This window comes from Miscanthus floridulus, chromosome 1 (genome assembly GCF_019320115.1).
Source record: "Miscanthus floridulus cultivar M001 chromosome 1, ASM1932011v1, whole genome shotgun sequence".
NCBI classification, from domain to species: domain Eukaryota; kingdom Viridiplantae; phylum Streptophyta; class Magnoliopsida; order Poales; family Poaceae; genus Miscanthus; species Miscanthus floridulus.
In genome coordinates, this window is record NC_089580.1 from 131,133,486 (window position 1) to 131,277,664 (window position 144,179).

A 144,179-nucleotide genomic window follows, 5' to 3' on the forward strand; every position below is an offset into this window, starting at 1 on the left:
CATCCTCATTGAAACGCACCTCAGCTTCCTCGGTGTCGGCGTACTGGTTGGCGGTTGTGATCATCTCGCCGATCCCAGTGGGCGGCTTGCGGTTTAACTTGGAGTGAAGCTCACGGTGATGGAGTCCTTGGATGAAGGCGGTGATGACCTCGGCTTCCGTGATGTTTGGAATAGAATTCCTCATCTCAGAAAAGCATCGGATGTAGCTACGGAGGAGCTCGGATGGCTTCTGGTTGATACGGTTGAGATCATGCTTGGTTCCCGGTCGCATACACGTAGCCATATAATTGTCGATGAAGACTTTTTTTAGCTCTTCCCAAGATTCGATGGAGTCCGGGGCAAGGCTAGTAAACTAGTTCATGATGTTTGGCGCAAGCATGACTGGAAGATAGTTCATCATGACACTAGTATCTCCTCCGGCGCCGCAAACAACGGTGGCGTAAGCCTGTAACCACTGTGTTGGATTCATCCTCCCCTTGTAGGGCTCGACCCCAGTGATTTGAAACCACGGGGCCACTGAAGTGTTCGGAGCGCCCTTGTGAATGTCAGGGGGCCCTCGGGGTTGTCGGCGCCATCATCTACAGCGTAGCCGCCGACGATTGGCTCGAGGGCTGAGTCTAGGTTGCCGTACTCTTGCTCGTACTCCTGGCGGTGGCGTACTTCATCTTTATGGCGATCGAAGCGGCGTTCGTCGATACATCGTCGTGCATCTCGGAGATTGTTGAGGTGCACCCAGACATCCTGGTCGACCTCCTGGTCGTGCTAGCGGTGATGTTCAGCGCGGTTGCCCCTAGCTCCGCCTTGGAGGGGTTGCCTGTCATCGCGGTGCTGGTCAGTGAAGTGACTTTGGCGGCGATCGGTTCTTGTGGCGACTGATTGGCGAATCGAAGTGGTGGAGTATGAAGGTCTCTGATCCTGGCGAATCTCATTGACCTGGCAGTGCACTGCTTTAAGCATGGCGGCGACCTTGGTGAGCTCGGGCGTCTGCGAGAGGCGGGCGAGCTCGTTGGTGGCCACTGCTAGATTGGCGCTTGGAGTCTTCGAGACGTCGTGGCCGTCAACGCGGAGAAACTCTTCGTCGAGGTTGCGCTGGAGTGGCCTTCCTTACGAGTCGAGCTGCTGCTCGGCCATCGCAAGGGCATTCTTGTTTGCTCGGTGTTGTGCGCGGTTGATGTTCCGGTTCTCACGAGCGGCGCGTTCCTTCTCGGTCTCACCGTTCTGAGGGGGGCTGTCGACGCTGACGTTGAAGATCGCACCACCCCGAAAAAGGAGGGAGAGGAAGTTGCTCAGTGAAGGTTTCGGCGAGGGTCTCCATAGAGCCCTGGGACTCGGAGCCTAAATTCTTCTCCGGGATGGTCTGGAGGGACGCTCTGGGGCGTCGGCTAACGTGGAGCATGTTGACGGCCGATGGAGGCTGGTCGACGATCTGGTCGGCGAGAGGATGGATGTCTCCCACCTGGTCGGTGAATTTGCCCCACAGGGCGCCTTGGTAGGTAGCGGCGATGTTGGTGAGCTCGAAGGGTAGAGCCACAACTCCTGGAGTTTTCCGAGCAGCCTCCGATAGATTTGGATCGAAGGGTGGTCGGCGCTGAACCAAAGTGTCTAGAGCTGATTCGGCGATGGAGAGGCAATCGGCGAGCTTTAGACTGACCCAATCGATGGATTCGATCAGATCATCGTTGTTGATCTGCCTCCTCTGGTAGTGAGGAAGCGGGCGACGAGTTGCTGATGAAGGCGACCTCGGAGGTAGTTCCGAGATCGGATCTACAATCGCAGGTGCGGGGATGATCGGCACAGAATCGATCTACACCAGCTCGAGGAGCTCTCTGACTCCGTCAGCGTTGATGATCCAGGAGATCGATCCGACCATGAAGATCTGGCCGAGCCGCGGGAGGGACAAAGAGCCTGCGGAAAAAACCATCTTGTTCGACAAGGAAACATCACGCAGACCCCTACCCGGCGCGCCAACTGTCGACAGAATATCGTCGGCAGTCCTCCGAGGGGTATCCCACGAGTTAGACACGAGTTAGACAGGTTTAGGCCGTCAGTATGACGTAATACCCTACTCATGTGGTCTGTTGGTTTGTATTAGCTATCGTATGATATTGCGTGAGTTTGGAGGGGGTCCCTGCCCGCCTTATATAGTCCGGGGAGCAGGGTTACAAGTCGGTTAGATCTAAGAGATAACCGAAAAGTAATAACTGATTACAGGAATCTTGGGATCATACATATCCTAACAAATCTCGTAGTATCTTCAGGATATCTTCCAGATGTCTTGCGGGAGGCGCCGAGCAGAGTTGTGCCCGCAAGGCTTCGTCTTGTGGGCTGGGCTGCCCCTGAGGACGCAGCCCATGTGGTCTGCCGTGGGTACCCGGGGTCGTACCCCCCCCCCCCCCAAACATGATGATGGAAGATTCCCACGTAACCACATTAACAACCAGATATATAGCTGCTTGTGTCACATGCTGTGTTGAGTGTTGAATAGAACAAAACTTGTGTATTCTCCATTAGGGCACCCTATACTCGTAAAACTGCTGAAATCAATCAGGTACACCGTACACATGGAGTTCTGAATTCATCATCCATGACGCTTGCAATAAATATGATGATGGAAGATTCCCACACAACCATTTTAGACTTTTGTTTAGATACCCTCGTCTCTACCTAATGCACATGTGTTGGAGTGCATTGGCTGGATGGAACTTAAACTAATTTATACACTCTAATCCACGTCAACACGTGTGGACCTTTGAAGACACCGGGCTTCGGGATGCCGGGTGGAGGAAGTTGAAGACGGTCCCGTTCGTTTTGCTGAAATTTGGCTTATGCTGATTTGTTACGAGAGGAAAACATTGTTCGTTCGCTGAAAAGCACGCCGAAGTAGTGCAGCAGAACAGGACCGTGTCCTCACGGAAGGGCATCTCGCCGTAGTAAACGATGCGGAGGTGCCGACCGCCAGGCGCGGAGTTGTCGACCGCCACACGCTGAGCCACCGAGCCGCCGCCCGCATGGGATTCGGATGAGGAACTATACGCAAGGGAGTCAAAGGATGGTTGGAGTTTGGACGAGGATAAGGCTGGAAATATTAAAAATATAAAATACAGTAGCACCTATCCTAGTGCGTACACACTGTCTAGAATACATCGATCATGATGTTTTAGTGTCTCTTTGCAGATGGAACCAATGGCAAATTTCTCAGGCGTCAGGAGTGAACTCACCATCGCCTGCTGACCAAAAAATAAAATTGAGTGCCGGCATGGATGTTGCCCACGATTTCTTGGATCCTCGTCAGTGATTTATTTAAGGATTGCGTCATCTATCCCAATGCATGTTGGAGTCGGACGCCATAGTATTGTTGGACGCATCTCGTAGTTAGACACTATATCATTGTTGGACGCGTGTTGTTCTAACTTACATGAGCATAGCTCGTGAGTACAGGTTACATGCGGGGCAGAAATTCCGTATCGTTGCTGGACAGTTGTTGTTCTAACTCGTATGGGCATGAGTTCAAATCATGGATGGGACAAAGAGAGGCGCAAGGGTATTGTAAGAAGTAAAAAAAAGGCAGTTGGAAGAATCCTCGGCTCTCTAATATCAAGTATGTTGATGTAGAATATAGATATAAATTAGATCGGACAACGAACTGCTCAAGATTTCAGTTTACGCATTCATTGGTCAGACCATTGATTGATCTAAGTTGTAATAAAAATAAATTTTATTTCTAATCAAAACTATACCAAAAATCTAGTGGTGAGAATATTTGTTTATTAAAAATAGAGAAGAGTTAAGGATTCAAAGACTGATAATACTGTATTATATTATTGGAGATGATCCAGTAAAAATTACAGAAAAGAGTCACAAAAAGGACACGAAGAAACGGACTCAAGATATTCCTCCAAAAAAATAAGAAAAAAAAGAATGAGAAAAGGAAAAAAATGAAAAAAAAAACAGAATGGGAACAGGAAACAAACGCCGAACAGAAAGAAACAGAACAAACGCGGAAAACAAACCTGAATGGGTACGTCATGAAACAATGAACAGAAAAGGTAATCAGACCGAAATAGAAAAGAAAAAAAGCTCCGAGCAGACATGGGAAAAAACAGGTAGACAAAAAATAATCGTAGGCTACCGAGCGGTGGATCGTATATATAATAGATAGATATAGATATAGATTTGAAAGCTGGATTAATCAGACGGATAGCTGCAAAAATGAAAACGTAGGGATTCTTAGGCTCTTCCAATCGTTTTCGAGATCTCTCATATTCCAACAACATAAAAGCATCTCCAATACTAACATCTAAAACATGGTCCCTATTTTTCTATTTGAGTAGCCACCTACTTTCAAAGAGCTTGTTTTCACATGACTACCAAATTTATCTTAATAGACACTATCATGTGGGACCCACTTTCCATTCTCCAATTCTTCTTCCGCGCTCTATCAACTAAGCTATGCGTGTCGAGACCACAATGACAAGGGCCAACAGGGAGGGAGCTCTAGCGGGCGTTGAGGGGGAGCCAGCGAGGGCCAGTCGCATCTAGGCTCGCTGGACATGGAGGCACCGGCGGTGGAGAAGGGGCCACCAGCGGTTGGCGGTCCTGCAGAGGGGAGGTGTCTCACGGGGTGGATAAGTGTCAGAGGCAGCTGTGGAGGTGCGGCTAGGCCGGCGCACCTAGATCCGGCTGCGGGGATGGGTCTAACGGCGGGGGAGGCGTGCGGTCGCAGCAGACGTTGTGGTAGCAGGGGAGGTAGTGACGCAGGCATTCACGAAGGGGCAGAAACCGTCAAACTAATTTTTAGGTGCCTATCTGTTACATAGGTGGTCTATTAGGTAGTGCTGCTGGAGATGCTCTAATCCCTTTTTTCCTTCCTATACATTCGGAGAGTCGATCGGGGGTCATTAGATCTAGGCTAAAGTAGCTAGCTAGTCCATATACATATTAGGTCTTATTCTAACTGATCATCACCATCACCTATGTCATTTGTAGTCTTGAAGTTGTTATATCCTGAGTAACAGGTAGCAATGAGCATAAATGTCTATTAGTTTCTTAATTTGTGCTAGATAGTTAGTTTTGCTGTTGCTGGCTGAACCAGAAGGGTCAGTTAAGCACAGTTTATAGAAAACACACCTTTTGGCTCTAAACCCATCTTGGAGACATGACAAGGCTTCTACATTCTTTCCGGTACTCACTAATAATTCTCCAAGTAGTAGAGAATGCAGCATAATTCTGATGCTACAGTTGAAGCAGCTGCAGGAAGTACATCTCTTGCCATGCGTGAAATTAGGGTATTTAGTAGGATGCATCATCCGCCATTGTAAAACATCAAAGCTCTTTTATCGAGGGAAAAGATCATTTTGTCTTGGCTGAGAAATTTTTAAAGCTCTTTGATAATACACATCAAGATCATTTTTCAATTTCCTCCTTTTTTGTTGTGTAAGGTGTTGTTCCCTTTTTGTCTAGTCATCTTTGTCATAAGCAATCTCATCAGTTCGTCTTGACTGAGAATTGTTGTTTACATCAGGCAACATTGGTGAATATGTAGAGAACAAATCCTTCATTGTTGTCTTCACTTTTTAAGTACATATGGGACCTTTATCACCAAAACCAACATCCAATAGAAACGCTACAAAATTGAACTTGAACCTAGGATACAATTGGAACACAAATTTGCAGCAAAGATGGGTCCCAATACTTCTGAAACTTCTCTTTCATCTTAACCACCATAGCTACAATGGAAGGACCTTTATATGAAGCCTCCTTTACTATCCTTTCTTTGACCTTCTAGAGGACATGGAATAGAGGTTTGATGTTGGGAACAATGAACCTGAAACTGCATTTGTGTCAGCATTGAAAATCTTGGATATGATACAAAGTAGATATGCCATTACCCATTCTAGAACAGATGGTATATCTATAATGTAACTCAGATCATGTGAATTCAAACATTCAAATGTTGTCTTGTAATCTATTGCAGACTTCAGTATTAGGTAAGTTGAATTCCAACGTGTTTATATATCAAGAGGACACTTCTCACACGATATATCAATTTATGCAATGATCTCCTCAAATCACTGCTTATGAGCTTGTGAGCTTCTAATATACTTCGCACTGTCTCGAATGTCCACTAACACTATCAAGTATAATAAATCCATCTTGGATAATAAGACTCAGAACATGTGATGCACACTGTCTTTCTAAAAGATTTTCTCACAAATAAACAACCATTTTGTTATTGTTCTTTGCATTGTCTAGCTAATGTGATACTAAAAAAACTCACGCTCTAATTTCCAATCTTGTAAGCTCTTCAATAAAACACTAAACATTGTAAATCTATCATGGGAAGAAACAATAAGACCAAAACTTGTAATTATTTCCTGGAATTTCGAATCATTTTCAATGAACTGACATGTAACACACAAGTAACCCACATTTTGTATTGATGTCTACATATCCACTATTAGACAAACCTTTGAATCTGAGTTTTTGACAACTTCAGTAAGGGATATTCTTTGCTCCTCATATGATCTTACAATGTCCTCGGTGACCGTAGTTCTAGAGACTATTCTAAATAGTGAGTTTAAAGTAGCGATGAATTTCCTAAAAGATGTCATGATCAACTAAACTGAAAGGTAACTCTTGCAATAGAATGAAGTCAACCATTGCTTTACGAAGGGAAAATTGGTTCTGTAGCATCGAAAGAACTCCACTTCCGTAAAATGCCACCGAAAGATATCCGTCACTTAAAATACCACTGAAAGGATATCCCGTTAACTAGATCTAGCATTCCGTCACATTTGGAGATCACACCGTGATTGCTCCGTCCTCCTTTCATCCCATACTGAGCTCCGTTATACAACTCCCTCTCATTCTTGCTGTGAGTGGCGCTAGCGTCAGGGTCCTGAAGCTTGCCACTAGTGGCGACACCACGAAGCTCGAAGAGGAAATCGACGGCGCAAGGCTCTAAGAGCTAGGTGTGAATCGTGGACGGGGGTGGGGCGGTGGTGCTTCGAGGTGCCTGTGGGCTGCTGCTACCGCGGCCATGGACATGGACGAGCTTCTATGTGCGCGGGCCTTCAGCCGCAGACCACGGGGCACGAGCTCTGCAGCACGCGTGCTCCGCCGAGTGTAAGCGCCAGCCGTCTGCAGCGCGCAGGCTTTTCCGGGAGCGAGCACCGGTCGTGTGCGGGCGATGCAGCCGCCCGGCGCGAGCTCCATAGCACGGCTGCGTGGGGGCACACGAGTGCACGACGAAGCCACCGGGCGCAAAGCCCTGCCAGTCTGCCAACGGACAGTAAAGGATGTAATCCTAGCTGTGGTGTTAGTTTGGTCAGTGCAAGTCTTTAGTTTCAGGTGTTTCAGTTTAGTCAGTTAGCATGTTAGCAAGCGTCGTGTAATCATGTATTGTGATCGAGTCCAAGTCTTCAGGATATTAGAGTCAGGTGCTCATGTTAGTGGAGCCGTAATGAACTTTCACTCTTGTACAGGATCGAGCTAGAAATAAGAGCATCATAAACATTGCGCTTCTTGAGCAACACCAAAAAAAACTCTACTGTTTACGCTGTGATCTTCTCAGTTATTGCGAGCTGGTTCGTTCTCGAGTTAGTTGAAGCTAACAGATAGGACAGCGGAGTTCCGAGATGGATTCATGGACTACAGAGAACGGCCATGGAACAAAAGAGAGCGTCGGGGAGGTGGAGTGTTAGGGCCTGGACCATGCCAACAGCGCGCTGGTGCTCATCGCCATGGACGCAAGCTCTTCCTCCCTGCATGTGCTCCGAGCTCTAGGACAACGCCACCAAGTGGGCAGCCTCGAACGCGAGGCCAACCACGTTCGCCACGCTCCTCGAGGCCACCTCACTGCGCCCGGCAAGTGGCGACGACTTCAGCTTGGCCTCCACCAACAGCAGCGAGGCTACCTCCCTTCGCACACCTCGCCTCGCTGCTCAGGCTGACGCCACCGTGCGGGCTGCTTGGAGCGTGAGGACGCCGACCCAGACGACGAGACAAGACGCTTGCCACGCTCCTCGTGGTCGCGGCCATCTCACGTGACCTGGCGACGAAACTTTGGAAATCCACCTAGCTTCTGCCGCCGGCAGCGAGGAGGAGCATGAGCAGGTGCCGGCACTCCACATCGAACCCGGGAGGCCGGGAGGAGCAGGACCAAGCGTTTTTTTCTTTCTTTCCGGCGTCTAGACTATGGAGGTGGATTTCACGACATCAGTGTGCCACTGTGACGGAATGCCAAATAGAGGTAAGAGTGATGTCTTTCAATCGAAGCAGAGTTCTTTTAGTGCTATAGAACCAATTTTCCTTATTCTCAACAGTTAGATTCATTTTTTCCAACTGAGAAGTTTCCATTTCCATTAAAAAGATTTAACGGAAATACAGAATTTGTGAGGATAAAAGACAAAACAACAGAGAAGATCACAGGTTTCAGAATCCTGCAACTAAAACTACCGAACTAAAACTATCAAAGCTCTGACTCAGAGCACCAAATTCTAAACTTCCTACCAGTTTCTCCAGCTCTCAGAACGTTCCAAAAGAAAGAGTTTAATAGGAGTATCGACCAACACCAGAATAACATCTCATCATATTACATAACTAAAAGAATTGCATCAACTTCGATGAAACAGCTTCTGTGATTCACTTCCAGTATTCTCAAGCCAGAGCATTGCCTTGCCCATCTGGATCGCCATCTTTAAGTTGTCTTGCAGCGCCATTGTCCTTCTTCTGGCACTTCAGGATCTTCTTCGCTATCTGCAGCATTGTGTTTAGGCCTTCTTCGAGTTGCTTATTATCTGACTCAGAATATAAAACTGCCCGGTACTTCATTAGTGCACATACATGTTAAATAACAACAACAATTGATTCATTCTAATGCATTCTTTGTATGCTTCTAAGTGCCTACAACAAGTGCTTCTATTAGTCTCTCAGTTTGTAGATATCCAAATAGTGAGTGCATTTAGCTTGTACAGTTAAATTTGCATCATAAATTAGCTCGACCTCTTTCCATATGGAAGATCTAAGTTTACTACTTTTAGTTTTTGATGCATCTATACCATAAGTGAGCAAGTATTGGTCAGGATAGGATTTAGATAACATCAAGAGTGAAAGACCAATTAATATGAAGTACTACTACACAGAAACATTTTTTTATTACTCCAGTTGAGGAATATACACATACTATAAAAAACTGCAAGCTACGAAGGATTGGCACACAACAAAGACTAAGCATGAACAAAACTATAACAATGTCTCATGAATTCCTTTAATTTATGAATTAAGGCATGACCAACTGTTGGATTCTAGAACTTTGTTTATACCTTCATCGGGTGAAGGAAGCTAACTTACCTAGACCCACACAGGAGAGAGAGGGAAGGGGAATAAGAGATCAAGTTTTGGTATAAGTGGGCAAAACGCCTAGCTCTTGCCCCATAGGCTCTATTTATAGGGGATGGGGAATATAGCCATCTTCCTCCTAACGCCCTTTGGTTTATGAGTTATAATATGGGTCTCTGGCCCTTAAAATTTGGGCCTTTTTATAAGCACTACAAGAAATATGGGCTTCCATGACAATTGTCAGATAACAGAGCACTTATCTATCACAAACTGGTCCTGTTTATGATGACTTTGTTGGAGATGACAGATGCTTATGACAGAGTCATGTTTTGGTCATAAATGTCAGCTCAAAGTCGTCACAGCTTGCTTCTGCGATACATGCTTGACTGTCATAGTCCCAAAATCCTATTTAAAATTCTTATATTTTGAATTCAAATTATCAAATTATTCAAACGAACTTGGATAGAAACTTACCAAAATAAAATTTGTAGATCACGATGAGTTCTACAACTTTGTTGTTGACGACCTTTTCATTTGAAATCATTTACTGTCCAAAAAATTCCTTTTAAAATTCTCATATTCTGAAATTCAAATTTTGAATTACTCAAACAAACTTGGACAAAGAAATGATCAAAACCAAAGTTATAGATCCCAATGATTCTGCAACTTTTTTTGACAACTTTTTATTTGAAATCATTTACTATCCTAAATTCTATTCGAAGTTCTCATATTTTTAAATTCAAATTTTGAATTGTTCAAACAAAGTTGGGTAGAAAAATGACCAAAACAAAAGTTGTGGATCCAATGAATTATACAACTCTGTTGTTGAACTTTTCATTTGAAATCATTTCATATCCTAAAATTATCTTTGATGTTCTCATATTTTTGAAATTCAAATTTTGAATTGTCCAAACAAAGCGGACGGAGAAATGACTAAAATAAAAGTTGAATATGTCAATGAGTTCTACACTTTGTTGTTGATGACTTTTTCATTTGAAATCATTTAATATCCTAAGATTCTTCTTGAAGTTCTTGTATTTTAAAATTCAAATTTTGAATTGTTTAAACAAAGTCGAATGGAGAAATGACCAAAATAAAAGTTGTTGATCTCAATGATTTCTATAACTTTGTTGTTGATGACTTTTTCATTTGAGTTCATTTAATATTCTAAAATTTTGTTCGAAGTTTTCATATTTTGACATTCAAAATTTCAAATTATTGGGCCAGATTCTGGGCCTATTCTAATCATGGGCCCATTCTTATGCTTGACGCACACCATTTTTTTATTATCAAGTGAATAAAGAAGGCACACTATGAAAGTTTAAATGATTTTTTTTGAAAAATAACCAAAACAAAAATTATAGATCTTAATGAGTTCTACAACTTTGTTGTTGACGGTGTTTTTATTTGAAGTTATTTACTATACCAAAATTCTGTTTGAAGTTTTTATATTTTTAAATTTAAATTTGGAATTGTTCAAACAAAGTTGGATGTAAAAAGGACAAAAACAAAAGTGGTAGATCTCCATGAGTTATACAACTTTGTTATTGACAATGTTTCTATTTGAAAACACTTGCTATTAAAAAATTCTGTCCGAAGTTTTCATATTTTGAAATTCAAATTTCAAATTATTCAAACAAAGTATGATGGAGAAATGGACAAAATAAAAGTTATATATCCCAATGAGTTTTACAACTTTGTTGTTGACAACCTTTTCATTTCAAATCATTTACTAGCCTAAAATTATGTTTGAAGTTCTCAACTATTGAAATTTAAATTTCAAATTGTTCAAAAAACGTGATGGAGAAATGACTAAAACAAAAATTGTAGATCTCTAAGAGTTGTACAACTTTGTTGTTGACTAATTTTTCATTTGAAATCGTTTACTATCCTGAAACTGTTTACTATGTCAAAATAGATAAATGTGACACTTTGCTATGTGACTAAGTGAAAGATGTTTATATTTGTGAAAGATGTATAGTCTCACTTTATTAAAATTTTCTGAAATTTTTATGGAAGGCTTATGGACCCAAAATATGTTGGTGTGTTAATTTGAAGAATTTTCTAACCAAATTTAGTTATCATTGTAATTATTTGTTGAATTACCATAGAATAAATGTAATAATATCTAAAATTAGTTAGAAAATTCTACAAACTTGCATGACAACATTATTTTGGTGTATAATCGTCCCATAAAAATTCAAATGATTTTAAGAAAGCAGTACTGCACATTGTTCTCAAATGCACACATCTCTCACATAGCTATAAGTAATTATGTGAGAGATATATGAATTTGTGAACAATATATGACCCTACTCTATTAAAATGTTTTGAAATTTTTATAACGAGCTTATACACTCATAATATGCTCACATACAAATTTTTAGGATTTTTGGACAATTTTAGGATATTATTACTTTTTTCGTTGGAGTCACCAAAATACAAGTTCGAGTAATCCCTAACGAAACACTTTATTTTCATCAATTTTCAGGATGTGAGGTCAAATCGAACTTGTATTCATATATATTTTTTGTCTAATTTTTTTATATTGGTTGGCATCACATGTAGTTCAAGTTGGATTTATTTTTAAGACCATGCAAAAAAAATCACTTAAACCTTAGAAATAGCAAATCGCTTCTGTTTAGATAGTCTAGTTCATATTAAAATTATGTTGGGGCGCATAGAGATCATGTTAAAAGCAATATATAGCTAACTGGGCACTAGTACATATCTGATTTAATTTTAGTAATGCAAAGCAATAGCAGAATTTTTGTTCCTAACTGTTAGATGAAAATTAAATTTTCATACATGTTAATTACATATCATATTTAATGTGAGCATATTAGATATTTGATATTTGTTTCAAGGATGATGAAGCAAATTAACTCAGTGATGGCCTAGTACATATTTTTTTTGTCTCCAATGTCACTACAAAAAATCCCCTTATACATGACGGTTTACTTTGGTCACACACATGTGAAAATGCTGTCATAGTTAACTCATGATGACGATCGTGAAAAACGTCATGTATCCCGCGTCGTACATTTGTTGAACCGAAATAGACCATCATAGGTTGCCTTTTTTATTCGTCATGGATGAATTGGTTGGCAATAAAAGCAAAAGGCAATAGTGATGAAATGAACCATCACGATTATGTTACACGTGGCTGCTACGTTGTCACGTCATCAGTAGGCTATTTGTGGCCCATTGTTCATGAGGCCCATGTGTTGTGTAGTTTTTTAGTTTTAGTTAGGCCCATATTGTAGCAGGAAATATTGGGCTAGCCCAATTGCACAATAGAATTGGCCCACTGTGGGCCATAAAAAATCAGTAGATATTCAAATTGAAATTGCACCAACTTCAAATTTAAATTACACCAAATTCAAATTTAAATTGACAGTAAATTCAAAGTTAAATTCACACTATTTAGGTAGTCACAGATCATCATAGATTCATATAAATATGCCATCGCATATAAATAGATATAGAGGTCACATCATCACAGATTCGCAGATACATCTAAATATATGCCAACATAGTAACTATCAGTTACATAAGAAGTTTGGCACACCATAGGCTAGGACATGCATCAGACCTTATATCAGTTCATCAGTTCACAGAACATGCATCGGTTCATAGAACTGCATGGGTCAAAGATCATGCATTAGTTCAAACAAAAGACCATGCATCCACCTGTTCACATACTAACATTGCAGGAAGACAACTTGCCAAAATGCATCCATCACCAAAAGAAGCATTCAACGACATCGGTGCGCCAGCCGATAACCCAAGACAACCTTACTGTTTTGCTTGACATCCCCGAATCATGGACATCAAAGTCTCGATCAGTGCATCAATGTCAACTTGCCTTTTCTTCAATTCCTCTTCTTGCTTAACCCTCGCTGTTTCTGATTCCTAGAATTTCTTCATCATTTCTTCCATTTGCTATTGTTGAGTCTTGATAACCTCCCTAAGATCACTTGATGTTTGTTTCTCCACCACCAGTTCCTCTTCTAGAACATGTTCTTCTTAGTTTTCTGAATAAGAGCCTCAGAGACCACATCAGTCACATCCTTTGGTTCAAGACCATCATCTACAGGTTCATTTAGCTTCTCCTCCATTTCAACCTAGCAGTGGAGGAGACATAGATAGCTCAATGATCTTGACATATGAAAATAATGTATCATCTGGTTGTGAACTAAGTATGATTTTACTTACAATAAGAGATTAAACTGCAGGAGCAAACCCTTTCTTTTTGCCGTAGTGCATCTCTTTAAATAGTTCTAGTGCATTTGGTGGTTCATTTTTGTACTTGTTCGCCTGAAAATGAATAGAAAAGGACACTTTAAAAAACTTTGGCTGATTCTATGTATTTCTAACATAGATAAAAGGCAGTAAACAAGCTAAAGTTACAACATGTTCTAGTGAAAGTGCCATAGCTAATTTTACAGCCCCAAGTTTAGTATGTTGTGATATAATTTTGGAAACCAAGCAACCAGCAGTAGATTTTTGTCAACTATTACTAATCTATGTGGCATAGCTACATACAAAGCTCTCTTAAATATGAAGAGAAGAAAAGACCTGACAAACAAATGACAATACTTGGTATTCAACTTAAAGTTAGTTCATATACAATATCTTGCAATTGAAGCTCAAACAACATGTTCTAGTGAAAAGTGCCAGTGAGTTGTACTCACCAAATTTACAATATGCATTTCATAGCTGCGAGAACCAGTGGTCAGATGGAACTACACTTTGCTTATGTTCTCTCTGTTCTTCTCACAAGTCACCTACAACAACACAGTTCTGTTGTTAAGCACATATGACATCAACATGATGAGATGGGGAATAGTTGGATGAACTTACCATTTTTTGCTCATTTTTCTAGTGTTCCACAAGTTTATCCCATTGCTCATCAGTCATTGAGGTCACAGGAGATGTTTTGGGCACTAGATGTAGTGGCAAAGCATCAAAATACCTCTTTTTGAGCTTGTAGCGCTGCTGGCGAATAGCTTTCTTCATCATAGCCACACATGCTTTTTCATAGGTGTTGCCTTTACATCCGTATGAAACTTTGTCTGGTAACAGTAAACAACATTGCCAAATGTTATTGAATACACAATGTTAGTGTTGGAAATAAACAGTGGAAAGAGGCAAGTTTGAACACTTACACCAACTTTGTCTATGTACCCCTTGATGATCTTAGGATGTTTCTTGTACTCCTTCCAATGTGGAAATATCAGAACATGGTTCCTTACTGCAATGTTGCACTCAGTTGCAAATTTTACAGCAATCATCACTGAGTTCGGTCTTTTCTTTCCCGGTTCAATAACCAAAGGAAGTTTGCCTTTCCTTGAGCAAGTCATTGAATCAAGTTCTCTCCCAATATTAAGTCCCCTCATCCAATCCTCCTCATCAAATGGGTCATCTACAAAGGATAAGCATAAACTTTTGAACTCTGATTCAAGAAATTCACCACTCGGTAATGCAGAAACAAAAGTAGTAACAGATACTAGTTAAATATTATCCTATCAACTTATGAAAATTAAAGTTGTTGATTTAACAATAATATCAAAACTGGTGTTCAAGACTAAGCCAGTTTTCATTTTATTATGAACAATATATGAAGTACAAAATTTTAGTCATGCACTGGTGACTAAATTGTCTGTCCATGAGTTATCTTAAGCATTGGAGTATCAACCAACCATAATAAATATCCTAATATAATTGACTAATTAAGCCTAGCAATACCAGGTTGACTTGAGTAGAAAATAACTACAACTTGAACTGATGCTCATGTAGAGAAGCAAAGCATGCACAATTTGACTGCAAAGACAAGCTCGACTTGTGGTTCTTCTATGGTACTATGCACTTGCTGAACCATCAGGACAAGCTAAAACATGCGAAGAACAAATACCAAGAGCATGACACACCTTCAGAAATGTTGGCACCCTCTATTTCTTCATTTTCATTGACATCATTCATTGTGGCAGCTTCAGAGAGGTTCAGCTCAGTTTGTATAAGCTCATCTCTAGTCACTCAGCCATTTTACTCGCCTGCATAAGCTACAATGCAATATAGAATTAGTAATAGTACTTTGGAATGCTGGTTCTATAATTTGAGTTCAATTTGTTACAGGAATGTAGTCATTTAACCTTCCTCTGTAGGCTGATTACAGATTTCAACTTGATTAGTCACTGCAGTAACATCGGCAGGATGATTCTTCTATGACCTTGTGAGAACACCAGGTTGCATCTCAGGTTGCGCCTTCTGAACACCTCTCTTGGTAACCTTTGTTGTCTTCTTCTCCTACATAGAACCAATCAAATGTACATATTGGGAGATAAACATTAAATGTAATGAGCAAGCAATCCACATGTTAAGATTTGACACTATGGAATAACTAGCACCTTATATGATAAACTAGCAAGTGTACACCCCATCTCCATCTCCGGTTCTAGGCCATCATCACTTAGATGGCCATCATTGTTAGGCTCATCCTCACCATTGTACTCCAAACCAGAGTTTTCTATTTCCTTCTACTGTTGGATTTCTAGGGAAATCCTAGTGTTCGCAAAAAGTCTAGCTAGTACAGGAAGTCCTAGTTGCCGCATCTTTACGTTGTTGCGGAAACACTTTCTCATCCGCTGAAGTTCATAGTCAATAAGCAGAGGATCTGCATTAAGAAGGAATAAAGAGAAAATTAGGGACATATTTAAGCATCCAGTTCACATCAGCAACCAGTTCACATCCAGTTCACAACCAGACAGAAAACATTTTTAACATCCAGTTCACATCAGTAAAGCCACAAGCAGTAGTCCTTAATCTATACAAGGATCCTCTGCTACTTGCTATACAGATCTTAATCTATACAAGGACATCTTATTTTTATTTTCCCTTCACATAAAATTTTATTTGGCACACATCATATATACCAATCAGACAGAGCATATCCTTGGAAGAAAAAAGAAATCAAAGCAACCTTCCTCAGCACTTTGCTTCTTTCACATTTCACTACACCACCGAGTGTGGCAGAACCGCCTAATCTAATGCCTCACAGGAGTGCTTGTCTTCCATTAGACACTAAGCACTCGAGGGAGAACACTAAATTACTCGGTTTCGTCGAGCACACCCCAGGGGAGAACCCGAAAATCCACATTTTTGCCACCAGGATCACAAATGAGAGAATAAAGCTTACATCATTCTTAACCCTTTCTTACATCACTTTACATGTACATCAGAATATAACATTTATTAATATAACAGCGGAATGAAATCATATTATCAGAGTTATAAATAATTTAATTAAACAGCGGAATAGAAACATGTGAATAGAGTTACAGCGGAAATAAACATCTATTAATGACATGATGAAGTATTGATATATAGACTACGGCAACAGATTATGAAACTTTCATTTATAAAAGTATTTGGTGAGAGTTATAGATAACAACTACGATCGCAGCGTAAAGGAATCCTCGCTGAGCCCACCAGGAGGAATCCACACACAAGAGTTAGCTCTAGCATCCACCTGGCACCTGCAACAGGGGGAATAAAACCCTGAGTACTCAATTGTACTCAGCAAGACTTACCCAACAGGAGAAAAGAAAAGACTCCAAGGATATGCAAGGCTATCTGGCTTGTGGGTTTATTGCATTGCAGGAAGCATTACTAAGCGTGAGTCCTTACATTCGATTTTTATTAATAGCCGCATTGGTTCATTAACTAACCATTCTATGTAAGCACCTGAGCTACTTTCAAGCAGGTGGTAAGCAATCAGATTTCCTTTTTCCATCTTCCATCTTTCATCTTCAGTTCTTACTATGATGCTAAACCGTAGACAAGTTGTACCGGATAGCCCGGCGATTCACGAATCAATGCCCCCAGCTGGGTACCCCAAAAACACACGCCCCGCTTGTACCCCAGGCACAAGCAGGACCAACCCATCACTCTCCTGTCCTGGGTGTCTAGGTCCCCATCCAAACTGGGACTCCAAGCCCCCGCCCCTGAGTCCCGGACTCAGTGCGGTGCAAGGACCTCCTCCACCAAAAACAAACCCAGACAGTCGGTCCGGAAAGAGCCGGATCCACGACAAGAGAGCAATAAGTCTTCCAAGCGCCCATACACAAGTATATGCTTGGGATAATAAGTCTATGACCTGCCTAGAGTCATATGCAACGATCGGTCCTTAACCGACCAGATAGGGAAAAACGGTGTAACCAAGCTATGACCCGCCTCCGCGGCGACACAACTTCTTACACCCTCCAATACCCAAACCATATCCCTGCCCGGTCACCATTTTCCTTTCCACCATTTTATATATTCCAGGTGATAATCATATAGTAACATATTTCCTATATCTCGCGAGTGACAGGCAATCACTCGACTTCTACCGGAGTCCTGTAGCATAGCAATCTACACGATCCTGTCATACTAGTAAGACTCATAGGATAAAGATATATATATGTAGGTGGGTTTCATTCAACTTGTAACACCCTAAAATTTGAATTCTTTTTAAAATAGTAAATTTGATTTAAATATGCAATTATATGTGCATTTCAAATATAGGAAATAATATTTCTTTTATGAAATTAAAAGAAAATACAAGAATAGAAACATGTTGATGCATTCATGCTATTGCATATTTATTTCTGTGACGGGTGGTTTTGTTCAAATGCTAAAAGATTTTAAAAACCTTTTGAAAATGAGTTTGAAAATTTTATTTATAAAAAGAAAAAGGAAATTTCCTTCCATCTCCTCCCCTTCCTCACATTCGGCCTGCATGGCCTTTTTCCCGCGGCCCAGCACCAGCCCCAGCCTGGCTCGCCTCCCCTTTTTTCCCGCCTGGCCCTTCCTGGCGCTGGCCCAGCTCCCCTCTCCTCCCTTGCTCTAGCAACCACCGCCGCGTCGGCCGCTCGGCCCAGCCGGCCCAGCACCGCCCGCCCGCAACGCGCCGGCCCATCTCGCGCGCAACTGCCGCCGCGTTTTCCTTTCCCCCTCTGCTGCTGACAGCTTGGCCCCGGCCGTCAGAGCCTTCCCCCACCTCCGCACGTCCCGCGCCTGCGCCCAGCCATGACGCAACCGCCGCGCCCACTCCTAGACGTGGGAGCGTCTCTCCCCGCGTCCCCTGCCTCTACAAAAAGGGAGCAGAGCCCTTCCCCGCTCCCTCTCGCGTCGCCCGTGCCTGAGCAACCGCCGCGCCGGGATTGCCGTGGTCCTCCGTCCGCTGCTCACCGTGGTCCGCCGTCCTCGCTTCATCCCCGCCTCCGATTTTCGCCCGTGGTGAGCTCGCCTCGATCTCCTCTTTCTCCCCGTCCAATTCCCGTTTTGAATCATGGCCCGTAGGCCTTTATCCGCGCTCGCCGGAGTGCTCCATGCCGCCGGCCATGGCGCCCGCGCCCCGGCCTTCCCCTCCGGCCGTCTTCTCGACCTAAGCGTGACCCCCCTTCTCCCCCGAGCTCTCGGGTGCCCTCGGTTCCTCGTTTGGCGGACCCTAGCCCCCTAACCGAGCTCGCCGGCGTGCTCTTTGCCGCCGGCCATGGCTGAGCCTCGCCGGTGTTACTGTTCCGGCCGGCCGAACCCCCCAGATCCGTTGCTGACCGTCCATTTCTAATCCGACGGCCATCGTTGGCCGATACCCCTTCGTGGGTCAAATTGCTAAAGAGCCCTTCTGTTTTCGCGTAATAGAACCTGCCGTCCTTAGCGTATTTCCTCGAGTACGCATTCTCGTTTTGAAAGCGTATAGTTCACTGGTTTAGTCTAAAGTCCGCTTTCAGTATTTACAGAAATGACATTCGAACTGTTTCGCTTATAGAATTGTCGTTTTAACTCCGAATTGATCCATTCAAATCGCGTTAGCTTCGTAATTTCATAAGCTACATGTTGGAGCTACTGTTAGTCAAGTTTGGAACTTTTTAATTTCATGTTTAGATTTAATTAAATATAGGGCTATAGGAAAACCCGTTTTAATCATAACTTTCGCATTTTAGCTCCGTTTTTCGTGAACTTCGCGTTGACGTGATCGTAGCGAAACGTAGATTAGTTTTACAAACATTTTATCTTGATTTCAATACTATTGGTGTACTATTCTAATGATAGGAATGTTTGCTTTGCATGAATGCTTTTGGAATGTTGTATGTTGCCATGTTGGTCGCGTTCAGACGGTGAGGAAAACGTTGGAGACCAAAAACTCTTCGACGACCAGCAGGACCAGCATGAGTTTGTGAACCAAGGCAAGTATAACATGGGCCTTCCTTGATGTCCTATTTCACTCTAAGCAATTACTCATTTGCATGTGTCTAATTTTGATACCCGTAAGGACATCCTAGTGATTGTTATCCTGTTCCTTGTCTCCTATGGGTTAAATGCATATGGGTAGATTGCTAGTGCTCTAACTGAACTTGATATACATATTGATGAATGATACTATGGAACAAAGTGAGTAACATGAATTATAACAACTGTTCCATGGGGCAAAAGTGCAAATGACCTTTGTTCATGTTGCTCCCGGCCCTCCATAAGGACTTATCTGTCGGCAAAAGCTAGGACTGACAGTGCAACCGGGAGAGTCATATGGCTCTGACTTTAGCTCAGTAATAGGACCTTTCCTAGCTGGTTACAGGTTACCTTTTTGGCGCAAATGGGGCTTGCCACTTTGGGTATAGGGCTACCTCTGTTCCTATGAGTATAGCCGCGATGGATTTGTGCCATAGGAAAGGGGGGTCCCTACATCTGCCTACCAAGGAAACCTAGCAGCCCTAACTTGTTAGGGAAACCTATGAAATGGCTTCATAGTGTACCCTGCCCGCTCACCTTGGTAGTGACATGGGAGTAATTAACCCGGGCATATGGGGATCACGACTCGCGGTGAATGTGCACCACCTCTGCAGAGGGTAACAAACTGTTATAACAGCCGTGCTCACGGTTACGAGCGGCCCGGAAAACTCACAGAATAAATGGCTACTTATAATGTTGTTCATACATGATGACTAGGATGATACTACTATGATGTTGCCCGACTCAAATGGTTCTGATATATGATTATGTGGGTTTAAATGGGAGCTTAAGCATAACCTGATAATACTTGAGAATAAAAGTTTGACCTATTAAAAATGCTAACTGCAGTAAACCAGAGTCTATCCTTTTTGAGCTTCATAACCCCATGTTAGCTTGCTAAGTACGGAATGTACTTACACTAGTTTATTTTCTTTACTTGGATAAAAATCCCGGATGGGTAACAGATGACTATGGGAATGAGGATTTCCCGGAGGATTATTAGGCTTGTGGTCAACCAGTTGACCTTCCCTGTGATGACGGCCACGAGAGTTTATTATCTTTTTATTATTCCGCTGTGATGTATAAGACTAAGTTTTATTATAACTCTGATGTATGGGACACCGTGATGATACTATTGTAATTTGTCAGCTTGTGTGTGTGATTGATTCCTGGGCACACACGAGTTTTGTGCATTCAATTTTATCCTTAAAATTGGGTGTGACAAATTGGTATCAGAGCCGTGTTGACTGTAGGATGCAAGCCTAGTTAGAAAACGGTCGTTTTAGCAGCTTTGCTCCTCTGGTTTCTTGCTTACTGACTTATCCTTGCTATTTTATTAAAACGTTTATGCTTTTCATACCTCAATCTATTATTTAAAATTGTTGATTCTAATTCTATCTCACTTTAAATCTATAGATGTCTCATAATTCGAAGACTGCTCGACTCAGCACGGCCGGCTATCGTGCCATGTTCACCCCGCATGCCCCACCGGCGGAGAGGGAGATTGTGATCATCTCCGACGACGAGGAGATGGCTACACCGACGCCTACACCTACTCCTACACCCGTCGCCGTGCCCGTCTACCCTGTGGTAGCTACACCTGAGGAGTCGACGGCTACTTCCCCTACACCTGCACCCTCCCCAGCTGCCCCCGTGGAGGACGAGGAGATTGGCTGGAAGTGCAAGTACTACTTCAAGCCAGCTCCAGAGACAGCCTACTACCACACTCTCCTCACCCGCGTGCTGGACGACTACTTCCCCGACTTGCACGCCTCCATCAGCTACCACTGCGCCGAGTACAAGCACCCACTGGAGGCTACCTTCTGGAAGGTAGAGCTAGTGGTCACCGCATGGAATGATATCATCAATGGACATGAGGTGGAGACTGTCCACGGTGCCCCTGCCAGGAGAGCCCATGCTTTGGATGGCATGGAGGATGCAGCACAGAATGCCTACGTCCACTACCATGGTCGTCGCTTCGAGGCCATGAGGGAGGATCGCTTCAGGTTCCTTCCTCGAAATGATCATGAGGGTGTTTGGCAGGTTTTGGCTCCACCAGAGAATGACCCAACTCTAGAGGCAACGGTGCAGCATGTACACGCTATGCAGGGAGTGGATGATGAGGTCAAAGGAGAACTACGTGCATCTCAGAGGGCGCAGAGACGTCTTCAGAAACAAGTGGATGAACTTCGAGCACAGCTGGGACAGCCTTCCATCTACAAGAAGAAGCGCCGTTCCTTCACCATGATTGACACCGCTCCATAGGTGTTAGGTGCCTTGATCTAGATTATCACGTTGTTAGTTCGTGTCCTTATTTAGTCTTGTTGGTCTTATTAACTTGGTTGATTAGATGTTTGATTTGTGAACTTGGTTGATTTGGTATTTTGCTTGGTTGCTGGAAGTTTGTGGGCATGTCCACAACTTCCTTAGATTGGAACTTTAAATTTAGAATGAAATCTTAATGCAAAAGTATCATTTTATCTTATCTCTGCTGTGCTGATTTCTGGAGCAGCCTGTGTTCTTTATCTGGTAACTCGAAATCTGGGATGATAAAAATTCTGAAATTTTTGTGGAGACAACTAGACCTCTGTATCTTTCAAGTGTCTTTGGAATCACGTCAATAGCTGTTCAGGTTTGGGAGATCTAGCTGGCACAAGTTTATGTTCCTGCGCTGTCTGGAACTCAGAACAGTTTCGGTTTAGCTCTATTTTTGACTATGTGCGAGTTCGAATCTGTAAAAGTGGTCTAACTGAAAGTTGTAGCTGATGTCCTAAGCTTTCTAACGAATCTTGGTGTACCTCTGTTGGATCTCTGAAACTCGAGTTATAACAGTTTTACTGAACTGCTGAATTTGAATCTTGCCCAGAAAATTTTCAGCATTGTTTCTTATCTCTTGTAAGCTCTCTATAAATGGGAAAAAATCTCTAAATTTTGCACATTTGTTGGAAAACAGATGGCCGCAAGAGGAGGAAGAGGCAGAGGCTGTGGTCGTGGGCGTGATGCTCTTATGAATCCACCACCGCCACCTGTGACCATGGAGCAGATATTGGGAATGCAAGCGCAGCTGATGCAAGCTATGATGCAGCGCTTGGACAATGAACCTGCAAAAGGTCCACCGCCTGTCCAGGTTAGAGATAAGCGTGGAGAGTTTATGCAAGGTCGTCCACCGGTGTTCACACATGCCACAGACCCTATGGAGGCCGATGATTGGTTGCGTGTTGTGGAGAAACAACTGAACATAGCACAATGCAACGACCTGGAGAAGGTGTTGTATGCTTCCGGGCAACTCCAAGGAGCTGCTCAGGATTGGTGGGAATCATTCAAATTTGGACATCCCAACAATGCTCCTGATATCACTTGGCAGGAATTTAAGGACAGTTTCCGATCATACCATATTCCTGATGGACTAGTGGAACTGAAGCAGGAAGAATTCAGATCTCTCAAGCAAGGATCAATGACTGTGGCAAAATATCGGGACAAGTTCGCACAACTATCTCGCTACGCTCCTAATGATGTGGCAGATGACAAGGATAAGCAACGTCGTTTCCTCAAGGGACTCTATGATGGACTGCAGCTCCAGCTGATGTCTAATACTTATCCTAACTTCCAGTCTTTGGTGAATCGCGCAATCGTGATTGATGATAAGCGCAAGGAGATGGAAGCTAAGAAGAGAAGGCTCCAAGGGCAAGCTTCTGGAAGCAACACTCGCCCACGTGCGTATCCCTAGCAAGGTTTCCAGCAGAGGAATCAGGGACCAACTCATCAGGGAAACCGTGGTCAGTATCCTCAGCGGAACCAGTTCCAACAACGCCCTCAGTATCAGCAACAGTTTGGAAATCAGCGTCCCCCGCAATAGACTAGCAATCCTGCAACATGCCAGGGAGTGCCTAACAATGCTCCTGTGAAGAGTGGTGCGCCCAACAATCCCAATGCCTGTTACCGATGTGGAGAAGTAGGTCACTATGCTCATCAGTGTCCTAAGAAGCAGAACCAGCAAGCGCCTCAGAACCAGACCAACAATCAGAAGTTCAACGCCCGACCACCTCTCACAGCGAAGGTGAACTATGTGTCATCTGATGCAGCTCAGGAGACGCCTGAGGTCATGTTGGGTACGTTCAGTGTCAACTCTATTTCTGCTACCGTACTTTTTGATTCTGGTGCTTCGCATTCTTTTATCTCCCAAGCTTTTGTTAGAATGCATAGCATACCTTTGTGTGCCATGAAAAACCCAATACTAGTGAATTCCCCGGGAGGTAGTATGCCCGCTTCTTATTGGAGCCCCTCAACTAGCATTTCCTTAAGGGGGGTAGACTTCAAGGTGAAGCCTATTGTGTTGAGAACAGCGGGAATTGACCTTATCCTGGGAATGGATTGGATGAAACAACACCAGGCAGTGATTCAGTGTCAGGAGAAATCTGTGGTTGTGACATCACTCAATGGGGATAGAATCTGTGTAGAAGTAGTAGTGCAAGCTCAGCCTACAGCCACAGTGAATCAGCTAGATGGTGAAGTCAATGAACAAGATCATGTCGTGGAGGAATTCCCAGATGTCTTCCCCGATGACTTGCCAGGTATGCCACCTGACCGAGACATTGAATTCATTATTGAATTATTACCTGGAACTACACCAATAGCTAAACATCCGTATAGAATGGGAGTTAATGAATTAGAAGAGCTTAAGAAACAACTAAAAGAGTTGCAAGAAAAAGGTTTCATATGCCCTAGTTCTTCCCCGTGGGGGGCACATGTGATCTTTGTGGATAAGAAGGATGGTAGTCAACGGATGTGTGTGGATTACCGTTCACTTAATGAGGTAACAATCAAGAATAAATACCCTTTGCCTAGGATTGACGACCTATTTGATCAGTTGAGAGGAGCTCATGTGTTCTCCAAGATTGATCTTCGATCTGGTTATCATCAGCTTAAGATTCGGAACTCGGATATACCCAAGACAACATTCACTACACGGTATGGATTGTATGAGTACACCGTTATGTCTTTTGGATTGACCAATGCACCTGCATACTTCATGTATTTGATGAATAAGGTGTTCATGGAGTTTCTGGATAAATTTGTGGTAGTATTCATAGATGACATACTAATATTCTCCAAGACTGAAGAAGAACATGCGGAACACATAAGGATGGTCTTGCAAAAGCTTAGAGAGCATAAGTTGTACGCTAAGCGGAGCAAGTGTGAGTTTTGGTTAAAGGAAGTCTCTTTTCTAGGTCATGTTGTCTCCAATGGTGGGATAGCAGTGGATCTAGGCAAAGTGCAAGATGTACTGAATTGGAAACCACCAACTACTGTAAGTGAGATTCGTAGTTTTTTAGGATTGGCTGGTTATTACCGAAGGTTCATTGAAGGCTTTTCCAAGCTAGCCAAGCCTATGCCAGCTTTGTTGGAAAAGAATGCTAAGTATGTATGGTCGGATAAATGCCAGGCAAACTTTGAAGAGCTGAAGAAGAGATTGACTACAGCTCCAGTATTCATTTTGCCCGATTTAAACAAGAACTTCTCTATATATTGTGATGCATCCCGTTTGGGTCTTGGATGTGTGCTTATGCAAGAAGGAAGAGTGGTTGCATATGCATCCAGACAACTAAGGAAGCATGAGTTGAATTATCCTACTCATGACTTGGAATTGGCAGCTGTGGTTCATGCTTTGAAGATCTGGAGACATTATTTGATTGGACATAAGAGTGATATCTATACTGATCATAAGAGTTTGAAGTATATCTTTACCCAATCAGATCTGAATTTAAGACAACGTCGTTGGTTGGAATTGATCAAAGACTATGATTTGGAAGTGCATTATCACCCGGGAAAGGCAAACGTCGTAGCTGATGCACTTAGCAGAAAGAGCTATGCCAATGGAATTCAGACAACATCTATGTCAGCAGAGTTGTGTGCTGAAATGGAGTATCTCAACTTGAGCCTGGTCACTAATGCAATGGAATTGGTGATAGAGCCTACACTGGAGCAGGAGATACGCAAAGGTCAATTGGAGGATGAAAAACTTAAAGAGATAGCAGAGAATATAGTGCTTGGAAAGGCACCCGGATTCAGAATGGATGAGAATGGAACTCTTTGGTTCGGGAAAAGGATATGTGTACCGGAAGTGAAAGCTATCCGAGATGCAATTCTGCAAGAGGCCCATGAGTCTGCTTATTCTATACATCCCGGAAGTACCAAGATGTACTTGGATCTCAAAGAAAAGTATTGGTGGTATGGTTTGAAGAGAGATGTGGCAGAATATGTGGCTTTGTGTGACACTTGTCAAAGAGTGAAAGCTGAGCATCAAAGACCTGCAGGGTTACTACAACCAATGAAGATCCCTGAATGGAAATGGGAAGAAGTTGGTATGGATTTTATTGTAGGATTACCCCGCACTCAAAGAGGTTATGATTCAATATGGGTAATAGTGGATCGACTCACCAAGGTCGCTCACTTTTTACCAGTCAAGACTACTTATAATGGTGCAAGATTAGCAGAGTTATACATGGAACGAATAGTGTGCTTACATGGTGTTCCCAAGAAAATTGTGTCGGATAGAGGCACCCAATTTACATCGCAATTCTGGCATAAAGTACATAGATCGTTGGGAACAAAGTTGAATTTCAGTTCTGCTTACCACCCGCAAACCGATGGACAGACTAAAAGGATCAACCAGATTTTGGAAGATATGTTGAGAGCCTGTGCACTCCAGTATGGTGATAGTTGGGATAAGAGTCTGCCTTACGCAGAGTTCTCGTACAACAACAGTTATCAAAAGAGCCTCAAGATGGCACCTTTCGAGGCGTTGTATGGACGTAAGTGTAGAACGCCTCTGTTCTGGAATCAGACTGGAGAAACCCAAGTGTTTGGTCCTGATGTCCTTAGAGACGCGGAAGAGCAAGTAAGAATGATTAGAGACAATTTGAGAGTAGCTCAGTCTCGACAGAAGAGTTACGCTGATACTCGCAGAAGAGAGCTGACTTTCGAGATTGGTGAATATGTGTACCTGAAAGTGTCACCAATGAGAAGTGTGAGAAGATTCAATATGAAGGGAAAATTAGCACCAAGGTATATAGGACCTTTTAAGATCCTAGAGAGACGTGGAGAAGTAGCTTATCAGTTGGAATTGCCTGAGAGCTTGTCCGGTGTGCACGACGTGTTCCATGTCTCCCAGTTGAAAAAGTGTCTGAGGGTACCAGAAGAACAAATCCCTTTGGAAGAACTTGTTGTCAAGGAAGATCTTACTTATGAAGAGTATCCGATAAAGATCTTGGAAATTGCCGAAAGAGTTACGAGAAGCCGAACAGTAAAGATGTGCAAGGTACAGTGGAATCGTTATACAGAGGATGAGGCTACTTGGGAAAGAGAATAGGATCTGAGAAAGACTTATCCCCAACTGTTTGAGTAAGCAATCACCCGAATCTCGAGGACGAGATTCATCTTAAGGGGGGTAGAATTGTAACACCCTAAAATTTGAATTCTTTTTAAAATAGTAAATTTGATTTAAATATGCAATTATATGTGCATTTCAAATATAGGAAATAATATTTCTTTTATGAAATTAAAAGAAAATACAAGAATAGAAACATGTTGATGCATTCATGCTATTGCATATTTATTTCTGTGACGGGTGGTTTTGTTCAAATGCTAAAAGATTTTAAAAACCTTTTGAAAATGAGTTTGAAAATTTTATTTATAAAAAGAAAAAGGAAATTTCCTTCCATCTCCTCCCCTTCCTCACATTTGGCCTGCATGGCCTTTCTCCCGCGGCCCAGCACCAGCCCCAGCCCGGCTCGCCTCCCCTTTTTTCCCGCCCGGCCCTTCCTTGCGCTGGCCCAGCTCCCCTCTCCTCCCTTGCTCCAGCAACCGCCGCCGCGTCGACCGCTCGGCCCAGCCGGCCTAGCACCGCCCGCCCGCAACGCGCCGGCCCATCTCGCGCGCAACTGCCGCCGCGTTTTCCTTTCCCCCTCTACTGCTGACAGCTTGGCCCCGGCCGTCAGAGCCTTCCCCCACCTCCGCACGTCTCGCGCCTGCGCCCAGCCATGACGCAACCGCCGCGCCCACTCCCAGACGTGGGAGCGTCTCTCCCCGCGTCCCCTGCCTCTACAAAAAGGGAGCAGAGCCCTTCCCCGCTCCCTCTCACGTCACCCGTGCCCGAGCAACCGCCGTGCCGGGATTGCTGTGGTCCTCCGTCTGCTGCTCAGCGTGGTCCGCCATCCTCGCTTCATCCCCGCCTCCGATTTTCGCCCATGGTGAGCTCACCTCGATCTCCTCTTTCTCCCCGTCCAATTCCCGTTTTGAATCATGGCCCGTAGGCCTTTATCCGCGCTCGCCGGAGTGCTCCATGCCGCCGGCCATGGCGCCCGCGCCCCGGCCTTCCCCTCCGGCCGTCTTCTCGACCTAAGCGCGACCCCCCTTCTCCCCCGAGCTCTCGGGTGCCCTCGGTTCCCCGTTTGGCAGACCCTAGCCCCCTAACCGAGCTCGCCGGCGTGCTCTTTGCCGCCGGCCATGGCTGAGCCTCGCCGGTGTTACTGTTCCGGCCGGCCGAACCCCCCAGATCCGTTGCTGACCGTCCATTTCTAATCCGACGGCCATCGTTGGCCGATACCCCTTCGTGGGTCAAATTGCTAAAGAGCCCTTCTGTTTTCACGTAATAGAACCCGCCGTCCTTAGCGTATTTCCTCGAGTACGCATTCTCGTTTTGAAAGCGTATAGTTCACTGGTTTAGTCTAAAGTACGCTTTCAGTATTTACAGAAATGCCATTCGAACTGTTTCGCTTATAGAATTGTCGTTTTAACTCCGAATTGATCCATTCAAATCGCGTTAGCTTCGTAATTTCATAAGCTACATGTTGGAGCTACTGTTAGTCAAGTTTGGAACTTTTTAATTTCATGTTTAGATTTAATTAAATATAGGGCTATAGGAAAACCTGTTTTAATCATAACTTTCGCATTTTAGCTCCATTTTTCGTGAACTTCGCGTTGACGTGATCGTAGCGAAACGTAGATTAGTTTTACAAACATTTTATCTTGATTTCAATACTGTTGGTGTACTGTTCTAATGATAGGAATGTTTGCTTTGCATGAATGCTTTTGGAATGTTGTATGTTGCCGTGTTGGTCGCGTTCAGACGGTGAGGAAAACGTTGGAGACCAAGAACTCTTCGATGACCAGCAGGACCAGCACGAGTTTGTGAACCAAGGCAAGTATAACATGGGCCTTTGTTGATGTCCTATTTCACTCTAAGCAATTACTCATTTGCATGTGTCTAATTTTGATACCCGTAAGGACATCCTAGTGATTGTTATCCTGTTCCTTGTCTCCTATGGGTTAAATGCATATGGGTAGATTGCTAGTGCTCTAACTGAACTTGATATACATATTGATGAATGATACTATGGAACAAAGTGAGTAACATGAATTATAACAACTGTTCCATAGGGCGAAAGTGCAAATGATCTTTGTTCATGTTGCTCCCGGCCCTCCATAAGGACTTATCTGTCGGCAAAAGCTAGGACTGACAGTGCAACCAGGAGAGTCATATGGCTCTGACTTTAGCTCAGTAATAGGACCTTTCCTAGCTGGTTAGAGGTTACCTTTTTGGCGCAAATGGGGCTTGCCACTTTGGGTATAGGACTGCCTCTGTTCCTATGAGTATAGCCGCGATGGATTTGTGCCATAGGAAAGGGGGGTCCCTACATCTGCCTGCCAAGGAAACCTAGCGGCCCTAACTTGTTAGGGAAACCTATGAAATGGCTTCATAGTGTACCCTGCCCGCTCACCTTGGTAGTGACATGGGAGTAATTAACCCGGGCATATGGGGATCACGACTCGCGGTGAATGTGCACCACCTCTGCAGAGGGTAACAAACTGTTATAACAGCCGTGCTCACGGTTACGAGCGGCCCGGAAAACTCACAGAATAAATGGCTACTTATAATGTTGTTCATACATGATGACTAGGATGATATTACTATGATGTTGCCCGACTCAAATGGTTCTGATATATGATTATGTGGGTTTAAATGGGAGCTTAAGCATAACCTGATAATACTTGAGAATAAAAGTTTGACCTATTAAAAATGCTAACTACAGTAAACCAGAGTCTATCCTTTTTGAGCTTCATAACCCCATGTTAGCTTGCTAAGTACGGAATGTACTTACACTTGTTTATTTTCTTTACTTGGATAAAAATCCCGGATGGGTAACAGATGACTACGGGTATGAGGATTTCCTGGAGGATTATTAGGCTTGTGGTCAACCAGTTGACCTTCCCTGTGATGACGGCCACGAGAGTTTATTATCGTTTTATTATTCCGCTGTGATGTATAAGACTAAGTTTTATTATAACTCTGATGTATGGGACACCGTGATGATACTATTGTAATTTGTCAGCTTGTGTGTGTGATTGATTCCTGGGCACACACGAGTTTTGTGCATTCAATTTTATCCTTAAAATTGGGTGTGACACAACTCGTTAAAACTTAATGCACAAATATAACTTAAACTGCAGAAAGTAGGGGTTATGCACCGGGGCTTGCCTGGGTAAAATATAACCAAAAGTTAGTATTTGCATCTTCAGATCATCCACAACATCTGAATAGAAAGCCCATTGCATCATCTCCTGAAGAGAACACTAGTACACCATCTTCGGATTCCCAGTCATCCTTCGATCGATCCATTGAGCCATCATCGTACCTATATGATATGCATGCGATGCAATGCAAAGATGTAATTAATCAACTGCAATCGTGACTCGTAAACTACGACGTACGCCTCTTGAGTTACGACTAATTCTAACGACGTCCGTACTTAGACTACATATACACGTTGTCGGATAAGGCGTTATTTCACAACAATTAGTTTAGTTAGATAAACCCAAGTTGTTTCTTTATTCCTATCTATCGATTTAATCGTTATTCGAAATAGAGCATCATTAGCTACCTAGCAAACTAATTATTATTGAGCTACCAAATTTACAGTGGGTAGATTATAATAGTAGTAGTTTACTATCAAATTTTTAGAGTCAACACTATTAACAACTTTCCACGGAAATTCCTACAAGTTCATCTTTTACAATATTAAGTATCATAGATTAATTATATAGCTTCCAAAAATATTACCAACCTACGTGAACAAATATACTAACATGTAGATCATGAATTTAGGAATCTAACAAAATTGGTTTCACAATTTTATGATTTTTATTTGATTTATTACGGATTTACAAACTTTAGCCATATTAAATAAAATAGCTAGCTCAGCAACCCACAGTCGCACAAGGCCCAGCCGGCCATCCGGCGGTGGCCCAGGGCGTTGCGTGGCCCACCGACTAAGCGCGGCCCAGCCAGGGCGCGCGGCGCGCGCGGCCCACAGAGGCGCGAGGCCCAGCAGACGTCAGCAACGCGGGTGGCCCATGCGACTGAGCGGCCAGCCCACGCAGCGGAAATAGGCCGGCCCAGCGGGGCGTGGCCGGCGGCCCAGAGCGCTGGCGTGGCCGGGTTGCATGGCCGACTCCGGCCCAAGCGGCCAAGCAACGGCCCAGGAGCGGGGCAAGGCGCGGCACATACGCGAGAAGGCCACTAAACTTTCCTTAAATTACGGCAAGGTCCAACAACACTATTTACTTGAGTCTAGTATTTTGCGGAAAGAACTCCGTATAAAATCTTTCTTGGATTTATCACCCGTCTCACCTTCCTCCTTCCCAGAGACAGAGCGCACGGAGCAGAGGGAGCACCGGCTGGCGACGAAACCCGGCCGCGCGCTCGTTGACGACGACGAGGAGGCCAAACGGCGTAGTGGCGGGGCATGGGCGCACGGACGCGGCACGTCGGCCCAGCGCTCAGCCACGGCAGCCGTGGGAGTTCGAGGCGACAACGGCGCACACGGAAGCGGAGCAGCAACGGGAAAAGGAGGGGCGCCGTGCTCGGGCATGGCAGGTGCGGCCTTAGCGTTGGAGTGTGCCAGGACATCCGCGGACCGCAGCATGGTGGCTCCCGCGCGGAGCGGGGCGAAGGGGCGCGCTCGCGCGCGGTTGGAAACGTGGCGCGGGGAGTTGCGCGTGGACCCGGCGAGGCAGAGGGGACGCACGGGTGCAGCACCCAAGGAGCTCTGCGGGTTCGGCGTGGACTCCAGCGAGGGAAGAGGCGCAGCGCGTGCACGGGATGCGAACCAGCGCCGGCCAGGGGCTCGGTGATGTGGAGCGGAACTCCACGGCAGCAGATGCTGCCGTGCAGTGCCAAGGAGCGGACGCCCGGCGACGGTGGGGTGCGACGGCAAAGCATGGGCGTGCGGGGCACTGGCGAGCTGCTGCGGTACGTGGCATGGGGCAGCGCGGAAATGCTCGACACGGGGAGACGCACGGACGTCGGTGCAGCGGGCCACGACATGGCAGCCGGCATGCGGGCGCTGTGGCATGGCCGAGCGAGGGCGGCCGGACCAGGACGCGCGTGGGGAGGAAATGAGAAGGAGCAGCGCTCACGGCTCGGTTCAGCGTGGCGTGGCTACCAGCGGACGCTACGGGGAGCAGTGGAAAATGACTTCCTTTAACAATGCGGACAAGTCACGGTAGCACGGGCAGGGGCCGCAGAGCCTACGCGACGTGGACGGCGTCGTTTTGCAGTGATGGTGCAGGCGAGCCATAACGCGGTGGTCGGTCATCAAGCGAGGCAGCGAGCACAGCACCAGAGCACAGAGCAAGCATGGATGGGACGAGTCAGGCAGTGACGGAGCTTGCCTCCAAAGCAAGCGGGGGCCAGGGGCCACTTCACAAGTCAGTGACAAAGAAACAGCGAGCGCTTGAGAGATGAATCAAAAAGTAATAGAAGACTAGCTACCAGCTATGAGCACCTCGAAAGGCACAAACATGTGTGGCAGTGAAGAAAATAGGGAGTGCAATTTTTTTCCAAAATTAAAGTTGTGCCTTCATATACATAACGTGCTCGAGTTATATTTTATTTTTGCTTATAGAAATTGTTTCCCGTGCCAAACGCTTAAAACTACTTATTCTACTTTTCTTGCTAGAATTGTCATTAGCACATTTACGCATTAAGTAAACTAACTTACAATACCTATTTTGATTTTCTCAGCCACAAAGGTGGAATCACATACAATTCATTTATCATCTCATGTGCATTTAAAATTCTAAAACTCGAGAACTTGGTGTGTTAATTTCTTTTAAGCCTTAATCTAGGTGCTAAGCGAGCTCGTAACACCAGGGGTGTTACAACCAACCCCCCTTAAAAAGAATCTTGTCCCGAGATTCGAAGCTAGAACTAGAAAAGGGGAAACGCGATTACATTCGTAGATCAGGGGTTACACGAAAGATTACATGACTTCGAATACAAAACTGCACGGGACCTAGGGATACATGGTTAAGAGCAACTTGGTACAACCGAGATCTAATCCAGAAGTCGAGATAGACGAGGACAATGGAGAAACAACAAGATAATGATTATCCAAATCAAGGTGTAGCACCAACAAATCCAGAAACAGTCGACTGAGAAGTAAAACATCGTGAATCCTAAGGCCAACTAACCAAGGGAACTTGAACTTCTTCGCCGAACCAGATCCTTCCTTCTTCTTAGATCACACTATCACCTCAGACTGTCGACTAGCTTCACAACGATAACTGGATTTCGTAGCTCTGCTGTGAATGTGAGAGGAATGGGGATGAAGAAGAAGGGCAAGGACCAAGGGTATTTATAGAGGCAAACGGAGGTGGGGAGCAACACACCGGAGGCGGATGCGGCGAGGATGGGATACACAGACAGTGCACGTTGTGGAGATAAGATCAGAGACATGGTGCACTTCCCGCGCGAGCGGATGGGAAATAAATGAGAGTAGAGGAGGTCCACTCGACGAGGCAGACGTGCGGGCGGTCGTGTCACCAAAAGAAGAAGGAAAAGAGAGGGAAGGGGGGTCCGGTATGAGGGACGAGGCATGAGAGTCGAGAGCCGACCGGATGCTGGGGAAAAGGAGCAACGCACAGTGCACAAAGACGGCGAGCACTGCATGATGCCGCGGCCACACGAAAACGGGGAGCTAAAGACCCGATACAGACAACGTTCGTAGGACACGCAGCGAAATGACCCAGCATGCGAAGCACGGTCAACTAAGCATAGGGCTTTGGACAAGACGTCCACTCAGACTTTTACGACTATCCATGGCTAACCTTCCATTACTACTCTTCTTTTGCTTTCCTTCCTTGACCACATCTGTCTTTTCTGTAAACCCATATCATGTCATATTTTCTTTCTCCAAACCATCTCTTGTTTACCTTGAGAGAACACTTCTGCATCACCCCGTTGTGGATTTCCCATTTGAACACCTAATTATTTTCAAGGAAATTATTTGTAGCAAAAGTGGTACGACGGTGTAACTTGGTAAAGGTACGTGGTCAACGACCTCGATACCAGCGCGTGCTGAGCAGCGTCACGTGTGGCAGCTGTTCCACAGAGAGCCCTCAGTTTCGTCATGGCACCAAGCTTTTAACCAGGCAACTACTACCAACTTACACGCCATGAAGGCGGTGGGGTCATAGACCACAGAGTAAGGGGGTATCGCAAGGGAAAATTCAAACAACAAAAGTTCCCTTCACAACAAGGGACAAGGAATTCAAATCCAACGACGGATTTGTTTTAAAGAAATTTAAGTGTTCTGCTGGGGCATCCACAGTTAGTCGATACAGTGTCCAATAACATCCAATCATGGCTGATCTGCTTGGCATCTGAATGGCAACTTCTCTTGTAAGTCACTTAACATCGCCCTTGAAAACTTGGAGCACGTCTAACAAGACTTTAAAGTAAATGAACGCAATAAACACAGCAAAATAATTAAAATGCATGTTCCAATGGTCTTATACGGGTACATCATATAGGCATTCAGCTCCCATTCACGACACAACATTCACCTACAGTCGAACGAGCTCAACCTCTATGGACGAACAACAACGACAAGAACACAATACCGGAGGATAGTGATGAAAAACACTACTACTACGAGTACAACATCCCAACGCAACTAATCTACATCCTCGCGGGGCAACGACTGAGCGAGAGGAATCAAGGGTGCTTCTTCTGACACTTCCGAGGGTGGAGGTGCTGGCGGTGCTGCAACACTAGTTCTTCTTCTCTCGGGCGGGTGGATAGGGATCCCTTCCAAGATCAGGGCATCCTTCCTTTCAGCAACCAACGTCCTCTATTCGGCCCTGGTGACAAGATAGGCCACCCGTAGCTGATGAACATGCTGATCTTCAGTCTCCTTTAGAGCTTCCTCCATGGCAGCCTCTCGGCTCTCAGCAGCTGCAGCGCTGGCATGCGCTTCGGCGAGCTGCACCTGGAGCATCCGGTTGAAGATCTCGGCTTCCTCGGTGCGCCGAAGGCACACCCTCAGCTCCAAGGCTTGACGGTCGTACTGCTCATCCAGAGCGAGCAGGTACGTGGTCAAGTGCACCACGGTGGGACTGTCCTCTTGCACATCTCGTCCTTGCAAAGCCTCCATGCGGGCCAGAGCGCTGGCGCGGCCGGGTTGCACGGCCGACTCCGGCCCAAGCGGCCAAGCAACGGCCTAGGAGCGGGGCAAGGCACGGCACATACGTGAGAAGGCCACTAAACTTTCCTTAAATTACGGCAAGGTCCAACAACACTATTTACTTGAGTCTAGTATTTTGCGGAAAGAACTCCGTATAAAATCTTTCTTGGATTTATCACCCGTCTCACCTTCCTCCTTCCTAGAGACAGAGTGCACGGAGCAGAGGGAGCACCGGCCGGCGGCAAAACCCGGCCGTGCGCTCGTTGACGACGACGAGGAGGCCAAACGGCGTAGTGGCGGGGCGCGGGCGCACGGACGCGGCACGTCGGCCCGGCGCTCAGCCACGGCGGCCGCGGGAGTTCAAGGCGGCAACGGCGCACACGGAAGCGGAGCAGCAACGGGAAAAGGAGGGGCGCCGTGCTCGGGCAAGGCGGGTGCGGCCTTAGCGTTGGAGCGTGCCGGGGCATCCACGGACCGCAGCATGGTGGCTCCGGTGCGGAGCGGGGCGAAGGGGTGCGCTCGCGCATGGTTGGAAACGCGGCGCAAGGAGTTGCGCGTGGACCCGGCGAGGCAGAGGGGATGCACGGGTGCAGCACCCGAGGAGCTCTGCGGGTTCGGCGTGGACTCTAGGGAGGGAAGAGGCGCAGCGCGTGCACGGGATGCGAACCAGCGCCGGCCAGGGGCTCGGTGATGTGGAGCGGAACTCCACGGCGGCGGATGCTGCCGTGCAGTGCCAAGGAGCGGACGCCCGGCGACGGTGGGGTGCGACGGCGAAGCACGGGCGCGCGGGGTACTGGCGAGCTGCTGCGGTACGTGGCGTGGGGCAGCGCGGAAATGCTCGACGCGGGGAGACGCGCGGACATCGGTGCAGCGGGCCACGGCATGGCAGCCGGCATGCGGGCACTGCGGCATGGCCGAGCACGGGCGGCCAGACCAGGACGTGCGTGGGGAGGAAATGAGAAGGAGCAGCGCTCACGGCCCGGTTCAGCGCGGCGTGGCTACTGGCGGACGCTGCGGGGAGCGGTGGAAAATGACTTCATTTAACAATGCGGACAGGTCACAGCAGCACGGGCAGGGGCCGCAGAGCCGTACGCGACGTGGACGGCGTCGTTTTGTAGTGATGGTGCAGGCGAGCCATAACACGTTGGTCGGTCATCAAGCGAGGCAGCGAGCACAGCACCAGAGCACAGAGCAAGCATGGATGGGACGAGTCAGGCAGTGACGGAGCTTGCCTCCAAAGCAAGCGGGGGCCAGGGGCCACTTCACAAGTCAGTGACAAAGAAACAGCGAGCGCTTGAGAGATGAATCAAAAAGTAATAGAAGACTAGCTACCAGCTATGAGCACCTCGAAAGGCACAAACATGTGTGGCAGTGAAGAAAATAGGGAGTGCAAATTTTTCCAAAATTAAAGTTGTGCCTTCATATACATAACGTGCTCGAGTTATATTTTATTTTTGCTTATAGAAATTGTTTCCCATGCCAAACGGTTAAAACTACTTATTCTACTTTTCTTGCTAGAATTGTCATTAGCACATTTACGCATTAAGTAAACTAACTTACAATACCTATTTTGATTTTCTCAGCCACAAAGGTGGAATCACATACGATTCATTTATCATCTCATGTGCATTTAAAATTCTAAAACTCGAGAACTTGGTGTGTTAATTTCTTTTAAGCCTTAATCTAGGTGCTAAGCGAGCTCGTAACACCAGGGGTGTTACACCGAGTACAGCCTGAACTAAAAGGTAGTAAAGAAAACTAATAGCACTAAAAGATGGCGGCAGGAACAAGGATGTTAAGAAACACAGCACCACCCCACCAACCCTGAACCCACCATGGCAATCAGACTTTTTGAACCAAGAAACATAGGCATCTTAAACTCAGATAGGGTTCTAATCACCTACAGCTATTATCACTCAGATAGGGTTCGTAGGAGCATATCTAGGCGACCCGATACTGTGTAAGAAAGATCATCGAAAATAAGGATGCAGGAGAGACACTTCACCTACAAACTGGTTTCCCGTTCGTGGCCTCTTCGCTGGTTTTCTGCCCCTTTTCTTCGGCGACATCGGCGTTTCTGCAGGTACTCCGGGAGAAGAGGAAGCGGTGGCTGCGGGATAGCAAAGCGGCGGTGGCTGTGGGACAGCGGACGGTGGGGCCGCTGGCTGTGGGACGATAGATGGCGGGGCGTAGGGTTCTGGGGGCGAGATTTGGAGGATTGGGGGATTTGGGGGCGGCATTGCTTGCAAGACGGCAGAGCCCGATTATATAGGGCACTGCAATATTACCAAAATAGCCTCATCGTTTCCTTTGTGTGATGGAGTGCTGTCTAGGTGGGCGGGCCAGATTGGTAAATTCACATGCCAAATTCTGGAGTGGGGGAAGGCCGCTGCTAGCAAAAATTTCAGGGTGCTCGCCTACACTGTTCAGAATGCCCGCCAAAACATTCAGGGCGCTTCTTTTTTCTTGAAATGGTCCTTATATATTTTTTGTAGCTGTCAAGATATTAAAATAGTGCACGGTAATAACCAAATTTGGATTACTATATATACTTGCTTGGTATTAATTGTATAAATTTGATCAATTAAATTGTTTAGGCCCGGTAATGTAAATAAATCACTACTGCCCCCCTCTTATGACAAGTAATAGTACTTAATAGCACATATTAAGCCCAATAATCTATATAACTTCGAAGCTCTCACATGTATTTCTACAAGGCTACATTTTACTTTGTGGTATGTGCCACATAACCTATAGTGATCGTTAATGATTTGAGAAGTGCTCGACTCGAACAGATCTTGCTTACGGGGTTTTGGTGGTGATTATATATATAGTTAGTACCAAATAACTTGTACTAATCCCTAAAGGTTCTCTACCTACGTAGATTAATCAACTCCATCGTGTTATGCTATATAAGGCTGATTTTTTGGTGACTACCCATTGATGTCTGTATATATAGTACTCCTTGAACATATCATACTGTACACATCGATCAGCTATTGCTTGTATTTCTCCACAGGCCACATTTGACTTTGTGGTAGGTGTCACATAACCTATAGTAATCGTTGATGATTTTAGAAGTGTTCTGACTCGAACGTATCTTGCTTAGGGTGATTTGGTGTTGATTTTATATATAGTAAGTACCAAATAACTTGTACCAATTCAATTCCTAGAGGTTCATCTCTAGCCAGCTAGCTAGATCTCAATCAAAATCAAGGTGACTACCCAATGCATGTCTAGTAATCGTATAAGATGTTCTACATCGATAATCAACTCCATTCTAAGTTAGGATGATTATATGAAAATAGAGTGATTTTGTGGTGACTACATAGTAAGCACCAAATGTACATCAAGATATTGTGTATGTCCTATATTTAAGAATATGAAATGACAGAAATTCTTGAAATTTTGACAAAATTTCTTCAAAATTCAAAAAGGTATGAAATTTGGTCAAAATCTTGGCCAAAATCTACTCCTTAGTTTATCACCTCTCTGTCTTCAAAATTCTCTCAGCCAAAAGGATGTTGTGTAACTAAATGACATCCTTTTCTTTAAATTTATTTTGTTTGCTAAAATTTGTTATTTTATCTGTATAATGAAATTTGGTCTTCAAACTTGCAAAATTTGTACCTTTTCTCACTTGATCTGGAGTACATGTGTGCAAAAACTGTGTGGATTACATGATGAAAACAGAAATGGTCACAATCCAAACAGGGCAGCTAGCAATACTAAATAGGGAAATTCTGGACATAATATAGTCATAAATCCAAACATAAATGTCTTGTTGCTTCCAAATATGGGTTCTTAACTCCATTACTAAACAAGGAAAATATTGCATAATAATACATGACAAATGACGAGTTCCCCTAACATCCCTTCAAAATCTTCAGCAAAATCAAGCCAGCGGTTGTCAAAATCTTCCCATGCCTTTCCATCTGCAGGATCAGTCATTTCCTTCTCATTGTATTTCCTCTTCAACTTATGCCACTGTGCTTCTTCAGATCTTTTCTTGGAAAGAAACAACATTTGTAGCCTAGGGACCAATGGAAAATGCCGCAATACTTTTGCTGGAACCTTCTTGCTCTCAGGATCTTTCTATCTTGATGCCTCACAAACTGGATAGTTATCAAATTCTGCATATGTCTTTCTAAATAGCACACAATTGTTGGGGCACACCTGAATTGATACATAACCAAGTCCTAATTCACGTAACATTTTCTTTGCTTCGTCATATGATTTTGGAATAGTATTGAACTGTGGGAAACCTTCTGACAAGATCTTCAAAATTGCAGAAAATGCTGAGTTAGTGATCCTATAGTATGACTTCACATGCAGCATCTTGATTACAAATGTGAACCTTGAAAAATTGATGCAACCAGGATATAGCTCACACTTAGCCTCTTCAATCAGCTGTTTGAAACATGAAGCAGCGTCCTCATTTCCATCTTCAAGTGCAGCCTCATTTCCATTTTGTTTAGACCTGACGACTAACATCCCTTCAAATCCACAATCATTAGTGTCCTCAGATACAAAAGAATCAACATTTGCATCCTCAAGTACTGCTGGTTCCTCCAAAACATGAACATCGTTGTCCTCTCCATGATTTATCCACCTGCTATATGTGTTGGACACGCCATTGAGCAGTAGGTGTCTCTCCACTTCATTTTGGTGCAGAGATTGATGGTTCATACAGCGACTACATGGGCACAAAATTTGCTCATCCTCAGTAAACCTCTCTCTGACAAAGTTTATGAAAGACCGGACACCACAAATATACTGAGGCGTAAACAGAGCACCATAAATCCAACGTCTATCCATCTACATAAAAATTGCAGAAAATAAATAAATCTTCATTACAACCACTACATCAAGTAACAAATGACATCACTGAATTAAACTGTGCATCCAAATCCATACCAATCGAAGTCAGCTGAGCCAAGATCCGCAGGTGGCCGGTGATGGATACCGTGCAGGGGAGCCATGACGGAGCCACTGTCGCCGCTGGAACCGCTGGCCCTCAGTATCCTGTCCACCGCCGCCGCCGCTGCCACCGACTATACCGACAGCACTTCTGTTGCCGCCCCCTACGCCGTCGCCAGCCAGGAGCTCCTACGCCGCCGCTAGCAGCTCCTATGACGCTGTGTATGCTACTGCCAACGCCTACGCCGCCGACGCCATAGGTCAAATAGCCATCGCGGACAGGGTCGGCCGCCGCGGACAGGGTCGTGGAAAGGGGCGGCCGGCGCAGACAAGTGTGGTCTGTGGTCAAATGGCTCCTTAATCTCAAAGCACTATAGTTTGTTTGAGAAAGGACTAAAGAAAAAACAGATCAGCACTATGCGAAAACAATTCAATATCCTAGTGGTTAGGTCCCTGCTCTTGCAACGTTTAGCGGTTCGATTCCCAGTAGCGGCAAATTTTTTTGCACATTTAGCTTCCTCACCGACAGGTAGGTCCCACCTTCCCTGTTCACATCCCTCACCGACAGGTAGGTCCCACCTGCCCAGCGCCAGCCCCCTGCCTCTCAGTCTCTGATCAGCATGACATGTTGGATGTTGGATCTGTGACCTCCCACATGAGTCCGTCTTAGATGACTACGGAGGTGCCAAAATGATCGGTGACGTCCAACCATGACAATAATTTAACTAATCGTCATATATCTATCACCTTGGATTTGGGCCGTCACAGATGACTACATTCTGTGATGATTTGTTGGAAGGTCACGGGTAAACCGTCATGTATAAGGGTATTTCTTGTAGTGTGTAATCTGAATGCCAATCGTTGATACAGTTGCAAGGTTGATTAAGGTTGCAGAGCCGATTTGATGAAGGAAGCTGAGGAGGCCAATGTAGTTAGATATTTGGTTTGTCTCAGTTCTGAACCGTATTGTCATCATCAGTATGATCTTTTGTAAATTCGATCATACATATTTTATCTTATATGCACTGAAGCTACCTGATCATGTTTTTTTTCAATGTTTAAGTTTTCTACCACATGGGATCATCTAAAAATTGATGCACAAACTGAAACCATGTCATCTCTAATTAACTGGGAACATGCCTAACTTCTCTATCTGAAAATATTCTGATGTATACTTTTGTGAAATAGGATTCTGTACTAATAGAATTATTCTGGCTATTTATTCCAGAGTATGCATATGATACCTAGGAATACTTTTTTTATGCTGTTAGCTATGCACCTAATATGTTAAATTCTGGTATATAACCTTCGGATGTTTTGCACCTACTTACATAAGGATGGAATAATAGATTTGAATATTCATGTATATGTAACAAGCACTTCTATTCCAAAGAAATACAACATCAACAAGAGCTGGTAGAACTAAGACAATTGCTCCTGTTGCCCCTTCACTTGTGTGTGCTAATCGTGCTAACAACAGGAAGGAGGTGTGCATATAATTTTCTTGTATTATTTTCAGATGATTGCTAAATTCATACTGATTATTCACAATTAACAAGCACTTTTATTCCAAAATGATGGGTTTGGGTAGCAACCTAGTTTTTTTTATTTACTAGCACTTCGACGTGTACGTATATGTGTACAATGTGACAATTCTTGCGCATGATAAAGTAGTTTGCCTACTTATATTTCTGTTTTCGAAAAAATTTCTATGAATGGAGTTGTATCTAATGATGTCAAATTGCACGTGACTAAGACTGTTTTTATGATGCTGATATTAATATTGTTCTTTATTGTTGAACTTGATAGTGCTGCAAATTGAACTTGATAGAGCTACAAGAAGCGGATCGAGCTGGTGGGTTAGCTGCAACGTTGTCAAGTGATAGCAGATTGTATAGTGAAGTTCAATTTTTTTTCTATGAAGTGCTTTGTTTTTTTTTTTTTTTTTGAATCGTGAAGTGCTTTGTTACTACTGCTGACTGATGCCTCAATGTTACAGGCTGTTAACGTGCTCCTTGTTTTGATTTTCAATTTTGCCAAATGGGCTTGTAATTGGTATGTACGTGAAATGGGCCTTAATTAGCCACTCATTTGCCATAATAATTTGTTTGTTTATGATTGTTTAAATATGCGTGTTTTGTCCATGTGACAAATGAGCTTGGCCCACAACTACAATGGTAGAAAGCAACCGTCATGGATCAGCTCTACCAAATCCAAATTTATGACGACTATTACTTTTATTATTGATTGATGTATATACAACGTCACCTGCCACGTCATCTACTATGTCAGATATGACATGTCACTAGACACATGTGCTCTATTTTGCATAGTGCTTCTGCAATATGCAGTCACGGGACAAACAATCAATTGTTTAGTGCCTTCAACTTTTTCACCAAGTCCTTGTCAAGCTGTGGGAGAATAGATCAAGTCAAAAAACCAGAGATTGCTCCACTACTGCGGCAGATGGAGGAGATGAGCCAGAGCTTTGAATTTTTCTCTTTACGTTTTGTTAATAGAGATTGTAATAAGTTAGCCCATGAATGTGCTCATTTGGTATCCACTAATTCTCAGGTGGAGGAGTGGCATGTAGCCCCACCTAGATTAAGGGATATCATAAACATTGATTGTAACCCTGATCTTGATTAATGAAGCTCTGGCTGTTCTAAAAAAAAAACTTTTTCACCAACGGATTGTCCAAGTGCACTGTGCTCCTAAATTCGCAGCCTCTGTTCCTCGTCTGATAAAGTATAATTCTGCAGTGATCTTCTCCTCCCTTCATAGGACTATTCGGTATTGACAACTACACACTGTGCGCAGTCACTATGTTCACTGGACAAATAGTTGATTGTCCTCTGTATGCATTCGATTTTGCCACCCTTGGACCCTCCAGAGTACATATTTTTCTGTGTTTTCATGGTTGAACTTGGTTTCTTCTCTGAACTTTACACCGCTTGTTGTTCTTATTGACTGTGTTATCTCAATCACCAAAAATACTAAAAAAACATGGCATAGAGTCTATGTTTGTTACAACCTCAAGTGAATATTAAAATATAATCCTAACAATCATTATTTACTTTAAAATAATTTCAAAAACCCATCAGGCTGTGGCCACCTTTGGCCTTGCACTAATCTCCTCCATCGCTCAAGATGCACTAATCTCTGCATTAACGATTCACAGAGCTAGGCAGAGGATTTGCTTCCTTCTAATGCTAGCTGTTTTCTGATGATCCAAGAGCCATCTCAGATTGTCACTACTATCCCACAGGAATAATAAGTGGCCTCGCGCGGGAAATCCTGGTCATCAAATAAACAACGGCAAATGCAAAGCAAGCATCTCGGGTATGCACGGATGAGATCCCTTTTTCAGCCCAAGCGGCATGTATATATATAGGCATGTCTCAAGAGCACAGCACACAGAGGAACACAAGGTAAAAAGAGCCAGAACAAGGAGTAGAAAATGGCCGGAGCCGGAGGTGGAGGTGGAGGTGGTGATGAGCTGAAGCTGCTGGGCAGCTTGGCGAGCCCATTTGCCCTGAGAGTGAAGCTCGCACTCAGCTAAGGGCCCGAGCTACGAGTACATCGCGGAGGACCTCCAAAGCAACAGCAACCTCCTCCTCAGCTCCAACCCGGTGCACAAGAAGGTTCCCGTGCTCATCCACAACGGCAAGCCCATCTGCGAGTCACAGATCATCGTGCAGTACATCGAAGAGGCCTTCGAAAGCACCGGTCCCTCCCTCCTTCCTGCCGACCCATACGAACGTGCTATTGCTCGCTTCTGGGCCGCCTATGTCGATGACAAGGTAGACCATGCAGCGCGTCATGCCTTCTTGCATATGTTTCCCTCCCAAGATATGACACGGATTGTGTGCCGTGCCGCTCCTGCCCTCGTGGCTGCAGTCATTCGGGGGCAAGACGGAGGAGGAGAAGGCGGAGGGCTGAAGCAGACGCTTGCGGCGGTGGACCAACTGGAGGCAGCCTTCAAGGGGTGCTCCAAGGGTAATAAGTCCTTCTTCGGCGGCGACAGCGTTGGGTACATGGACGTCGCGCTAGGCAGCCTGGTCTCGTGGGTGTACGCCGGCGAGAAGCTCTATTGTTTCAGGCTCTTCGACGCCGCGAGGAGCCCGCTACTGAACGCGTGGTTGGAGCGGTTCGGCGCGCTCGACGCCGCCAAGGCGGTGCTGCCGGACGCCGACAGGCTGGTCGATTACGCCAAGATGAAGCAGGCTGAGGCTGCTGCTGCCTCATCGAACAACTAATAAATTGTCTCTGCGACGTTACCAACTTTGGTCTTTGGGTCGGAGAAAGATTCAGATATCTCTGAAGAATATAAGAATTTCGTGTCTGTGTGAGTGATGAGAAATAAAGAAGATTGGGGTCTGTCTACGTCGCATTCTTGCCATTTTATGTCGTCTCCTAGCAGTTGGGACCTGGCACATGCAGTTTGTATGTTCGTGGTAGTTTTTTTTTCTCCGAATACGCAAAAGGTTTGCGCATTTTTTGTATTAAGATCGAAAAACATTGAAAGTTACAACGACGCGCCACGAACATGACACACTAGGGTTAGTGTTATACAATCGGCTCTACCCATCCTAGCAGAAGGATATCATGAGCTATTACTCACTAATCATGCTACCTAACCAACATCGGCGGTCAGACACGCTGGCTTGTGTGGCACCTCGCCCGATCTCCTTGTGAGTTAGGAAAGAGCTGTTGGAGTTGTTCCAAATTCACTCCAGGATATAGGCCAGGCTTCTGACGGAGCGAAGCGGAGGCCCATCGCCGGAGGCTTGGGCCGGAGCGTAGCGGTACGGTACGGTATATACACCCTTGCTAGGGTTTCATGGAGACTTGATTCTCTTGTAAGCCGCCATAGGCGTGTAACCCAAAACTCTTGAGATAGTGAGATTGTTGCTGGCTGGTGCCCGTGGTTTTTCCCCTTCACATCGGAGGGGTTTTCCACGTTAAATCGTGTGTCTCCTCTGTGGCTTAATTCTTTACTTCATATTCCTATACGTCGTTCATAACAAGTGGTACCAGAGCTTTGGTTGCTGTTAGGGTTCATGACGACGTCGATGAAGTTCGATCTTCCACTGCTGAACTACGACACGCGGTTCTCGCTATGGCAAGTCAAGATGCGGGGGATTCTGGCGCAGACTCATGACTATGATGAGGCGCTAGATAGTTTCGGAAAGAGGAAGGCCGAGTGGACTCCAGAAGAGATCCGCAAGGATCAGAAGGCGCTCGCCCTAATTCAGTTGCATCTTCATAATGATATTTTGCAGGAGTGTCTGAAAGAGAAAACTGCTGCAGAACTATGGCTGAAACTGGAATCGATCTGTATGTCCAAGGATCTAACCAGTAAGATGCAGATGAAGATGAAGCTGTTCACCCTGAAGATGAAGGAGGAGGATTCAGTGATGAGACACATCGCTGAATTCAAGAAGATCGTCGCCAACCTAGTGTCGATGGAGGTGAAGTATGATGATGAGGACTTAGGTCTTTTACTGCTATGTTCTTTGCCAAATTCGTATGCAAATTTTTGTGACACCATACTTTTGAGCCGTGAGGAACTAACCCTAAAGGAAGTTTATGAGGCTCTCCAGTCTAGGGAGAAGATGAGAGGCATGGTGCAGAATGACGGGACGTCGTCCTCCAAGGGCGATGCTTTGCATGTGAGAGGCAGAACTGAAAACAGATCCTCAAATGATGGCAATGATGGTAGAAAGAACTACGAAAGGAGAGGCCGTTCAAAGTCCAAGCCGCATGGTAATAAAAAGTTCTGTGTTTATTGCAAGCTGACAAATCATAATGTTGAGGATTGCAGAAAAGTACAGAATAAGGAGAAGAGGAAACAAAAGTCGGCTGGTAAGGTCTCTGTTGCTGCTGCTGCGTCTGATGATGATTCTGGAGATTGTCTGGTAGTATTTGCTGGTTGTGTTGCTGGTCATGATGAATGGATTCTCGATTCCGCATGTTCATTTCATATTTGCACTAACAGAAATTGGTTTAGCTCGTATAAGCCTGTGCAGAAAGGGGATGTTGTACGGATGGGAGATGATAACCCGTGTGACATTGTGGGGATTGGATCAGTTCAGATCAAGACTGATGATGGCATGACACGCACGCTGAAAAACGTCAGGTATATACCAGGGATGTCCAGAAATCTTATCTCATTGAGCACGCTTGATGCAGAAGGTTACAAATATTCCGGTTCAGATGGCGTTCTGAAGGTATCAAAAGGTTCTCTTGTTTGCTTGAAAGGTGATCTTAATTCTGCAAAGTTATATGTCCTTAGAGAGTGTACCTTACCTGGTTCTGATTCCGCTGTTGCTGCTGTTACTAATGATGAACCTAGTAAAACTAACCTTTGGCATATGCGTTTGGGACATATGAGTCACCATGGTATGGCAGAATTGATGAAGAGAAACCTGCTGGATGGCTGCACTTCGAGTAAAATAAAGTTTTGTGAGCATTGTATTTTCGGGAAGCATAAAAGGGTACATTTCAACACTTCTGTTCACACCACTAAAGGTACTCTTGATTATGTTCATGCTGATTTATGGGGTCCTTCCCGTAAGTCCTCACTTGGTGGTGCTTGTTACATGCTTACAATTATTGATGATTACTCTAGAAGGGTTTGGCCTTATTTTCTGAAACAGAAAGATGATACTTTTGCTGCTTTTAAGGACTGGAAAGTAATGATAGAAAGGCAAACTGAAAGGAAGGTAAAATTGCTTCGTGCTGATAATGGTGGAGAATTTTGTTCACGTGAATTTAATGATTATTGCAGATCGGAAGGCATTGTTAGGCATCACACCATACCCCATACTCCACAACAAAATGGTGTGGCCGAACGCATGAACAGAACCATCATGCCTAAGGCCCGTTGCATGCTGTCTAATGCCAGGATGAGCAAGCATTTTTGGGCTGAAGCTGCTAATACTGCCTGTTACTTGATAAACAGGTCGCCTTCTATTCCACTAAATAAAAGAACTCCCATTGAGGTATGGTCTGGTACGCCTGCTGATTATTCACAGTTAAAAGTTTTTGGATGCACTGCTTATGCTCATGTTGATAATGGAAAATTAGAGCCTAGAGCTGTTAAGTGTCTTTTCCTTGGTTATAGTTCGGGAGTCAAAGGCTATAAATTATGGAATCCTGAAACAGGAAAGACTTTTATGAGCAGGAGTGTTGTTTTCAATGAATCTGTGATGTTTACTGACAATTTGCCCTCAGATCATGTTCCAGAAAAAGAGCTGTAGCGTATGCGCATGCAGGTGGAGCATGTTGATGATGATACAGGTGTGCAGGTGGAGCCTATTGATGAGCATGGTGACCATGATAATGATGTTGCTGAGGATGATGCTCATGATGATGTTCAGCAAACTCCTCCTATTTTGCAGTTAGAGGAGGATTTATCTATTGCTCAACGCAAGTCAAAAAGGACAATTGCACCTCCTAAACGTCTTATTGAAGAGTGTAATTTGTCTTACTATGCTTTGAGTTGTGCTGAACAGGTGGAGAATGTTCATGAGCCAGCAACCTATAAAGAAGCTATTCGTTGTGGTGATACTGAGAATTGGATTTCTGCTATGCATGAGGAGATGCAGTCTCTTGAGAAGAACAGTACATGGGAGATTGTACCTTTGCCTAAGAATAAGAAGACCATCAGCTGCAAAATGGATCTTCAAGAGAAAGGAGGGTTTATCTCCAAGCGAGCCTCCAAAGTATAAAGCAATGTTAGTTGCTAAAGGCTACAGTCAAATTCCGGGTGTTGACTACAATGATGTATTCTCTCTAGTGGTAAAACACAGTTCAATTCGTACTTTCCTTAGTATTGTTGCTTCACATGATCTTGAGCTTGAGCAGTTAGATGTGAAGACTGTGTTTTTGCATGGAGAGCTTGAGGAGGACATATACATGGACCAACCAGAAGGGTTTATAGTGCCTGGCAAGGAAAAATATGTGTGCAAGTTGAAGAGATCCTTGTATGGTTTGAAACAGTCCCCTCGTCGGTGGAACAAGAAGTTTGATTCATTTATGTTAGCACACAGTTTTAAAAGATCTAAGTATGATAGCTGTGTTTACATCAAGCATGTTAATGGATCACCTATATATTTGCTGTTATATGTTGATGATATGCTGATTGCTGCCAAGAGTAAGATTGAAATCACTAAGTTAAAGAAGCTATTGAGTAGTGGTTTTGATATGAAAGATCTTGGTAGTGCTAAGAAAATTCTTGGTATGGAAATTAGTAGAGACAGAAAATCTGGTTTGCTATTTCTTAGTCAACAAAATTATATCAAGAAAGTTCTTCAGCGTTTCAACATGCAAAATGCTAAGGCTGTTAGTACCCCTATTGCACCTCACTTTAAGTTGTCAGCTGCTCAGTGTCCTAGTACAGATGCAGAGATTGAATACATGTCAAGGGTTCCTTATTCTAGTGCTGTGGGGTCTTTGATGTATGCCATGGTTTGCTCTCGTCCAGATTTGTCATATGCTATAAGTCTTGTTAGTAGATATATGTCTAATCCTGGCAAAGAACATTGGAGGGCAGATCAGTGGATTTTCAGGTACCTCAGAGGCACAGCAGATTCCTGTTTAAAGTTTAGAAGAACTGATAAGGGTCTTATTGGCTATGTGGATTCTGATTATGCTGCTGATCTGGACAGGCGAAGATCACTTACAGGTTATGTGTTTACTGTTGGCAGTTATGCTGTGAGTTGGAGGGCTACTTTACAGTCAGTTGTTGCTTTGTCTACTACTGAAGCAGAATATATGGCTATTTGTGAAGCGTGCAAAGAATTAATTTGGCTGAAAGGTTTGTACGCTGAGCTTTGTGGAGTTGAATCTTGCATAAGTTTGCACTGTGACAGTCAAAGTGCGATTTACCTCACTAAAGATCAGATGTTCCATTAGAGAACTAAGCACATAGATATCAAGTATCATTTTGTGCGTGATGTGATTGAAGAAGGTAAGCTGAAGGTATGCAAGATTAGTACTCATGATAATCCTGCTGATATGATGACAAAGCCTATTCCTGTTGCTAAGTTTGAGTTGTGCTCAAGCTTAGTTGGTTTAATTGGATAGTCCAAGAGACTATTGTTGGCACCAGTGGTTTTCTATCTTTGTTATGTTCAGGATGAAGGGTTGATTTATGATACAAGATGAATTTGTCTCAAGGTGGAGTTTGTTGGAGTTGTTCCAAATTCACTCTAGGATATAGGCCAGGCTTCTGACGGAGCGAAGCGGAGACCCGTCGCCGGAGGCTTGGGCCGGAGCGTAGCGGTACGGTACGGTATATACACCCTTGCTAGGGTTTCGTGAAGACTTGATTCTCTTGTAAGCCGCCATAGGCGTGTAACCCAAAACTCTTGAGATAGTGAGATTGTTGCTGGCTGGTGCCCGTGGTTTTTCCCCTTCACATCGGAGGAGTTTTCCACGTTAAATCATGTGTCTCCTCTGTGGCTTGATTCTTTACTTCATATTCCTATACGTCGTTCATAACAAGAGCTGTCACATTACCTTAGCATGCGCGGAGTTGAACTGGTCGACAAAAATACTGTCATAGTCTTCTTGGCTGTCGTGGTCGTCTGTCCATCGAGCATTCCATCCGCTTTATCACCGACACCTCTCCCCGTGCTTAGAAGTCAGGACGCGTGCTTCGCGCCTTGCGTGGTACGTTTGTGGTACTCATCCACATCGTCTCCGAACTGATCGGTGCTCATCCTCTGTATCGCAGGGAGGTTCCGACTTCCGAGCATCTCAAGAAATAATACACGCAGCTTGGGGATTTGCATACTGTGTTACGCCACGTACACTACACTGCACTGCACCCAACCCAACAACCTTGCCAAGTCTGAAACTGAAAGCCTTATTATCTTCCGTCCTGAATGAGCTCTCCTTGTTTGACCATTCTTTGCTCAGAAATAAGAGAGTTATCTGCCTCCATCTAAATTAAAGTATCGCTGTATCACGTCATGATCGTGTTCTCTCTATTGTTAGTAAATGATTCCAGTAAAAGAACTAAACTAACCCAGTTTACACATGTAACTCTTAGATTTGAAAATTTGGGGAACAAAATAACTTCCCCCAAAAATTTGAATTTCCATTAAAATGGAAAAAAAAACCTTTGTTCAGCTGGGGACCTCCATCCCTGTAATATGTGTTCAATTGCCGGCATAATTACCCAGAGAAGTACTTAAATTTAAGTGATTATTAAACAGTTTTCATGTCTTTACATTTGTGACAGAAGACATCTACCGCTGGACATTTTAATCTCATAATAGGCCGATGCCCATCTTCTTCACTACGGGAAACGGGTTCTTTGCCGAGTGCAAACTGCTTTGCCGAGTGTCAAAAATCAGACACTCGGCAAAGACCTTCTTTGCCGAGTGCCGCACTCAGCAAAGAATTGCACTACAAAGAATTCTTTGCCGAGTGCCGGGCACTCGGCAAAGAAGGGCACTCGGCAAAGGACTTCTTTGCTGAGTGTCAGGCTCTCGGCAAAAGAGCGGCACTCGGCATAGGCTGCCCCGCGTATCGGTGTTCGACCAAGTCCTTCTTTGCCGAGTGCCTGCTGTTAGGCACTCGACAAAGATTTTTTTTCGGAAAATACTTTGACGAGTGCCCCTAACACGGCGCTCGGCAAAGTTTCAATATTTTTTTGAAATGTCTTTGCCGAGTGCATTATTCTTGGCACTCGGCAAAGAACCCCTTTGCCGAGTGCCATGCCCCGGCGCTCGACAATTTTTTTTTTGTTTTTTGCGTCCAAATTTTTTGTGCAGCCCTTTTTAAGTACCAGAAACTCCTCGTTAGAATTTGGGGATTTTTTGTGGCTTTTGATATATTTAGTTACTTTATTTCGTTTACTTGAATTTTTTTGAAAAATATAAATTTGAACCGCATGTGGTACGAATAATGGAATTTAATGATTCAAAAAATGATAGTCATGTTACTGAGTGTAGTGTGAGGCCGTATCCAGGAACGGACCTGAAATTTCGGACATCTTGTTCACGAAACATGACCGCGAACTTGCGTGCGAAGTGTTTTTAAATTCTATAAAAAGAAAATGAAGTCCGAAAATTATGAAACTTGTTGAGATGTCGTGATATCGTATGTGGAGGCTATGATAAAAATTTCAGAAAATTTCGTACACGTTGTCACGTACGATGCTTACAAACCAAGACATCTCCACATGTATGAGGAGGCGAGGAGGAGGAGGAGGAGAAGGAGGAGTAGGAGCCGGCCCTACCCCCGGCCGCACCCCGTGGACCGCCTGCCCCGACGCCACCCGTGCCCGACCCCGTTCCCGACTCTAGCGACCCCAACCCCAACCCCGACGCCGCCCGACCCTGACCCCCGGCGCCCGTCAGGTATGACCTCTCTCTTGTTGTCGTGGTAGTGATAGTTGTAGTAGTATTAGTTGTAGTAGTAGTGCTAGTGGTAGTAGTAGTATTAGAAGTAGTGGTAGTAGTAGTAGAACTAGTGGTAGTAGTAGTAGCAATAGTGGAAGTAGTAGTAGAAGTAGTGGTACTACTTGGATATCTTCTTCTGTATGGATTGATATCCAAACTACATGGCTTCTGTTGAGACATATGTGCTTGTCGGCCATCATGCCGTTGTTTTTTGCAGGTTTTGAAAACCTCATCGTGCAGGGGAGGTTCTGCCGATTTTTTTTAAATGATAGTATTTTGTTCCATTTTTGTAGAGGAGAGCCCGTCGGAGCCGAGTTGGAGTTCCCGTCGTCGTGCCGGTCTACCTGCACCGTGTCGCCTCGCCACTGCACTGACCCGCCACGGCCCCGCTAGCCTAACTCCGCCGCCACCCTAGGTATAATCCCTCTTTCCGTATCATGGTCGTAGATCGCGTAACCTAGTTAGGCGTCTCCCATTCGAAAGAGATACGGTTGGAGATATGCAGATCTTTGCATATCTATGACCGTATCTATTTTGGATTGTCCACGTTTTTTGGACAACCCGTGGATGCATAGATGGGTTAGTTTCCATGGTCTGCTCCGGTCCGAGATAGAGTTTCGGCATCACCTCCCTGTTGTTCTTCGGATACGCACTCTTCTTTGGCAGGACGAGTATCTGGAGAGCAGCGGGGAGGTGCTGCCGAAATTACATCTCGGATAGGAGTAGAGCATGGAAACTAACCTGATCTACGTATCCGCGGGTGGGATTAGGACCTATCCTCACCTATTAGACAGTAGGAATACCATGTAGATGCAATTGATGGTTACATTACTCGCTGATACATATGTTAGAGGATGGATGACCGTTAGTGGATGTACATGGGCCGGAGAAGTCAGAGTGATTACACCATGGAATGGATGAACAAGACCGATGCTTTCTTGAATAGTGCATTTGGCAAGGCTGCTAAAGGACATTGCCTAGTTTTGTGTCCCTGCAGCAAATGTGGAAACAGGAGAAGGGTAAACAAGGTGGAAATGGGTAAACATCTTGTGAAGAATGGATTTACACCGGACTACACCCGGTGGGTCCACCATGGTGAAGCCCATCGTATGAGAGAGGAGGTGGTGAGACCACGGGTGGAGGCTTTTGATGTTGATGCCAGGGTAGCAGACATGTTAGATGACTTTCACTAAGGACAGTTCGATGAGGGACGTGAGAAAGAGGAGATGGAGGCAGCCGCACAGGCGTTCTACGACATGATGGACTCGTCACAGAAACCCCTTCATGATTGGTCAACGGTGTCTCAACTAGATGCCATTGGACGCTTAATGGGGTTAAAGTCCAAGTTAAACTTGAGTCGAGAAGGCTTCGATAACATGTTCGCCGTGATTGGCACCCTGCTTCCGAAGTGCCACATTCTGCCAAAGAGCATGTACGAGTCATAGAAACTCCTTCGTGCATTGAAGATGTATGAGCAGATACATGCTTGTCCGAAGGGGTGCGTCCTATTTAGGAAAGAACACGAGCATGCAAAGTTCTGTCCAGAGTGTAAATCCTCCAGGTACCTGGAGGTAGACTCTGATGATGGCCAGAAGAGGCAACTTACGATCTCCATGAAAATCCTATGGTACCTTCCGTTCCTACCGAGGATCCAACGGCTATACATGACCGAGGAATCCGCGGAACAGATGACATGGCACAAAAATGGCAAATGGTACAATCCTGACAAGATGGTACATCCATTCGACGGTGAAGCTTGGATCCGCTTTAATGACAAACATCGTGACAAAGCAGATGAGGCTTGTAATGTACGTGTCGCACTGGCAACAGATGGGTTCAATCCTTATGGAATGATGGCTGCCCCATACACATGTTGACCCATCTTCGTTATCCCCCTTAATCTCCCCCCGGTGTCTCCTTTCAACGACATAACGTATTCTTGTCATTGATAATTCTTGGACACCCAGGGAGTAATATGGGTGTGTTCATGGAGCCCGTGTTTGATGAATTGGTTCGTGCTTGGGACAAAGGGGTATGGACATACGATCGAGCTACAAAGACAACCTTCAAAATGCACGTTTGGTACCACTACTCCCTGCATGACTTCCTGGCGTATGGGATATTCTGCGCCTGGTGTGTTCACGGGAAGTTCCCATGCCCAATATACAAGGAAGGTGTGAGGTTCATTTGGTTGCAGAAGGGTGGCAAGTATTCGTCATTCGACAGACATCGTCAATTCCTACCTCTTGACCATCCATTCAGACAAGACATCAAGAACTTTACGAAAGGTGTCAAAGTGACAAACCCTACACCACGGATGATGACTGGTGCCGAGGTTCATGCTCAGATAGATGCTCTCATGCCCAATGAAGAAGGTGGTTTTGTGGGATATGGTGAGCAACATATGTGGACTCATATCTCGGGCATGACGAGGCTCCCCTATTTCGATGACCTTCTTCTGCCACATAATATTGATGTAATGCACACTGAAAAGAATGTCGCCGAGGCACTTTGGGCAACACTCATGGACACTGAAAAGTCTAAGGACAACCCTAAGGCTAGAGTGGACCTGGCAACGTTGTGCGATAGACCAAATCAAGAGATGCGGCCTCCTAGTCGTGGCAAGACCTGGAGAAGGCCTAAGGCCGATTTCGTCTTAAAAAGGATCAAAGGAGGGAAGTACTTGAATGGATCCAGACGCTAATGTTCCCTGATGGGTATGCAACGAATCTAAAGAGGGGAGTGAACTTAGGCACTCTGCGAGTCAACGGGATGAAGAGTCATGACTACCACATATGGATTGAGCGGCTTCTTCTGGCGATGGTTCGAGGCTATGTCCCGAACCACGTCTGGCAAGTGCTGGCAGAGTTGAGCTACTTATTCCACCAGCTTTGTGCCAAGGAGCTCTCTCGGACCGTCATTGATGACTTGGAAAAAGCGGCACCCATGTTGCTCTGTAAGTTGGAGAAGATCTTTCTACCCGGCTGCTTCTTGCCGATGCAGCATTTGATTGTGCACCTCCCGTATGAGGCACGGATGGGGGGCCCGTGTAGGACCGTTGGTGCTATCCAATCGAGAGATGTCTGAAGACTTTTCGCAAAAAAATGTAGAAATAAAGCCAAAATTGAGGCTTCCATTGCAGAGGCATACATTCTAGAGGAGGTATCGAACTTCACAGAGAAATACTACACTGAGAACCTTCCTAGCATTTATAATCCACCCCTTCATTACAATGCTGGCGAAAATGAATGGAACCTCAGCCTTTTCCAAGGGCAACTCGGAAGCGCAAGTGCATCGACCACTAAGCAATTGAAAAATGAAGAGTGGCGTAGTATCATGCTATATGTGTTGACCAACCTTGTCGAGGTGCAGCCGTTCATTGGGTAAGTTCTGAACGAACTTGTTTCATTTCGCCGTATGTCCTTGTTTCTTCGTCCAACCCCTTTGTTTCTCGTTGGTATAGGGAATTTCTTCGTTAATCCTGGCATAGATCAAGGCAACCTACCCCGCAAGAAAATGATACCCTTCTTTCACAGGGTGCGGGACCAGAGAGCCCCGATTTCATTTGTTGGTTCAAACAGAAAGCCCAAATTGATGCGCCTATAAGTGACGAGCTGAGACAGGTTGCAAACGGCTGTACCGTTAAGGTCAAGTCATTTACCGGTTATGACGTGAATGGATATTGTTTTCACACAGCAAGCTATGAGCAGAGTTGGCCCAATCGAAAAACCACAAACAGTGGAGTTGTTACGCCCGGCACTGATGGACTCGACTATTATGGAAGAATTGAAGAAATCTACGAACTATCATTCTATGGTTCCAAACCTCTTACTCCTGTCATATTCAAATGCCACTAGTTTCATCCTGGAGTAACGAGACGGACCCCTAAGCTTGGGCTAGTCGAGATTCGACAGGATTCTGTCTATCTAGGAAAAGATGTCTACATTATGGCTCAACATGCCATCTAGGTTTATTATGCGTCATACGCGTGCAAAGACGTCGAGCATCTTAAGGGTTGGTCTATTGCGCACAAGGTATCGCCACACAGTAAACTATCTGTCCCAAACGATGAAGATTACAACTTCAACCCAAACACATATGATGGAGAGTTCTATCAAGAAGAGTGGCTACAAGGGAGGTTTGACATAGACTTAACCGAAGAGATAGGAATGGAAGTAGACAATGAAAGGGATGATGACGAGGACGCTGGAGAAGAGGTGCAAAATCTGAAGGACATACAAATGCTTGAGCGATTACGTTTAGGCAATGATAATGAAGACAACATTCCTCCTTTGGATAGTGTTGATGAGTTGGACAATGTTGATAGTGATGACAAGACCTATGATCCAGCTAATCTCAATCATGAAGATTATTTCTAATACATGTAATACTATGCTTTTTGTAATTATGTTTTGTTCATTTTTGCATATATTTCTAATACATGTATTACTATGTTTTTTGTAATTATGTTTTGTTCATTTTTGCACCTATTTCTAATTACGTCTTGTTTTTATTTTTTATTGTAGGTGATTGAACAAAGATGGCAGGCGACCGTCATAGGTCCATGAACTCGATTTACCAAAGACCACGCTGGTTGTAGGAGGAGGCGGAGGGGGCAGCAGAGGGATCGGACAGGAGGAGGAGGACCGCCAGCCACAGGAGGGGGCCGTCTCCTCCCACGCCGCACGAGGAGGAGGTGGCGCTCGTGGACGAGTCGGACGAGGAGCTAGTTCGGCAGACGGACAAGGAGGAGGGGCCGCACGAGGACGACGAGTGAGAGGCCGTAGGCACGGGTTCCGCTTCCTCCGACTCCTCTTCGAGTGTCTACTTGCGAGGTCCCGCGAGCCTCCCACAGGTTCGGCTTTCTCACCAACGCCCAGTGATTCGCCCCGAAGGGCAAAAGTAAGTAACTTTATATGTTATCACCACTACTTCATATGATATGATGAAAAAAAACTAATAATTTTTCTTAATCACTTGTGCAGGAACTGGGTGGTTGTGTCGGGTGGTAGCGCACGGCTAGTCAACGGCATCCTGGGTCTTCTGTGCAGGCAACACTTCCCCGGAATTGTCACGTACGCATCGAAGACGGAGCCAGCCTACTCGTTTGACCACTACGCCGTCGCCATCGATGCGGAGTACCCCAACAAGGCGGCGCGGGTGAAGGCAGAGTTTTGGGTAAGTCTCCCTCGCACAACATTGCTCAATACGTCGCATTCATTGGACTTTTCTTGAAATGATGAATGGATACATCGCTTTTGTATGCAGACTTATTACAGATGCGAGGAGGGATTTGAGGCCAGGGCGGAGCAGGTGACTACCAAAGCCCGCAAAAAACTCGTCACCGACATGCATCATGAGGCGCGCATCCAGGCCATCGTAACCTACTACGGGTCGAAGCTTGGAGAGAGAAAAACCAAGAAAGACGTAAGAGAGATGTAGCTGACCCGGGAGCAGTACCTTGAGGTAAATGAAGAACATCAATATTGATTCATTTTGAGATTAAGTTGATTTAATTTGATCTTCTTATATGTCCAATACTTGATGACGTGTAGATGATTCCCTGGGGGTGCCAAGCGTATCCCGAGTGCTGGGCGATGATGGTGGAGAGGTGGTTCATGGAGGAGTACCTCAAGATGCACAGGGATGTTCGGGACCGTCGTTTGTAGATGCAAGGTCCGGCACACCATTAAGGCAGCCGTAGCCTCGTCGGATACAAACAAGCATGGGTACGCGAATTCATTTATCTATTGTGATGCTCAGTTCTACCTGATTTGTAATCATCGTACTGTCTTTCTTGCAGTCGGCGTCACATAGTGGCCAGGCTTGCTCAGACTTCCAGGCATGCTGTATGGCCCACAAGGGCAAGGCGACGTCCGACGTCTCCTTCAACCTGGAGGACCCACCCGAGGCATACACGAACCCGAGCGTCCACTCCTGCATCAGTGAGTACACTGAGGTGGCGAGGTCGCTCCATGGGCCAGACCATGATCCGAGCACCCAGGACTTCGATGGAGAGGCCGTCATGAGGGCGGGGCAAGGCAAGAAGCATGGGCGGTTCTGGCTTGGCGACGACGTCATCGACACGGCCTCTACTCCCTCTCTCTCCTAGATTCAAGCACGGAGCACGAGCGAGAGCCCGACCATTCGCACACGGCCGACCGCTGCACAGCATCGGGTCAACGCACTCGAGGTTATTCCTGTTTTACTCATCATACATTGATCTTTACACACCTTAATTAGCTTTGCATTACTGAAACATTGGAGTGAAATATTGTAGGCCCGGCTGAAACAAGAAATAAGGCAAGGTCAGGAGCTGGAGGCCGGGCACCAGAGGATGGCGGCCCAGCTGGAGGCCGAGCGGGCCGAGCGGCAGGCCCAGGCGCAGAGGCTGACAGACATTACGGAGTTCCTACAAGGGCTTGGGCAACGTATGGGCTTCTCTCTGCCAGCTGGGTTGTTGGTTCCACCTCCGCCTCCGCGTCCTGCAGCTCCAGCTACTCCTGTGAGTGTGAAAGTTTTTTACTTTCGCTTGTGCTTTGCTTGTATGGCCTCTACCTTCCTAGATTAGCTATCCAAATAATCTTGTCTCACAAGTAATCTTTTCTCCTTTGTACAGTCTCTATCTGACGGTGGTTCGAATAATCCACCTCATGCACCTCCGAATGATGGAGCTGGGCCTTCACCACAGTCGCAGTGGCCGAGATGAGTGCATGTTGTATTTTTTTTCATTTGTTGTTCACTTGGTGATGGACTTGTGATATACTTGTGATGAACTTGTGGACTTTGATGGACTTGTGGATTTATTTAGATGAACTTGAGCACTTATTATTATATATGTGATATATATTGTGATGGATGTGATATGTGCGGATGGATGTGTGGATGGATGAGATATATATGTGATGGATGAGATATATATATGTGATATATGTTTGTATGAATTTATTTGTCATGATGGAATGTAAAATAAAAATAAAAATTATCGTTTTGGGTCACTTTGCCGAGTGTTGCACTCGGCAAAGGACCCCTTTGCCGAGTGCCATGGTCACAGCACTCGACAAAGCTGGAAAAATGGGCGCTCGGAAAACCATTTTTGCAGCTTTGCCGAGTGCCATGATCATGACACTCAGCAAAGAATTTTAAAAAAAAAAAATCAAACTTTGCCGAGTGCCGGCCAGAGGGCACTCGGCAAAGAATTTTTTTTTAAAAAAAAATTCAAACTTTGCCGAGTGCCGGCCAGAGGACACTCTACAAAGATTTTTTTTTAAAAAAAATTCAAACTTTGCCGAGCGCCGAATAGAGGGCACTCGGCAAAGAATTTTTTTAAAAAAAAATAAAAAATCTTTGCCGAGTGCCTGCAGGGTTGGCACTCGGTAAAGCGACCGTCAACGGGGCCGGCGCCGTGATGATCGCTTTTCTTTGCCTAGTGCCCGATAAAAGACACTCGGCAAAGAGAGTTTTGCTGATCAATTTTTTGTCGTGTGTTCTTTGCCAAGTACTGCACTCGGCAAAGGCTTTGCCGAGTGCAATTTGGCCTTTGCCGAGTGCCTTGTTCTTTGCCGAGTGCCCAGTAGTGCTTGTTTATGCTACTTAGCGTCAAGATTATTATGTTTATAGGAACTACTAGTGGAATATAACATGTAACGAACATGCAGAATATATATTCGGGTGAGACATTTATTTGCATACATGGATGCAGGACAGGCGGAGAGTTGGATAAGAGCTGAATCAGTTGTTAATTGATAAAAATAATCTGCCCTTGACAACATTAACCACTATTGCTTTTAGATTCACAAAGTTTTCTACTCCCTCCATCCTAAATTGTAAGTCATTCCAAGAATCTTAGAGAGTCAAAGCTTCTCAAGTTTGACCAAAATTATAAAAAAAATTACAAAAATTTATGACATCAAATAGGTATACTATAAAAATATAATTAACAAAGAATCTATTGGTACTTAGTTGGTATCATAAATGTTATTATCTTATTATATAAACTTGATCAAACTTGAGATGCTTTGACTCTCCAAGATTCTTGGAATGACTTAAAATTTGAGATGGAGGGAGTAGAAAGGGAGTTCCAGAACCAGAGTAGAAGTAATTTTCCATATATATTCTAGTAACCGCCTTGGTGAAAACCCGTAACTTCCAGTTACTTGTTCCCGAATTTTGATGGACCAGACCAATGTACCGACTTAGAGCTTGATGAAGTCATCTAGATGGTCAACGGTCAATACCACGTGGGTGTAGGAGACTGTAATGAGAGATGGATTGCATTTCGAGACAAGCATGTGACCAACTTTAATTAAAAAATTGGTGCTCGTGAAATATTCTATATATCATCAAATGGATTGCTAGCGTCACGGGTGATGCATCGATGGCTCCATACTTACCTAACTGATGGCAGTGCAATCATATCACATCGCAAGTATATAGTTCTCTCGCTCAACCAGGACCTAGCAGAGTGGAAACAGAAGCTAAGCAGCAAACACAGAGCAGAAAATGGCAGGAGGTGATGAGCTGAAGCTGCTGGGCATGTGGGCGAGCCCGTTCGTCCTGCGGGTGAAGCTCGCGCTCAGCTTCAAGGGCCTCAAGTACGAGTACGTCGAGGAGGATATCTTTGGAAACAAGAGCGACCTACTGCTCAGCTCAAACCCGGTGCACAAGAAGGTGCCCGTCCTCATCCATAACGGCAAGCCCGTCTGTGAGTCGCAGGTCATCGTGCAGTACCTCGACGAAGTCTACAGCGCCACAGGCCCCTCCTTCCTCCCCGCCGACCCTTACGAACGCGCCATGGCGCGCTTCTGGGCCTCCTTCATTGACGAAAAGGTCAGTACCGTGCCGTACCCCCAAATCATCCAGTATTTGCAAGAAATTAGTACGCTGATCGATGTGCGCGCGTGTGTGTGTTTCAGTTCATGGCGTCGTGGTTAAAGGCAGGCAGGGGCAAGACGGAGGAGAGGGCGGAAGGGTTGAAACTGACGTTCGCGGCTGTAGAAACCTTGGAAGGGGCGTTCAACACTACATAAAAAATGTTTTTTTAGCAACGGTTCGAATTTTTTTTAGGGACGGCTGGTGATGGAGCCGCCCCTACAGTGACGTGCTCGGGTGCCCAGACACCAGCCGCCATACAAATGGAACAGCAGAGACGACTGGTGATACGAGGCGCCCCTACAAATGAGGTCTGATTTGTAGGGGCGGCTCAATCACCAGCCGCCCCCGACGTTGCTATTTGTAGGGGCGGTTGGTGATTGAGCCGCCCCTATAAATGCCCCCATATAAATAGCTCCAATTTATAGGGGCGGCTCAATCACCAGCCGCCCCTATAAATGACCTACATATAAAACAGCTGCAGCAACTTCTTTCTCCTCAGGTCACTCACTTCAACCCGTGAAAGAAAGGTGGGGAGGCATTGGGCACCTTCTAAAAATTGCTCTTCTAAGGGGAGAAGGTTTTGGTCTCAAATCCTTTGGTGGAGAGGTTGTAGAAGGTAAGAAAATATTATTCCACACTTTTTTTGAAGTTTTAATGGTTGGTTAGTGAGTAATTAGAGTTTTGTTTTTCTCTCTCTTCTATGGTGCTTGAGCTACTTATGAAGCAAATTAGACCCAAGTTTTAAATGTACTAGGGTAAATTAGGGAGGGGAACAAGATCATACCCTTATTTGGTCCATGCTTCTTGATTTTAGTGAACAATTAATTAGTTTTATGAATGTTTCATGTGCATGTGGATCTAGATTTGGGGTTTGGTTTTTTTTATTAATTTTGTTTTTGTAAATTTATGTTTGATGAAATTAGACTAGGGTTTGTATGAAAGATATTGGGTAAAGTATAATTGTTGCTAATTGTTGTCTTTGAAATTATTTATTGTAATCAATAAATATGTATTTTAATTATTTATGGATAAATGGGCCATTAATTAATTTTCCTCTACCATGGTGTGTTTGTATGCTTCATGTAATTATATTAGATTTATATTCATATATATCTGAAGTATATACAATTATTCTTAAGTAATTATTAATTTGATTCATTTTTATATATATCTGAATAAGTAGTCCTTTAATATTTGTTTTGTTGTTGTTGTAAAAGATGGAGTACATGAACTCTTGGATGTATGGTTCGTTAAGGTTCAAGGCAGGTTTCCGTGAAGAGGTGGATAAATTTATTGAAGCCGCAAAGAAGCATGCAACGACATTGAAAGAGAATAAGGATACAATTATTTACCCATATAAAGATTGCAAGAACCGTATGGCATGGACAGATGTGACTATCATCAGATCACATTTGATTATGCGAGGATTTGTTGAGGACTACACAGTGTGGATTCATCATGGTGAAACGGTTATTGTTAACGTCGAGGATGAGGAGGAATACGACGACGAACCCATAGAATCCATGTCCCAATATTCAGCAGAGCTTGATGCACGAATGGATTTCGAGTTTGGCAATGAACAAGGTGGTGATGCTGGTGGTTGGGATGGTAACGACGAAGATGGTGCTAATAATAATGGTAGAGCACGTGTCGGGGATGAAGACGATTAGGAGGACATGATTCGAGCTCTTGGACCAGAGATTTTACTAAATAACCCGAAAGATCTAGAAAATTTAGAAAGGGTGACAAAAGCATCGAAGAAGACTGTGTATGGTGTTGAAAAGGGTTGTCCGACACATTGGACATTGCTACGTTTTGTGCTTAAGCTGCTCATCCTGAAGGCTAAGTACGGCTGGTCAGACTGTAGTTTCAATGATCTATTGCATCTCCTGTCATGGGTGTTGCCACAACCAAACTCAGTTCCCGCCAACACATACCAAGCGAAGAAGGTCATAAGTCCATTGACAATGGGGGTTGAAAAAAATCCATGCATGCCCCAACTACTGTATACTTTTTCGTGGCGAAACATTCAAGTCACTGGATAAATATCCCAGGTGTGGGGCCAGCCAGTACAAGAACAATGACCTTTACGGTGGGGACGAACCCTCCACTGGGAAAAAGAGGAATAAGAAGGGTACAAAAAAGGTGGTATAAGAATCTCAGCCCCCAGAGGACACTCCATTAGGCAACGATGCAAAGCAGTGAAGAATTCATGCCTTGATAATGTGGTACCTGCTAGTGACCGACCGCTTGAGACGTATCTTCCTAAACCCTAAAGAAGACGCACTCCTGACATGGTGGGATGATGAGCACAAGGTGGATGATGATAAGATTGCACACCCGACTGGTTGTAGTCAGTGGCAAAGGTTTGATGAGAAGCACAAAGAATTTAGCGATGACCCAAGGAATATACGGTTTGACTTGAGCACTGATGGAATGAATCCCTTCAATGAGAGGATGAGCGACCACAGCACATGGCCAATGATCTTGACCATGTACAACATCTCAACATGGTTGTGTCAGAAGAGAAAGTACCTTCTCCTCACTATTCTTATTTCTGGCCCTAAACAACCAGGCATTGATATAGACGTGTTCCTCGAGCCTTTGATGCAAGAAATGGAGAGGCTATGGAGGCATGGGGAGCAGATGTACGATGCGTTCCGAAAGGAGGACTTCATATGTAGAGCAATAATATTTGTTACTACCAATTATTATCCCGCGCTGTTTGCTTTGTCTGGATAGATCAAAGGAAAGACGGGATGCTTGTTTTGCTTGGATGGTACTACATGGGTGTACCTGGATGCATCCAAGAAGATAGTTTACCTAAGGAACCGACGCTTTTTAAAGACAAGTTATAAGTACCGTAGCAAATTATTCTTTAGATTTTATGACAATGCCCCGGAGATTGAACCCCCTCCAGAGAGATGTCATAACGGAGAACACGTATACAGAATGGTGAAAAACATATGCGTCGTCTATGGAAAGAAGAATCCAGATGGGACGAACAAAGATAGAAGCACACCTCCTGTTGAAGGCGTACCTTTCAAGAAACAATCGATCTTCTTTCAGTATCTGCCTTATTGGGCAGACTTGGAGGTCCCCCATGCCATTGATGCTATGCACGTGCAGAAGAATGTCTTTGAGAGTCTTATTGCTACCTTGATGGACACAGGCAAGTCAAAGGATGGTCTGAAAGCACGGAAAGACATGGTGCAGCTAAATGTGATGCCATAGCTTCACCCGCTACCTAAGGCTAATGGAAAATACACTCTTCCCACGGCGTGCTTCAACCTAACACCAGACGAGAAGAGAGCTATATGCACTTTCCTGAGGGGGATCAAAGTCCCGACTAGGTTTTTAGCAAATGTGAAGAAGCTAGTGTCAATGAAGGACTTGTCAATAACACCTGCAAGGCTCACGATTGCCATGTGATGCTGACAGTGTTTCTACCTATTGCAATCAGGGCTATAAAGCCAGAGTTCTTGAAAATGGCCATCACCCGCATGTGCTACTTCTTTTCGAAGATCTCATAGAAGACGATTGGCAAGCAAGAGCTGAGTGACCTACATGAATTTGTGGTGGAGACACAAAACCAACTGGAGATGTGTTTACCTCCTGCTTTTTTATATAATGCCACATCTCATGATTCACATGGTTCATCAGATACAGGCGCTGGGCCCTTGCTACTTGCATGAAATGTGGTCCTACAAGCGGTTCATGTTGGTTCTAAGTCGATACGTGCATAATCGAGCATACCCAGAAGGCTACACGATAGAGGGTTACAGTACTGAAGAAGTCATCGAGTGCTGTCAAGAGTACCTAAAAGTACAAAAAGGGATTGGTAAACCCAATTCTCGTCACAAGGGTAAGCTGGCTAGGAAGGGCACCAGTGGTAGAAAAGTGTTCATCGACCATGATTACAAAGAGGTGAGTCGGACGCATTATAGTGTCTTGCAGAGTACACAACTGATACAACCATACATTGATGAACACTTGGCTATCATTATGGCGGAGAGAAATGGCTGTTCGGATGATTGGGTCATGAAACGACACAAGCAATGACTAACTACATGGTTGAAGGACCAAAACATACCGCCTAGAGAAACCATAGACTCTATTACCATTAGTAGGTTGGCGGAGGGACCATCGAGACAAGTGACATCTTGGAATGCTTATGACATCAATGGGTATACGTACTATACCCACGCAAAGGATAGTAAATATATGAACCAAAACAGTGGCATTCGAATAGAGGCTCTCGATGGATTGGGGCGAAAGATCCAATACTTTGGCATCATTGAAGAGATATGGGAACTTAACTATGGAAGGGATATAATGATGGCCCTGTTTCAATGCCGCTAGATCAAACAACACCAACTAAACAAGATTGGATTGAGAGTCCTGGACCTCGAGAATCTAGGCTACCAAGATGACCCTTGGGTGCTCGCTTCACGTGTCGCACAAGTTTTCTATATGTCTGACCCACAAAGTAACCTCTCACCGAAGAAAAAGACAAAGCATGTGGTTGTCTCTGGGAAATAGCACATTATTGGAGTTGATGTCATGGACGATGTTGAAGCTTACAATAACTACGATGAGATGCCGCTATTCACAGACTTTCCTAAGAAGATTAGTGTTGTGGAAAAGAACCTTCCCAAAGATATAATGTCATGGGAACGAAAATGTGTCAAAGGGAAAGTCGTTACAGCGGGCTAGCTAGTTGTTGAACGTGGAGTGTTTGTGTAAGTGTGTGTTTATAAGACTTCATTTATGCATGCGTGTGAGACTATATATTTATGTACGTGTGTAAGACTACATATTTTTGTATGTGTGTGAGACTTCATTTATGCATGACTCTATTTGAACATCCACTCTGTTACTACTAAAACTTTATGAAATCACTTAACACTTTATGAAATGAAGAAATGACCAAAATAAAAGTAGGAGATCTTGATGAGTTATACAGCTTTTATATTCATCACCTTTATAGCTGAAATCATTTAGTATTTGAAAATCAGGTTTGAAGCTGTCATTTTCTGAAATTTAAAATTTGAATTGTTCAAAATTGGTGACAAAGATAGATGACTAGACTAAAATGATAGAGCATGATTTTAGAAAATTTTAGGAAAAAAAACCATCACATTTGAAGTTAGTATGAGGGAGAAATTAACTCTGTTCTTCAAAAAGCCACCCTTGATGAAGCCACCAAAATTAACTTTGTTCTTAAAAATTTTTGCACTCTTTCTGGACAAATGCCAAACTTTTCTAAGTCTTCTATCTTGTTCAGCATGTGCATTGACCAAAATAACAGGCAAGTTGTTCGGAGTGTCTTCCCAGTTTCTACCATTCATCTAGGCCACCCACTCATTTTCAATCATAGTGATAGATCTAAGGCATATGAATTCATCTTAACCAAATTCCGGGCTAAACTTACTACCATCAAAGCAAACAAGCTAAATCATGCTAGCCGTTTAACATACATTAACTCTATTATGGTATCTATACCTATATACTACATGTCAACGGTGTTGTTTTCAAAGAATTTTATTTCTAAAATTACCTCTATCATTAGAAAATTTTGGTGGGCTAGTGTGCAGGAGGATAACTCTACTTCACCCTTTCATTTTCGTTCCTAGGAAGATATTTGTCAAAATAAGGAAAAATGAGGACTTGGTATTAGAGATCTCAGCACTGTTAATCACAAAAAAAGAGATCTTAGCACTATAAATCGCAGTCTAATTCTTCATGCTGCTTGGAATATTGCCAACAAAAAAATCCTTTCGTCACTGCCATTCTCAAATCCAAATATTACCCTAACACAAGCTTCTGGCTCTCCAGCAACTCCATCTTCTGGGGCTCCATCTTACAAATGAAACAAATTCTAACTAATCAATGCACTATTCAGATTCACAAGGGTGATTCATCTCAACCTTCCTGTCATTGTACCTTCCCTTCCTAAAACTGTAAGTGACCCCAATGTTTTAATTTGCAAGAGAATTATACAAGAGAATTATACAATATTTTAATTTACTATCCCAAAAGGCTATCTCCACTCTTTTTCATGGTTCATTTGTGCCTCGTGTCTGATTACACACATTGATGTCAATGCCCATTTCTACATGTTGCTGCCAGTACCACTTAATTCCACTGCATGTTCACCATTCACCATGCTGGATGCACGTTGTGTGCTACCTGTGACTTTGTGAGCTTCTTTTTTTGTTGCCTGCCAGTAATTTGCCTAACAAAAGTTCTAATATATGCACATGGCTCTGTAGTGATATATATTCTTCTTACATTGTCTCTCTTTGTCCATGTACTATTGGTCTGTCTATCCTAAAACTGGATTATGCTTGAAGCTATGGGATGTTTAGTTTTGTTGCTGGCTGCTGGCTGCTGGCTACTGGTTGGCTGCTTGTCTCTCTTTGGCTACTGGCTGCTGGCTGCTGGCCAGCTGCTCCTACTACTACTTGCTACTCCTACTACTACTCTCTCTACTTACTACTATTGCTACTTATTATCTTCTGTCTTCTATCAACTCTTACTACTAGTGGCTGCTGGTTGGTCTCCTACAACTCCTATTACTACTACTTGCTACTCCTACTACTACTCCACAACTATGCTGTCCTCCTGCTCTTTTCCTACTACTCTAACACTCCTCTTCTACTACTACTACTCTCCTCTACTCCACTCTACTCCTCTCCTCTCCTAAGCAGCTGTTGCTTTTTTTTGCTACTTCTACTACTACTACTCTCCTCTACTCCACTCTACTCCTCCCCTCTCCTCTATTTTTGCCACATTTCCTATCCTCTATGTTTGGGAAGCAGCAGTTGTTTTTTTACACATTTTCCTCTCTATGTTTGTTAAGCAGTTGTTGCTTTTTTGCCAAATCTCCCCTCTCCTCTCCTCTCCTTTGTTTTGCCGATGATGAAATTGTCCAAGTCCATACATTATATGGAATATGAGCTAATGATCAAGAACTTGTGAGAAACTTGGCATCATTAGTAGCCACCCCTACATTACCTTCTCCTCTCTTCTCTGTTATGATGCCTTGATGCTCCAAGTTCATGATCAAATGATGATTGACATATTTCTGAGGCCTCTACTACTGCTACTACTCGTTTTTTGATATATTGTTGTTTTATAGGACTACTTTGGTTTATAGACCTTTTTTTTATTTCTTATACCTTCTCGCGTACCTAAAGCACACTTTCTTGCATCTATTAGAACAAAACATGAAATAATGTTGTGGACACCAGACAGTGTAGCCCGATGCCCTGAGCATGATGAGCAGCCAACCTATGAGGAGCAAGCACTAGAGGACCAGCTAACTCAGGAGCATTTCAATAACGAGTTAGAAAAGGATCTAAAAGTGATGCTTACTCAGGAGCAGTGTGACGAGGAGAAAGGGGGAGGAGAAGGAAGAGCAGGAGAGGCTGCTGAAGGCGAAGAAGAAGAGGATGATGATAATGATGACTCAGAAGAGGGATATGAAAGTCATGAGGATCCTTTCCCACGTGAAGCCAGAAGGAGGCCAACGGAGGAAGATTTGGACAAGGATTTTGACCTGAACGAGGAGGTAGGGAAAAAGCCTTAGCTTGTAAATTTTGCTAAAGCTTTGACTGTGTTACCTCTGCTAACACTTTGACCTGTCGTATATACAGGTCTCTCCTAAAACTCGGAAAAGACGACGTCGACATCCGCGACATCTCGCTGGACAAGACAGAGTACAGGAAAGGAGAGCAGAGGCAACAACCACAGAGACGGATCACGATGCCTCTGCTCCACAACCTCAAGACACAACCATGACTACCAAGCCTAAGAGGAAACGAAGGGATAGAAAAGAAAATCTATATCCAGATAAGGCATGCTATGTGATAACGGAGGTCGGGCCAGTAGAGGAGATCCTTGAGCCAAAGGAATTAAGAGGATGATTCTGTAATGCGACCGGGGCCCTAGTAAGAGATAAATTGAATCCAGCAATCTCTAACTGGAAAGAGGTACTAGAGAACACAAAGAATGCACTATAGGATAGGCAGCTGCAGCTCAATTTTAGATTTCCGGAGGGTAAGCACAAACTGGTAAAAAATGCTTTCATGATGATGGGAGAGTCATTCCGACGTTGGAGGTCGGTGCTCAACATGAAGTATATCCAAAAGGGGTTAACTCCCTTCAACAAGTTCGGTAAAATAACTTCTAGTCAATGGGAGGAGCTCGTGGCTCAAAAGACTTCACCAAAGGCATTGGAGCTCAGTGCCCGTAACACCGAGCTAGCGAAGAGGAACAAACACCACCATCATCTAGGCCCCGGTGGCTACTATGCCAAGGAAGAGCAGTTTAGAAAGATGGACGAAGAGGCCACAACTGCTAGGAATATCGATGTGACGAATTTGAAGGTACGCTCAAGGAATTGGATATATGCGAGGAGTACAGAATCATCCGGCGGTAATCTTAAGTTTGATAAGCCGGAGACCCAAGAGGCAGTATCAAGGACACTAAAATATGCTGAAGACAAGGAGAAGGGCTCATTCAATCCTTCCAGAGAGAGGGACGAGCTTAGCCTTGGCTTGGGAAACAAGGAGCACACAGGCCGCACCAGGGGGCTAGGGAAAAGGACAACAAGGAAGCAAGGATTCGAAGAGGACAGGCACATGTACAAGAAACATGGCAGAGATCGGGAAACTAGTCTTGAGCTCCAAGTGAAGGCTCTAGTTGCAAAGGCGCTGGAGGAGCAAGGACTGTCTACAGAGCCACGGATATTAGTGACGCCGCGTAGGAGAACTGGCATTAGTTGGCAGCCCTCCGAAAGTTCCTAGCAGCCAAGGTTCCACTACAGCCACAACCCCCGTCGATAGCATACAGGAACCAACTAGTTGCACCTTGGTGTTTCTCAGCGGCCGGCAGAACACTGTGATGGAGGTGGCAACGGGTGTGGCACATCCTCCCGATGGCTTACACCACAATAATAAGATACCACCGGACTACACTAGGGTCGAGGTGCATATAGTGAAGCCCGAGTTCATGTAGTGGAGAATAGACTACGCAACTCCTAAGGGGCTGGTGTTACTCGAAGACGTTATGGGGTAGTTCATCCTCTGTCACAAACGGGACATTATATTGACTGCTTCTTCGCTGCATCCCCCTCTCCTAAATTTGGAGCAAGTTGTTGAGGTCGGGGAGATATTTTCACCGTCTCGTAACCACCACATTCCTGAGATGCCACATTCTTCCCCGCCTCCTAGCGAGCATGTGCCTGATGAGATGCCACAACCTTCTCCAGCTCGTACCGAGCAAGTGCATCATGAGATACCACAGTCTTCTCAACAAGCATAGCCGATACATGAACAAAGAGTGCCTCCTGAAGAAGGTGATGCACAAGAAGATGAGGACGTGCCTGAATGGGAACTTCGAAAGAAGCATCCAATCACCATAAGGCCAGTTTATGTTCCTATCAAAGACGTCTCATCGGTGTCCAAGTAGTTTTCCCATGACCAGTTCAAGCCTGAGAACCAAGTTAAAAAAGTCCCATCACGGGGTTCTGAGGAGGCCGTCACTAGCAAACTTCACCAAATTGCAAAGCAGTATCCAAATATTGATGCCATCAAATGGTCAAAGGATTGCCCGAAAACATATGAAAGAGGCAAGCCCTTCCTACCAAACTAGGACATCCAGCGCCTACCACTTGGAATGAGAAGGTTTCATGATTGGTACTTACGTGTTCTCCCAACAAGCATAGATCTCATACAAGCATGCTTCCCCATCGGCACATTTGGAAGCCCAGCTGGAAAAATTGTCTTTGACTTCAATGACATGCACACATGCTTTCACGTGGGAGAAATAGAGATGAATCTAATTCGCACGTGGTGCCTATAAATCCTTGTCCTCCCGATATGATATGGATATAATCTTTGAATTTTGTTGTAACTAACCCACGCCGTGATTTGTAGAATGCAAGTGCACATTGTTAAACAAATGCCAAGTGTGAAAGCCGGGTATCTAGACCCTCAAGCTATAGCCCAAACAAATTTTAATTACCCTAAACGGTGGACACTGGATGCCAAAGAGCTAGCTGCTGCAAAGACTCTTCGGGAGAAAGAGCGCATCTGTACGGCGAAACTAAGGGAAGAGTCCCTTAAGGTTGCGGCATACATTGCCCTAGCTTTCAAAAATCTCCAACAACACTCTACTATATGGCTACCATACAACTTCGAGTAAGTTCAACTCTATACTTAAAGCTTTGTTCGATATATTTTATTCGATGTAAAAGAGCTTATCTAGTTCTATGATTAAATCCATGCAGCAACCACTGGATTTGTATAGCCGTCGATGTCGGGAGGAGCATGGCATGTGTCTTTGATTCATTAGATAGGGACACGGTGACATACAAAGACTTCATATCGATTCTCAAGACATATACATATCGACAATCCTCATTAGCTTATATGTTTGTATACATACTTATAACGTTCACTTTTGGATACTAACAAGTTGTATTTGCTAAAATAATTCGAACAGGGCATTTAGGTTCTATGTCACTGATCATCATGGAAGGCATGATCTAGCAAGGAAGGAAAAACTGGCTATAAAAATACTATGTGCGGTAAGTGTAACTTACTTCTTCAGTACTCCGTTATATGGCTGTCAAAAGCATTACTTAACATTTTCATATGCAAAATACACAGTGCCCCAAGCAGAAGCCTGAGAGTGTACATTGTGGATACTATATATGTTGTATGATGAGTAACACCGGTGCCTACAGGAGACACCCCTTAAGGGTAAGTTTGAACATCTTCACCCGTAGTATAAAAACTTCGTATATGGTATGAAATACTAAACTGAAACTTGTTCTCTTGTAGTGGAGAGAAGAGAAAAGAATGAAAAGAGACCCATACAAGGATGACCAACTCTTAGAGCTCGTCGGTGACCTTTGCAACTTTATATTGGACCAGATTGTACACGTCAGAGGCGTCTACTATGACCGAGAGTCTGAGTTAGGTACAAATTCTCAGTACCAACACCTTCGTGAGACTGAAAGGCTAGCTTTAGGACGTTGATAACAATGTGTATGAAATTTGTATATTTAATGATGGATTATATATATTCTTGTGAATTGGACTTGTAATTGTAGTTTATATAATACTCTTGTGCTTGTAGTTGGGGTCGCGAGGCGTTCGGCAACGCGAACGCGGTTTGGAACGTTGGTCGCGGGGCGTTCGGCAACGCGAACGCGGTTCGGGTTTGGAACGTCGGTCGTGGGGCGTTCGGCAATGCGAACGCTGGTCGCAGAGCGTTCGGCAACGCGAACACAGTTCGGAACGTTGATCGTGGGAAGTCCCTTCTATTTGAGTCCCTTCTATTTTTTGTCGCGTGATCGCAGGTCTACAATTTAAATTATATATCGACATCGTATTGAAGCCCGTATGCGAATCGGATGAAGATAATCCCTTCTATTTTTATAAAAATTTGAGTCCCTTCTATTTTTTGAAAACAGTTTTGTCGCGTGATGAGACTCAAATTTCAAAAAATAGAAAACCCTTCAATACGATGTCGGATGAAGATAATTTTTATATATAAATTGTAGACCTCGATGAGATCTACAACTTTGTAGTTTTAATTTTTTTCATTTGAGGACAGTAAGATGCTCGAAAAAATAATATAAAATTTCAGCACCATATTTTGTCGCGTGATGAGACTCAAATTTCAAAAAATAGAAAACCCTTCGATACGATGTCGTATGAAGATAATTTTTATATGTAAATTGTAGACCTCAATGAGATCTACAACTTTGTAGTTTTGAGTTTTTTCATTTGAGGACGTTAAGATGCTCAAAAAAATAATTTAAAATTTCAGTGCCTCCCAAAAATAGAAAACCGCTTTTGAAACCGGCCGAGGACCAAATTCGTCCGGTTTTGATAGTTGGAGGATGTTTCTTGACCGGTTTCATAGTTGAAGGTTGAAAATCGAACTTTGGTGCAAGTTGAGGGTTGTAAAGTGTACTTTACCCTAGAAATAACTGTCCTTGCCGATGTCAGTACTGGTAATGGCTGAAGAAGGCCTAGGTATTTGGCTCTCTCTGGCTTAGCTTGCTGACAGATTCTGCAAGATTGCACCCACTGTGTAATGTCTGATTTCATTGATGGCCAATAAAACAGTTGACGAATTCGATGATATGTAGCTGGAGCTCCTGAGTGACCCCCAATGGCACTAGAGTGTAATGCAGAGAACACCCTTTTTTGCAACTGCACATTAGTACCAAGCCATATCTTATCATTGTAACGAATCAACCCATTAAGAAGACTAAAATGGGAATCTGAAGCACTAGCAACAGCAAGCTTAGATAAGAGCTCTAGAGCTTGTGGATCAGACTGGTATCCAGCAACAATATCTTCAAGCCATTGTGGAGTGACAGAGGATAGATCTAACAACTGTTCAGTCATTGGTTTCCTTGATAAAGCGTCAGCAACACTGTTATCAACACCTCTCTTATAGACAATCATATGATTCAAGCCCAGAAGTTTTGTAAAGACTTTCTGCTGCCAAGTTGTATGCAAATGCTGTTCATTGAGGTGAATGAGGCTCTGCTGATCAGTGTGGATTACAAGCTCACCCTGAAGAAAATAGGGACGCCACTGATCAACAACAATAAGTATAGCCAAGTATTCCTTTTCATAAGTTGAGAGGCACTGATTTTTGACCCCTAATGCTTTACTGACTTAAGCAAGAGGGTGACCATTCTGAGTCAGAACAACACCTATACCAGTTGCACAAGCATTAGTTTCAATATGAAAGGGAACAATGAAATCTGGCAAGGCTAAACAAGGAGCAGTAGACAGTGCTTGCTTGAGTGACTGAAAGGCAGCAGTGTGTACTTCTGTCCACTCAAATGGTGCATCCTTGCAGAGCAACTGAGTCAGAGGTTTGGCAATTATACCAAAATGCCTGACATACTTCCTGTAGTACCCAGCCAATCCTAGGAACCCTCTGACTTCCTTAATTGCCTTAGGCATGGGCCAATCTTGAACAGCTTGAACCTTGCTTGGATCAGTAGAGACTCCAGCTGCACTGACCTCATGTCCAAGATCTATAATAGACTGCTTGGCAAACTTACATTTACTGAGTTTCAAATGCTAGTGGTCCTGCTGGAGCCATGTAAACACCTGTTGCAGATGTGACAGATGCTCCTCATAGGTCCTGCTATACACCAAAATATCATCAAAAAAATACCAGGACAAACTTCCTCAACCCTGGTGCTAGGGTACAGTTCATAGCCCCTTGAAATGTGCCTGGAGCTCCTGTAAGCCCAAATGCCATCACTCTGAACTCATACTAACCAAGGTGAGTTTGAAATGCAGTCTTATGTTCTTCACCCGGTTGTAATAGAATCTGATGAAATCCAGCTCTCAAATCCAAAGTAGAAAACCATTTTGCATGAGCCAATTCATCCATTAACTGATCAAAGATAGGAACTGGAAATTTGGACTTCAAGGTAATAGAATTTAGCTGCCTGTAGTCCACACAGAACCTATATCCTCCATCCTTTTTAGGGACCAACAACACTGGTGGTGAAAATGAACTTGCACTAGGCTGAATGATCCCTTGTTCAAGCATATCAGCTACTTGCTTTTCCAACTCATCCTTGAGTTTAGGTGGATACCTATAAGGTCTCATAGCAACTGGTTTAGACCCAGCACTAATGGAATCAAGTGATTACAAGCTCTAGGAGGAGGTACGCCAACAGGTGGATCAAATAAGTGTTGGTACTGCTGAATAATAGACTGTAAGTCTTTAGGTAATTCAGACAGTTCAGGCTGAGTACTGTCAATAGCAACAAAACAAACTTGCATTAATAGAGATTCAGTTGAAGGAGGAAGTAAGCCTTGCAACTGAACCTGGGAATCACCATACTGGAACTGAATCCATTTGAACTTCCAATCACTTGCATAGGACTGTACTGCTCTAACCAGTCTATGCCCAGAATAATGTGAAAATGTGTAAGAGGGAGAAGCTTCAGATTAACATTGCATGAACAATCATCAATAAACCACACAGCATTCTGTAAGATACCAGGACTAGCCAGGACTCCACCACCAGCCACACTGAGTGGCTTGTGGAGTAACAATCTGAGAGCTCAACTGCTTAACCACTGAAGTACTTATAAAGGATGATGTACTGCCTGAATCCAGCAGAATAGTGGGAGGCAAACCTTGAATAGTGCCCAGGAATTGTATAGTCTTGGGAGCAGGAGCACCAGAAATTGTAGCTTTGGATATAGCCAAGCACAAATTTTCTTCAGGTATTTGAGGTTCCATCAAATTGGCATCTGAAACATCTGAAGCATGTGAAAAGCATTCCCACAAATCATGTACAGCATGTAATACCTCTGGTGGGCAGCGGTGATCTTTACTCCACTTAGCACCACATTTGTAGCAAAGACCAAGTGCTTTTCTGTACTGCTTGAGTGCTGACAATTTGGAGACAGCATCAGAGGAAGATGAAGCAGACACTGGCATAGCTTGTACAGAGGCTTGCTTATCAGTCTTGGATGGTGGAGGAGGAAGAGGATGAGCATTCCTCAAGGCTTGTACATTCTTGTAATGTGATGATGGAGCACTCCGAACAGGATCAGGATAACCACCAGCTTCTTCCTGCAACATAGCGAGCGTACAAGCAGTATCCAGATTTTTGGGGTGTTGAACAATGACAACAGCTTTGATCTCGGGTTTGAGACCATCAATGAAACGGGTGACAAAGAAAATGGAATCAACACTAGTGGCATAGGCTATGAGTTGGTCGACAAGGGTTGTGAAGGTTGTGACATAATCAGTTACTGAGGAGGTTTGCTTGATGCTATAGAGCTTATGAAGAAGCAACTCATGCTGATCTCTATCGAAACGCTCACTAACCATTTCACAGAACTGTTCCCAACTCACAGAATCAAGGGTGGACTCGATAGACTGGTACCAGCAAGATGCGACTCCCTCAAAATACATCTCGGCCACACTAATCCACATCTCGGGCTCAGTCCATACATCCTGAAGTATTTCTGACAACGTTTATGCCAACGTCTAGGATTTTCTCCATCAAAGGTAGGAAAGGGAACCTTAGGCAGGCTGTCAGCGGATCAACCTCTCCAACGGCTAGAGCTTGCCCGAGTCTCTCGCCGTGCCCACGTCCAGCGCTCCAGTGCTCAGTCCGCGCACTCCTCTCGCCAATGGCCTTCAGAGAGCGCGCCCAGCCACGCGCACACGCACGCCCGGTCATCCCGGCGCCCACTCGTCCATGACTGTTTCCGTGTGTAGTGCGTGTGTGTGTTCATGGCCAAAGGCCATTGTACTCTATAAATGTACACTGCATACGATCAATGAACGTTGTCCGGTTGATCATTCCTTCCTACATGGTATCAGACTCCTCTTCGATCCTCGAAAATCCTTTTGCTTCCCCTTCCGCTCTAGCGCCGCCCACCATGGCTTCTCCTCCTCCCTCTGATGGCTCCCATTCCGACGACGAGTTCGTCGTTCCAGCATCCGCCTCTTCCATTCAGGTCATTTCGATCCGCCAACATGTTCCCGTCACTCTCGACATGGAGGACGCGAACTATGGGCAGTGGAAGTGCTTCTTTGACTCTGCCCTCGGCAAATTTGGCCTTCTCGGCCATGTCCGCTCCACCACTCCTTCTGCTGATCGCGATGGCGAATGGCGCACGGTTGATTCGTGCGTCGTCAACTGGATCCTTGCCACGGTGTCCAAGGGTGTCTTCGACATCATACGCCGTGACCGCGCCGACGCCTTCACCCTTTGGCATGCCATCGAGGGCCTCTTCCAGGACAACGAGCTCCAGCGCGCGGTCTATCTCGAGGCAGAGCTGTGCACTCTACAGCAAGGTGACATGTCCATCAATGATTTCTGCACCAAGCTGAAGCGCCTCGCCGATCAACTCCGCGACATTGGCCATCCGGTTTCCGAACCAAGCCAAGTTCTAAATCTCCTCCGCGGGCTCAATCCGAAGTACCGCTATGTGAAGCCGGTGATCACCGCCAAGTATCCTCCTCATACCTTCATGAGTGCTCGCTCGTTTCTTCTTCTTGAGGAGCTCAGCCTTCAACACGACACCAACGCCGAAGCGACGCAGGCTCTCGCCGCGTCCCACGGCGACAGATCGAGCGGCTCCTCCAACTCCGGCAACCACAGCGCGTCTCATGGCTCCAACGACGGCTCCTCGGCGTCGCGTGACAACAACTGTCGCGGCAACGGCGGCGGAAATCGCTCCAACAACCGAGGCGATCGACGCCGCGGACGCGGAAACGGCGGCGGCAACAGCGGCAACGGCGGGGGGACGTCGCGCACTAGCAACTCCAACAACCAGAACGCGCCATGGGCCACGGGCTACAATCCATGGCAGGGTATGGTGCAGGCCTGGCCCATGCTCTTCCGTGCTCCTGGCGCCGGCGTCTTGGGGCCTCGACCCCCATTCTAGCCCAACCACGCGATGACAGCTCAACATCAGTCGAACACGCCCGGCGCGTCGTCCAGCTCCTTTGACACTGCCGCGCTCTACGCGGCACTCCACTCCGCCGGTGTTCCTCACCAACCTCAGAGCGCGTCCGATTGGTACTTCGACACCGGCGCAACCTCACATATGTCGTCCTCGCCGGGTAACTTCTCTCGCTCAACCCATCAACCTTCTTCATCTACAATCACAGTAGGCAATGGTGCTCAGATGCCTGTCACACATCGAGCACAAACACTCATTCCTACTGCCACTACACCTCTTCGCTTGAACGATGTTCTTATTTCTCCTTCTCTAATAAAAAATCTGATTTTCATTCGACGTCTTACTCGTGATAACAATGTCTCTATTGAATTTGACCCGTCTGGTTTTTCAATCAAGGATCTAGCTACCAGGGCGGAGATGCTCCGATATGAAAGCAGCGGGGATCTTTACCCTCTTCGACACCAGCATCATCAGGCCTTCACTGCATCTTCGGCGACATCCTTGTGGCATCAGCGACTGGGCCACCCTGGTCACCCAGTTACTTCTTAGTTTTTACAAAATTTTCCTTTTCAATGTAATAAAGCTGATGCTCACATATGTTCATCTTGCCGGTTGGGCAAACATCACCGTTTACCATTCTCTGATTCAACAACAAAGTCTTTCTTTCCCTTTCAGCTTGTTCACTCAGATGTTTGGACTTCACCCATATTTAGTCACTCTGGTTTTAAATACTATGTTGTTTTTCTAGATGACTATACTCACTATTTGTGGACAGTTCCCATTCGCAACAAATCTGACGTTTTTCAAACAATTAAGACTTTCATCTCCTATGTCCATACCCAATTCCGCTTGCCTATTCTTGCCTTCCAAACAGACAATGGCCGGGAGTACGACTCCACCGCCATGCGCCTTCTTCTCTCCTCTCACGGCATACACCTGCGACTCTCATGCCCCTACACGTCGCAACAGAATGGGAAAGCCGAGCATGTTCTTCGAACCATTAACGACTGTTTGCGAACCTTGTTGCTTCACAGTGCAGCTCCACTGCCATTCTGGGCAGAGGCCCTTGCCACGGCAGTTTACTTGATCAACAGGCGTCCATGTCGCTCGACCGGATCCGTGACACCATATGGCCTCCTCTTCAGCATACCGGCGACTTACAACGAGCTCAGGGTGTTCGGATGCCGCTGCTTCCCCAACATGATCGCGACCTCACCTCACAAGCTCGCCACGCGCTCGACGGCGTGCGTCTTCATCGGCTACCCGTCGGATCATCGCGGCTACCGGTGCTACAATCTTGCCACTGGCCGCGTCATCATGTCGCGGCACGTCATCTTCGACGAGGGCGTATTTCCATTTCGGGACACCACTAGCATCGACAACAGCACTCGCCCACGCCCCACGACTGCCTGGCATTGCGACTCGGAGGACGATGCGCCGCGCCCACAACCCATCCCAGCCACAACTCCGCGTCTGGTCGCGGACCTGACGCCGCTCCCACAGCGGCGGCGCACGGCACGGCACGTCTCGTCCGTCCCTCCACGACGTCCTCCAGCTCTGCAGCGGATTCCACGGCAGGTGCACCGACGCTGCCCACCTCGCCGTCGGGTCCAGCCATCGCGACGTCGCCCACTGCGGCCCTCCCCGAGCCGTCCTCGATGTCGTGCAGCCCTCCATCGACGCCATCTCCAACAACCGCACCACCAACCACAGCTGATCCAATCGGCCACCCAATGATCACCCGTGCTCGTGCTGGCATCCACAAGCCAAATCCGAGATACGCTCCAGCTGCAACGGGTGACATCTCACCGATCCCACGCAGCGTTCGATCAGCAGTCAAGGACCCTCACTGGTACGCTGCGATGAAGACCGAGTTCGACGCGCTCCAAGCCAACAAAACGTGGTCTCTCGTGCCACGGCCTCTGGGAGCACGGGTGATCACCGGCTAGTGGGTGTTCAAACACAAGATGAACCCCGACGGCTCACTTGAGCGCTACAAAGCTCGGTGGGTTGTGCGCGGGTTTAATCAGCGCCCCGGAATCGACTTCGGGGAGACTTTCTCTCCGGTGATCAAGCCTGCTACAATCTGCACCGTCCTCACTCTGATCACAAGCAAGGGGTGGATGGCTCACCAACTGGACGTCTCCAATGCGTTTCTGCACGGGAACCTGCGTGAACGCGTCTACAGCCAGCAGCCCACCGGGTTTGTCGACCCGACGAGGCCGGATGACGTTTGTCTCCTGTCTCGGTCTCTCTACGGTCTCCGTCAGGCTCCAAGGGCGTGGTTCGATTGCTTTGTCGGGCATGTCACCTCGCTCGGCTTTGTTCAGTCGCGAGCTGATACTTCACTGTTCGTCTACAACAAGCACGGCGCCACTGCATATTTGCTGCTCTACGTCGACGACCTGATTCTATCTGCCTCTACGCCTGATCTTCTCCGACACATCATCAACCGCCTGCAAAACGCCTTCACGGTGAAGGACATGGGTCCAGTCCATCACTTCCTCGGCATCAACGTTCGTCGCAACACTATTGGCTTCTTTCTTTCGCAGGCTCAGTACACCGAGGAGCTTCTTGAACGGGCCGGCATGGCAAACTGCAAACCCGTCGCGACACTGGCTGACACCAAGCCCAAGGCATCCTCCACGGATGGCACACCAGTGGACGACGCCACCACCTACCGGAGCATTGCTGGTGCACTCCAGTACCTGACGATCACGCGCCCGGACATCGCATATGCCGTGCAACAGGTCTGCCTACACATGCACGAGCCACGGGATGTGCACTTGACAATGCTCAAGCGCATACTCCGGTACATCAAAGGCACCATCTCCCTTGGTGTCCAGCTCCGAGCCATCACTTCGCCGACGATCTCCGCCTACTCCGACGCCGACTGGGCCGGCTGCCCGGATACGCGCCGCTCGACGTCAGGCTTCTGCGTATTCCTCGGCTCATCCCTTATATCGTGGTCGTCCAAGCAACAAACTACGGTATCTAGGTCGAGTGCCAAGGCGGAATACCGCGCCATCGCCAACGCCGTCTCTGAGTGCTCGTGGCTTCGCCAACTTCTCGGTGAGCTGCTCTACACGGTGCCATCAGCGACAGTCGCGTTCTGCGACAACATATCTTCGGTGTACATGTCCTGGAATCCAGTCCATCACCGGCGAACAAAACATATCGAGCTCGATATTCACTTCGTCCGGGAGAAAGTATCAGTCGGCGAACTCCGCGTCACACATGTACCCAGCGCACGGCAGCTAGCGGATGTGTTCACAAAAGGACTCCCTTCGGCGCTCTTCTTCGACTTCCGAGACAGTCTCTCTGTCACGAACGGCGACGTCAAGACTGCGGGGGGGGGGGGTGTCAGCGGATCAACCTCTCCAACGGCTAGAGCTTGCCCGAGTCTCTCGCCGTGCCCACGTCCAGCGCTCAGTCCGCGCACTCCTCTCGCCAACGGCCTCCGGAGAGCGTGCCCAGCCGCGCGCACACGCACGCCTGGTCATCCCGGCGCCCACTTGTCCATGACTGTTTCCGTGTGTAGTGCGTGTGTGTGTTCATGGCCAAAGGCCATTGTACTCTATAAATGTACACTGCATACGATCAATGAACGTTGTCCAGTTGATCATTCCTTCCTACACAGGCGACCTAGGTTTGGGTGATGAACAGGGTTTAGCAGTGGCGGAGGCGGTGGACGCGGCTGCGGCATACGACATATAGGCAGAGGAGGGGCATGCATGATAGGTAATGATGGTGGTGGTGGGGGGCACATACCATTGGCCGGGACATGAGCTGGGACGGTGAATGTCCCAGGCCCAGTATCCCGTGGCTGAGGTGAAACGCCGGGCCCCTTGGGCATGTTTAGTGTGAATCCCGCCGTGGCCGGAGCCATAACCGAGGGTGATGCAGAGTACGCGGCGGGTGCCATGGTTGATGGCAACGCGGTGGTCGATGGCGACGCGGAGAACACCCCGGGCTGGTGCGACGATGCGTCGAACACTGTGCGGTCGTAGAGCTTAGACACCTTTTGGACGCGAAGCCTGAGGTCGTCGACGACGCCTTCGAGCTCGGGGCGCCACGAACTAACATCGCGCGCTACAGCCTCAAGCGCGGTGACCCTGGCGTCGCAGTCGGTGGTGGTGGGGTTGACACGCAGCGACTCGAAATCGTCGAGGCGCTTGGCAACGGTGGACTCTTGCTCAGCGTGGGCGAACTCCAATTCGGTGAGGTGCTGCATGACGTCGAGGGCAGGCGAGGACGTAGCGGAGGATTCCAGCGCTGCAAGGCGGCGATCAACCGCGGTGGCGCGATCAGCACTCGTGCGCTCGAACTCGGCGAAGCGCCGCTCCCATCGCTCCTCATGGGTGTCGAAGCGGCGAGCGAACTCGTCGATGATGAGCTTCGTCGTGGGATCCATGGCTCCAAGCGCACGCTGAAGGCGGGTAAAATGATCATGGGAGGCGGAGGAATCCAGGTTGGAAATCGGAGGCGGGGAAGGTAGACAGGATCGAAATCCGATACCAGATTGTTAGCGGAATATAGGAGGGAAGCAGGAATTTGGGGATTGGAACAGAGGAACAGCACGAGGTAGACATGATGAGTGCTTAACAGAATTTAGTTATGATTTACAAATTTCATAACGATTCCCTTCCCCTCTTCTCCCTTAAGTACTACAGCATCTAGTTCTTCCAGGTCGGGCCGATGACGAGCGTATTGGGCCTTCTTTTCCTGGACTCTTTGGGCTCCCGCTTGCTAGGCCCAACCTCTTCCTCTCCCGCATGCTCTGTTGTCGGATCAGGTTCAGTACGAGGGACGGTGCTGACAAAGCCCTTCTTAGGCGGTGACAGCGTTGGGTACTTGGGTGCACGCCGCCGAGAAACTGGACGGGACGAGCCTCTTTGATGGCGCAAGGACCCCGCTACTGAATGCGTGGGTGGAGCGGTTTGGCGCGCTTGAAGCGGCCAAGGCGGTGCTGCCAGACGTCGCCAGGCTGGTCGAATTCGCTAAACGGTGGCAGCCCCAAGCCACGGCAACTGCAGCCTCGAACAACTAAAAAATTGGCTCTGCGACTTTACCGACAGCAGTGTTGGACGAAGATATGGGCATCAGTAAAATAGAGGCTATACAATTTAGCTACTGTCGTGTGTGTTAGCTAGTTATTATTAGATTAGAAAACAAAAAAAAAAGATGGGCTTTCATTTACACTTTCTTTGTTCCAAATTATAAGTCATTCTAATTTTCTTGTAGAGTCAAAGCATTTCAAATTTGTTGTGTGTGTTAGCTGTTATTTATACTCTCAGGACTTGACTGCTATGCAGCGTCTCGTTTCGTGTCCTGTTACTTTCATTGGTCTCCTATTGTGCCCGGAATCGTTTCTCGGTGCTCAAGTCACCTGTTGACTTAGTGGATTTCGAGTTGGAATCTTCTTTCATCGTAATAATTAAAGTTGAGAGCTCTGTTTTGGGTTTCAGTGTTTCCCTTGGCTTTTCGTCTTAGTGATTGTCCCGCTGTGTTCGCCGGTCATCACGGAGAACATCGAGCCACCAGTTGGCTCAAGGGTATCACGCTTAGAGTGTATGGTGTTTTTTATGGTGATTTTTGGACAGCCATTTCAGAAGAAATTTAGAATGGGCTCCCATTCACCCTCCACCTCAGCTATCCAAAATAAAATGTTACAAATAATCAGTGAACCGAACGGGATACATCTGAACTAGCACACTGAAGGCACATCCACGGCAACACTCACTGCATACAAACTGACCAACGGCAAGTCCGCAACGTACATCGTGCAGAGCACAAAGCCGCGTTCCGTTATTTCTTTTTCGTCACTACTACCTGAAAGCCTGAAAGTCTGAAACACGTGGCAAGCAGCTAAGTCCAGACTGATATAACCTGCGCTTTCAGTTGCTTGCACCGGCGGCCGCAGCCGCTAGACGTGCCTTCCACATCTTGCCGAACTCAACCAGCCTGCTCACGTCGGGCACCACCGGCTCCACGGCTTCCAGTGCGCCGAAACGCTCCGACCACGCCACCAGGAGCGGAGTCCGTTCGGGGTCGAAGGGCTTGACGCCGTGCAGCTCATCCGATGCGCGGACCCACCCGAGCAGGCCGCCGAGCACGACGTCCACGTACCCGGCGCTGTCGCCACCGAAGAAGGGCTTCCCTTTCCCGCAGTCCCTCAGCGCTCCCTCTAGGACCTCCGCCGTGGCGAGCGACTGCTTCTTTCCCTCAGCCATCTCCTCCTCCGTCTTGCCCATCGACGACTTGTTCCAAACGGGCAGCATCTGCACGCATACACGATCGGTCAACGTAACTATCCCAGCCCAGCACAAGGCGATTGGAAGATTTGAGGCGATGCGTAGGTACCGTGTCATCGATGTAGGCGGCCCAGAAGCGAGCGACGGCGCGTTCGTAGGGGTCGGCAGGGAGGAGGGACGGGCCGATGCCGGCAAAGGCCTCGTCGATGTATTGCAGGATGACCCGCGACTCGCAGACGGGCTTCCCGTTGTGGATGAGCACGGGTACCTTTTTGTGGACGGGGTTGTACTTGAGGAGGAGCTCGCCCTTGTTGACGAGAGCCTCCTCCTCGATGTACTCGTAGCTCAGGCCCTTGAGGCTGAGACCGAGTTGCACCCGCAGCACGAACGGGCTCGACCACAAGCCGAGCAGCTTCAGGTCGTCTCCTCCGGCCATTGCTGGTGCTTCACTAGTTCTACGAGTAGCTTTTTTTTCCCGTTGGCTTAATTCTTGGTGTTTGGGAAGGGAATTGCCGGGGAGTGTATATATACAAACGCACAGCATCCTCTGCTAATATAAGATGACAACTCATTTGTTTGTCTTGACTTGTAGCATCTCGCACGTTGTTGCAGGCCCTCTTGCTACTTGGACTAGGATCCAAGAAATGGTGAGCAACATCCGATGCCGGCAATGAATTTTAATTTTTGGTCAGGTGGCGATGATGATGAGTTCACTACTGACGACAGAGTAATTGCCATTTCCAACTTCAAAGAGACATTAAAACATCAGCGTCGACGTATTTCTTGACAGTGTGTACACACTAGGTCCTGCTGTATTTTGTTCCCAGCCTTTCAGGGGAAATGCTAGTTTTAGAGTGTGCACGAGTAGCGCTTGGGCCTGCCCTGCATGCTGGCCTAAACCGACGGACGCAGCATGGGACGGAAGTCTCCAGAAGGTGGCTAAACCCCCACTTGAACTTTCATTGACATTATGTTCATGGTTGTCAAAATCGCAGGCTCCGGTTCATTTTGTCGGACTCCACGGCGCGGGCGACTGCGAGTCGCGCGTCCGTCGTGGGTCGTTTGGTGGGCTTATTCCGCTTATCTCGCTGAATCGCCATGCGGACACGGAAACAAACAGGCTCTGAATTTTTACTCGGGCACTTTCTCTGAACTTCTCAACGGGGAGCCTGACAAGGTTTTTCACTGTAAATGTGGTGTCTGGCAAGGACATTCAAGGACATTCCTTATCACCTCTTTAAGGAGATTCCTTGTCAACTGTTTTATTTGTACTGGCAACCGATCTCCTGCAATCGTTGCTTAATTATGCAAAGAATTAAGACCTGCTCACCTACTGATAGATTTAAACCATACTTAGGACTTCCCAATTCTTGAGTATGCCGATGATACTCTTATTTTTATGCATGGATGTGCAAGGCAGCTTTTCTTCCTCAAGGCCCTTCTAAATTTTTTTACTGCATTGCCAACTTTCACAATGTTGGCCCTGAGTATGACCAAGCCTTGTGTTGCTGATTATTAGCCGCTAGCTAGTCTCACGATATGAGCGTCGATTGATGACCACTTCAACCTTCGTGAGCGAGGCTGATCATTTGGAGCTGACAAATGCAGTTTTCACTGCATTGCCAACTTTCACAATGTGCACCTTCATGCTACCCAATACTGTTATCAAGCAGATCAACAAGTTCATGAAACGTTGCCTCTAGCATGGTTCAGACATCGACGATAAGAAACCTCCATAACAGCCTAGAAATTGGTTGGTTTACCCAAGGAAGAGGGGGGTATTAGAGTGCTTAACCTTCAGGTGCAGAATGATAGCTTACTTCTTAAACATCTTCATAAAATTTTCAACAAGCTTAACATACCTTGGGTGCATTTACTTTAGGAAAAGCTATACACCAATGGCAGATTGCCTTTGCTAGCACGAAAAGGCTCCTTTTGGTGGAGACACATTCTCAAATTGCTACAGTCCTTCAAGGGTATTGCTTCTGTCAACCTGCACAATGGAAGTACCTGTTTCTTTTGGAATGATCTATGGCATGGCAGAATGTTAAGCAAGATTTTTTCAGAGCTTTTTTCCTTTGTCAAGAACCCTAACATATCTGTTCAAAGTGCCAGGCTTACCCCTCAACATCATACTCTATTTCACATGCCCCTATCTGTTGAAGCTTTTGCACAATTCCAAGATTTTTGCTCCATAATTCGTAGTCTCCAAGATACCCCAGAGCCAGATGTTTGTGTTAGATAATATACTACTTCCTTGTGTGAACACACAACAAGGGAAGACGACGCCGAAAAGGCCCCCTGCTGTGGTACTGTAGCCGCTGCGGAGGCAGGTGCCGAACGGCTTACCTGCCGCTATGTAGCCACATGAGGGGACAGGCGCAGAAGACAGTCCTGCTGTGTTATCTAGTTACTGTTGCAGCATGTGCGCTGTACTAGGACTAAATAAATAGAGTTGTATATATAGTTTGCCACTGCAACTCAACAAAGAGAGTTCAGTTTTACCATCTCCTATACAGAGCTCTGGCCAACGCTGGTGCTTGTACTATGTGTGTATGCTCTGTTCTCCCTCTTCTTCGACCTCGAGCCACAGTGTGTGTGGTCGGACAGCCTCGGTCATGCTCGGTCGTGGACGACAAGACTGGTGAGTGGTCAATTCACCTGAGCCGGTGATCCTGTGGGCTAACAAGTGGTATCAGAGCCGTACGAACGCCGTTGCCAGACTAACCGCTGGCAATGACGAACGGTTCAGAGATGGGCGACAGTAGTGGCACGGTTGTGTCTGCCCAGCCACGACTGGAGGTCGTTGTTCGCACGGTGCGGGAGGTCAGCGGCACCAGTTGGCCGACGCTAACTCGCACCAACTATAGAGAGTGGTCGGTGACCATGAAGGTCAAGCTCAGAGCCCGACGGCTCTGGAATGCTATTGATAAGGGCACCGACAATGAGGAAGATGACATGTCAGCGTTGGAGGCTATCCTCGTTGCTGTACCGACGGAGTACAGGGAACCGTTGGGGGCCAAGAGCTCGGCTAAGGAGGCGTGGGAGCCTATTGCGGCAATGTGCGTCGGTTCTGACAGCGCAAAGAAGGCGACGGCCCAGCTTCTAAAGCAGGATTAAGCCAACCTCAAGTTGAAGGATGGTGAAACGGTGGAGGACTTCTCCCTCCGCCTGCAGACACTCTTCAGCAAGCTGAAGAGCCATGGCGTCACCATCGACGAAGAGGAGGCGGTCTCCAAGTACCTCCACTCCATGCCGGCAAAGTACATCCAGATCGCTCTCTCCATAGAGATGATGCTGGACTTGTCTACCCTCACCATTGAGGACGTGACAGACCATCTACAGGCGGTGGACGAGTGCCTGGAGCAGGCGACAACAACGAAGGATAGCGGCAAACTGCTGCTGGCCGAGGAGGAGTGGGCTGCTCGGAGAAACTCCGGGAAGGCAGCCTCCTCCAGCCGCGGTGACGATGGCAAGCGCCGCGGCAAAGCTTCTTTGGAGAAGAAGCAGGTCGACCCCAACGCCTGCCGGCGCTGTGGGAAGATGGGCCATTGGGCACGAAAGTGCCCAAATCGCAAGCAGGAGAAGAACGTTGAGGCTCATCTGGCGCAAGTTGATGATGATGATGAGGCCACTATCCTGATGGCAACGTTCTGTGCACTGCACGATGTCGAGGCTGAGGAGAAGGAAGAGGCGACGATGGGGGAAGGCCCTGAAGGCTGTCAACCTCGACGAACCACGCGCCCAAGTCCACCTCGGAAGTGTGGGCGCCGACCAGGAGCAGCGGTGGTATCTGGACTCTGGTGCCAGTAACCACATGACGGGCTCCAAGGCATCCTTCTCTGAGCTCGACGACGATGTTACCGGTACGGTAAAGTTTGGTAATGGCTCAAGGGTGGCTATCCAAGGGCGCGGCACCATCATCTTAAGGTTCCAGAATGGGGAGCACTGCGCGCTAACGGATGTATATTACATCCTGTAGTTGCGTTCCGGCATCATCAGCATTGGTCAGCTGGATGAGCACGATAGTGAGGTACTGATCAAGGATGGAGTCTATAGGATCAGGGACCGGGAGCAGCGACTTCTTGCTAAGGTGAAGAGGTCCCTGAACCAGTTGTACCTGCTCGACCTGAAGGTAGAGCAGCCGGTGTACCTGGTGGCAAGGCACACCGAGGAACTGTGGATGTGGCATGCCTGGTTCGGACATCTCAGCTTCGACACGCTAGGTTGGCTAGAGAAGGTGGTCCGAGGGCTACCCCACATCAAGCACGGAGGCGAGCTATGTGATAGCTGCCTGGCCGAGAAGTAGAGGAGGCTACCATTCCCAAAGGCGGCCAAGTATCGCACGAAGGACGCCCTCGAGCTCATCCATGGGGACCTCTGTGGGCCGATCACGCCAGCTACAAACGGTGGTCGGCAGTACTTCCTCCTACTCATGGATGATTACAGTCGCTACATGTGGCTGAAACTTCTGACAAGCAAGGATGAAGCGGCGGCGGCGATCAAGAAGTTCAAGATGCGCGCAGAGGCCGAGAGCGGCAAGAAGCTTCGCGTGCTGAGGACTGATTGCGGCGGCAAATTCACTTTGGTGGAGTTCGCTGCGTACTGCGTGGATCAGGGTGTGGTGTGACACCACATCGTGCCGTACTCGCCACAACAGAATGGCGTGGTGGAGAGGCGGAACCAGACGGTGGTCGGCATGGCTCGATCCATGATGAAGGCCAAAGGCATGCCGACAAGGTTCTGGGGTGAGGCAGTGACCATGGCGGTGTTCATCCTCAACCGCGCTCCGACGAAGGCCCTAACAGGCAAGACGCCGTTCGAAGCTTGGTATGGGCGCAAGCCGAGCGTGTCCTTCCTACGGACATTCGGCTGCATCGGCCACGTCAGGAAGACAAAGCTGATCCTCACCAAGCTGGAGGATAGGAGCACACCGATGGTGTTCCTAGGCTACGCGAAGGGTACCAAGGCGTACCGACTCTATGACCCACGTGGAGACAAGGTGCTTATCTCGCGCTACGTCATGTTCGATGAGAAGGTGGCTTGGGACTGGAGCAGTCCGAGCATGGAGGAAGCTGGTGGCTTCACCAACACCTTCATTGTCAAGCACCTAGTCATCCACGGTGGTGGAGACGTTGGGGAAGAGGTGCCGAGCACTCCAGAAGGGGTGCCGAGCACTCCAGTGGTAGAGCCGAGCACTCCTGGGCAGTGCCGAGCACTCCTGGGCAGTGCCGAGCACTTCAGGAGGGATGCCGAGCACTCAAGGAGGAGTGTCGAGCACTCCTAGAGGGATGCCGAGCACGTCAGGAGTGGCGCCGGGAGGTTCTGCAGTGGTGGCAACCACTACAGGACATGTGTCGAGCACTCCCGTGGCGGAGCCAAGAGGTCTTGCAGTGGTGCCGACCACTCCAAGACTGAGGCTGAGCACTCCTACAGTGGTGCCGAGCACTATAGGAGTAGTGATGAGCTGTCCAGAAGTAGTGCTGAGTACTACAACCAGGGTGCCAAGCACTCCAGGTGCTGTGCCGAGCACTCCGGTGGAACAGGGAACTCCATCAACACTGATTGAGTTTGCCTCACCTCCAAGTGACATCAATAAGTTCATGGATGCCTTCCACGAATGTGAGGAGGTGCGGTTCCACAGGCTGGACGACATCATCGGTGGCATAAGGCTCTTAGGACTGGCTGGTCGGCTGCTTAATGACCAAGAGCTGCTGCTCATCAGTGCAGAGGAACCACCCACGTTTGCGCTGGCGGAGCGCGACGAAAACTGGCGATGGGTGATGCTGGAGGAGATGAAGGCGATCGAGGAAAACGAGACATGGCAGCTCGTCAATCCACCTCCAGGATGTCATCCGATTAGCCTAAAGTGGGTGTACAAGGTCAAGCGGGATGAGCTCGGCGCCATTGTAAAGCACAAGGAGAGCCTCGTCGCCCGAGGCTTTGTTCAGCGCGAGGACATAGACTTCGAGGAAGTCTTTGCACTGGTAGCGCATATGGAGTCGGTCCATTTGCTACTAGCCTTGGTAGCAGCAAAGGACTGGCGCGTCCATCACTTGGACGTTAAATCGGCCTTCCTCAACGGCGAGCTGGCAGAGACGGTCTTCGTTAGATAACCTCCAGGTTTCGCCATCAAGGGAGAGGAGCACAGGGTGCTCCGACTGTGCAAGGCGCTCTATGGGCTGCGACAGGCCCCACGAGCATGGAACGCCAAGCTTGACGCCACGCTGGATGAGCTTGGGTTTCAGTGGTGTGCAACCGAGCATGCGCTCTACATGCGGCGACAGGGAAGGAGGAGCTCGTCGTCGGCGTGTATGTGGACGACTTGATCATCATTAGCACATGCATGGAGGACATCAATGGCTTCAAGCGCGAGATGGCGGCTCATTTTCGAATGAGCGATCTCAGTGCACTCTCCTACTACCTTGGTATTGAGGTGAGACAGGGGAAGGAGGAACTCACACTCGGTCAGGATGTGTATGCCTCCAAGCTATTGGAGCAGAGTGGCATGGCTGAGTGCAAGCCATGCGTGACTCTGATGGAGGAGCGGCTAAAGCTGACGAAGGCCAGCACTGCGGCGAAGGTGGACGCAACACTCTACCGGAGCATTGTCGGTGGTCTACACTACCTAGTCCACACGAGGCTGGACATTACGTTCGCCGTGGGCTACATCAGTCATTTCATGGAGGATCCTAGAGAGGATCATTGGGCTACGGTGAAGCGGCTACTACGCTACGTCAAGGGAACGATGGATCAAGGGATCATCTTTCCCAAGACCGACAGGAGTAGGCTGTAGCTCACTGTGTTCAGCGATGTAGACATGGCAGGGGACATCGACGAACAACGGAGCACCTCTGGCATGCTCGTCTTCCTTGGGTCAGCCCCAATTTCATGGCTATCATTGAAATAGAAGGTGGTGGCGCTATCTACATGCGAGGCAGAGTACGTAGCGGCGGCCACAACGGTGTGCCAAGTTGTGTGGCTGCGCCGGCTGCAGGGCGAGCTGACCGGCGTGGAAGCTCACCCACCAGCACTGATGGTGGACAACCAGCCCAACATCGCCCTCATGAAGAATCCGGTTCTGCACAACCAGAGCAAACACATCGACGTAAAGTTCCACTTCCTTAGGCATTGTGTCGATGGAGGGCAAGTTGTCATTGAGTTCGTCGAAACTGGTCGGCAACTCGCGGACGTCCTCACCAAGTCGCTCGGATGTCTTCGACTCACGAAGCTGAAGGAGATGATCGGCATGGAGGGGTACAAGGGATAGCAGTAGGATTAGAGGAAGAATTGTTAGATAATCTACTGCTTCCTTGTGTGAACACATAGTAAGGGAAGGCGGTGCCGAAAAGGCCCCCTGCTATGGTACTGTAGCCGCTGCGGAGGCAGACGCCAAGCGGCTCACCTGCTGCTCTGTAGCCACATGTAGAGACAGACGCAGAAGTCAATCCTGCTGTGTTATCTAGTTACTGTTGCAGCATGTGCGTTGTACTAGGACTGGATTGATAGAGTTGTATATATAGTTTGCCACTATAACTCAACAAAGAGAGTTCAGTTTTACCATCTCTTATATAGGGTTCTGGCCAACGCTGGTGCCTGTACTATGTGTGTATGCTATGTTCTCCCTCTTCTTCTACCTCGAGCCATAGTGTGTGGTCGAATAGCCTCGATCGTGCTTGGTCGTGGCCGACAAGACTGGTGAGTGGTCAACTCACCTGAGCCGGTGATCCCGTGGCTAACAGTTTGGGCCTATATTTGGGGCTCATCTATTTTTTCCTCTCGAAAAAGACCTACAAGCAACTCATTGGACATATAGACAGGTCCATCATGCCTTCAGTTGGCTTTGGAAATCGGCTTGTTAGAATAAGAGGAAGGTTTTTTTCTAGTTGCTACTCAAAGATAGGTTAAGCACAAGGGAGTTGCTTAAAAGGAAAAACATGATGCTGGACGACTATAATTGTATGTCCTGCCATCTTGCAGTTGAGAAAAGCCTCCTCCATCTCTTTCTGGCTTGCCCTTTTGCTGCTCGCTGTTGGGCAACTCTTCATCTACAGGTTGATAACTTGGTTGATCCTTTTGATATTATGGTAAGCTTCAATATTTGGCTAGCAGTCCCTTTCTTCATGTAAGTGTTGATTTCCATGCACAGCATGGGCCATCTGGACAGTACGCAATGACTTCATCTTCAAGAACAGATCGGTGTCTCTTCAAAGATGCATAGAGATTTTCAAAGAGGAGTTTGCTCGGGTTATACTTCAGGCAAAAGAAAAGAATTATCCCTAACTAGGTTAATTGCTAGAAGCCTTTGGCCTTTGTGTAATCATTTTGATTTTCTTTGTTTCTTTTTTCTCTCTTAATTTTGTATCTGTGACTCAACTTTTGTTTTGAATAAATTTTAGTAGGGGGTGTTAGATTGATCTCTAACCTAACTGGACCCAACGGCCCAGTTGGGCCTTTGATTTGCGCCCTGATCGGGGGCGCCCAGCCCACCATGGCTGGAGGGCCCCTGTCACCCTACGCTATATAAAGAGGTGGGGGCCGGCGGCTCTAATCACGAGGTTGACCTAAGCCGACCTCCCCACTGATAAACCCTAAACCCGATCTAAGTGAGGGGGCACAGCCAGTGATGGGAAGTTCCTCCACCACAGCACTACGTAGTCATCATCTTCATCGCCGACACCGCTTCACCGACCATCGTTGCCTTAGCGCAGACGTCGACCCCATGGCGGACACAAGCGGATCTCCTTCCACTGTGGTCTCAGGTCTGACATGACCATCTCCTACCTCTCCCTTCTCTCTAGTTCTACATGCATTAGGAAGTACTACGCCTTTTATCCCGAATAGAATTACTAATTGGCTAGATCTATGATCCTACGGTTACAACAATGGTACCAGAGCCAGGTTTAGGAATAGATCTAGCTTATCAAAAAGGAAATCTAGTGCGGATCTAAAAAGAAGAAGGGGGCTTCGGCCGACAAAGGGTTCGGTTGAACCCTAACTTCGATCCCTTCGGATCTGAGAATAGAAGTGGGTTCAAATGAACCCTAACCCTAACTGGGTTAAAGAAGCAGGGCTCGTTTTCATGTCAAAATTGAACCCTAAAACCCGAAATAAATTCGGGAAAAAGAAAACAGTGAAACCCCATCCCAAAACCCTAACCCTAATCCCCAAATTGGATGAAATCCGAGCACAAGAACCAAAGAAACCAAAGGGAAAGAGGGGGAAGGGGGTGGCTTACCTCGCCGCTGTGCAGCGTTGCTGTCACGCCGACGCGCAGGGAAAAGAAAGGGCCGGCCAGGGGCACTGCTCATCGGGATCCGGCCATAGGGGCGCCGCGTCTAGGCCGCTCGACGGTGGCGTGCTCACCCGCTGGGGAACGTGCACGCCGGTGACGGGGCCGGCGCGGCGTCGGGGCTCGCTACTCCACTGCTTCGCCGCTGCTTGCTGGCTGCTGATGCGCTAAGGAAAGAAAGCAGAAGGTGGCGAAGAGAGAGAGAGAGAGCGAATGAAAATGAGTTAGGGTTTTCCTCGGGCGCGAGCGGCGTCGCGGTTTTATTCTCAGCGAAAAGCGCGCGTGGCCGTCGGATCGGCGCGGACGGCCGAGATTGAATGGGCCAGCGTCGCGGCCCAGGCGGGCGAGCGGGCGCGCAGAGCTTTGCTGGCCCAGGCCCAGGTTGCGGCCTGGGTGCGGCCTACACGCGCGCGAAGAGGTGGGCCGAGCTGGCTTTTGCCGGTTTTGGGCCGAAACAGTAAAGAATGAGCCCGTTTTCGTTTTTTTCTTTTTTCCAGAAAATTGAAAAATAGAAATTGGCTCAAAAGAAAATAGAAAAGAGGATTTTCCTGTGGGTAAAATTCATCAAATTGAATTATTCCGCTGCGTATTTAAAGATGTTATTTTCATTATTAAATTCGAACCAACGGGAGAATTTAATTTTGAAAAATGGATATATTTTAATTGATTATAATATTGTTATTATTCTGACCAACGTTGATTAATGACAATATTATGATGTTTTGTCTTGCATTAATTCTATTTCTGCCCAACGGTGATGTAGAATTAGTGTAGAGAACAATTGTATGTTTTAATTTTAACCAACGTTGGAAATAAGGCATACAATCGTTATTGTTATCATTTATGTTCTCACATTATTTGGATTGTGTTTTCATGCGGATACAACTTGATGAGTTGTATCAAAGAAATCCCCACTCTAAAAGGTGATAACTACATTGAGTGGAAGAAAAAGATCAACCTGGCTTTTATCCTCGCTGAGGTGGACTGGGTAGTCACCACACCGTGTCCCACAAAGCCTATGGCACCGGTGCGGGAGACAAACGAGGCTGATGCCGCTTGGGCAACCAGAGAGAGGGATTTTGCATCCCAAAGAATATCATATGACCTTGAGCATAGGAAGTGGGTCACTGTCAACAAGAAGTGTTTGGCAGTGATAAAGAACATGATTGAGCCTGCTATTGTGGGCTCAATCCCAGAGTGTGACACCGTCACTGAGTATCTCGAAAGAATAAAGAGTCAGTTCACTGGCTCTTCAAAGACATATGCTACCTAGCTGATAAAGCAGCTGGTGACAGAGAGATACTCAGGTAATGGTGGCATAAGAGAGCACATACTAAGGATGGGTCATTTGGCATCCAAGCTAAAACCAATGGATCTGGCTCTCAAGGATGAGTTCGTTATCCATCTGGTTTTTGCTTCCTTGCCAAAAGAGTTTGACACTTTTGTTGTCAACTATAACATACATCCCGAGAAATAGGACATGGAGAGGCTCATGGCTATGTGTGTGCAAGAGGAGGAGAGAATGAAAGCTGCCAATGGTGGCACTATCAATTATCTGAAAGATAACAAGAAAAAGAATACTAATACCAACTTCTCCTCAAAGTCAAAGGGAAAGGGTCCCATGCTGCATCAGCCTCAGCAAAATAAGTTCACAGTGGATAAAGATCAATGTCTCCACTGCAAGAAGACGGGACATTATAAGAAAGATTGTCCCGATTACCTAAAGATGAATCCATATATGTACAGTATTCAAAATCTAGTTGGTGGATTGACTCAGGTGCAACTGTTCATGTTGCTAATTCTTTATAGGGATTCCGTTCGACGAGGACTACGCAAAGAAGCGAAAGACATGTTAAAGTCGCAAATGGAGTCCAAGCAGAAGTTGAAGCCATTGGCGATCTTTCTCTAGAGCTAGCTAATGGTTTTAGACTCATACTTAGAGATGTTCTTTATGTTCCCTTGTTACAGAGAAACTTGATTAGTGTGTCATGTTTGGACAATGATGGTTATGATTGCCATTTTGGAAATGGCAAATGTAAGATAACATTTAATGATGCATGTGTTGGTCTTGCTATCTTACAGAATGAGCTTTATTTGCTATCACTACGTGATGATGTGAATGTTGTATGCAATGATGGGAACGTTGTGTGCGACAATGTGAATGTATCCTCGTCTGCGGATGTAAACAGAAAACGAAAGAGAGCTCACGATGCGTTGTCGAAATTATGGCACTGTCGTTTAGGCCATATTTTGAGGGGGAGAATAGAAAGACTAGTTAAGAATGATATTCTTCCTCCATTAGAGCTCTCAGATTTAGAACAATGCAGAGATTGTATAAAAGGAAAGTATGTAAAAAAAATTAAGAAAGATATCAAACGAAGCATAGGAATTCTATAGATTATTCACATAGACATATGTGGTCCATTTCCTGTAAAGAGTGTGGATGGTTATGATTCGTTCATAACATTCACAGATGATTACTCCCGTTATAGCTATATTTATCCAATCAAAGAAAGAACAGAAACATTGGATAAATTTAAGATATTTAAGGCAGAAGTTGAAAACCAACACAACTTAAGGATTAAGATAGTCAGGTCTGACCGTGGAGGGGAGTACTATGGTCGGCATACCCCATATGGCCAAGTTCCTGGACCTTTTGCAAGGTTCTTACATGAGAATGGCATAGTAGCCCAGTATTCTACACCGGACAAACCTCAGCAAAATGGAGTAGCTGAAAGACGCAATCGTACCCTGATGGATATGGTGCACAGTATGATAAGTTACTCCACCTTACCGATGAGCCTGTGGATGGAGGCGTTAAAAACCGCCATTCATATTCTCAATAGAGTACCAAGTAAATCGGTGCCCAAAACACCGTATGAGTTGTGGACAGGAAGATTACCCTCACTTAACCACTTGCGTGTGTGGGGGAGCCCTGCTGAGGCTAAAGCATTTAACCCGAACATTGGGAAGCTAGATCTCAAAACAGTGAGTTACCATTTCATTGGCTACCCAGAAAAGTCAAAAGGTTTTCGTTTCTACTGTCCAGATAGACATATAAAGTTTGTGGAAACGAGACACGCTGTCTTCCTAAAGGATAAAATGATGAGGGGAGCATAGTAGCTCGAGAAATTGACCTTGAAGAGAAGCGGGTGTATACGCCCACTTCGATGATTCATGAGCCATTTTTCTCACTACCTGTTGTCGCTGCACCAATAGTGTGTCTCAACCAAACGCTATCTTTCCTGGCTTCATCCGATGGCTGCAAACAGTGACTGATGCATAGATAAAGAATAATCGGTTGTCTGCAAACGACTAAATCTGAAAATAAAATATCTTTTTCGCTTTTGTCTTGAGCACCAGCATCCGCATCGTGCGCAGCAAACACACCAGTTGCCATGGACTGTTCAGGCCTGCCTCATCTTGCTGAGCTCCACCAGCCTCTGCACGTCCGGCATGACCGCCTTGGCCGCGTCCATCGAGCCGAAACGCTCCAGCCATGCCGCCAGGAGCGGGGCCTTGCTGGAATCGAACACCTTCAAGCCTGTCAAGCGATCGATGAGACGCACCCAGGCGACGAAGCCTCCGAGCACAACGTCTACGTATCCGACGCTGTCACCTCCGAAGAAAGGTTTCCCCTTAGAGCACTCCTTCAGTGCCCCCTCGAGGGTCTCCACAACGCCAGACGATTGCTTTCTGCCCTCCGCCTTCTCCTCCTCTGTCTTTCCCATGCTCATCATCATCAACGAGCTCAACAGCTGCACTAGCACAGGTTACATATTATTCACTTAGTTTGTTGCTTTCTCATTCTCTAAGACTTACTACTTGTTGAGTATCAAACGCACGGCTGAAAACAAGAAGCATGGGATTTTAATTTTAGGCCACGTTTAGATTGCAAAAAATTGTAACCCGATGAATAGTAGCACTTTCGTCTTATTTGGTAAATATTGTCCAATCGTGGACCAACTAAGCTCAAAAGATTCATCTCGTGATTTCTAACTAAACTGTGCAATTAGTTATTTTTTTTACCTACATTTAATGCTCCATGCAAATGGCTAAAAATTGATGTGATGGAGAGAGAGTGAAAAAACTTGGAATTTGGAGATGATCTAAACAAGGCCTTAAACAAACGATGGTATGTACCTTGTCATCAATGTAAGCAGCCCAGAAACGGGCCATGGCCCGGTCGTATGGGTCAACAGGGAGGACAGAGGGACCATAAACCTCGTCGAGGTACTGCATGATGATCTGGGTCTCGCAGACGGGCTTGCCGTTGTGGATGAGCACGGGAACCTTCTTGTGCACCGGGTTGGACTGGAGAAGGAGCTCGCTCTTGTTCTTGAGATCCTCCTCGACGTACTCGTAGCTCAGACCCTTGAAGCTCAGGGCAAGTCTCGCTCGCAGAACGAACGGGCTCCCCCAAAAGCCCAGCAGCTTCAGCTCATCTCCTCCAGCCATTTGCTGATACCTCAAGCTTCCCGACTAAGATTAATTGTTGTTTGTGTTTTTGTATATGCAGAGATAATGGAGGTAGTCCCAAATGACTACAAATTTATAGCAACCTCGGCTGAGACGACGACTCCTTTGTTTGGTTAGAGTACGTGTTTGACTGGTTGCATATCACGTTTATTTTTTCTTGTTTAGTTTTTTTTTCCTCAGTTGCATAATCTGACATTTGAACAATCTGCAGATCTTTTTACGTGGATATGAATCGAAGAAAAATGCGATGGTTATTCTTCTATGCCGTCAATAATCCCATCCGGCGATAGAGAAGCTTCCAGTCGGTTGGAAGAGACGTGTGAGTCGACGCATTTATTTGTCAGTGTATGTATGCTGTGTAGTGCAAGTCATTTGACTAAATCAATTCTATCATATTTCCACGAAATATCTGACAGTGGGACAAACCTCTGTGACTTCATCGACTCTGTAAAGTTGCGGAATCGGCGTCAGACGACGTCGTCCGTGAAAGGGCGTCATGTAGACTCCCGCTAGGGAGAAGCTTGCCAATACGGGCGTGTTTAGAACCTTTGCCAAACATTGTTTTTCCTACCACTGTTTTGCCCAGCCAAGTAAGAAACTAGACATAGCAAAGCTGTTTGGATACTGCACTTCTCCTGCCTCGGTTCCCACACTGGCAAGGTTTTCCTTGCTGCCCAGGGAGAGCCAAATTGGCTCGTCCGGGCTGGCAAGCACCTCGTGGCTTGAGCCATCTAGGCGAGGCGAGGTGAGGCAAATATGCTAAAGCTTCCAAGAACGTCCTTAATTTTAGCAAGTCCCTTCTCTTAAAATGATTGTTTTATGTACTGAACTTCACGCTAAATTACAACAATAACCTAAATTGTCCTTCATGACCCCACCATATGGCCCTGTAAATTGATGGTATAGCTTGAACTGAGATTTAAGGTAGGCCAACCATACTAACCTCAAGGGATATTGATATTTAAGCCTAAAAATAGCTACTTATTACTCCATAGAAGTCTGAAAACCAAGAATGTCATTGCCACCTTTGGTTGGCACTAACTTTCTCCACTGCACAAGAAGGTTAATGTGGTAGTATATTTTTCTTTCAAAAAAGTACATACAAATTGTATTATTAATATAGGGCCCTATTTGGACTGTAGCTAGATTATTATAATCTAAATTATGCATAGAGTTATTATAATAAAGATTTATGGATTATAATAATCGGAGTGTTTGGGCCATGGATTAAGATGATTGATTATAGTTGGTTAAAGTGAGAAACTCCTATGTAATCGCAAGTTGGACAACCAATTAGAGGGCAAGTTGGACTTTCAGCACCCATAGTTCCCTATAATCTGGTCTCATATGGATTATGTGATTATGGTAATCAAGAGTTTTGGTTATAATAATTCATCATATAATCAATCTTGTTTGATCAAAATTTGATTACATAATCCGATTATTATAATTAGAGGGTATCCAAATAGAGCCTAAGTATCCTCAGTCCCTCACCCATTTCGGAGTAGGCCGTGCAAATGTGTTTCAATGAAAATGTAATTATTGAAAGTTACAAATTGCACAAATTATTAGCATGGGTTTTATTGATTTATGAATCATTCAGGGACTATTAAACTTTCATGATTACTAAAAATAGTAATGTATATTTATTGCTCATGCATGGATACTTGATTGGCACAATGTGATAACATGTATATTCTCAGTTTAAGTTTTCTTCTATGTACTACTCCATCTGTTCTAAATTATAAGACGTTTTGACTTTTTCTAGATACATTGTTTTAACTATGTATCTAGACATACACTAGACATACAGTATATCTAAGTACATAGCAAAATCCATGTATATAAAAAAGTCAAAACGTCTTATAACATGGAACTGAGGGAGAGTAGTAGCCATAGAAGTGGATAACTTAGAAACAAATACATGTACATAGTTTTGGTTATTTAAACTTTTTCATAGTAGAAAAAGTTGGTGATTTAGATTTATATTTAAAAAGATATTTTTTAGTTTATTTTTAATAGTAGCATAAGTGGGCAATTTAGATGCAAATTTAAAATGTTATTTAGTGTGACATCCTAGTGGAGATTAGATCTGGCCCATAATACTTCATTTGTACGATAATGTGAGATTGTGGGGGTAGTTCCACCTTTGGTTAGTTGTTGATTGTGGACTAGACTACTATATAAGCCTTGTAGAGTCCTTTTACAAGAGGTGAAGTTGAAAATGCAAGTGAGTTGATGAAAGTGTGTGGTTCATTCACTGTGTAGAACAGATGGACTAGTGCCGCTTACACTCTAAAGCCTTACAAAGATCTTTTTGAGTTTTTTAAGAACTTTTAGAAATTATCTTTTTTATTTAGCACGTATCTTAAGAATTTTACATAGAACCTCTAATTAAAATTAGTAACAGTAAAACTAATCCACCTTTTGTTTTGCGTGCTGAAAAGGGGCAACAAAACATATAGCTGTTCTTTCATTCTGAGAGTAAGCTTGCAGGCGGGTTGGTTCGCGGCCAGCCGCTAACCCGCATCGCTTGCCACAAAGTTTATTGGCGGGTTTGCGGCCAGTCACCAAGCTATCTAATTTGCAGGACAAGCCTTCCGCGGACATAATATACTTAGTTGTAAAACCCGCAGGGCCTGCCGCACACACAGCATCCCTCAAATATCTGGTGGCCAACAAGTGAAAGAAAGCTGCGAGGTACAGGAACAAGATCATAATAACGGGCACATGACCGGCACAACGATGAACCAGTTGACCTTGTCGGCGCCGTCCTGGAGCGTGGCGAGCGCCGTCGACACGAAGGCGCCCATCGATCCATGCATATGCAGTTAGCTTGCTAGCTATAGCTCTCAAATGACAAATCGATCTCTTCACTGAAAAATATGTACGTGCAGGCACATATATACATACGATACGTACGTCGATGCAGGCCTTGTGGAAGCGGCTCATCGGCCGCAGGGGCAACTCGTCGCCGGTGTCATCGTCGGATTCCTCGTCGGCCTCGTCATCGGGGACCTCGAGGATGAGGCGCGCGTGGCAGTTGCGATGACGACGGCCTCGAGCTGTGGGCCGCTGGTGTTCATCGTCGTAGAGGAACAGCCGTAGAGCCTCCGCCCGATGCCAGATTATCGTGACGACACTAGTGGTAGGGTTCGGGAGATGCGGGTTCTAACAGTTTTCTCTATTGTCCAACGGGCTCGGCGGATTGAAAGACGTTGGGCCACAAAGAAATCGCAGCTGAGCCACAATAGCCACGAAGATAAATTTTGTGGGGCGAGCGGGTGGGCTACGCTAACAACCCGCCCCGCCTGCAATCGTATTTGAGAGGATGCAACAACATTATAGGTGAGTCCAAGCTAATTCCAAAAGAGAGATGGGCGCGGCAGCCACTTCAATTACCTTGGACCACGGCTGCAGCTGCTGCAGCTTGGGCCTGCCTCTTTTTGGAGAGCTCGACCAGCTTCATCAGGTCCGGCATGACTGCCTGGGTTTCGTTCAATGCGCCGAAGCGCTCCAGCCACGCCGCCAGGAGCGGGGTCTTGTCGGCCTCGAAATGCTTCAAGCCAGACAACAGGTCCCTCGTCTTCACCCATGCGACAAAGCCTCCGAGCGCTATGTCCACGTACCCGAAGCTGTCACCGCCGAAGAAGGGCTTCCCCTTAGAGCACTCCTTCAGTGCTCCCTCCAAGGTCTCTGCCACGGCAAACAACTGCTTCCTCCCCTCTGCCTTCTCTTCGTCCGTCTTGCCCATTATCATCACCATGAACGAGCTGAACAACTGCACAAAAGAAAATCACACACAAACACCGGCGGAGGGAGCAGCCAAGGCTCCTGGCAGCAGCGATGGCTGGGCTGGCCCCTCCATCTAGGCGCTCAGCCCCCCAGAAGGGGTTGACCCAATCGAGGTGAGTTCCGACCTTTCCCTATGAGGGAAGGCCATCGCCGGGCCATCCACCCAGAAGCGCCGTCTCCTGAGCCAGAACCCGCCTACCAACCTCCTTCGCCGGCCCACCTCTTCAACAACAAAAACCAAGATAAGTCCCGTCCTCCCGACTAAAACGATCCTGATTTCCATGAAGGGAAATCCATAGGTACGAAGTATAATGTGATTGTCCCAGGCGATCATTCCATCACATTATGTAATAACAGTCGATATCACAGTCATACATCGAATACCTGTCTTAAAGAGAGTACAAATAGCAAGGTTTACTCATTCTTACATCGCCACTTGGCCGAATTACTTAGAGCACACATCATCTGGAACAACATCAGATAGAACAGCAGCGGGCGTTGACACCATCTTCGCAAACCAAACTCAAGCGTAGGAACAAGACCCCTAATCCTCCCAGCCATCTTCCTGGAAGTTGTACTCAGGCCCGCCACCTGCCAAACAATTATCAGTACGATTTATACTGGCCACTGACTCACACCCCATGCTCTGCGTTGCTTTGTGGTAAGTGGAATGCAAGGGTAGAGCAAAAGACCTATTTATGGATGTAGTTTCATGTGCAAGTATGTCAAGTTTTAATAATAATTCATCAAGTTTTAACCCATATCATCCACACATGTTTTCCCACCCATCACACACATCTTACCACACTCTCACTCTCTAGCAGTAAGGACGACTCCCTCTCGCACCTTGCCTTAGCGGCTAACCACCGAAATCCAACAAACCCAGGGGGGAGAAGAAGAAAGGACACCTCTCTCTAGTCAAGTGAAACGGTAACACAGGAAAGGTCCATAGTCGAAAAGACAACATATGTATCGATCGATCAACCAAACACTCTGCAGAGGTTTACACTATCCACAAGATCACCATCATCAACGATCCAGCTCGTCTAGGATGATTTCGGGATGCCTTCCAACAAACACAATGCCACCCTACCACTCAGCCCTGGGCCACCCTAGAGTCCACCGGCACACTAAGACTATGAGACGTAGTACTAGACCCCACGAGGTTACTACATTGTCTTAGGAGGGTGTGGGTCCATGCCCATACCTCCCTACACTATCCACTAACAACATAGTAGTAGTGGCATCGTCCTAGCTAGTCGGTCATCCGTCTTCCTCCGATGGAAGCGAGTGGGGTGCAAGGATTCCTATGAACCGGTTCCCAGAATGTATAAGTTCTTAGGGTGACCGAACAAGACATCTTCTCGTGAGGCCAACCGATGCCTCATGCCTTGATGGCACCTCCATCCTAGGGCTTCATCCCACGAAGACACTCCACCCTGAGACCTCCGTATCTCACATGTACCCGCCACAGGTATCTCTCATAGGGAATGCCCAGGTCGCATCCCCCTGGCAAGACTCGTCCCAAGACTCATCGTAGAATCCTGCTCGATCGACCCAACCCTCACCACACACCCAAGACGCATGCCAAGATCTCCCCAAGTTGTTACCAGTTTTAGCGGCACCATGTGCCTTAGCCACTCACAAACAATCCTCCACCAAACATCATGTCACAGATATAATGCATAGTAGAAGCAAGTACCAAGTAGTATGCGAGCGTCTATCCTAACAACGGGTGTGCAGGTGTAAAGGTTGCATCAAGGCAAGGGCTTTCAAGCAAATCTACCATGCAACCTATCACAGATCATTGCATAAAATAAAGCACTAGCTGCTACATTATTGCATGTCTAATAGGATTCTACGAGGTTGGGAGGGACGTGGCACCTATAGTCAGGTTGTCTCCTAGATCGTCGGTGTAGTCGTAGTCCTCCTCATGCTGCTCCTCCTCCGGGTCTACCAAACGAGACGCAAAGCCATGATAAGCGACTCCTATAGATGATCACAAAGAAGGAATAGAAATTCAAAAGATCCAAAAGCACTCAAACACAAGCCTATGACATAGAGCTTAATTTTAGAAAAATTTGGATGCTGGTTTCATATTTTCCTGAGGTCGTATGAATTTTTTAAGTTTAAATCATATTTTTGAAAAAAGAAAAAGAATAGGAAAAACCAGGGGCTGACATGTGGCGCATCCTGATTGGACGAGGTAGCTGCGGTCACTGATAGGTGGGACTGGGTCAACGGTCAGCATTGACCGGTTAACGGTCAACGCTGACTGGGTCTTGACTGGGCCTAGTGGGCCGGGTATTGGGCCGAGAAGGGCCAAGTTGGGCTGGCCCAGCCTAGACACGTGTCAACCAGCTAGGTTAGCCATGTGGTGCTGGCGGGCTGTTATTGGGCATGCATCTATGGGCGCGCCTCATAGTGGGCTAGCAAGGCATGGGTCCATGGACCGCAGACAGGGTCCATGGTGGACCGCGTCCATCTCTCTTCCTTCTCCATTAGTTCATGATGAACCAGGTGCACCGGGTAGCTTCTCGACAGCTCCTTCATCTCGCATGGTAGCTAGCTCACGCGTCTATGGCATCATAGGGCCATGACGACACAACTAGGGGCTAAAGGCGGCGGTTTGGGGCTCTAGGTGCGTGGCGTACGCGACGTGGCGACTCGTGGCAGCGCGGGGTCGGTGGCGAAGGCGCACGGGGCTTTGGCAAGGCCCCAGCGGGGGTCCTTCCACTTCCTGGTGCTCCAGTGAGCACGGCTAGGGTGCTAACCAAAGCTATAAGGGCTCCAGCGGGGCTAGCCATGGAGGCATCGGCTCGGCGGTGATGGCAGGCTATGGTGTGGCGGCCATGGCCTTAATTGGAGCCTAAGGTTGCTCCTTTCCTTCAATCGGAGCGACGAGGAAGCTAAACGACACAACGACGGTGACTAGAAAGCATGGTGGAGTCCGCACCACGACAGGGCGGGTGGTGGAGCTCCGGCAAGCTCGCAGCTATGGTGAACTTGGGCAAGTGAGGTCTTGCCATTCAACCATCTACATGGTGAGGTGTGTGGGGTCACAGCGAAGCTCGACGACCTGATCTTGTCACACAAGGTGGTCGGAGTTGGCCGAAACACCCCCGTCATGGAGGCGACATGAGCACGTGACGATCTGATGAGACAGACACGACCAGCGGCTCTTGGGGTTCCGCTTCTTCTCCCATCTAGCACATGATGCATCCCTCGGTGAGGCAAAGCTTGACGAGGTGCTTGTTCTACCTCTATCGGCCTAAGGTGGCTAGAACAGAGCTACGCCATGGTGGGGTCTAGCCATGGCGAGTACGGCAGGCGTGTTGTGGTGGCGCCAGCGTTCTCGAGTACGGAGGTGCTCATTCTACCTTGTGTTCATGCGTGCGCATGTGCAACATGGCAAAACGACAAAAAGGCCCAACCTTTGGACCTCCCAAGGGGGAGAACACGATGGCGCGGCCATGGCGTGTCCATGGTGGTGAGAAGGGAGGGGTCGCGTGGGGGCTCACCATGTTGTTGAGGGTGATCGGCTAGCGGCGCAATGGCGAGTCGAGGCTGTGACGAGTCGGAGTAGTGTCGTGCCAAACCACAACGGGGAAGAAGGCGATCATGGCGTCGTCTTCATCTTTGGTAGCCATGAATGGCTCTGGTGGCTCAGGTGCTCCTTCTTCCTCCTCCTCCTCCTACCTTCTCCTCCCTTCTCCTGGCTCGAACGTGGTAGGTGGATTGCCATAGAGTGGCGGCGGGTGGTGCGAAGAGGCACTAGGGCACTGAGGCAGCATATATAGCCAGCCCAGCTATGGTGCGCATGGCGGACGACGGATGAAGATGGAGGGGCATGTGTAGGGTGGATAGGGCCTCTAGGCTAGGGTTTCCGAGGGCGGCGCAGGATCAGTGGCAGCCTGGCGCTCCCAATTAGAATGGCAGCCGGTCAAAAAAAGGTCGTGGTGGTGTCAGGGGTGCGGGGCTGCGCCGGTGATGTCACGTGGCATGGGCGCAAGCTGAGGGCAGGCGTAGGCATCATGGATTTTGGACATAACGTGCATCCATGCATCCGCTGCCAATGGCCTGAGCGCGGACGGTTGGCGGGGAAGATTCCCTCCCGGCGTCGTTGCTCTGCCTTGGCACAAAAGCAGAGAATGAAGGAAGGGGATGACAAGCGGGGCCCATCCATCAGTGGCAGAGGGGAAGGTGACAGCGGTGCGTTGCGACGTGGGGCATGGGTGTGGGCTGTGACTCTGGTGGGCCGCTGCGGTTCACGTGTGAGCGCGGGTGCGGGTGGAAAGCTGGGCCACGATGGCTGCTAGCCACTGGGCCACGTGAGCGTAGCAGGCCGACGAGGCACTGGCTAGGGCTAGGCCGCCTACTGCTGCAGGGCTGCTTTGCCCTTTTCCTATTTCTTCCCTATTTCCAAACCCTTTTCTATTTTTTCTATCATACTTCTTAGGCTCCTATGCATGTATACATGTGTTGCCAACATATATGCACCCTTGTGGGGTCCACTAGGGGTCATCTAGGGTTTCTAGGATCCAAGCCAAGGGTTGGCAACCTTCGCACGTCAGGTTTATTATAAGGGTTTAGTTGATTTTATTGCATCACATAAAATCAAGAAGAAGCAACTCACAAGTTGATTATGATGCAAATGCTCAATCATGCTACTTAGGGTCTACTTGTGCAACTACAAGGGTGGTTTCCTAGTATGCACATTCACCATGCATGGGTTTACTTTAGAAAAAATTTTAAGTTGTGATTTTTGGTTATCTGAAAACTTGGGTTGTTACACCGACCTTCTTGCTTCGCTTGACTTCACTGTTGTCTCCTTAAACCCAAGCTGCCCCAGCAGTGGCTCGGCTATGCCAAAGGATCGACTGAGCTAACCACCTATCACCCTCTGTGAAGGTGAACTATAGCACAGGGCCCCAAGCGTGGCAAGGATGAACGGACGGAGCAGCAGAAGTAGGCGAGAGGTCGACAAGGCACTAATGGAATGGCCTCGGCCGCCGTGTTACCAGCTATGTCCCCTATCCCTTCTCTTGCGTTCATTTCATTCATTTGCAGCTATCTCTATCTCCCGATCCTTCATCGGATCGCATCTCCCAGCCACATGCTGGCACAGGACCCCTTAGAAGGGGCATCATAAGGGTCCTAAAGCCAGCCTAATGGGCTTCAAGGCCATGGCAACAGTGGCTCGGTGGTGGTAGCAGGCTATAGCAAGGCAACCGTGGCCTCAATTGGAGCCAAAGGTGGTTCCAATCCTTCAATCAGGGCGACGGGGAAGCTAATCGACTCAACAACGACGACCAGAAAGCACAGCGGAGTCCACACCACGACAAGGCACGCGGCGGAGCTCCGGCGAGCTCGTGGCTATGGCAAACTAGGGCAAGCAAGGTCTTCGCATTCAACCATCTACACAACGAGGTGCACGGGGTCACAGCGAAGCTCGATGGCTAGATCTCATCACGCGAGGCGGCCAAAGTTGGTCGAAACACCCCTGACATGGCTATGGCATGAGTGCGTGGTGGTCCAACGAGGCGAACATGACCAGCGGCTCCTGGGGTTCCTCTTCTTCTCCCATCTAGTGCGTGATGCGTCCCTCAGAGAGGCAAAGCTTGCCGAGGTGCTCGTTATACCTCTACCAGCCCGAGGTGGCCGAAACGGAGCTATGCCATGGCGGGGTCTGGCCATGGCGAGCACAGTAGGCATGTCATGGGTGCACCCATGTTCCCGAGCCCTTGTGGCTCGGCAAGGCTGAGCCTTGGCTCATGAGCGTGCGTGCGCATGTGCAGTGTGGCAAAACATTGAAAAGGCCTAGCCTTTGGCCCTCCCAAGGGGGAGAACACGATGGCGTGGCATGGCGTGTCCATGGCGGTGAGTAGGGAGGGGTCATGTGGGGCTCACTATGGTGTTGAGGGTGATCAGCTAGTGGCACAGTGGTGAGTCGAGGACATGACGAGTCAGAGCAGTGTCGTGACAAACTGCGATGGGGAAGAAGGCGATCAAGGCATCGTCTTCGTCTCTGGTGGCCACAAATGGCTCCAGCGGCTTCAGTGCTCCTTCTTCCTCCTCCTCCCTCCTTCTCCTCCCTTCTCCTAGTTCGGGCATGGTAGGTGGATAGCCACAGAGTGGCGGTGAGTGATGGGAAGAGACGCTAGGGCACTGGGGCAGCTTATATAGCCACGCCCAGCTATGGCGAGCTTGGCGGACATCGGATGAAGGTGAAGGGGCATGTGTAGGGTGGATAGGGCCTTCGGGCTATGGTTTCCGAGGGCGGCGTGGGATCGATGGCAGCTTGGTGCTCCCAATTCGAACGACGGCTGGTCAAAAGAAGGTTGTAGTGGCATCAGCGGTGTGGGGCCACGGCAGCGACATCACGCGGCGTGGGCACGAGTTGGGGGCGGGCGTGGGCGTCATGGATTACGGACATGGCACGCATCCGTGCATCCACGGCCAATGGCCTGAGCATGGATGGCTGGCGAGGAAGATTCCCTCCTAACATCTCTGCTTTGCCTCAGCTCAAAAGCAGAGAGCGGAGGAAGGGGATGACAAGCGGGGCGTGGGCGTGGGCCGCTGCAGTTCGCGCGTGAGTGCAGGTGCGGGTGGAAGGCTAGGCCATGAAGCTGGGCCATGGCGGCTGCTGGCTGCTAGGCCATGCGAGGGTAGCAGGCCGGTGAGGCGCTGGCTAGGGCTGGGCCGCCTGCTGCTGCCGGGCTGCTTTGCCCTTTTCCTATTTCTTCCCTATTTCCAAACCCTTTTCTATTTTCTATCCTACTTCTTGGGCTCCTATGCATGTATACATGTGTTGCCATCATATATGCACCCTTGTGGGGTCGACTTGGGGTCATCTAGGGTTCTAGGATCCAAGCCAAGGGTTGACAACCTTCACACATTAGGTTTATTATAAGGGTTTAGTTGATTTTATTGCATCACATAAAATCAAGAAGAAGCAACTCACAAGTTGATTATGATGCAAATGCTATATCATGCTACTTGGGGTCTACTTGTGCAACTACAAGAGTGGTTTCCTAGTATGCGCATTCACCATGCATGGGTTTGTTTTAGAAAAAAATTTAACTTGTGATTTTTCGTTATTTGAAAACTTGGGTTGTTATAGTCCTCCCCCCTCGTAGGAATCTCGTCCCAAGATTTAAGGTCTGACATACCTTTTGAAGAGGTAGGGGTAGAGCATCCGCAGCTCTAACTCTTTCTCTCAGGTGGCTTCTCGCTCAGTGTGGCTGCTCCACAAAGCCTTGCACATTGGTAGGGTACTGCTCCTTGTCTCCTTGTTGGCTTGATCAAGTATTTGGATAGGGTGCCCCTTATACTCTAGAGTGTCCTAAAGGTTCAGGGCCTGTGTGGGTACCTGTTCCTCTGGTAGCTTCAAACACTTACGTAACTGTGACACGTGGAACATTGGGTGCACTCCTATCAATTCTTCAGGCAAATTCTAACTTGTATGCCAATTTGCCAATCCTTTGACATATATGGTAGGGTCCCGCAAACCTTGGTGCTAGATTCCCTTTCACATGGAATCTGATGGTGCCACGGAGTGGGGAGACTTTGAGGTAGACATAGTCCCCAACTTTGAACTCAAGATCTCTCCACCTATTATCTGTGTAACTCTTCTATCGGCACTGTGCAGTCCTCAGATTCTCTCGCACTTGGGTGACTCCTTCTTTGGCCTCCTTGATCTTTGCGGGGCCAAAGAACGATCTTTCCCCCACCTCTGATCACATCAGAGGGGTCCTACACTTCCTTCCATACAATGCCTCGAATGGTGACATCTTGAGACTAGCCTGGTAGTTGTTGTTGTAGGAGAACTCAGCGTGAGTCAAACTCTTCTCTTAATCCGACCCATATCTCAGTACATAGGCTCTGAGCATGTCCTCCAAGATCTGGTTCACTCTCTTGGTTTGCCCATCTATCTGAGGGTGGTAAGCGGTGCTATAGTCTAGATGGGTTTCGATCGCCTTATGTAGACTCTTCCAAAACCTAGATACCCATTGCATTCCTCGATCAGTCACTATGCTAACCGGCACTCCATGGAGTCTAAGAATGTTGTCCAGATATAGATCTGCCAACTTATCACATCGATAATCGGTCCTAACTGGTATAAAGTGAGCTACCTTGGTCAGTCTATCGATGAATACCCAAATGGAGTCATGACCCTTCGGGGTTCGAGGCAAACCCACTATGAAGTCCATGGATATGCTCTCCCACTTCCACATCGGAACATCTAGTGGCTTCAACAATCCTGCAGGCCTTTGGTGTTTGGCCTTGATCCTATTGCAAGTGTCACATCATGCAACATGCCCTACAATATCCTTCTTCATGGTTTTCCACTAGAATAGTTTCTTCATGTCAGCATACATCTTCATGCTACCAGGGTGGATGCAATACTTGGAATCATGCCCTTCTGATAGGATCTCCTCTCGCAAGGCCTCATCTCGTGGTATACAAATTCTATCCTTGTATCGGACTATACCTAGTTCATCCTCGTTGAACTCTGGACATCTATTCATCTTCATAAGGTCCCATATCCTTCTGTTCTTAGGGCAACCTTTATGTGCGTTGTGAATTCGCTCTCCAAGGTTGTACTATGCTTGAAGCTCATTGAGCTAGCTTTAGGGCATCATCTCCAGCTAAAATTTCTCCATTTCTAGACTAAGCTCTGGTGATATGACATCAGCTAGCAGGTTGTGACAGTAGCTCTTGTGGCTCAGGGCATCAGTGACTACATTAGACTTCCCTGGGTGATAGTGTATCTCCAAGTTGTACTCCTTAATTAGCTCTAGCCATCGGCGCTGTCTCATGTTTAGATCTTCTAGAGTGAAGAAGTACTTCAGGCTCTTGTGATCGGTGTAGATGTCACATTTGTTCCCAATCAGATAGTGTCTCCAAATCTTCAGGGCGTGCACAACAGCCACAAGTTCAAGGTCATGGGTAGGGTAGCATTGATCATGGTCCTTCAACTATCGGGATGCATAAGCTATGACTCTCCCATTCTGTATTAGAACATAGCCAAGTCCCTGTCTAGATGCATCACAGTAGACCATGAAGTCTTGCTGATTATCAGGCAATGCTAGCACGTGAGTGGTGGTAAGCTTCTTTTTCAAGGTCTAGAAGATTTGCTCGCACTCTAGCGTCCACTCAAACTCATTGGTCTTCTTCAGAAGGTTGGTCATTGGCTTAGCTATCTTGGAGAAGTTCTCAATGAAGCGGCGATAGTATCCTATCAACCCAAGGAAACTTCATATATCATTCACATTGCGGGGTTGCAACCACTCTTTCACAACCTCAATCTTGGCTGGATCAATAGCTACTCCCTCAACAGTGAGAATGTGACCTAGGAAGGTGACTTCTTCAAGCCAGAACTCGCACTTGCCAAACTTGGCATATAGCTAATTCTGCCTCAGCTTCTCCAGCACTACCCTCAAATGTTGCTCATGCTCTTCTACAGTGGCCGAATAGACAAGAATGTCTTTGATAAATACCACTACAAACTAATCTAGCTCTTCCATGAATACCTTGTTCATCATGTTCATGAAGTAGGCCGGGGCATTGGTGAGTTCAAAGGACACAATGGTGAACTCATATTTCCCATACCTAGTGACAAAGGTTGTCTTGGGAATGTCCTCAGTTCTGATCTTCATCTGATGGTACTCGAATCAGAGATCAATCCTGGAAAAGAACTTGGCATTCCTCAGCTGGTCTAGCAGGTCATCTATTCTCGATAGTGGGTACTTGTTCTTGACAGTCACAGCATTCAAATTCTGGTAGTCAATGCACATCCTCATGGAACTATCCTTCTTCTTCACAAACAAGATAGGGGAACCCCATGGTGAAGCACTGGGCCTAATGTACCCCTTGTCAGACAACTTCTTGAGCTATTTCCTGAGATCCTCCAACTCATCAACCGACATGCGATAGGGCCTCTTAGCAATAGGTTCCGTACCAGATAGAAGGTCAATCACGAACTCCACATCCCGATCAGGTGGCATACCTAGCAATTCTTTGGGAAACACATCAGGATATTCGCATACTACGGGTACCTCCTCCACTAACTTGGCTTCCAAGGCACATAACATGGAAACCATCTTCTCGTGGTTAGGTTCACAGCGGATTATGTGCCCACTCGGATGTGTTATCTCCACATATCTTGGTTAGCAAGATATTACTCCCTTGTGTTGAGTCAGCCAATCCATCCCCAGTATGACATCCACACCATCCAAGGCAAGCATGGTAAGATCGGCTAGAAAAGGGTGACCCCAATGGTGATTCTCACTCCCTAACATCTCTTGGTGCATCTGATGTTGCCCAAGGGTGAACTAGTGTCTATGGGCACTATCCGTGGAGTCATAGGTAGGTTATGCTCTCGTGCAAATTTGGTGGATATCTATGAACATGTAGCACCAGAATCAAATAACACTGAAGCCTTGGATCCATGCACTAAAAACATACCATACACTACGTCGGGGGCGTCCTAGGCATCCTCTGCGGTCAGGTGGGTGAGACGACCACGGGTGCTTCCCATGGCGGGCTTGTGTGGCATACCCTGAATAGGGTCCTATCTCGCTAGGGTTGGAGCAGGTGGTGTAGCGTTCTTCATGGGGCAGTCGGCGACCTTGTGGCCCAGTTGACCATATCCCAAGCAAGCAAAAGGCATGATACCTGTAGCCAGGGCTCTTAGCAGGGCGGCTCTGAGCGGGGGTGATGGTAGTGGGCGGTGTAGGTACCACCTCCACGGCTCAGAGCAGGTGCGGCTCCCTGGATGGCACAAGGGCGAGGTAGTGAGGGCACATGAGCACGTGGCCTCTAAGGTGGCAGGGCGTGAGATGAGTTCTCGGACTAACGCTTCTTCTCCTTGTTGAGGGTGTTGGCCTCCAGATGATCCCTCTCCATCTCTAAGACCTTGTTGATCATCTCCTAAAGGGTGTAGCAGGTATGACCCAAGAGGGCCACCTTGAGGCGCTTGTTCAGACCCTTCTTGAAGAAATACATTTTCTTCTTCTCGAAGTCTATCTCACTAGGAGCATACCTCATCATGTGAGTGAAGTGGTTGGTGTACTCCTGAATGTTTTGGGATCCCTAGGAAATGTTGCGGAATTCTTCCACCTTGGCATCCATCACACCCTCAGGCACGTGATGCTCACGGAAGGTTTCGGCGAACTCCTCCCATGAGATTTGCGTGGGGTTAGCGTGGGTGTCATAGTAGCTGTCGCACCACGCGCGTGCAGTGCCAGTGTCATCAGAACAAGTGGTTAGGTCCAACTTCTTCTCTAGCTCATGCAACTAGTCCTCAGCAGCGATGGGGTCATCGTCAGAGCTGTCGAAGGTAGGGGGCCTCAGCTTGAGGAAACCCTCCAGCTTCCTCTAGAAGTCGTTGGGTGGACCTCCATTGTGGCATAGTAGCCCCTCAGCCAGTGTCTCCATGAGATGATTCTAGTGGTCCATCACCTCTGACAGGAGTGGTGGTGGTGGTGGAGCGTTGTCGCCCCCAGGCTAGGCTACGCCTGGCTCCTCCAGGATGGGCTCCTCCACGTGCTGCTCCCTAGTGGGTGGTGCCTCCTCCTCAAGGTTGAGGGCAGTGTGGGCGGAAGCGCATTGTAATAGAACCGACCAAATCATAAGAATGTAAGTACAAAAACAATCACCAAAGCGATCAAATTCCTGTACTTAAGCTCCCATAATCTCGGTAGTCCGGAAATCACGAAGGATTTCAACCAACTCTCGACATACAAACCAAGATCATAGTGATTCAACACAACACATCATCCGTTACAACATTTCACAAGTAGCATTCGAATTACATCCATCAGAGTTCAAATAACATATTACAAACCAAGTTTGAGTGTGCGGAAGCAACATAGTTTAGTACAAAACATCATAGTTTTCAAATACATTGCCAAGTCTGAGTCATGTCCCATAAAAGCATTATCAGGTAGGAGAACTATTAGAGACTACGCCCAACGGTCTAGTCTTCATCCCCAGCTGGGAGAAGGCAGTACTTGCAGCAACCAAAGCAGAACTGGTCATCTGCAACAGGTGGGAGATAAACCCTGAGTACGAGAAGGTACTTAGCTAGACTTACCTGTCAAAACCAGAAATAAAAGACACCAAGGGTCATGCAAGGCTTATGAGATGGGCTAGCTTGACACAGTTGCATAAAAGAGCTTATGATTATAGTAACCAATTTAAACTTAGCATCAAGCTTATCATCATTTACCTGTCCACTAGATTAGCACATATACTAGAGCACTCACTTATTAGGAGCAAACAATATTAACCATAGCAGGTATAATAAGGCTGTCATCATCATATCATCATTTCCGAACCATTAGGTTATTTAGTGTATCTACTTTGGAGATAAGCCCGTCAAGTTCTCACTAACCGGGAGAGACGGTGACTCGAATCGAATTACAACTCAGCTGAGGGGGTATTCCTAACTCTCACCCTGGCATACTTTGCAAGGGTAGCCATGGGTTACCTTTGGGACAACTCAGGAACCAACTTCGTGGGTTCGATCAGCGCCAGCACTCTTAGGCATTACCCTTCTGCCAGGACGATCAGGACTTTTAAATCACCTGCCCTTGGACTCACGCCTACGGCTCCCTTCCGAGGCGCACTTTATACTTATCGACTCCCGGCCTGAGGTGAGCTACTCGGCTTCGCGGTCGGTCTTCGGACACGGCCAACTAAGAGAGAGGCATGCGTTCAACATGAACAGGAAAGGCTCCAAGATTCAGTCCTTAATCGACACAGACGGAGTCACTGCAAACCGGCAAGCCTCCGTCCGGTCTCCATTTCAAATTAAGACTAGTTCTTTTCCACGATAGCAAATATAGCCAACCGTGCCATATGTATCTTCCTATATCTCGCAGGTGATAGGAAATCACCTGACTTCTACCGTGTTAAAGCAGGGCTAAGCACTACACGAGCCTGAGCTACATAGGATTCAGGGTAACAATATCTGGACAAGGATTGGGTAACCAATGCAACAAGTGTTTGCATCCAACACCTAAACTTAATGCAACATTATATATATGTAACAATAATACTGTAACTGCATTTCAGAAATTAGGAGGCTTAATATGCTCTGGGGCTTGCCTTTCACAAAGTTGCACGGACGGTGATTCAGGCACTCAACGGCGACCTCGTCTGGCACTTCTCCTGAAGGCTACACCTCCTAAACCTCCGGTGTCGGCTGCTGCTGCTCGCTCGGTTCCTCGAATTCCAGCAGTGTTACTCCCTCCGGTACACCTATTGCATGCCGATGCACAAGATAAATATCATGGATGCATAAGGAATGACATGATGCTCATGATGAATGAATCATAGTAAATGTTTAACGAAAACATCACTGGACACCCATTTACCGAGTAAAATGGCTCTATTCAAATCACTTTAAGCATGTATCTAACTTAACTTAAAGAACAAGATCAACTTACCTAACTTGCATAACCTAAGATAAAGATGCTCATCTTCAGTTAAAGGCCTAACACCTAGGAATATTACCACAAACTTAGAAATAGTAAAGGCATACATAAATTAACATTTAAAGTTTCATATGCACACAAGTAGTCACTTAATTCAATCACAACCAGAGTTCTACAATTCCAATTGACTTGCATGAGGACATTATGGAAAGCTTATAAAATTCTCTACAAAACAATTGTAAACATCACAGCATGATTCTTACGTTAACCAAATCGAATTCCAGTAAATCTAGAATCTGTCCAGAAATGACAGGGTTACTAACTTAATTATTTAATGATGATGCAAAAGCCTAATCTGACCAAACCAAGTTTACCAACTTGTTGCACATACCAGAGGAACACTAGAAAGTATAGTGCTAATTTCTAAATAAATTATTTAATATCCTTTTCAAACTTATTTAGTTAATTAGGTGATTAAAGCAATATATAGTAAATCTATTCATAAAAATCTACAAAAATTACAGTAGATATCTCATACTTCACATAGACTACCATAAAAAATTCAAAGCCATTGAGCAAGCAAAACTCGCTGTATCCAAAATAACAGGTGGCATGTCTATTTTTAGCATAATTAGGAAACCCTATTGAAAAGTGTCAAGCAATAGATTTCTCATTTTTCCTAGCCTTATTCTAGCATAAGAACAGCACTCACCAATTTTTACCTTTACTGGATCTATAGAAAAATTATGAAAATTCACACAAGATCCATCCATGCAAACAAGATAATTTTCTATCTCCTACAAACAGTGTCCAAAGTTTATGAAAATTTAACTACAAGCTATTCATGATATGAGCAGTACACCATAAAAATTTCATGCCATTTGGAGCTACCTAGAAAAAGATATAATTACCCCTATTTCTTGCATGATTAAAAGAGATAAATAGAAACTCCTATTTTCATAACAGAACATGACATGGATTATATTTTTAATAGAAACTAGACATTATGATGAACTCAACAAAATTGGAACCACATCATTTGGATCTACCATCTAAGAGATACATATTTTGAAAATGTACACAAATCTGTGAAAATAATAAAACAAAACAAAATAAGAAAACCAATTCAACTACTGGTGAGCTGTCCTGAAGAAACGGCGGCCCGTGAAGCAGGCGTAGGCGCGGCCTAGAAACGGCGTGGCCCAGCCAGGCTCCCGCCTCAGCCGCGGTGACTGACACGCGGGTCCCGCCCGACAGAGAGACAGATAGGGGAAAAGAAGGAGACGGTGGCGTAGCTCGTCGCCGGTGGCTCCTCCGGCGAGGTCAGCGGTGCTACGACATTCGCCTTGCCCGTGCGCATCTAGCAGTGTCCTCAATCACTACTATTGTTGTGGCTACCGGGGTTGGCGACGAGCATGGCGGCGCACGGCCACGGCATGGCCGGCTCCGATGAGACTACGGCACCACGGCTCGAATGGTTGACCCTACGAGCATCAGTGGCATGCACTGGACCTAGCTCAAGGCAGAGGAGGGATGGCAAGGGCACGAGGACAGCTGGCCGCGTGGAGCGCCATCTCCGGCGAGGTCAGCCATGGCGGCGGTGGAAGAAAACGGCGATTTTGCCCTTACCAAGGCCAAATGGACCGACGGTGGGGTGGAGGAGGTAGAGGAGATCACTGCGAAGCTACAGACGAGCTGGGCAACGCGTTTTTGTGAAGAGGCATGAGCTAGGCGATGGCAACGCCCGGTCGGCAATGGCGGAGCTGCTGCTCTGTTGCTGCGGAGCTACGGGCGAGCGGAGGAAATGGAAATGGGACTGGTGAGCTGGTTGACAGGTGCGTTGGGCGAGCTCAAGTCGTGGCCGGCCGTGCTAGGGCATCCGCGGCGCGTGGCAGCGTGAGCAGGCGACCGGTGATGCGCGGCATACACGCGTCGGAGGTTTTCTAAAACGGCCAGCACTGTAGCTGGTCTGAAACATGATTCAGTCATCAATTGACCCGACTGACAGAGCAAGTTTCACGGTGATTAGCTCCTAATCTGTGACGATCTAGATTATGCCATAGTTAACAAAGTTGAACATCTATATGTGAACTACAACTCTTACCATTGGAGCTTGAGCTGGTTTGGCTTTATTAGGGAGATACAAGGTGAAAAAGTTGGGTACACGAAACTGAGTCCAGTTATAACACTTAGAAATTTTTCAAGTGTTTGAATCAGCCTTCAATTTTGACTTGTGGGCCATGTTTGAGGCTGTTCCACACATTTTCATGAGTTGATCATAAAACAACTTTTGTTCCATGATAAATTAACTACAACTTTGGTAAAGAGTGCACAGCCATGCAAAGTCTCTAAGTTGGTCTTTTGAATCAGTCAAACAGTGACACTCTAGGGGTCATTTCAAGTCAAACCTCTCCCAAAGGGCAATTTTGTCATTTTGATCTACTTGAACAATGTCCAAACAATTACCCTAAGTGTATTTAAGGTGTATTAGACCATGATCAACCACTTTGCACAATTGTTATACCAATTCAAATGATCACATGTGATGAAACAACAAAACAAGCATTTCACCCAATTGTTGCAATGCAATGTTTCACATGTTTCATGACTTTGTTGTTATTTTATACTTGTCACATTACTACCATGTTGCCATGTTTCAAGGTATGAGAAATCCATGTTGCATTCACATGTTACACCATTACTATTCACAACAATTAAGTATGAAACACACATAGTTGAAAATGTTGCATATGCATGTTTCAGTAACAATGGCATGATGAGATAGATGATGCACATGTTTATGAAATGAAATGCAATTAGTGGAAGCCAAACACCTAGGGTGTTACACGCATCCTCCTCCATGGCCACGGCCATGGCCACGACCACGGCCAGTGGGCACAGGGGAAGGGGAGCAGTAGTTCAGACATTTAGAGCGACGACACGACATCTTTGCTGCAAATATTAGGTCACCAGTTATTATTAAGTGGTTAGGTGATTTACAACAGTTTTAATTCTAACCATACACTCAAGCAAAGAAGCAAGAACAACCATAAGAGGCATTAAGATCCAAGCATTCATTACATTAGTTTATTACACGGCGATGTCTCCAGCAACTACACTAGAAGACTCACGAGAAATGCATTACACACAGGTAGGCTCCAAAAGAGGGAGATTCTACTCTACTCCTGAAAGTCAGTCCTATCTCATTGCCACGCTAGGCTCATCATCATCACTGTAGCTACTACATTATTAGAGCATCTCTGGGAATCTAACCCTAATGAGGTGGTAGGGTGGTGCTACGGTCCATCTCCTGAAGCTTGGCGTCGGTATGGTGCATCCTAGCAATGTACTCCAAGGCTTCCTAGTACTCCTAGGTCTTCTCAGGCGTGGGAAGTGCATCAGATGAGCATGCAGATAGGTTGAGTTTGCTAGGTGCTAGCAGGAATTCCTCCTCTCGAGGCTCCTTCTGAGAGACACGCGGAAGCTTAGCCTATATTTCCTAATACTCCTTGACACGGTGGGCATCTAACCTCCTCTAGGCCTTCCATACTCTCTTTACCATGTCTTGTAAATAGTGTGTGCTATCATAAACTCGATAAGGTGAACCTTGTTGGATACATTTCTAGCTCTCATCTCCTTCAACTCCATCTCTTACGCTCGATAATGCCTTCCTAGCCTCACTTTTATATGCTCATACTTCCGGTCTTTGTCTACTTGGGTCTTTAGATCTGCAATCTCTCTTTGTAGCCTCTCCTCACGATCCTTGTGGATGGCCTCGCTGCACCTATAGGAGTGGAGGTCTACACACATGGCCTCCCACAACATGTTCTTCTCCCGCTCCTCAACCAAGAAGGCCTCGTTAGCTCGAAGTAGCATGTCCTGGTAGTGGTGGTTCTGTGCCTTCAACTCCATGATGTACCGATCCTTGTCGAGGATGTACTACCCAAACACTTGGAGGCAGAGGTCCTTCTCACTGTAGGCAGTCTAATTAGCAGTTACCACCTGCTTCCTAGTGCTCTGGGCGAGGTCCAAGGCTCAGGAAAGCAAGCGATATGGTCCTCTCTTTAGGTGCTCGTGGGCATCACGCATCACGCAATGAAGGGCCGAACGTGAAATGGACTAGACATAAGCCTTGACGGAGGTCTCCACCTCAAGCTCCTGAAAGGCATGTAGCTCCAACATAGTCTCACTCGTAGGAACTCTAAGGTGAATGACGATGTGGCCCTAGAGTCTGTTGGGTCCTGGCTCACCACGACAGACATACTCGATCTGCTCAGTTGGGAACCATGCTCCTCAAGGATGTCATGGAGCATCTAAGCGAAACCTCCATAGCTCAGACCGTCAACAGAAAGCTCAACTACGGGTGCCATCTACAAATCGTTCCATAAAATGGGATCAATAGATTAGAAAAGAGGTAAGCTATGCATAAAAAGATGCAAGGTCGGTACATAGAACCGAAAAAGAGAAGCTTTCACTCCTGATTCTATCAACCAATCCTAGAGGTCTCATCCTAGGGTCAATTATGGCTCTGATACCAATTGAAATGATCCCAATTTCCACGAAGGGAAATCCACAGGTACGAAGTATAACGTGATAATCCCAGGTGATCATTCCTTCACATTATCCAATAACAGTCAATATCATAGTCATACATCGAATACCTATGTTAAAGAGAGTACAAATAGCAAGGTTTACTAATTATTACATCGCCACTTGGTGAAATCACTCAGAGCACACATCATCTGGAATAGCATTAGATAGAATAGCAGCGGGCGTCGACACCATCTTCATGAACCAAACTTGAGCATAGGAACAAGACCTCCCTGAGACTATGAGACATAGTACTGGGCCTTGAGAGGTCACTATGCTATCTTAGGAGGGTGTGGGTCCATGCTCGTACCTCCCTACACTATCCGCTAACAACCTAGTAGTAGTGGCATCGCCCTAGCTAGTCGGTCATACGTCTTCCTCCGATGGAAGCGAGTGGGGTGTAAGGATTCCTATGAACCGGTTTCCAGAACATATAAGTCCTTAGGGTGATCAAACAAGACATCTTCTTGTGAGGCCAACTGATTCCTCATGTCTCAATGGCACCTCCATCCCGGGGCTTCAACCCACGAAGACACTCCACCCGGGACCTCCGTATCTCACATGTACCCACCACAGGTACCTCTCGTAGGGAATGCCTAGGTCGCATCCCCCTGGCAAGACTCATCCCAAGACTCATCATAGAATCCTACTCGATCGACTCAACCCTCACCACACACCCAAGACGCATGTCAAGATCTCCCCAAGTTGTTACCAGTTTTAGCGGCACCATGTGCCTTAGCCACTCACAAACAATCCTCCACCAAGCATCACATCATAGATATAATGCATAGTAGATGCAAGTAGCAAGTAGTATGTGAGCGTCTATCCTAACAGTGGGTGTGCAGGGATAAAGGTTGTGTCAAGGCAAGGGCTTTCAAGCAAATCTATCATGCAACCTATCATATATCATTGCATAAAATAAAGCACTAGCAACTACATTATTGCATATCTAATAGGATTCTACAAGGTTGGGTGGGACATGGCACCTATAGTCAGGTCATCTCCCAAGTTATCAATGTAGTCGTAGTCCTCCTCCTCAGGCTGCTCCTCCTCCGGGTCTGCCAAACAAGATGTAAAGCCATGATAAGCGACTCCTATAGATGATCAAAGAGAACCAATAGAAATTTGAAAGATCCAAATACACTCAAACACAAGCCTATGACGTAGAGCTTGATTTTAGAAAAATTTGGACGCTGGTTTCATATTTTTCTGAGGTCGTATGAATTTTCTAAGTTTAAATCACATTTTTGAAAAAGAAAAACAATAGGAAAAACATAGGCTGACACGTGGCGCATCCTGATTGGACAAGGTGGCTACGGTCACTGACAGGTGGGACTGGGTCAACGGTCAATGTTGACTAGGTCTTGACTGGGCCCAGTGGGCCGGGTATTTGACCGAGATGGGCTGGGTTGGGCTGGCCTGACCCGGACACGTGTCGACCAGCTAGGCTAGCCATGTGGCACTAGCGGGCTGTTATTGGGCTCGCGTCTATGGGCGTGGCTCATGGTGGGCTAGCAAGGCATGGGTCCATGGACAGCAGACATGGTCCATGGTGGACCACGTCGATCTCTCTTCCTCCTCCTTTGGTTCATGATGAACCAGGTGCACCGGGCAGCTTCTCGGTGGCTCCTTCATCTCGCAAGGTAGCGCTCTCGCCGACGGCAAGCTCACGCATCTGAATGCTGTGGTGGCTCGGTGGGCCTACCGAAGGGGTCTATGGCACTGTGGGGCCACAACGAGCACAACTAGGGGCTAAAGGCGGTAGCTTGGGGCTCTAGGCGGGCGGCGTACGTGACGCGGTGGCTCATGGCAGCGTGGGGTTGGCAGCAAAGGCACCCGGGGCTTTAGCAAGGCCCTAGCTAGGGTCCTTCCATTTCCTAGTGCTCTAGTGAGCATGGCTAGGGTGCTAGGCAGAGCTCTAAGGGCTCTGGTGGGGCTAGCCACGACGGCAATGGCTCGGCAGTGGCGATGGGCTACGACGAGGCGGCCACAGCCTCAATTGGAGCCAAAGGTGGCTCCTTTCCTTCAATCGGGGCGGCGGGGAAGCTAAACGTCTCGACGACGGTGACCAAAAAGCACGGCGGAGTCCGCACTGCGACAAGGCACGCGACAGAGCTCCAGTGAGCTTGTGGCTATGGTGAAGTAGGGCAAGCGAGGTCTTCGTGTTCAACCATCTACATGGCGAGGTGCCATGGGGTCACGACGAAGCTCAACTGCCAGATCTTCGTGTTCAACCATCTACATGAGCACGCGGTAGTCTGATGAGGCAGACACGAACAGCGGCTCCTAGGGTTCCTCTTGTCCCATCTAGCACATGATGTGTCCCTTGGTGAGGCAAAGCTTGCCGAGGTGCTCGTTTTACCTCTACCGGCATGAGGTGGCTGGAACGGAGCTACACCATGGCAAGGTCTAGCCATGGCAAGCATGGCGGACATGTCATGGTGGCGCTAGTGTTCCTAAGCCCCTATGGCTTGGCAAGGCTAAGCCTTGGCTCATGAGTGTGCGTGCATGTGTGCAGCATGACAAAATAGAGAAAAGGCTCAGCCTTTGGCCCAAGGGGGAGAACACGATGGCGTGGCCATGGCGTGTCCATGGCGGCGAGCAGGGAGGGGTGACATGGGGGCTCACCATGGTGTTGAGGGCAATTGGCTACAGGCATAGTGGTGAGTCGAGGCCATGATGAGTCAGAGCAGTGTCGTGCCAAACCGCGATAGGGAAGAAGGCGATCAAGGCATCTTATTTGTCTCCGGTGGCCATGAATGGCTCCAGCTGCTCTGGTGCTCCTTCTTCCTCTTCCTCCCTCCTTCTCCTCCCTTCTCCTGGCTTGGGCATGGTAGGCAGATAGCCACAGAGTGGTGGCGGGTGATGGAAAGAGGCGCTAGGGCACCGGGGCAGCTTATATAGCCACGCTCAGCTATGGTGAGCATGGCGGCTGGTGGGGAAGATTCCCTCCCGGCTCACTGCTCTGCCTCAGTGAGAAAGCAGAGAGCAGAGGAAGGGGATGACAAGTGGGGCCCGTCCGTCAGTGGCAGACAAGAAGGTGATAGCGACGCGTCGCGGTGTGGGGCGCGGCCGTGGGCCGCAACGCTGGAGGGCGGCTATGGTGCGCGCGCGAGCAAGGGTGCGGGTGGAAGGCTAGGCCTCAAAGCTAGGCCACGGTGGCTGCTGGCTGCTGGGCCACGTGAGCATAGCAGGCCGACGGGGTGTAGGCCAGGGCTAGGCTGCCTGCTGCTGCCGGGCTGCTTTGCCCTTATCCTATCTCTTCCCTATTTACAAACCCTTTTCTATTTTCTATCCTACTTCTTAGGCTCCTATGCATGTATACATGTGTTGCCAACTTATATACACCCCTATGGGGTCCACTAGGGTCATCTAGGGTTCTAGGATCCAAGCCAAGGGTTGGCAACATTCACACATTAGGTTTATTATAAGGGTTTAGTTGATTTTATTGCATCACATAAAATAAAAAAGAAGCAACTCACAAGTTGATTATGATGCAAATGCTCAATCATGCTACTTGGGGTCTACTTGTGCAACTACAAGGGTGGTTTCCTAGTGCAAATTCACCATGCATGGGTTTGTTTTAGAAAAAAATTTAAGTTGTGGTTGTTGGTTATCTGAAAACTTGGATTGTTACACCGACCTTCTTGCTTCGCTTGACTTCACTGTTGTCTCCTTAAACCCGAGCTACCCCAGCAGTGGCTCGGCTATGCCAAAGGATCGACTGAGCTAACAACATGTTACCCTCTGTGAAGGTGAACCATAGCATAGGGCCCCCGAGCGTGGCAAGGATGGACGGATAGAGTAGGAGAAGCAGGTGAGAGGTCGGCAAGGCGCTAACAGAATAGCCCCAACCGCCACGTTACCAGCTATGTCCCCTATCCCTTCTCTTGCGTTCATTTCGTTCGTTTGCAGCCATCTCTGTCTCCCGATCCTTCATCGGATTGCCTCGCAGCCGCAAGCTGGCATAGGATCCTTCAGAAGGGGCATCGCAAAGGGTCCTAAGGCCAGCCCAAATGGCTTCAAGGCCACCCGAGGCATCTAAAGTGCGAGGGACGCCGATGGTCAGGCACCAGAGGCCTTAGCCGGTCATCCAGAAGCGATGTCCGAGTACCAACCCAGAGCCGCTGGTGGTGACCCATCGAGGGAGGCAGCGAGACCCAGAGCACTGATAGACGGTCTTAGGGACTATACGAGTGGCTCGGCTAGGAAGCCAAGGATCTCCCCTCTGGGGGACATAACCGGGGCACGGAACGACCATAAACCCAGGGTTCTCACGGACTCACCCGCTAGTAGCACGGGCACAGCAATCTTGGCCACCGAAGCCATCGTCATAACAGCCCATCCCAACAAGGGACCTAAGTCTCTGGGCATGAGTCCCGAGCGGTGAGATTACAAACAAAGTATTTTCATTTCATTAATTGGGAACGACCCGATTACAATATACGGCGGCAAAAACTACTGCCCCATGAACCACCCACGCGGTGATGGCAACCGCGCCAACCTGCCCAACCCTTGCCGTTCCACGATCGGGGTCGTGCAGTTCGCTGATAAGCGTGGGGAGACCTGGGCGACGCAAAGGGACAGGCAGGGGCGACTCCGCAACAACAGTGATGATGAAGGGCAGAGCAAAGGGATAGGCTCATGCTTCGCCCTCATCCACTCCTCCACTGGGCTCCAACTTCAAGCCGGACGATCACCATTAAGGTGACCAGGGTGCTCTTCCTCGAATAAAAGAGGGAAGCCCCAGTGATATATATTGCTGGGATTCTTTCACCCTCTAGAGGAAGATGGTGGGGAAAAAGCACGGCGGTGCAGGCGGTCAGGGAAGTGTCAAAGATGGCAATGCATGAGGAAAGGACAATGTCCCTCGACGTTGACCCTCACCCCATCCATGTGATGCCATCGCCTTCTCTTCGCTAGAATCCTTCCACCCTTGTGGGAACGATCGCTCGACGGAGGAATCCTGGCTCACTCGAAGGGAAGCATCGCACTTCATTGTCACCATGGCCGCCAGAAGTTGGATCTAAGAAGAAGAGAAGAAGACGGAGGAGGGGTTGAAGGTGCCGTGTCCCCAGGGCCCCTCTTTATAGCACCAGTTGATGTGCTAAGGATGGCTCTGAGCCCTCCAATCAGCCATCGATGGCTAAAAGAGGCCTTAGGGTACCTGCCAGGCATCCCTTCAATCCTGCAACACGCCTTAGAGCAGTTGCATGATGGTGACCATGCAGTAAAGACGAAGTCAGGAAGGCACTAACAATGAGTCAAGTCCTCACTCCACTTTCCATCAAGCACGCCGCTCGCTCTGTGCACGCTTCCTCGTGGGACTTGAGGGCATCCGACTCCCGTCGGGCCCACCAATCACCATCAATGGCCTAGATCCACGCGCACCAAGTGCTATGGCTCCTCCTCTGCTAGATCTGCTCCACGTGACCAGACGTCCCATCTCCCAAACGAAGTGGGACAACATGGGAGTGCATGCCTTAACTCCTCCACTAGGCATGATGCCCCGGCGCCATCAAACCACCTGCAGGGCGAGACATGCCCAGAAGCTGCCACGCCCACTGACAAGGAGGCCCCATGATAGCCTCGAGGGCTACGTCGGCTCCCCAGACGGAGTAGCTAGACCCCTCGATCGATGGGGGCTCGGGCGGTGCAACCCCAAAACCAACCAACTCTCTGGAGTTGGGTTGGGGACCGCTGAGCGATGGACCCAATGAGGGTCCCCCAAGCTCGGAACACGCTACCCGTGCCCCGACCTATGGCCGCAAAAGGTCGGCCCAAGAAGGCTATCCCAAGAGGATCGGGCCTGCTATCAAAGCCCCTAGAAGGGCGTGGTGCTCCTAGTGATCAGGTGGCCCTGAGCCAGAGCCTAGACACTCTCGATCACCCGACCCACGACAGGTCCTGACCGAAAGGTAGGGTGCCCCCGAGCCTAAAGTTGGTAACTCCTAGACGAGTGCACCGAACCCTCGCTCAGGCCATAGACCTATGCACATGGGAATAGAGAAGGGGTCAGCACCACTACCACTTGGCCTCGATAGCCAAGCGCCCCTATCACACTAAGGGCAATGGCCTCATGCAGGGCAACACACTCCCATCAGCAGAAACCGTCTCCACCATGGCTAGTTCGGTCACCAGAGGATCGAATTCAGCCCTTCGTCGCCATCACGATTCAGGCCAAGTGAGGCCACGAAGGGCTCGGGGGCTCCTGATGAGTTCCTAACATATGGGTATGCTAAGCCTTGGGATCAATGGTTCCCGATCAAAGGGACCCCCTTATCGATCCCTACAGGATCGGCCGGGGGCTCGGGGGCTATACCCATCGAGTACGCTCGCGCGCACCCTCTGATGTTGGGCATGGCGTAGCCCCCGCACAGGGCTCAGGGGCTTGCCCGGGCTTTAGGCTCCTGATCGACGACACGCCCGAGCTCAGGCCTTGGCTCCTGCCTAGCTTGTGATGCCAGGCAAGGCCCGGGCGCAAGAAGACAAGCCTTGAGCCATTGAAGCTCGAGGGCTCTAGGATGCCGCGCCCTGGGCATGGCCCTGCCTACCACTTCCGCGATAGGGTCACGCACGGGGCGTGACACAAGACGACAAGCTTCCCACGGCCTCCAGGAGCTGGGCGGCTCCTAGGCCAGCGTGTCAGCCCCTGGAGCCAACCTCCTTCGCCACCAAGAAGACTCCAGAAGGTCCACCTAGGGGAGGCTGGTCCAAGTCGACACAGCCTGACACGTAGAGTGTCATAACAGAGCAGCCGGACGACGCCCAAGGCTTCTTCGATTCCACAACACTACCACGGTCCACAGAGCGCCGCTGTAAGGCCCTCCTGGACTCCGACGCATGTAGACCATAGACTCATCTCCCCAAACCATCATGTACTCGACCTATCTCGTTATATAAGGGATAAGGTCAGACCTAGAGGGGGAGGATGATCCAAGACAGATCATTCCATTCCATTCAATCTGCTCCTGCTTAGCACCGAGGGTAGGGGAACCTAGAGAGAGGGGCACCGAGAGCTCTTCCACCGCATCACGTCGTCTTCCTCCTCTCCGACGAGGGGAAGGCTCCATCGATAGCGAGGCGACCTAACGATTAGCACTGAGCTAACCCCTACCAAATCTCGCTCTACACTCTGTTGTAACCCCCCGATTTTGGGTGCTCTTGAGTATAAAGATCATCAGCTATTGGACGTAGGGCATCGATTAGCCCGAACCAGGATAAACCGTTGTGTCCTCTCTATGATTCTTGTATTCCGGAGTCCACCTGAGCCACCGAAGACCCGTACTCTGACACTGACTTGAACAACTATGCTTGCCGCGGTTCTGACCCCGCGACAGGCGGCTGCCTTCTGTTGGTCCTTATGGCTCACTAGAAATGAAAGTGTTTTTGATAAGTGCAGTCCTAAAACATTTTTTGTAGGTCTTATTCAGGGGAATATATTGGTTCCAGTTCTGGGGTCAATTGCAGCGAAGTGAACAAAAGAAAGAATGTATCTACAAAGCTTGCCAGACCCTAAAGACATCGGCTTTGGCATTTTTTTCCTCTTATGGATGGCACATTATGTCTAGGATTGCGAATTGATTTTCTGTCTTTTTTTGTGAGTCTGCTTTAAACGTAAGTGTGAGAACCTTTTGTAATAATTTGGTCTGATTCCTCACCTTTGAGCAAGGATGAAGCTGGATGTTTATTCCATTATTAAAAAAATGTTCATGTAGGACGTGTAATTTAGTATTGAGTGTAATCGATGTTGATTGTGGCATTCTAAAGAGATTTGAACATACATGAATGAGTCAATGATGTGATAAAATTCATACTCGCTCTAGTTTCCTAAAGAATGTCGTTTTGAGTCAAACACTTTAAACTTTGACTACAAATAATTTTTTTTGGTTGAGTTTGAAAATATGAAAGTGATGTAAGTAAATTCTTCTCGAAATATAGTTTCATAAAAATATATTTTAACTATATTTTATAGCAAAAAGTAATGGTCAAAGTTGTTTTTTTTGAGACCATGTCGCTGTCCAAAATGACATTTTTTTAGGAAACCGGAGGTAGTAACCGATACCAAATTAGTCTTAAATTTTAGGTCTACTAGTTAGTTTTCTTTTTTATCGATTTTAATAATCTCGTCGAACTGTTGGTTGGTAAAACATCCTTAGGGAGTTGAACTGTCATTTGGTAAAACTCTGTTGGTCGATATAGACTTATACCAATGCCACTTTCATCGACTTTGAGGAGCTGTCATTTATATTGATTGACGTTAAGTCAGTATAACGGCTTTAACGAATCTAATGTAGTCATTGTTCTGGGAATGTGGTGTAGTGCATGGAGACGCTGTGAGGAACTGCCACAGATTCACCACACGTGTCCACATGTAAGCATCCAACGTTCATAAATTCAGGAGGAGCAATTAAAAACTATTGCATAGATTCAGGAGGACCACAACATAGAACTCGATTGGAGGAGTATTTGGAAATTCCAGGCTGAACCAAAGTGTCGCCTCTTCATTTGGCTTCTGCTACAAAGAAAATTGCTAACGGCGGACAGAATAAACAAGCGAGGGGGGGGGGGGGGGGGGGGGGGGGGGGGGGAGTGGGCACAGGCAAACCCAATTTGCAAATTATGCTACACCAGGCAGGAATCACACTCACATATGATTGCCAACTGTTCATTCGCAAAACTGATTTGGCAAGGAGTGGAAGGCTGGTCTGGAAAACAGGAGCTGCAACTGAACCAAAAATGTAACAAAGGTCAGTGACTGGGTGGACTAAGCTGAACCCAGCCAGGAAGAGGCGACGCACAAAACCAGCGAGCAACAATCATCATCTACACAGCTTGAAATCTGTGGAAAGAAAGACGCAAAAGAGTGTTTGAGAACAGAGCGCGAACTGCAGAATAGCTGCTTGCGGCAATCAGAGAAGACTTCCAGGCAGTTCAGCAGGCATGGGAGGAGTAAGCCGCAGATGTGGATTTTTTTTCTCTTAGTCCCTCTTTTGCCTCCCTTACTTTGTTCGGCTACCTATTTAGCCTGCTTCTTTTGCTATTCTTTTTTCCTGTTTACTGTTAAACTCTCTGTACATATTGATACTCCTATCTACTAAATGAAAAGGCAGAGCACCTGCCATTGATGCCAAAAAAAAGGACCATAGCATCTCATGCGTTAGATGATTATGCATGGACATGTGTTCCTAACTTTTCTTTCTCTCTTTTGGAAATAGCGGCCAAATAGCTCACACATATATAGATACATCACATGCAACTTCACAAAGAACCATACATACACGGTTCACTAGACATAACACGACGAAGAATCAACTCGAGAGGACAAAAGAAACAAACCATTCGCAGCAAAGGGCATCAAACCATATATGTTTATTTTGGACACCAGCAGACTGGACCCAAATTAAGGCTTTGTTTGATACCATCCAAACAAGGCCTAAAGTGGCCTTCATTCTCTTCAATTGCCTTGGGCAACGGCGGCGGCGGCGGCGGCAGCTTGGGCTCGCCTCGTCTTGGTGAGCTCGACCAGCTTCTCAACGTCCGGCATGACCGCCTTGGCAGCATCCAGCTCGCAGAAGCGCTCCAGCCATGCCGCCAAGAGCGGGGTCTTCCTAGCGTTGAACAGCTTCAGTCCATATAGCTTCTCGAGGGCGTGAATCCAGGCGACGAACCCTCCTAGCGCGACGTCGACGTACCCGACGCTGTCGCCCATGAAGAAGGGCTTCCCCTTGGAACACTCGCTCAGGGCTCCCTCCAGCGTTGCCGCCACGGCGAATGACTGCCTCGTCCCCTCCGCCTTCTCCTCATCCGTCTTGCCCCTGAACACCATCATCCACGAGCTGAGGAGCTGCACACGCACAATCACACACGCGTCAGGGTTTATAACAAATTAGTCAGGGATAACATGAGACTCTACCGATGGTTTTTGCGGCTATATCATACCTGATAAGCCGGGCTGACAAGTTCAAATAAACAGGGTGTATGATTTGACGTGGTGTGGTGTTGGTATGTACCTTCTCGTCAATGTAGGAGGCCCAGAAACGAGCAACAGTGCGTTCATGGGGCTCAGAAGGGAGGAGGGAGGGGCCGGCGTCAGCAAACGCCTCCTCGAGGTACTGAATGATGATCATGGACTCACATACAGGCTTGCCGTTGTGGATGAGTACGGGCACCTTCTTGTGCACAGGGTTGGACTTGAGGAGGAGCTCGCTCTTGTTGTTGAGGAGATCCTTCTCCTCGATGTACTCGTAGTCGTAGCTCAAGCCTTTGAAGCTTAGCGCAAGTTTCACTCGCAGCACAAACGGGCTCGCGAACGAGCCTAGAAGCTTCAGCTGATTGTTTTGTCCGGCCATTTCAAGCAGAACTTGTTCTACGCTCGTGTGAAGGATTGGACCTTCCTATGATAGGTTTTATTCTTGTGTTTCCTTGTTCTTGGCGGATGGAAAACGAGGAGAGCTGGCATATATAGAGTTTGATATGTGGTGTGCGTGGAAAATTCATCGATCATATCCATGACGCTACATCTGGAATCAGCTAGAAATTACAGAAATGAAAAAATTAAAACATGTTTGAAGAACGATGATGTAAAAAAAATACTCGACCCGCGAGGTAAGACAGGCCCCGGACATTATGCTTAAAAAGAAGATCTTCTCATGTAGGTCCAGAAAATCTCCGAACCTCTGCCTCACTCATACACAGCAGTACCACAGCTTCCGTAAGACTAAGCTGACCTTAGACCTGTGGTGTGGGGCAGACGAGGAGATTTTTTCAACGCGTAGATAAACTACGCCTCCTCCGGTCAATAAATCTGTCTCCTTTGAGTTTCGTACTCTGGTCGGTAGAGTGCAAAGCGCACAGCTAGCGTTCGCTTGCGAAGAACGATGATGGAGACATGTTAGTGCAAAATATAGATTCAAATGAAAGAACCTAGCTAGTACGTGTGCCGTACTATCTGCTTGTGTTTAGTAAAATGCTCCTTACAGTCAATGCTTAATTAGATGACGACGGTACAAATACTAAAGTTTGGGAGTCGTCATGTTTGACTTGACCTGTTTGTTTGCTACTAGAACATTGTCCTGTGCGTAGGTGTTACTAGTTCCTGTAGGTTTTCCCCTGTTCTTGGCACAGAAAGCTAGCAGACGAGGAGAGGCCGGCAGCAAGCTAGGGAGTTGCAGAAATCAAGTCAAGAATTTGAAAACATGTTTGGATAACGACGACGAAGACATGTTAAATGAACCTAGCTACTGTATGTTCCACGCAATCAATGCTTAGAAAAATACTCCTCAACCTATTACACATTTTTTTACCCATGAGTTAAGTTAAAACTATACCTTCTATTCAAAATTCTCCTTTTAGATTTTATTAAAAATTTGATTCTAGGCACATGGTTACTACAAATAACATAAATCAATGTTTCATCATGTCGAGCAGCTTAAAATGTTAAATTTCCGGTATCACAACCGGATTCCCCTCCTTTGCCGAGAGCCCGAAGCTCTCGGCAAAGAGGATTTCACTCTCGGCAGATCATTTGCCGAGAGCTGCTCTCGGCAAAGAGCGGTCGGCAAAAGGTCTCCCGGCAAAGGTTTATTTGCCGAGAGCCCCTCTCGGCAAACTCTTTGCCGAGAGCAAAATAAAAACTCTCAGCAAAACCTAACTCTCAGCAAAATATCACCGCTGTAACGGCAACCCGCCCGTAACGGTCGTCCCATACACTTCTTTGCCGAGAGCAACTCTCGGCAAAGAATTTTTTTTAAAAAAAAATAAAATAGATTATGGGGCTGAGGTGGTTTAAAAAAAACTTCTTTGCTGAGAGCCAGCGCTCGGCAAAGGAAAGGTTTGCCGAGAGCCAGCTCTCCGCAAAGGAAAGCTTTGCTGAGAGCCCTAGAATATGCTCTCGGCAAAGAGTCATATTTGCCGAGAGTTAGGTGCTCGGCAAATCTTACTCTTTGCCGAGAGCCCAGTTAGTTGGGCTCTCGGCAAATATTAGCTCTCGGCAAAGAGTCCAGAGAGCATTTTTTTTATTTTTGTTTATATTTCCAGCTTCAACATCACATATTTCACAAATATAACACATCATATATATCACAAATATCACATATTTAACAAATATGCCATCCACATCACATGTCTCACATAATCCATCTTAACATCTCAAATCCAACAGTTCATCTCACAAAGTGCACGACAATACATTATGAAGAGCAACAAGCTCACCCCCAAGCATCCCAGTCCCTCGACCCTCCCTCCGGCGGCTGCTGCTGCTGCGGCGGTGGATACTGCTGGTACCCCGACGCTCCCGACGGCTGCTGATGCGGCGGAAGTGGTGGATACGGCGCGTGCCACGACCCTCCCGACAGAGGCCCCTCATTCGAACCCGCCGATTGATTCTGCACAAAGGAGAAGAAAAATTAGTAATTATAGTAATACTAAGGCATATAATTGTAATCTAAGCGTACACAAGTTAATATTTGCAGAACTAGGTATAAAATTGAAATCTAAGCCTAGACACATCAAAATTTCGGCAGCACCTCCCCTGCACGGTGGGGTTTCCAAAACCTGCAAGAAAACCAACGGCACGATGGCCGTCCACCACATATCAACGGCGAGATGGCCGGCACACATATATATGAACGGCACGAAGGCCTCCCATCACATATCAACGGCACGATGGCCGACATGCACAGTAAAGAGCTTTTGTTAGAGAAGTTGAACTCACGGATGGGTAAGGTGGGTATGGGTAAGGCGGTGGAGGAGCGAACAGCTCTGGTGGCGCTGGACGACCCATCGTGACGCCAAGACTTGCCACGTACTGAGCCAAGGCGTCAAACCTCGTCCGCTCGGCCTCCAACCTTTGTCGCTCGGCCTCCATCCTCTGTCGCTCGGCCTCCCGCTCCCTCTATCGCTCTTCCTCCATCCTTGCCTTATGCTCCTGGAGCGCAAGCACCTGGGCCTGTAATTTTTCACCCCATTGTTACAAGCAGTTTCGAGGAATGTAAAACCAAAGAACGACGAATAAAACAGAAATAACCTGTAGTGCTGCCACACGATGCGTCGAAGTGTCCTACCTTGGGCGTATGGGCACGCTACCGCTCGTGCTGCTTGCTCGGACCTGTGAGAGAGTGGGAGTGCTGTGCGGGTCGAGCGTGCTGTTGCCGATGAGGTACCGCCCATGCTTCTTGCCTCCTCCCACCCTCATGACGATGTCGCCGTCAATGTCCGCGGTGTGCGGATCCTAGTCTGCCCCATGGACCGTCCTTGCCGCCTCGGTGTACTGACTGATGTGCTCGGGGATGCTCTCGTTGGTGAAGGACTCGGCTGGGTCATCCGGGTTCCAGTCGATTTCGTCTGTCGCCTTACCCTTGTGGGCCAGAACCCATGACTTGAGCTCTCCGCATGGCTGGTTTTGATGTGCAGCCGACTGCGACAAAAACAACAAGACGGTTACAAATCATGCAGGAATAAGCGTCTGAAAGAATAATTGAAGCTACACCAAGTCACGTACCCATCTTGCCCCGTATTCGTGGATGTTAAGGTTGCCCTGGTGGTGTGATACACCTGGCCTCTCCCTGCTGAGCCTGCTCGTCCACCTGCTCCTCCTCCAGCTCCTCCTCGGGCTCTGGTGCTGGTGCTACTACAAGCTGAGGCGGTGGTGCCCTAGGCCTCCTCTCGGCCGCCCTCCTCCTCCTCCTCCCTTGAGGCGGTGCCGACCCCTCAGCTTCACCTGAGGGCGCTGGTGTACCGCTCCCCGTGTCGTAAAGCGACCTGAGCTGCCGCAAAGCTCTGCGGCCCGCCATCTTTGCACAATCACCTACAAGACATAAACAATAAGATCGGATTAGCTGGATCATAAACAAGATATTATTATAAAGAGATGCAAAATAAATAAAGCAAAATAACATAATAATACTCCGGCTAGCCTCCGACGGGATCTTCTCTGAAAATCAAAAGGACACAAGACCATCAATTCAAAATTTCGGCAGCACCTCCCCTGCAGGGTGAGGTCTCCAAAACCTGCAAGAAACAAACGACACGATGGCCGGCAAGCATATATATCTCAACGGCACGATGGCCGGCATGCACATATACAATTCCAACATAAACAACAATCGACAATCCCAAACGTCGAAACGCCATCGGCACACCACCGCCGAAACCTCCGCCGAAACCTCCACCACCACTTCAACACCACCCCAACACCACCACCATGACCTCCACCACCCCAGCACCACCGCCACCACTCCACCAATCCACCACCACTCCACCACCACCCCACCACTACCACTACCACTACCACTACCACTACCACTACCACTACCACTACCAAGAAATACAAGATTGCAATACCTAGGGCGCCGGGAAGTAGAGCGGAGACGGGCGGACGCCGGGGGGGGGGGGCTGGGAGGCGCGGAAGGGTGGGGAGGGGAGGAGAGGGGCGCGGCGGGGAGGACGAGGCAGGGGGAGGGAGGGCGTGGACGGGGAGAATCGAAGGGAGGAGGGCAGGTGGGGAAGGTGGCGGGGGGGGAGGGGGATGCAGGCGTGCGGCTGTGCGGGAGGGGAGGTGCAAGTCGCGGCGGGAGATTGCGAGCACGGGCCAGGAGGCGGGCGGCCGAAGCAAGCAGGAGGGACGAAACGGGCAGGAGGCTGCATGTTGCCCTAGAATATGCTCTCGGCAAAGAGTCATATTTGCCGAGAGTTAGGTGCTCGGCAAATCTTACTCTTTGCCGAGAGCCCAGTTAGTTGGGCTCTCGGCAAATATTAGCTCTCGGCAAAGAGTCCAGAGAGCATTTTTTTTATTTTTGTTTATATTTCCAGCTTCAACATCACATATTTCACAAATATAACACATCATATATATCACAAATATCACATATTTAACAAATATGCCATCCACATCACATGTCTCACATAATCCATCTTAACATCTCAAATCCAACAGTTCATCTCACAAAGTGCACGACAATACATTATGAAGAGCAACAAGCTCACCCCCAAGCATCCCAGTCCCTCGACCCTCCCTCCGGCGGCTGCTGCTGCTGCGGCGGTGGATACTGCTGGTACCCCGACGCTCCCGACGGCTGCTGATGCGGCGGAAGTGGTGGATACGGCGCGTGCCACGACCCTCCCGACAGAGGCCCCTCATTCGAACCCGCCGATTGATTCTGCACAAAGGAGAAGAAAAATTAGTAATTATAGTAATACTAAGGCATATAATTGTAATCTAAGCGTACACAAGTTAATATTTGCAGAACTAGGTATAAAATTGAAATCTAAGCCTAGACACATCAAAATTTCGGCAGCACCTCCCCTGCACGGTGGGGTTTCCAAAACCTGCAAGAAAACCAACGGCACGATGGCCGTCCACCACATATCAACGGCGAGATGGCCGGCACACATATATATGAACGGCACGAAGGCCTCCCATCACATATCAACGGCACGATGGCCGACATGCACAGTAAAGAGCTTTTGTTAGAGAAGTTGAACTCACGGATGGGTAAGGTGGGTATGGGTAAGGCGGTGGAGGAGCGAACAGCTCTGGTGGCGCTGGACGACCCATCGTGACGCCAAGACTTGCCACGTACTGAGCCAAGGCGTCAAACCTCGTCCGCTCGGCCTCCAACCTTTGTCGCTCGGCCTCCATCCTCTGTCGCTCGGCCTCCCGCTCCCTCTATCGCTCTTCCTCCATCCTTGCCTTATGCTCCTGGAGCGCAAGCACCTGGGCCTGTAATTTTTCACCCCATTGTTACAAGCAGTTTCGAGGAATGTAAAACCAAAGAACGACGAATAAAACAGAAATAACCTGTAGTGCTGCCACACGATGCGTCGAAGTGTCCTACCTTGGGCGTATGGGCACGCTACCGCTCGTGCTGCTTGCTCGGACCTGTGAGAGAGTGGGAGTGCTGTGCGGGTCGAGCGTGCTGTTGCCGATGAGGTACCGCCCATGCTTCTTGCCTCCTCCCACCCTCATGACGATGTCGCCGTCAATGTCCGCGGTGTGCGGATCCTAGTCTGCCCCATGGACCGTCCTTGCCGCCTCGGTGTACTGACTGATGTGCTCGGGGATGCTCTCGTTGGTGAAGGACTCGGCTGGGTCATCCGGGTTCCAGTCGATTTCGTCTGTCGCCTTACCCTTGTGGGCCAGAACCCATGACTTGAGCTCTCCGCATGGCTGGTTTTGATGTGCAGCCGACTGCGACAAAAACAACAAGACGGTTACAAATCATGCAGGAATAAGCGTCTGAAAGAATAATTGAAGCTACACCAAGTCACGTACCCATCTTGCCCCGTATTCGTGGATGTTAAGGTTGCCCTGGTGGTGTGATACACCTGGCCTCTCCCTGCTGAGCCTGCTCGTCCACCTGCTCCTCCTCCAGCTCCTCCTCGGGCTCTGGTGCTGGTGCTACTACAAGCTGAGGCGGTGGTGCCCTAGGCCTCCTCTCGGCCGCCCTCCTCCTCCTCCTCCCTTGAGGCGGTGCCGACCCCTCAGCTTCACCTGAGGGCGCTGGTGTACCGCTCCCCGTGTCGTAAAGCGACCTGAGCTGCCGCAAAGCTCTGCGGCCCGCCATCTTTGCACAATCACCTACAAGACATAAACAATAAGATCGGATTAGCTGGATCATAAACAAGATATTATTATAAAGAGATGCAAAATAAATAAAGCAAAATAACATAATAATACTCCGGCTAGCCTCCGACGGGATCTTCTCTGAAAATCAAAAGGACACAAGACCATCAATTCAAAATTTCGGCAGCACCTCCCCTGCAGGGTGAGGTCTCCAAAACCTGCAAGAAACAAACGACACGATGGCCGGCAAGCATATATATCTCAACGGCACGATGGCCGGCATGCACATATACAATTCCAACATAAACAACAATCGACAATCCCAAACGTCGAAACGCCATCGGCACACCACCGCCGAAACCTCCGCCGAAACCTCCACCACCACTTCAACACCACCCCAACACCACCACCATGACCTCCACCACCCCAGCACCACCGCCACCACTCCACCAATCCACCACCACTCCACCACCACCCCACCACTACCACTACCACTACCACTACCACTACCACTACCACTACCACTACCAAGAAATACAAGATTGCAATACCTAGGGCGCCGGGCACGTAGAGCGGAGACGGGCGGACGCCGGCGGGGGCGGGGCTGCGGCGGCCGGGGGGATGCGGCTAGGGCGCGGGCGGGCGGAACGCGGCTGGGGAAGGGCGGGCGTGGCCGGGGCGCGAATCGCAGGGAAGGCGTTGCGGTGGTGGCCGGGGCGGGGAGGGGCCTGCCGGCTGTGCGGCCGGGCGGGCGGTGCGCGGTGCTGCCGGGCGTGCCGAGCGAGCACGGTGCCAGGCGGGCGGGCGGCCGACGGCCATCAGCGGCGGGCGACCGGGCGAGGCCTGCTGCCGGCCGGGCGGTCAGGCGCGGCGCTGCCGGGACGTGCGGGCAGCCGCGGCCAGCCAGCGGTGCGCGGCCAGGCGAGGCCTGCTGCGGCGGCCGGACGGCGGGGCGGGCGTTCTGCGGCGGCTGGATGGCGCGGGCGGGGCAGCGGCGGCGAGCTCCACGGGCGGCGGCGGCAAGCAGCAGTGAGCGCGGGCGCGGTGGCGGCGGGCAGCAGTGAGCGCGGGCCGGTGGCGGTTGGATAGCCTTTGTGTCGCCAGGCGCGTTGGATAAGACCTGGAGGCCCACTTTGCCGAGAGCCAGATCACGGCGGCTCTCGGCAAACATCCCGCCTTTGTCGAGAGCCAGGCCGATCCGGCTCTCGGCAAACATTTTTTTTTTGAAAAAATTATTTATTTCTTATTTAAATAACTGCAGCAGCAAAAAAATTTAAATAACCTGGAGGCCCACTTTGCCGAGAGCCAGATCACGGCGGCTCTCGGCAAACATCCCATCTTTGCCGAGCACCAGGCCGATCCGGATCTCGGCAAACATTTTTTTTTGAAAAATATACTTATTTCTTATTTAAATAACTGCAGCAGCAAAAAAATTTTCTTTTTTTACTCCGCCCAGATTTTTTTCAAAATAAATGGAAAAAAATTTTAATCCTTTGCCGAGAGCTGCTCTCGGCAAAACCTAATAAATCTTTGCTGAGAGCCACTCTCGGCAAAGAAAGGTTTTTTTAAATATTTTTTTTCAAAATTATTTTTTTTAAAAAAATAACTCTTTGCCGAGAGCTTCTAGGGGCGCTCGGCAAACCCTTGATGCAGGCCAGGTAAAAAAAAGAAATCGGAGCCGAGAGCTAACCAGAGAGCTCTCGGCAAAGGTTCTTTGCCGAGAGCAAAACCCATATGCTCTCGGCAAATAATTTGTAAAAAAGAATTAAAAATAGCAAACGGCTTCCAAAAATTACGAAATTTTGCCGTGTTACAATTTATGCTTTCTAATGACTATAGAAAAAGTTTGGAAGTCCAAAACCTAATTCACGCGTGACATTGTTTGAAAATCCTAATGGATCCTTCTCAACTCTATGAAACATATTCGGAGATGTTTCAGATTGTAAGAATCAGACGCCACCACTCGTGCGAAACTTTTTCAAATTTTTACCACGGCCTCCAAGTGTGGTACCATGACTTTATTGCAAATATCACAATTTTCCGACTTCGTTTCCGTTTTTTAAGAATTTTTAAATCGTTCGGCGACATTTTCGTGGTATTCGATTCGTAAAATAAAAGGTGAAAAAAACATCAACAAGATGTTATTTGGCCTCAATAATGCATAAATAGCATGAATATCAATTTATACTTAATTATTTCCCGTGTTTAAATCACTCGTCGTTCAAATTTTAATTTTTACCCGTGATTAAAAAAACTGCTTGAAATGCAATTAATTAAATAGATATAGCAAATAATTACAAAAATACACAAAATTTTAATATTGAGTAGAACCTATAGTATGTGTATAGAGAAAAAAGTTTAGAGCACCCAAAATAAAAAAATAATAATATTTTTGGACAAAAGCGAGGAGAAGAGAAACACATGAAATAATAAGCACCCTTTGTCGAGAGCCATACATGGCTCTCGGCAAATAGGTCACTTTGCCGAGAGCGGCTCTCGGCAAATAATTAACGCCGTAAGCCTAAATAACGCTGGAAGCCTATTGCCATGCGGACTTCTTTGCCGAGAGGCCGGCTCTCGGCAAATGTTATGTTTGCCGTGAGTTCTTATTTGCTGAGAGCGCAGCTCTCGGCAAAGGACAAGTTTGCCGAGCATTTTTGTTTGCCGTGAGCTGTGCTCTCGGCAAAGTTAACCTTTGCCCAGAGTTTTACTTTGTCGAGAGGTGCTCTCGGCAAATCAGTTCTTTGCTGAGAGCCCTTTGTTTTGCGCTCGGCAACTATTTAGGCTCTCGGGAAAGGCCGGTTTTCCCGTAGTGTATCTAAAAACTGTGTTATAGTTTTTTAAAGAACTGTAGGTGCGGATATGTTGTATTGTTTAGTCAAAATGTATAAATATCTCTATAAAATTTGCTGACTTACATAATTTATTGTAACATGTATTAATATAATTTAAAATAAATTATTGGTGTTTTCGTAAATGATTCCTTAAGGGTTACTTAGATTATCTATTGCAATGGCAGATGTGTGTGGTTTTAGATGTTCACTTAGAAAGTTATAATGTCTATGTTCTCTTTCATAGTGGCAGGTGTGTTAGTAATTTAGAGATAGATTCTGGGGTCAATATTTGTTGTTTTGATAATAGTGGAAGATGGTAGTTTTTTTATAAGAAGTAATAGATTAACGATAATGATAGGATGATGACGTCCTGACATACCCTGACCCGCGCCGTGCCTCTACCTTTACCCCACCCACGCCAGTACCTGGACCAACCTGCCCGTGCCTTTACCCCGCCCCTGACACAACTGCGCCCACATGTGTGCCTTATCACCCACCGCTCCTTTCTCTCTCTTGCCTCCAGCGCTACTCTCTCCCTGCCTCCTAGGGATGAAAACGGTTGGAAAACCCGCAACCGTTTTCTACTTGTACATTTGAATAAGAAAACGAAAGCGAAAGCGGTAAAGCCGGAAATGAAAACGAACATGAATTTATGGAATTTTGAGAATTTCGAAAACAAACTAATTCGAACGAAATTATGTCGAACATGATCGGAATACAAAATATCAATACGGAATATTGACTCGGAGGACCAAGTTCATAACAATTAAAAGTGTATGAGACAAAGTGCATAACAATTAACAAGTCCTACAACTTTCATATAAAAAGTATCTCCATTGAAACCAAATAAGAATTAAGAAAGATGATCTTTCTAAGGCAATAGGCGCTTGTGCGCGATTAATATATTGCTGAAACTTTGTTTAATTTTTTTGAATATCTTAAAAACCTTAAATGAAAAAACTAAAACCTAGAAAGTTATAGATCTCGTCGAGAGCTACAATTTTTATATAAAAATCATCTTCATCTCAGATCCTATGAAAAATATATAATTTTTCTAAGACTGGACTTCTAGTAGGCCAAATTCGGGATATTCTAAATTAAAAGTACAAAAGTAGAAAACGGTCGGAAAACGTCTAAACCATTTTCCTTCCAATTTTGAATTTGGTGTTCCGTATTTTGAACTGAATTCAAATTTGTACAAAAATATGACTTCGATCGGGTCAAATGTAGAAAATGATATGGTTCGTTACGGGATATTTTCGTACCGTTTTCATCCCTACTGCCTCCCCCCTCTCTCTTTCAGAGGTGCGGGCGAGCGTCTCGGCACGGCGCCGCAACGGCCTTGGCGTGAGCGGGCCACGACGAGGAGGCCCGAGAGGCTTCGACACGGTGGTGCAATGGCGCCGGTGGCCCCGGTCACGGGTGGATCAGCGCAGCAAGGCCAGCACGAGTGGCTCCCCGGCAGATCTGGCTCCCTCTCCTAGCCGCGCGTGCGCAACCTCCTTGTCACGTCTTTCTTGTCACATCACGCAGCCGCTGCCGTCGGACCACTACCTACGATAAATTCCACACGCCGATGAGCCTGCATTCTCCCAAGTTGCATGGAGATGTTGTGCTGCGCTGAAAGCGCATGTTGCAAGCGTATATTTCAAGCATTTCAAATCTTTCAAAGGTATGTTGCAAGCGTATGTTTCAAGTGTTTTAGATGTTTCATATAGAGGTTGTAAAAGTAGATCGGGATGTTGCATATTTTGCAAGTGTTTCGTATGAATATTGCAAGCATTTTCATAATGTTTCATCTATTTCAGACGTATCTTTGTAAGCGTTTTGATCTGGATATTGCATATATTTCACACATATGTGTCAAGAGCATGTTCCAAATGTTTTAGTCTTATATTGTAGCAAGTCTTTTCATGTTACAAGTTGTAAGTGTTTATCTAGACGTTCCATATGTTGCAATAGTTATAAATGTATGTTGCAAGTGTATGTTTCAAATGTTTCAGCTGTTTTTAGAAGTATGTTACAAGTGTTTTATCCGTATGTTGCTTACGTTGCAGTGGCTATACACATATGTTGCAAGCGTACGTGTGGACGGTGAAAAGTGACGGACCCGCCACCGGAGAACACATAGCAAGCCGAGAGAAACTGTGTGGAATAGATCCCAAGCTCTCCCCATACTTAGGAGGACACCAGAGCGGATGGTCATGACCTAGGGCATGCCAGTCAATTTGACCCTGTAATTGACAAGGAGACAAGATTGATCAGTAAAAAGAGCATATCGGCAATTATCAGTTACTCAATTGCATAGATCTAAACAGTCGATGATCATGGAAACATGCAAAAAAGGTGTAAGAAGTAGACGTGGAAGCATTAAATGAGAAACATACTAGCTTTTAACTAGGACTAAAATAAGTAAAAAGCATGTGAATAGCCAATATATTCTCAACGTATAGGCTATCGGCTAAAATAGCCGATTCCAATGAAAGTAAAGTCACAGCATGCAAGCACTCAACCATTGAACGTGGATATGTCCATACACTTATCAGATCCAATCTGCCACCTCTAACAGTGGGGATACGAGGCGGACCGATGCAACTGTGATAGAGATAACAAATTGAACCCTCAAAGCTTACGAATCTATACGCGCTTAACGGTGAATATTGATTTACTGCACTCTGGATAGTTACGTCTTATAGGCAATTTCAAACTTTTGTTCCAACATTGCCTGAAGAAAGGATAGTTCCAATGTAACTCAGCTTGTTCTCTTTCATACCTTTCTTCTTTGCACCGACGCTCTTTTGCTGATCGCGTTGCTGCTTAGCCTTCTTATACTCATCAGCCAATTCATCAGCGTTCATGCCTGCAATTTGTTGCCTCGGCTGTCCTTGAATATGAGTCTGAGCCTTGTACTTGGAGCTATTAACCCTATGCCTAAGGCTATTGTCCTTAAACCTGAGATTGTTGTCCCTAAGCCTAAAGCTGCTGAAGTTGTTTTGCGTTATAATTATAAGGATTCTGGTACCCAGGATGTGGCAAAAGTTCATATGTGCTAGCATCAGAAACTAGGTGATATGCTTCTGGATAGTTGATCTGAGCATTGTGAGTCGCATATCCTTGCAATCGACTGTTGAAGTAGTTAGGATCAATATTCTTGATGATCCTCTGCACTGATGGAGCAATTTTATGGGCTGAGTGAAGTGTTTGATAGGAAGTACTGAATCTTCCCTGAGCCGGCCATTGCGCAACAGGCTGAATAGCTGGAGAGGTTGGCTATTGGACTAAATAAACTAGGTTTTGTCCAATAGGCTGATTCGACTGTGTGATAAGGGCACTTGGTGACTGCTGTGCTGGTGGTTGCCCCCTGTCATCTGACCTTGCCCCCTGTGGTTGGCAGGGCTTGACTTTGCCCCCTGCTATTGGCAGGGTTTGCTCTTGAGCTTGTCCTCCTAGAAGCTGCTGTATTGGAGGCTGTTGGAACTGCTCATCATTCGGCTGCTGACTAGAACCAAGTACGTTCCTTCCCACTGCTGAAGGATTAAAGCCATTGAAGTATGCTGGCCCCACTTGATTAACTGGAGCTCCAAAGAAAACTTCCTTTAAAACATTGCCAATCATGTTAGCCAACGCCTTATTGTGGTTTGTAAAGGCTTCGTGAATAGTCTTGTGAACTAAATGGGCAGTAGTTCTTGCTTCAACATCTTCACTTTGTCCATGCAGGAGGACGCTTGGTAGGGGAGTCTTCTAGACGACTGAATCGCGCGTCCTGCTGTAAGACAGCAGACACTTCTCATGGGACTCCTCTGCCGCCCTCTCAATGAGTGCTTTATGATCATCAGGCAGGTCTTCAAGGTTGACCTTGAGGATTACTTTGTTGTTCATGTTGATGATTGTGGTTCCACCGGGTGTGCCAAGAGTGTGTGGATGGCGAAAAGTGATTGACCCGCCGCCAGAGAACACACAGCAAGCCAAGAGAAACCACGTGGAGCAGATCTTGAGCTCTCCTCGGACTTAGGAGGACACATGACTGGATGGTCGTGACCTAGGGCGTGCCAGTTAATTTGACCCTGCAATTGATAAGGAGACAAGATTGATCAGTAATTTAAGGTGGAACATGCTGGTGTTTGTCTAGACAGTTCCAATTATGTGGCTAAGTAGCCGATGAGATAAGGCTATCAACTAAAGAGTCGATATCCAGCATGTTCATGACACATGATAAGTAAAAAGAGCATATCGGCAATTATCAGTTACTCAATTGCATAGATCTAAATAGCCAATGATCACAGAAACATGCAAAAAAGTGTAAGAAATAGACGTGGAAGCATTAAATGAGAAACATACTAGCTTTTAACTAGGACAAAAACAAGTAAAAATCATGTTAATAGCCAATATATTCTCAAGGTACGGGCTATTGACTAAAATAGCCGATTCCAATGAAAGTAAAGTCGTAGCATGCAAGCACTGAACCATTGAACGTGGATATGTCCATAAACTTATCAGATCCAATCTGCCACCTCTAACAGTGGGCTAGACCGATGCAACCGTGATAGAGATAACGGATTAAACCCTCAAAGCATACAAATCTATACGCGCTTAACGGAATCGTGAAATCATGCTATGATCGTGGAAGCATAGGCGATCGACTAAATAGCCGATGCGGACATAGCATGCAGCCAGAGACCACACTTGACCATAAACAAGACTTGCTATTTAACGATCTCCGATTTACAGTGCTAACAGTGGGGGTTGATTGAATCGATGGCAGCCATAATAGCAGTTCTAGACCAGATTTCATTAACTAGCAAGCTTTACTTAGGGTTGAATATGTCCTAACCACATGCTATCTTCGATCAAGACTGGATCAAAAAGGCTAAGCTAACCGAAACCATTGTCACAGTAAGATGTAAACAGGTAAAAGCAACAAGACGATGATCAAAAGAAATATAAAACCGATCCGTTTCAATCTTAATCGGGCAAGGGGTGATTTTGTTACAAATAGTAAGAAACTAAGTATAACAAGATCGATAACTAGCAAATCTATTAAAAACAGCAAGGAAACCCTACCAATCTTAATTGATCTAGCCGATAACTAATCTGTATTGAAATTTGTACGAGATACGAGCCGGACCGATGCAACCGTACAAATTTTGATAAGAATCAAGGGTAACTTGTATCAGATAATTGTAAGAGATATGAGCCGGACCGATGCAACCTTATAATTAACCGATGATAACTAACTTATATCGTGTTTGCAAGAGATCAGACTTAATTGAGGGCAGCCTTGCAAACAAAATATAAGTGGTGACGGATACTCACAGATAAACCAGAGGTCGGACTTAACCGATGGTAGCCCTGCTTGCTGAAGAACTTGCTGAGATCTACTCTACTCCTACTCCTAGGGGGTGGCGTAAGCCGAAAGGTAAAGGTACTGTTTGTTGATTGATCGCTGAGATATCCATTACAATAGCCGGGGTTCCATATTTATACCCGAGGCTTGACTATGAGTCCTGGTTGAACAAGACTGATTACAAGACTTGGAAAAGAAAACAGAATTTTCTAAATTACCATAACTTAGACCCCCAATCTTCCCCTTCTGTGGAGTCCGACATGTCTTCCTGTTTTCGGTCGATGCCATTTTGTTGCCGGAGCCTTCTTGAGATGACGATGTCATCGAAATCCAGCCAATTCTAATCAGCGTCTTGGCCAGCCAATTTGGTAAGTTTATGAATCACGGGGTTCCATGCAACGAACAAAAATTTGGTGTCAACAGTATGTTTCAAATAATTTATCTGTTTACAGACGTATGTTGCAACAAGTACTTCATGTTGTAAGTGTTTTCATTAGCCGGCACGGGAAGCGAGCCCAAGCTGAGACAGTCCTGCATGCATGCCCACTAGCATGGCGTGCATACGCAACAGTATGGCATGTGTATGCGCGCAGCAGCAGGCGCATCGGGCGCATATAGCAATAGCATATGGGGCTTGTTTAGATTGGGGTTAGGAATCCGTATTTGATACTGTAACATTTTCGTTTGTATTTGACAATTATTGTTCAATCATGGCCTAACTAGGTTCAAAAAATTCGT

General features: G+C 46.9%; 5 protein-coding genes, 1 long non-coding RNA gene and 3 pseudogenes across 6 annotated transcripts; 4 read left to right on the top strand and 5 right to left on the bottom strand.

Moving 5' to 3' along the window:
• Positions 1 to 13,137: 13,137 nt before the first annotated feature.
• LOC136463233 (uncharacterized) lies at positions 13,138 to 18,879 on the bottom strand (annotated as a pseudogene).
• A 24,642-nt stretch (positions 18,880 to 43,521) lies between these two features.
• On the top strand, positions 43,522 to 44,320 carry LOC136463243 (probable glutathione S-transferase GSTU6; annotated as a pseudogene).
• Positions 44,321 to 59,959: 15,639 nt separating this feature from the next.
• LOC136463249 (probable glutathione S-transferase GSTU6) lies at positions 59,960 to 81,894 on the top strand (annotated as a pseudogene).
• Positions 75,816 to 76,826, top strand: LOC136510555 (uncharacterized). Its single transcript, XM_066504967.1, has one exon. The coding sequence runs from the start codon at positions 75,816 to 75,818 to the stop codon at positions 76,824 to 76,826; it is 1,011 nt and encodes a 336-aa protein (XP_066361064.1).
• A 615-nt stretch (positions 81,895 to 82,509) lies between the features above and the next one.
• LOC136541489 (probable glutathione S-transferase GSTU6) lies at positions 82,510 to 83,562 on the bottom strand. The gene is made up of 2 exons (XM_066533401.1): positions 83,208 to 83,562; positions 82,510 to 83,125 (listed from the first exon to the last, which is right to left on the bottom strand). The coding sequence occupies exons 1-2, from the start codon at positions 83,532 to 83,534 to the stop codon at positions 82,742 to 82,744; spliced, it is 711 nt and encodes a 236-aa protein (XP_066389498.1). The 5' UTR covers positions 83,535 to 83,562; the 3' UTR covers positions 82,510 to 82,741.
• An 11,802-nt stretch (positions 83,563 to 95,364) lies between these two features.
• On the bottom strand, positions 95,365 to 96,999 carry LOC136541541 (probable glutathione S-transferase GSTU6). Its single transcript, XM_066533474.1, has 2 exons — positions 96,534 to 96,999; positions 95,365 to 96,148 (listed from the first exon to the last, which is right to left on the bottom strand). Exons 1-2 carry the CDS (start codon positions 96,846 to 96,848, stop codon positions 95,798 to 95,800), a joined length of 666 nt encoding a protein of 221 aa, XP_066389571.1. The 5' UTR covers positions 96,849 to 96,999; the 3' UTR covers positions 95,365 to 95,797.
• LOC136541548 (uncharacterized) lies at positions 96,105 to 97,322 on the top strand. The gene is made up of 3 exons (XR_010780395.1): positions 96,105 to 96,162; positions 96,910 to 96,987; positions 97,081 to 97,322. It is a non-coding gene; the product is annotated as an uncharacterized lncRNA (long non-coding RNA).
• Positions 97,323 to 100,163: 2,841 nt separating this feature from the next.
• Positions 100,164 to 100,635, bottom strand: LOC136463255 (probable glutathione S-transferase GSTU6). The gene is made up of 2 exons (XM_066462267.1): positions 100,272 to 100,635; positions 100,164 to 100,180 (listed from the first exon to the last, which is right to left on the bottom strand). The coding sequence occupies exons 1-2, from the start codon at positions 100,633 to 100,635 to the stop codon at positions 100,164 to 100,166; spliced, it is 381 nt and encodes a 126-aa protein (XP_066318364.1).
• A 27,290-nt stretch (positions 100,636 to 127,925) lies between these two features.
• Positions 127,926 to 129,099, bottom strand: LOC136541458 (probable glutathione S-transferase GSTU6). The gene is made up of 2 exons (XM_066533355.1): positions 128,713 to 129,099; positions 127,926 to 128,546 (listed from the first exon to the last, which is right to left on the bottom strand). The coding sequence occupies exons 1-2, from the start codon at positions 129,049 to 129,051 to the stop codon at positions 128,157 to 128,159; spliced, it is 729 nt and encodes a 242-aa protein (XP_066389452.1). The 5' UTR covers positions 129,052 to 129,099; the 3' UTR covers positions 127,926 to 128,156.
• Positions 129,100 to 144,179: the final 15,080 nt, after the last annotated feature.

Coding starts and splice junctions, on each gene's coding strand:
- LOC136541458 (XM_066533355.1), bottom strand. CDS start 129,051: ATGGCCGGACAAAACAATCAGCTGAAGCTTCTAGGCTCGTTCGCGAGC. Junction 128,547..128,712: donor CCTCCTACATTGACGAGAAG/GTACATACCAAC, acceptor GTGCGTGTGCAG/CTCCTCAGCTCGTGGATGAT.
- LOC136541489 (XM_066533401.1), bottom strand. CDS start 83,534: ATGGCCGGAGGAGACGACCTGAAGCTGCTCGGCTTGTGGTCGAGCCCG. Junction 83,126..83,207: donor CCGCCTACATCGATGACACG/GTACCTACGCAT, acceptor GTATGCGTGCAG/ATGCTGCCCGTTTGGAACAA.
- LOC136510555 (XM_066504967.1), top strand. CDS start 75,816: ATGGCTTCTCCTCCTCCCTCTGATGGCTCCCATTCCGACGACGAGTTC.
- LOC136541541 (XM_066533474.1), bottom strand. CDS start 96,848: ATGGCTGGAGGAGATGAGCTGAAGCTGCTGGGCTTTTGGGGGAGCCCG. Junction 96,149..96,533: donor CTGCTTACATTGATGACAAG/GTACATACCATC, acceptor GTGCTAGTGCAG/CTGTTGAGCTCGTTGATGAT.
- LOC136463255 (XM_066462267.1), bottom strand. CDS start 100,635: ATGGTGATGATAATGGGCAAGACGGACGAAGAGAAGGCAGAGGGGAGG.